The sequence below is a fragment of the Lepidochelys kempii genome, chromosome 1 (genome assembly GCF_965140265.1).
Source record: "Lepidochelys kempii isolate rLepKem1 chromosome 1, rLepKem1.hap2, whole genome shotgun sequence".
Taxonomy (NCBI): Eukaryota; Metazoa; Chordata; order Testudines; family Cheloniidae; genus Lepidochelys; species Lepidochelys kempii.
In genome coordinates this window covers 166,782,996-166,927,174 of record NC_133256.1, presented here as the reverse complement: position 1 = coordinate 166,927,174, position 144,179 = coordinate 166,782,996, and positions in this window count along the sequence as shown.

Sequence of the window (144,179 nt, the reverse complement as noted above, 5' to 3'; positions counted from 1 at the left end):
ATTGTCTTTAGGGGATAAACTAGAATTGATTTTGTTTCAGTTTTTTGGGAATAAAGGAAGTGATACCATCCCAGGTTGTTGTTTCTTTTTTTTCCTGGTACCTTATCTTTTAAGAGAAACTGAACTAATAAACTTAGTTCCTTAAATATATTAGGCAGAGATTCCAATGGCATGTCATCTTCTCTGTTTCAATTTTAAATTGGAGTTGGCTTTAATTATGCTTCTGATGTTTTTATTTATGAGAAACATTGACGACAGAGGAGATAGAACCGGAACTGGTGTAAATCTCTATTGACGTCAACACAGCACTCATTTACACCAGCTGAAGATTATCTCCTTGATGTTCGTTATATGTTTCTGTTCCAGGAAAACACATGGGATGTTGCTCAATTAACTAATATTCTTGGTAATTTGTTTGATGTAAATTTCATTAAATTCCTAGAAGTCATCAGGCATAGCTGTCAAGAAACTAAAACTGAGCTCAATTATAATAATGGCCACCGTCTTCCAACTTGGATCATTTCTATATTGCCTTAAAAAAAGATAAATGAAAGATTAAATTAGATCTGAAGCTATTCAGATCTGTCTTGATCTCATTCAATGTCGGGTAGATTGTGGGATAGGTTGACACTGGTAGTGGCAAGGTACATAAGGGTAAAGCGAGGAGTCAAATAAGGCCTCCTGCCTATGCACAGGTCATAGTCATGATCCCAGTCCTCAGATTCCCCCCAAGAAACCCTAAAGAGAACAGGTGACAAAAATGTACTGACATCCTGGATGTGTAGGGGGAAAGAGTTAAATAAGGCATGAAGACTGTGAGCTTAAGAAAGAGCATTGTCAATAGAAAAGGAGAGAAGGGGGGATTAATTTTATTGTGCCTATTATGTGTATTAATAAATATATTACAAATTTTGTGGGGATAGGTGAATAACACTAATACAAAACAGCAAAAGCATGACATTTGAAATCACATCTTAATCTCATTTCTAAAGAATGAAAATATTGTCAGAGCCAGTTATCATCATTGTAAATCTGAGCCATTTATCCAGATGGGTTTGTTCATCCCATGATCTTCATGACCAGAACAGCTCTTGCACACACAAATCTTTGTTTAAAGATGTGATCTATGTGTCTAGATATTCTTATTAGAGCTTTGTCAATGGCTGGAATTTCAGTCTTGTGAAATAATTTTTCATTTCAATTCAGAACAAAAAGTAAAATGCAAAATTTCCCACCAAATGAAAATTTACCAAAAAAAGAAAACAATCAATTTTGGAAAAACCAAAACTGACTTTTTCAGAATGTTTCTAGGCTGCCTGACTGCTTGCTGGCTGGACAGCACAGTGAACCTGCCACATGGACTGCCAGGGAGCTGGAAGCCCTGGCTTTATGGCAGTCCACCAAGTTAGGCATCTGAAGAGCCAGGGAGACTGAGAAGGTGGGCAGTGAGCTTCTACGAAAGCAGGCATATTTCTGTCTGATTCCCATTAAAACTTTCAACAGAAATATGTTCCCATTTAAGTTTCAGTTCCATTGATTCAGTATTTTCTGGCAAAACTGTTTCATCAGAAAATGTCCAACCAGCTCTAATCATGAGCCGTGCTATGCCACTTTAAAAATGAAAATTATCATTCTTCATATTAGTCTGAACGTGCCATGCATTCAAACTCTCACCCAGCTCATCAAAAATACAAGTCCATCTCTTGCCAGTTCAGAAGTATGGGTTTGATTCTCAAGCTTTGGAATATGTAGCCCATAAATTCACTTAGAGCCACCACTTACTTAGATGGCTTCCCGCTCTCAGAAATTGGAACATCAGAGGCCATGAAAAGAAAGGTTTCAGAGTGGTAGCTGTGTTAGTCTGTATCAGCAGAAAGAATGAGGAGTACTTGTGGCACCTTAGAGACCATCTGATGAAGTGGGCTTTAGCCCACAAAAGCTTATGCTCAAATAAATGTGTTAGTCTCTAAGGTGCCACAAGTACTTCCCATTCTTCATGAAAAGAAAGAATTTCCTGCCTCATTTACCCTTTTCTTCCATTTCCTTTCTATTCTTTTTTTCTCTCCTCTGTGTTACATTCTTTCTCTTTCAATATTGTTAGCCTTTCTTCTGCTTCTAATGCTCTATTCTGAAACCAGCACTGCATCTGTGCTAAGTGGTCACAGATGTTTGTGGTCTTGCAGGTTGGCTTCTCAGGTGGAAAAATCAGTGACAAAGAGACTGGGTATCTTTTAACAGCTTGTTTACATAAACAGTTAGTGCACAGCAAGATGGTGTGTAAATCTACCTCAAACTAGCCTGCCACACAGTAACTTGCCCTGTGGACCCTGTTGCTCTGCACTAAAAGTTCCCTAGTACATAGTGTTCTACTGCTGTTTCAAAGCAGGGTTGTTTTTAACCAATACAGCCTTCTTCCTTAATTATGGGATTGTGACTTTTTATTATCTTTAGAAAATAAAAGGGCCGGCCACTTCCACAACTGACTGCTCCACAGTCCATTGATATCTTGCTCTCTCTGCAGTGATGGGTGTCACTAACAATGAGGAATTATCCATAAAGGAACATGCTGTTACCGCTAAATTCCATTTATTATTCACTACCTCTCTTGCAGAGGCCACACCTATATAAAGAGCAGCCAAATTAATAATGTTGTGTACATAAATTCATTAGAGATGACACATTCAGACTGCTGAACTTTCACATTTAAACACAGAGACTTACATTTTCAAAGCCTATTCTCATGTATTCACCCACTGACTTATACCAGTCACAAATGACATGAGCTGATTTCATAACTGGTGTCATTAATCTTACAATAGCCTCCAAAAGTCTTGATCAGAATTAGGTGCCCTCTGACCTAAGCACTGTACAGCCAGATGTGAACAGTTGGTCCCTGCTGTAGCGGTCCGGTCACCCGGCTCTGGGTCTGAATAGGTTAAAAGCCAGCCCTGGGAAAGGGCTGAGGCTGAGAGCCAATAGGAAAAAGCTGGGAGGCAGCCAATCAGGGCCAGGCTGGGCCCTATAAAAGAGCTGCAGGGCTAGAAGGCAGAGGTCAGTCTCACTCTAGCCCAGGAGTGAGAAAGACCTAGTTGCCTGGGAGCACAGGGTACCTCAAGCAGAGCAGTGCTGGGGAAGGGCAAGAAGGGCTGGGAATCTCTAGCCTGGCAACTCACCAGGCTGAGGCTGATGAAGGTACTGGGGCTGCAAAGGTGTAGCCTGGGGATAGGCAGAGGCACTTGGTCCAACCCCCTTGCCAGTGATGAGTGGCCATTACAGACTGAAGTTTGCCCCAGAGAAAGGGGGCTAGGTGATGACTGGCAGCAGCCATGAAAGCAAGGTGGGCTGAGGGGGTTGGGGTAACCCTGGGAGGAGAGACCCAGAGTGTGGGTGTACTGCGGTGGGCAGAACCCCAAGGGAAAGGAGCACCGGGGTCTGGGAGAAGGCACTTGAGGATTTTAAGTAAAGACAGTAACCTGCTCCCAGGTTGAAAATACAAGTCTATACGCTCAGTTATTGCATGGCAAACCAAGGTGTAAATCTACAGTTCACCAGCTCGTCGCACACTAACTGGCCAGGAGATCCCAGCTACTGTATATTAAGAGTCCCACAGTGCACTTTGACAGACTGCTGTTTCAAAGTATAGTGCGTTCAAGTGTACTACAGAACTTAGAGCATGATAGTAGGGTCCACAATGCCACTTAGTGCTGTAGATTGTACCCTGGCTTGCTGCACACTGACTATGTTGGCAAGCCATAAGGGTGGGAGGAAATGGTTACAATGTACAAATAAACAATTAGGTGATTGTCACACATCTTAGCTTTAAAAATCCCCCACAAAGACTGCCTTCAGAGCTCCTAGGGCTGCTCCTAGGGCTGAGCCAAACCTCCATCAGTAAGAGTGTTATTGTGAAAGGCATCTGAAGTCAATTGGTCTGATATTAAAAACCAGAATTTTGATTGCATGGAAATTTCCTTCAGGAGAAGCTGTTATGGACATTTTGTAACCATGGCATTGAATCTCAATATAGATTTAAAACTGAATAAGTCATCTGAGTACAAATATATGTCCAAATCTCAAAATAAAGAATTTAAAAATAGAGAGGTTCCAGCATTCAATATGGAGACCAGTGGCATTCAGAATACTCATAAAGATTTAGAAGCCTTTGTTTAACAGGGTGCCAACATTTGCTAACTAAATCACTGAAATTAGTCAACATAGATTGCAAAAGACTTCAAAAGAACCAACAGTTTAGATGGCCCATAAAATCTGACAAAGAACCACAAATATTTATACACAGTTTAAGCTTCCCATACACTGATAGGTTCTGAATTATGTGTAACAGTTCAGGAAGAAGATCCAGAAACAACATCAGGTATGTAGGAAAGCCATATATTCAATTCACAGTGAAAAGAGGCAAATGAGATATTAGACAGTATTAAAAAAAAGAGAGTGAGAGAGAGAGAGAGTACAAAATGGAAAAGTATATACCACTAAAAAGAAAAGGAGTACTTGTGGCACCTTAGAGACTAACCAATTTATTTGAGCATGAGCTTTCGTGAGCTACAGCTCACTTCATCAGATGTTTACCGTGGAAACTGCAGCAGACTTTATATACACACAGAAATCATGAAACAATACCTCCTCCCACCCCACTGTCCTGCTGGTAATAGCTTATCTAAAGTGATCAACAGGTGGGCCATTTCCAGCACTTTAGATAAGCTATTACCAGCAGGACAGTGGGGTGGGAGGAGGTATTGTTTCATGATTTCTGTGTGTATATAAAGTCTGCTGCAGTTTCCACGGTAAACATCTGATGAAGTGAGCTGTAGCTCACGAAAGCTCATGCTCAAATAAATTGGTTAGTCTCTAAGGTGCCACAAGTACTCCTTTTCTTTTTGCGAATACAGACTAACACGGCTGTTCCTCTGAAACCTATATACCACTAGTATATCAATCAGTTATATTCTCGTCTTTAATGACAAATTTCGTTTGGACTGCTCATCTCCAAAGGACATAACAGGAATAGTAAAGGCCCTTAAAAGAGTAACAAAAATAATCAGAGGCACATCAGATATTTCATATGTTTAAAGAAGAGGTTAGCTGGGTTGTATGGTGTATCTTGACAACAAGATATCTGTTCTTCCACAATAAGTTTGATGAGTATTGCTAGGTTCTAATGATTTAGAAAATGCATTTTATGTAACAGTTTGTAATGTGCATAGAGTTAAGATAAGCACAATCTAAAAGTAACTAATCCTAATCTCTTAAAAATTAATTCTCTTGGACAAGAAAAGAGGAGATATGATCAAGATGTGGAAGAAGGTCACAGTATACAGAAAGCCAAATAGGTGCTCCTTTTTAACTGTTCCCATAATACAAGAAAGAAGGGGACACTTGATGATTATAAGTAAAGAAAGTAACCTGTTCTCTGCTTGAAAGTACAAATGCAGATAAGTATGACTCATTTCTACAGAGCTGCAGTGCAATATTGACAATGTGAGGTTAAGTTGGGAAAAGCAAATGAACCAGGAAATCTCTCCAGAAGATTGGAATATATAATGGTAGATACTAGAGGCCCGTACCAATGGCTGTGGAAATAAATGGGACCTTCTTTATTGACTTCATTGGGCTAGACCAGAACCTATGAGCTGTACAAATTCCCCCCATGGAAACAATAGCAGTGGAGGAGAATTATTTTCAGCTACTTTTTCAGTCTTTCCAAACAAGAGACAAAATTAATAAGCACATTTCTAAAGGAGATACTATGGTTTAGGGAACAACAGGTTTCTGCAGGTTTAGGGTTTCTGGAACTAAAAGCTGCTGGTCTGATGTTAGAAAATGGATTTGAGGGGTACTATTTGAGGGGTATATCCCCTAAATAACTGTTGTTAGTAGGGTGTGACGGAAATATCCTGATTCACTGAAATTTAAGGAAGTTAGACACCTGTTTAGAATTCTTATGACTGCAGCCTATCAACACAGTTCATCACTGTGCTTGCAAAAACAAATACCAACTGGAGAATGTTGACCACAATAAAAATATTGAGAAATGGAATGCCATTCTGCCTATAATAGATAAACCACTGAACTATATGAGAAAAGATGGGCCAAACTGGATGATCTGATAAAGCTTGCTGGCGTAACTTTTATAACAACAATATATACTTACTATGACCCATCAACTATACTGCCTCAGCTCTGCTGTTTTCACTTTTTATATCCGTCATTCTCTCTTCTAATATTTACAGAAAGTAATTTGCACTGGCAAATTCTTCTTATTAATAAGTTAGTAATTAAAAGTAATGCATTTAGAATAGACACAAAGGAATATTAGTTTGGTATAAGGTATAATTAAGCTGTGGACATAACTGCCATAGTTATAAGCCTGGTTCTGTGCTAATAGGAGTTTTACCATTGATTTCAATTTGTGTAGGGTCAGGCCTTATATTATTTCAGCAAATAACTGGGTAGAAGTCAAAAGACATTAGTCATATCTACATTTGAACATGTGTTCTGAGTCTGATTGTAAGCCCACTGATTTCAATGGGAGTCTTTCCTGACATACTCTTACACTAGCTAACATAGTCCTCACAATAGTGATCAGTATTCATGATTCAGAACACAAATGGATAAGATGAGGTCATAAAGGTATTTCCTCCCTTGATCTCCCCTGCAAAACCACTATTCCTGTATTATGTACACTACATAATTGGAAGCAATGGGACAACTCACAGAGGTAGGGTGCTACTCAGTGTAAGTAAGGATGGCATAACCTGGCTCTACATTGGGTGAATTATGAGTATATTTCATCTTTTGTGGACAGCTTAGGTATAGCCCACTAACAGAGGTAGATTAAATGCATCATTGAGCTGTTCTGGGATGGAAATTTTTACTATATGTTCTCATTTTATAATGATCTGAGAGAATCATAGAAACATAGGTCTGGAAGAGATCTCGAAGTCATCAAGTCCAACCCCTTGCACTGCGGAAGGACCAAGTAAACCTAGGACATCCCTCACAGGTGTTTGTCCCAGGTGATCTTGAAAACTTCCAGTGTTAGAGATTCCACAACCTCTCTTGAAAGCCTATTCCAGAGCTTAACTATCCTAATAGTAGGAAAAACTTTCTAAATATCTAACCTAAATCTCCCATGCTACAGATAAATCCCATTATTTCTTGTCCTACCTTCAATGGGCATGGAGAACAAATGATCATCATCCTCTTTATAGCAGCCCTTAACATATTTGAAGACCGTTATCAGTTCTCTCCTCAGTCTTCTTTTCCAAAACTATACATGCCCAGGTTTTTTTGTTTTTAACCTTTCTTCATAAGTTGGGTTTTCTATACCTTTTATCATTTTTATTACTCTTCTGGACTCTCTCCAACTCGTCAACATCTTTCCTGAAGTATGGCGCCCAGAATTGGACAGAGTAATTCATCTTAGGCCCTGCCAGTGACAAACTGAGAAGGACAATTACCTCTTGTATCTTGCAAACTTTATAAGAATACACTTCATTCCATTATCCAAGTCATGAATGAAAATATTAGCTAGTGCCAGTCCCAGGACTGACCTCTACCAGACTCCACTAGATATGCTCTCTTAGTTTGACAGCAAACCCTTTATAATATTCTTTGAGTTCCATCTTTCAACCAGTTGTGCACTCATCTTATAGAAATTTCATTTAGACAATATTCCCGTAGTTTGCTTATGAAAATGTCATTTTGACTGTGACAAAAACCTTACTAAAAACAAGTACCTATCTACTGCTTCCACCCTATAAAACTAGGTCAGTTACCCTGTGAAAGAAGGAAATTAAGCTGGTTTGGCGTGATTTGTTCTTGACAAATCCATGCTGGCTATTTCTTATAACCCTATTATCCTCCAGGTGATTGCAAACTGATTGATCAATAATTTGTTCCAGTATCTTTCCAGGTATTGAAGTCAGGCTGATTGGGCTATAATGCTCTGGGTTCTCTTTTTTCCTGTTTTTAAAGATATGTACTATGTTTGCCCTTCTCCAGTGCTTTGGGTCCTAATTTGTCCTCCAGGACTTCTCAGAGATAATTGCTAACAGTTCCGAGATTGCTTCAGCTAGTTCTTTAGGTACTCTAGGATGAATTTCATCAGGGTCTGCTGACTTGACTACATCTACATTGTCTAAATATTCTTTAACCTGTTCTTTCCCTGTTTTGGCTTGTATTTTTTCCCGTTCCTCAATATTGTTTTGAGAATCTGATCACCATTAAACTTTTCAGCAAAAACTGAAGGAAAATAGGTATCAAACACCGCAGCTTTCTTGATGTTATCCATTATTAGCTCTCCTTCCCTGCTAAGTAAAGGACCTAAACTTTCCTTCATCTTTCTCTTACTCCTAATGTATTTAAAGTACCTCTTCTTGTTGTGTTTTATGTCCCTTGGTAGATGTAACTCATTTTGTGCCTTGGCCTTCCTGATTTTGTTCCTACATGCTTGTTATTCTTTTGTAGTTCTCCTTAGCAATCTGCCCAAGTTTCCATTTTTTGTAGGATTCCTTTTTGATTCAGATCATAAAGGAGCTCCGGATGGAGCTCTATTGGCCTCTTATTATTCTTCCTTTGCTTTGTGGTAGTTTGCAGTTAACCTTTAATATGGTCTTGAGAAACTGCCAGCTCTCCTGAAGACCTTTATCCCTTAGATTTTCTTCTCATGGGATATTTCTTACCAATTCTCTGACTTTGTTCAAGTCTTCTTTTTTAGAAGTCCATTGGCCTTATTCTGCTGATCTCTCTCTCCTTCTTTTCCTTAGAATCATGAAAGTCATCATCATGATCACTTTCACCCAAAGTACCTTCCACCTCCAGATTCACTACACTGTTGGTCAGAATCAAGTCTAAAATGGCTGTCTCTCGGATGACTTCCTCCACCTTCTGTAATAAAAAGTCATGCACAATGAATTCCAAGAACTTATTGGGAATTGTGGTTTTGCCATATTACTTTTCCAATAGATGTGTTGGTAGGTATAGTTGCCCATTACTGTTAGGTCTTCTGTTTTCAATATTTCTGTTATTTGTTCTAGAAATGTCTTATCCACCCCCAATTCCTGATTTGGTGGTCTACAGTAGACACCTACCAGGGTGTTATTCCTATTATTTACCCTGAGACTCTCAACTGGTCTGCCTCCCACCTCCTGCCTGACCTTGAACAAGTGTACATATTCTGGATGAATAATGCAACACCACTTCCTTTTTACCTTGCCTGTCCTTCCTAAACAAGCTATATCCCTTCTATACCAATATTCCAGTCATGAGACTTAACCCACCAAGTCTCAGTGATGCCAATAAAGTCATGGTTTAGATTGTATAATAAGACTTCTAGTTCTTCCTGATTATTCCCCATACTCCGCATACATCGACATCTAAGATGTTGAGCAGATTCCCCCACTGATTTCCTTCCTGTTGCTCCTATAACCCTATTGTAATTTTCCATGTCCTCCCCCCAACAACATTTAACCCTCTGTTAAGGTCACTTTTTTATACTTATCTGTGGGCTTTTGTCATCTGACACCTCTGAAGCTAGTTTAAAAGCCTCCTCACTAAGTTAGCAAATTGGTAGTATTGCATAACGGTGCTTTCCCCCTTCTCAGTCAGGTGGACCCTCTCTCTTCCCAGAAGACCTTCTTCCAGGGACAGTATCCCATGATCAAAGAATCCGAAGCCCTGATGTCAATACTACTACTCAGTGCTCCATTCATTGTTAGGATGTGCATGTGCCTGTCTGGGCTCTTACATGGGAGGATAGACAAAAACACAACCTGCATACCTGACCCCATCAACCTAGTTCCCAGAGCCTTCTAATCACTGCTTATCTTCTCAGGGTCAGACCTGGAAGTATCATTGGTATCCACATGGATGAGCACCATGGGGTAGTGATCAGAGGGACAGATGAGCCTTGGCAACCTTTTCATAATATCTTGGCTGTGGGCTCCAGGCAGGTAGCTCACCTCCCAGGATATCATGTCAGGTCTACAGATGGCTGCCTCCATTCCCCTTAGAAGGGAGTCCCCAGCCACCAGCTCTCTATATTTCCTCTCTTTGGGTGTGGTGGCCACGAGCCTCCCAGCTGTGGGGGTGAATGGCTCCTCCTCAGCCATTGGGGTCTGCTCCTTACCTCCTGTTGCTAGTACAGCATACCAATTCTTCATCTTGATGCACGGAGGACCTTGGTGGGGGGTAGAGTGCTACTGACTGTCCAAGGTGGCCAGCCACCAGTCCCTTGCAGAGAAGCCAGTTCTTCTTCCTCCTGTGGTGCTGCTATAGTCATCTGTAGTCTGCTAGCATCCTCCATCTCAGAGGTCTCTATATGCATCCTAAGTCCTCGTATGCCTGTATGTCACATAGATGAGCCACCTCCTTCTGCTCTCTTGCCTGCTTCTTCAGGGACTCCACCAACAGACACCTCTCACACCTTGTGGTTCCCCCTGCCTAGCTGTCATTGGTGAAGATATGCAGGCTGCATTCCCAGCAAGTCATGACTAAGGCTGGGGTGGAAACTTCCCACTCAGGATGCCTGTCTCAATGGAGTCTCTGCAGAGGAAGACCTAGCAGCGCTGTTGGTGATATGCCTTTTTTCCTCCCAAGACAGGTTCTTCCATGTAGAGTATCAGCTGGCTAACTCCCTTAATGTCCCAGTTGCCTTAGTCTTCCCAGCCACCAGAAGCATCGCTTGATGTGTGGAGCATTTAAAATGGATGATGATTAAGACTTGTAACATACCCACTATTCATGCGTCACTTTCTCATCATCTTCTTTCTAAGAAAACATAATTTCAGTCATAATAAGCAAGTGTCTCATCACATTTGAGATGCATTATCTAAACTATAATCCTTAACCTCACATTTTAGCTAATAGATATTTTTCACCTGTTCTCAAATTATGATCAGTTATTTTATGAATATACAGTAATAGCAGCTAAATAAAAAAAATAAACATAGAGAGACATCTTTATATCCATTCACTAACAAACTATCACATTATTTTCTTTTGTAAGTATAGCAGGTGTGGATTAATGGAAATGCAAAGGTTTTCATTTTCTCAGAATTGTTTAATCTTTTAGATGTACAGTAGTGATACAAGTTATTTCCTGGGCTATTAAATAGCTGCCAGTTTCTCAAATATTGTACCTTTCATAATGTTTTGGGAAATATCTATGTAAATAATTTACTGTCATTTGTAACACTGTGGCTGACTGATAGTATCTTTAATCTTCTATACACAATCATTTTGTACTATTAGTCTGTGCCACTTGTCTCATCTCCAGTCGGTTTATTCCTCAAATCCATCTTTGATGTTTAACTACAAGGGAGTTCATTTTATGTAAGACATTGACCAAAACTAAATACCGTGCACTTCTTTAGCAACCACCATTCAAGAATCATAAAGTATTTTAGTAACATTTCATAGCAGGAATTTAGCTGCAGCATTCCCCTTTGTGATAGGCAAGGAACAATTCTCAATTTTACAAGTGGTTAAAATGAGGCAGAGAAAGGTTAAATTATTTAGCCTCTGCTGTGACAGAGCTAAGAGCTCATTCTGTGTATGTATGCATACATTTATTTCCTCAATACCTCATCTTATTCTCATCCTGCATCATTGTTCACATACTCATTGTAGATTAAATCCCTTAAATCAGGGCTTTATTATGAAATGATATTAGCATAAACAGAATGTATTCATAGTTGCTTAATATTAATATCAATAGTTTTTTTCCTGTTTAAAACATCCATTTTCAGTGGGTTCGGCACTATTTAAAATGTACAATAGGTACCTTTGGTGAAGCAAATAGAAATAATTCGCACAAAGATTTAGAAGGAAAAAACTATCTTGTTTTTAAGAGAGTGAGACTATACTTCTTTCTCTGCAGATTCTGTTTATGTTCCAGGAGAAGGCTGACAATTAAAACAAATTGCAAGACAATGAATTATCTCTGATTTATTCTCTCATGAAATATGTCCTTGGCAGCTCACTCCCAGGTGATATCATTTTAAACAGAACACCTTTTGCTTTCCAAAGAAGTTAACGACTTCCCAGTTACTAAGAACAAATCTGATAATGGGCATTACAGCTGGCAACATTTCCAGAACTAGCATTAAAAGGTCAAAACTTAAATTTAAAAAGTTAATCAATATGTCAAAACTTTAGGTCTCCTAGGATATTGACATAAACATTAAACAGTGGATGTTATGTAAACTAAAATAATCAAGACATAACTAGCCTTCTATTCAGCACGAGTTATGCGCTTACATTGTTTATATGCTAAAACAGAGATTAAAGTTTCAGACTTGAATTTTCAAAGCAGCCTAAAGGAGTTAGGCACCAAAAGCCAATTGAATTTCAAAAGGGAGTTTGAAATTTCGGCCTAAACCAGGAATGTATTTTATATTTGGGAAGGGTCTAATCCTGAGCGGTTCTGAGATACCCCCCATTTCCTACTGATTTTAAAGGAAGTTGAGTGCTCAGCACTTTGCAGAATAAGGTCTTACCTTCTCTGATGAAACAAATAAACCATTCTCTTGGCATTATGACATACAGACTTGGCACATTTGTATGTGTCATCTTCTCATCTCCATTCTCAAGAAAACATAATTTTGGACAATAAATAAGTGTAGTGACACACTTGTCTTGCATTATTCCCATATAAGCAATAGTGACTAATAAAATTAAGGCAAGATGGTACAATAAGACTCTGAAGATATGGAAGTATTACTAATTTATCAATCAATACCTTGTTTCTGTTTATTATTTGTATTAATGTAGTGCCTAAAGGTCCCAACCAGAACAAGACACTTTTATGTGAGGCACTGAACAGATACACTGAAAAAAAATTCCTTCACCAGAAAACATACAGTTTCGGGCTCCAGTCTTGCAAACAGAGCTCATTACAGAAAGAGGACCAGCACTGATTGTAATTGTTATTACTCTTTATTTGTAAAAAAACAGACATCTCAGCACATAGCCTGAGCATTTAAAGAAATCAACAATGCAAACATAAAAACATCAAATTTAGCATTACAATATTGTAATTCATATGAATATAATCAAAGATGGGAAGAGAAGTTATCAAGGAAAGATGATAGAACTGCATGGCACAAAATAAACTTCCTGTTGCTATCAATATCTCCAAAGTAGGCATTTCTATTAATTAGGAAGGAATTGGTTTATAATATTTTGCCACACTAGCCACAAATTAACCAGCTAAGTTTTCTGGCAAAGCATTTAAGCACATGCATAACTTTAAGCATGCGTGGCCCACTGAAAACAACAGAACTACTCATTTCTTAAAACTACACTCCTGTTTTAATGCTTTGCTGGATCTGGGTCTAAATCAGCTAATCAATTATATCTGACATATTTTCCTTAGAGATTTCTCTTTTTAAAATAAAGGGTCTCTCTGTATACATTTACAGATTATTCCCCCCCAATAGTATTGTGTATGGACAGTTATCCTCTGAATGAATCATATACAAACATTCCATAAGACTTTTAGAATCCACCAAACTTTAAAGAAATAAAATGTCATATCAGGTAAGGTGCTGATATGCCACATCACCAGGAAAGTTAGTAGCTTCTTCATAAACTAGACTTAAAACAACAACAAACATGAATATAAAATGGCATGATGATAGTTTGGGGAATATATCTGCGTCCAGTCTGCTCTGTGTTATGAACACTTTTTGTATTTATTATAGTCATAGTGAAATAGATCATCCATTTGGAGTTAGGAACCTGGTACTTAGGGTGTGGCTACACCGGAGCTGGGAGTAAGCTCCCCAGCTAGGACAGACAGACAAGAGCTATTACAGTACGAAGAGCAGTCTCACTCAAGCTGCTCAGGCAGCAGTCTGGGCTAGCTGTCTGAGTACATACCCAGAGGGTCTGGGGGGATTGTACTCAGGCAGCTAGCCCAAGCCACCACCCATGCTGCTGTGGTCACATTGATATTTTGGTGTGGTACCTTGAGCAGGTCTAGTGCATGTCTGTCTAACTGCACTGGGACAAACCCTCCCAGCTGCTGTGCAGACATAGCCCTAGCTCTTCTCTGCGTCGAGAAAGGTGTGGCAAAGTAATCGTGGGGCACATCAATATTGAATGGCTCTCACCAGCTTGAACAAGGAGGTTGTGCCAGCAGGGCCTTTGCTTTCCAATGGGCTATCTCTTCACAGAAATTTGTTTTGGGGTGGGGTGCACTCCTCCATTCCTAAGCGCATGACTGGAAGAGATGCAGTTTTCTCCACTGACCAAAGAGGAGCAGAGACAGTTATTAAAAGAGGTTCTTCTCTAAGCCAAAAGGGGTCTAGTTCATCGTCAGAATCTGAACACCCAAATGGGGGGGGAGGGAAGGAAGGACCCTTTCCTTCACTTGGAACTTGGACCAAACCTTGAGTCTTATAAAAGACGGTGAGAACACACTATGGGGTTCCATAGATCTAACTTTTAAGAGAGAGAGAGAGAGTTTAGAAATTTGCTTTCTCACCTGTGTTTCCTTGCTTTATTGACATTTGCTACCTGAAGGGTTTAACTAGAGAAACCAGAACCATATCTAAGCAACTTGATGGCTTGGTTGGGCTTGTGTTTTTCAACCATTTTGATACCAGGGACTGGCTTGCTGCCTCCCTAAGCAGTGCCAGGGAGATCTTAGGGACCAGCGCTGGTCCACAGACCAGTCATTGAGAAACACTAGACCAAGGCACTGGCTTCACAGTCTAGATGGGCAGACGGTGGGGTCCTGCTGCCAACAAGGGTGTCAGAGATGGAGTCTGAACCTCAAAATGCACCTGATTGATCCAGAGATTGGAAGAGTGACCAATTACTATCCAGACCCCAGGGATTTAGTAACATGTGTGACTGAGTGGTTGGATCCCAACACATCATTCGGCTGTCTGTTAAGGGAGTGGGACAGACCAGGTTGTGGCAATATCTTTTCACAGGTGTGATGCAGTTCCATCACAAGTATAATAAAATCTTTAGTGAAAGAGGAATCTAGAAAGCTTATTAAGACTGTCCAGGGTCTTTTTGATCATGCTATATATGCCTACCATAAAAAGATGACAAGAAGAGTGATGTAATTTCTTAGGACATCTGAGTGACCCCCCTCAGAGTTACCTGAATGCTGGGAATTTCAAAGGCCTTTTTAGGATTAATTCAACTTCTAAACCAAATTCCTTCACAATGTAGTAATGCATGAACAAGTTTCCAGGTTGTACTATGAGATCACATTTTTCTCCTAACTTTAAAATTGCCATAAATTACCCATTAGCACCAGGGACTGTTTGTTTTTCCAGTAACTGTGTTCATCTTTCAAGAATGTGCAAGGATTATAAATAGCGTTTAACCACTTCATGACTATTACTATACATGGAAGCATGAGCACTGAGTCAGAAGCAAGTGTTGTAACTATACACTGTAAGAATAATTTTCAGTAGAACAAGCCAAAACACTTTTAATTTAGGGGCAAGTAGGCTCAGAGAAGTGCCACTGTAAATCTGAAGTGAGGAACATGCACTCTGTAGGTTAGTAAATTACTCTCTGACCACTACAAGCCCAATTCTATGCTAGTGTAAATGGGCAGAGCTCTGTTGACTTCAGTGGAGTTTTACCCATTTACATCAGCAGACAATTTGGCTCTAGCATGAGGCTTTTGAGTTAGATAGATTTAGTGATGGGTATCTTAGCTCAGATAGGATATAGACTTTCATAGAGGAAATAAAACAGTATTGCCTCAGTGTTGTGATTAACCTTATCACTTCCAGTAAGTGGTTATCTAGCAGATATGCATTTGCAATTTTAAGAGTCTGTCTGAAATAGTTGAATTAGTATAACGTCTGAATTACTCTAATGTCACCAGGCCTCAGAGCATGGCTCCCTTGTGCTCCTTGTACCAACATCTAGTAAAAAGAAAAGATGAACAGGTCCTGCCCTGAAGAGCTTAGAGACTAAATTAAGACAAGATGTTACCAAGATAGAACTTGGCTGCATAGACTAGTTCTAAGAACAGTTAAGAGGTTTTAAATCAACAGTGTTTCTGTATACTTGCTTCCCAATGTTTTGGATTTTTTTTTTAAGATAGGCTCCTCAACATAGCAACAATTTATGTTTTCATGAGAGCAGGACCTTCACCATCCTGTTTTGTGAAAAGAGCTTTTACTAGGCCAGAGATCCTGCTCTTCATTAAATTGTGCAGGAGCAGAGTAAAATGAAGCTACAGAAGTTGCAACAACTTCACTGAGGTGCTTCAACAAATCAGTAGCTATTTCATCCAAGATGATCTTCCATAGCGCAACACAAAGCCCACAACCTAGCAAAATCCATTTCAAGTGCTCTCCATTTTGAATTAGGAGAACATTATTGAGCAACAGGGCTGATTGAAAATAAACAGTTTTGGTGGATTTTCAACTAAAAGTAATTTTTCATGGAAAGTATCTGCTTTTTGCACACAATTTTGACTATACATCAAAAAGATATATATGGCATATATGAAAAGGAAGTTTTGTTTTCTTCTCCTAATCTGTTTTAAAAGGCTTATGCACAATGCAGTGAAGAACAAAAATCATCACCAGAGGCTATTTTCTCCATCTAATCACAGTACAGAATAATTCAGCTCTGATTCAGTGCTAATATTTTTATTTGTTAATTAACAAAATAATTATGTAACCTCAGAGCCCACAAAATAGGTGCACTTTCCCCCCTTTTTCCAGTTTGTAGCTTTTAAGGTAAAGGAGCCCAAAACAATCACAAGGTTCAGAAAACAAGGTTTTTTAACAGGCAATTTTTAATTGTTTCAAACTCAAACTAATTACCTGACTTCATTGAATTTTCTAAGAAATTACAAGATTTATTCAGCAATTATGTGCTGAAGTTCTGCAGCAGATACTGTGTTTCTTATAAAAGAAATAGGTTTAACTCCCTCTTTAAGGGCCAGACAGAACACATCTTTAACCATGGCATCACAACGTTTCCACCATAATATACACCCATACATGAAATGTGTATAAACATACAGTACACATACAAATGTGTGTAATAGGTAATAGTTTTTCACACTGTGTGAAGTTTTATATGCTTTCACTCACACACACCCAACCCACCCACCCAAGGTTTGCAGAAGCTGTCTTTCCTGGAAATCTACCAAATTACCAAGATAAGCTAGGAGTTCTGGTTTCTTGTAAAAATGTTTTTGGAAAGAGTTTTTTTCTCCTGACCATCACGGAAAAAGGATCCAAACTGAGGTGTTGCCGTTTGAATTTTGTTGTATTTTTTTTTTTTTTTTGGCTTTCTGAAGTGAAGGAGCAGGTTTAAGAAAACATTTTGATTTGGGTTCTACAAAACCTTAGAAAGGGGGCAGTGTGTGAACACTGACGTATTTGGACTTTACATAAAGACATTTTGCCATTTTTGAAGCCAGATCTAACCTTTGTATCAACAAATCATATACAAAAACGTCAGTCTAAGTCTCTATGTAGGAAAACATATACTTAAAGGGATTCTTTGTATTTTGATTTTAAAAATAAACTCATTTACAAGAATTTGAATGCCTGCCACAAACTAAGAAAATAACACTTTCATTTATTTTTCTTCAAGATGGGTCTCACTTAACAATCTATTATAATTACAAAGTACAAAACCCCTGTAACATATAGTATAGAGTCTGATTTAAATGTGGATGGAAATTTACAGGTACTGTTGAACTTGTCCTACAGTGAAAGGGCTTCTGACCAGTTTTGCTGTACTGTACTGGACATCAGATATGAACTTTACACAGTTCATATGTCCAAATCAAGCAAGCTAGGGTGAATGAAGGTTAGAATTTAGAATGTCAAACTTCTTCAATCCTGTGGGTTTAATTCAAGCCCAGATAATTTGTTTAATAGAATGTTTTTGCAGGCTTTTATTTTTTAAAGGAGTACAACATAACCCATTCATTACACTTTCCTTTGTGTATGTTATGCTGCTCTTATCACTCCCTCATGCCAATCCAAGCTTCTTTTATTTCCACCTACTAAACTGATACTTTCTCAGTTTCTCCTCTTGCCATTCCAATCCGGTGTCTGCATATGCTCCCAATTTCTCTCAAACTCCATCCCCCTCCCACCCCCACACTTCTGATTAAATTGCCCACCCTCACTTTGCAATCCAATTTCCCTATTTCCAATTTCCCTATTTCCAATTTCCCAATTTTGATCACTGTCATGAACGAAGAACCCTCTTGTTATGGGAAGTGTCACATCTCAGTCAAGAAAAGTCAATAGAAATCCACTTAGATTTCAGCGGGACAAATTCATCTTCTGACAAGCTACTATCGGATTCATTTTTTTTAATTGCGAATGAATTCGGTGTTCATGAAAGTTAGGAACTGACAGACCTAGTTTTAAACCAGGTATAGAACAGAAAGTTAAAGTGCAAGCTTCTTCACGTACAGTAGTTCTGCCATTGCACTTATGTCTTCACCTGAAGCTCAGTTTCGCTATTACATTCCTAGAACTTTCCTGAGCAAAAACTGCTGATCACATGGTTCTTTTTTTGTCCCACTCCCTACAACCCTCAAAAGTGGGGATTAAGAAGAACTCAATATATATTTTCTCATCAGTAACTGGGGAAAAACATTGATCTAGCATGAACATGAGGAATATGGACATGAGAAACTGAAGTCAATGGCAAAACTCTCATTTACTTCAATGAGGACAGGATTCCCCTAAAAAGTCTTTGGATCATTGGATAGGTTGATTGTTATGGACCACTGTTTTCATTTATATTCTGAAAAGCCATTATAAACATGTCATTGTGACATTTCGATCTTTATTATGTCTCAGTGAGCCCAGATCAAATTTGCTCAGTTGACAAGTTATTGTTTCTTCCCCCCACCCCGCCTTTCCTAACAGCCCTGTAAAATCAACCTGGGATCTGAGAGTCCAGCTGAGTTCTTTACTGTTTATGTTCCCTCATCAATAATAAAAGTCCTATGATAAAAAATGATTACCTCAGCTACACCCTTTAACTCCATACTTCAGTGTAATAGCACAGATACAACTAATGGCAGAATTTGACCCCATAATCAAAACTCAGTTAACATGTGTTGGTCAGAACAGAATCCAGCTTACTCACCCATAGATGTTTTGGCTCAGCAAGACTAACAGGAGTAAAAAAAACTAGTGAAAACACTTGTCAGTTAAGACATGACCCCCAATGAGCAAATCTGTTGAGTAAGTTGGCAACCTTTTTATATAGTTCATTTTTCAGAGTAGAATGCCACAAAGTACATAATGAGAGATAGTGCTCCTGACTGAGGGTCTGTATTGCATACAAAAGGTAGCAAAGAACTATTAGAGTGAATAGGGCACAAAAAATGTACTTTCATAGGAACATACAAATTGCCACACTGGATCAGACCTGAACTTCCACTTTTCCAGTGTCCTAGCTCTAACAGGGACCACTACCTGAGGCTTCAGAGGAAGGTGAAGAACTCCACACATAGTTCTCATCCTGGTTTCTTATTAGTTATGTGTAACAAAGAGGATGATGTAAATACTCTCCATGTTCTTCTGGGTTAGTTGTATACTTCTCAGGTACAGGCACAATGCATTTGAAGTACAGAGGAGAACAGTCAATTTTTAAAGTTTATAATTTTTTACTCCTTTTTTTAAAGTTTTGTTGTCTGAATAGCGTCTTAGAAGTTGGAACTACTACTTTTGTTCTCCAATTTACAAGCCTTAGTGTATGGTTTATGGTGTACATGCATCCTGTGTTTTTAATAAGGCAATACAGACCTTCATTTGTTTTCTTACCTTTTAGTAAATTTTTGTTTAGCTATTGTATTGTATGGCTTTACTATGGCACACAAAAAAGAGTGCAGATTTCATCATATTATAGAAGGGGAAGAGTGAGATATGTGATCCAGCTTTATATGTTCGACACAGGCTTGTGGATTACTGGATACAAATGCCAGTAGTGCTAATTATTTTTATGGGGAATTTTGGGGAAAAAAAGCACTTATTTTTTAAATCAAACCCCCAAAATTTCAGTGTTTGAAAAACATTTTTGGACAAAAAATTCAGTCATAATATTTTTCAAAAACCAAAAATATTTACTGAAAACCCAACCAGGCACTGAAAACTTTTACTGAAAATCTGAGACTTTTCCCTTAGAGATTTTCAGGGTTTCTTTTTAAACGAAAAACTGAAAAGTTTAAAATTTTCTGTGAAAAAAACATTTTCACAAAAAAATGACCGCTCCACCTCCTCCAGTACTGTACTGGTCTGCTTCTTGGCCACATCATCCTGGCTCCCACTCTGAGCATTAGAGATCCATCATGGAGATATTCTTCATGTATACATGGTGCAGAATCCCCTGTGTAGGGTCTCAGTCTCTTATCCTCCTTGCTTAAATGGTATGCAGCTTTTAAGTTTTGAAGGACATCCCAGGACCTGGCTCTAAATAAATAAACTGAAGAATGCCAGGGTTTGCATCCTCAGATAACCTTGGCACAACTCTACACTGGACATGAAATATTATGTTTGATCGATGTAAACACTTAGAAACCTAGTTAATTTAATACTTCTCTGCTAACACTAAGGCAGGAACAGGTCCTCCAGCTTGTGCCCTGCCAGTGTTGCTAGACTCATAATCCAAAATTGCTTGATTCTGTTCTAACATTCTAGTCATTTGAACAGACATTTCCTGAAAAAGTTGTTTCTGGGCACCTGTGTGTTGGAGTTCCAGTAGAAAAGAGGTTAAAAGGCTGTGTCAATAAGAGTTCCCCATCCGAGATGCTGCTGCTGAAACAGATGGCTGAGTAATATAGGCCCTGATCCTGCAATCTGATCCAGGTGGGCAGACCCCTGCATCAGTGTAAGATCTAATGAAGTCAAAGGGGCTCTGAATTAGTACAGAGGTCTGCTTGACCTGATCTAATTACTAGATTGGGTCCTTCATATTTAGCACATGGAACTGTATTCATCCCTGAACACAAACTAAAAACTATTTCCCCATGCTAATTTCCCCCCCTATTGTTACTCACACCTTCTTGTCAACTGTTTGAAATGGGCCGTCCTGATTATCAATACAAAAGGTTTTTTTCTCCTGCTGATAATAGCCCACCTGAATGGATTTGTCTTGTTAGAGCTGGTATGGCAACCCCCATCTTTTCATGTTCTCTGTATATCTATATCTATATATCTTTCTACTGTATTTTCCATTCCATGCATCTGATGAAGTGGGTTTTAGCCCATGAAAGCTTATGCTCAAATAAATTTGTTAGTCTCTAAGGTGCCACAAGTACTCCTCGTTCTTTTTGCTGATACAGGCTAACATGGCTACCACTCTGAAACCATCCCTGATGTGTGTCTGTTGATTTAAAGAGATGTCACATAAGGGCATCCTAATTATAGCAATCCACTTGCCTAAAGGCTTCTATGAATTCCAAAATGAAATGGAGAAACCTACTCCCTGGTGTATATCACAAAGCTTGCTCCCTCCACAATGCTGCCCACTGCGTTACAGGAATAGTGCCCCAGGGCCTCTGCCCTTCGAAAGAACACTAGTATCCCAGTTTCCCTCTGAGTTGAAAGAAGCAAACGAGATTCTCTTTTGTGTTCTTCAGAGCCTGACTTCCTGATGGCCAGTCAGGCTAAGGGAGCAGCTCAGGCTACAACTTTGTAAGATTCCTATCAAAACTGAGGTTTGGTAAAAGAGTCGTTATTACCTAACTGGCAATATCTGAATGTAAGTAAGATGATCCTGTCATTTGCTAATGGAATTTTACATTAAAATATTTTGATATTCAAATTAAGCCTGGCTAGGTTTTCACCCTTCATCCCCTCATTGACTGACAGCCCTGATATTGTGTGTGCATATGTGCAGCCAGACCCCTGTGTTACCACAGAGCTGCATTGACTTACTCTTATAGATGTGATTGTACAACCCACAGCTTCCACACTACAGTCATAGCAGAACACTTCCAACACAATCCTTTTCAGTTTGCAGGGGTGCATAGAACTGCCTTTTGCCAATTTCAAATAACCTGGGTAAGGGATGGCCCCAGTTCTGTAAATGGATCCTGTACATTTGTATTCCCACTGAAGCCGAAGCAGTTATGCATGAGCCCAGTGGTCTACCCTGTCAGATCCAACTTCAGGAGTGAGAGCTTATTCCTCTAAATCAGTGAGAGCTTATTCCTACAAACCATGGAGATATCAGATAGTGGTAAATATTATGACTCCTTAACTAGCACCATGGAACTTTCTAAATCATATCCCACTCCTTCGTGGTATGAGAGCAAATATCTTCCAGGGGGAGGATTCTTCTAACATTTATTATTTCTTCAGTCCATGAGGTCTCTGTTTCCTAGGTGATGTGTCAGATAACATGAAACAGAGAGAATATGAAACTTAGTATCCATTGTAATTGAGTATTTTTTTTAAAAAAAAAAAATGATGTAGACATCTCTATTAGGAACTAAACTCAGACTATGAACTCATTTCATATAACCCGCTGCTAACTAGGTTTCAGATGGTAACAAATTGCAGTTGTTTTTTAATTTGACTAGATTTGAACCAGTAACCTAGGAAGGAAAGGCTCTGTAGCCAGTCTTCAATTCTACGAGCTATTTAACATGGCTGTTTTCTGGTTTAATGACTAGAATCTTGGAAATTTCACATCAGACTTACTTTTTGAGATTATATTCCTGACCATGGAAAAGCACTGTGTTAGATGACAAGACAAATATAGATAGCAAGATCACAAGTAAAAATCTAAGTGTCATTAACTGAAGATGGCTGAACCTTCACCAAAATGCAGGTCTGAGCCTCTGTAAACTTAAAGATACCATGGTACCATTGCCGGAAGGGAGAATTAAAATACATACATCCATGTATCTTTCAGATGCTTTTCAGACTTCTTCTAGAGGAATGGAAAATGGCTTGTAATGCACTCTCCATCCATGGCAGTCAGCATTTTTTTAAAGTTGCATTAGGCCAAAGAGATGATTCATGAAAACTTGGAAATACATAAAATTGTTGGAGTATTACAATGGATGAGTCTAAAATATAGAAACTCATTCCACCACTAGAACCAATCTGCGTGAACTATATTAGTGCCATTTACTTTCCCGAAGGGCTACTAAGAAAAATTTCCCTCAAAACTGCTTTGGACTTACACCCTTTTTTTATGTGAAAGATGTCTGATTTCTGTGGGGAAATTTTGATCTTTTGTCCAAAAAAAAAAAATCAAAAACTTTCAGTCAAAAAAAAAAAAAGTTCTATTCAGAAATAGCACCATAATGCCTCAGGGGAATTGAAGATTGGGTGCCTCATGCCCTTATTCTCCTCTAAGCCATCCAGACTATATCTCCCAAGCATTTAAACTAAATACTGGGAGAACAATTCCTAACAAATGGTTATTGCCCTGGGAAACAGTCTTTTAAAGGAAGCCCCAGAAGCCCCATTATTTCAATATTTTAAAATTACATTAGATAAAGTCCTTGAGTATTACATTTAAGGAATAATTGTGAGTGTTCAGGGAGTAGAGCAGACACGATGATTTATTGTGCATTTTCCTTCACTACTCTATATTGGTCTGACCTTGTACTCTTCACACAAGCAAAACTTCTATCAATTTCAATGCACTAGGATTTCAGATTCAATGCTATGATTCTTTCATAAGTTATCCTTTACGGTACAGGAAAAACATAAACTCTTGGCATGAGCAATAATGTTCTGAAGCTGGCATGAGACTAATTCTGCTTTAGCAAATTTGAGAATTTGATTTTATTCAGAGAACTTTCCCATTTTATTTCAGCAGCTAGCCTTATTTATGGCAGTTAAAATAAAAGGGAAGTCAGTAGGCCTAGATTCTACATTGCTTATACCGTATCCTGTAGACCTGTGATTTGGAGACCGTACATATGGTTTCCTGCTCTTAACTGACTATTTACACACATACATACATACACACATGAACTGGGTGGGTTTGTATTCAGGGCAGCCAACCCTGGCTGCTGCTTGCCACTCTCCATACTACTGCAGCTACACTATTTTTAGCATGATCGCTCTATGAGATCTTGCACAAGTATGTCTACTCACACTGGGAATCACACCTCTGGCTCCAAGTACAGACATAGCCTAAGGGTGTGTCTTCATAGACCAGTTTAGCTAGAGTTACAACTCAAGTGCTAACTCAACTCCAGTCCACAAATGCACTTGTCACAAATAACAGGTTCTTTTACTCAGATAGGTATGTAAGAAATGTCACTGAGTTTGAGATTGGTGAAGCACATCCAGAGACTTTATGAGCTTCAGTACAGACAAGTATAACTGAAATTCCAGAAAAATAAGATGGATGTACAAAAAGTATAGCAAAATGACCCCATATGGCATGACCAGCTTGTGGGTGGTCAGACCTAGTGGTCCGAACAAGAGTCGGGATTCAGGCCAAGTTGGGTACCAGAGCGTCAGAGTCCAAGATAGGCTTGAGGGTAAACTAAGAGTCAGGCGTAAGGAATGGTCAGGCTACTGAGAGGTTAGACTCCGAGACAGGCCAGAGGACAAACCAGGAGGCAGGCATCAGGAGGCCAGCAGGGTCAGAGTCAGAGTCTGGGATCTCTCACGTGCAGGGTCTGATGCGACACAGGCAGGCAGCCTGTATTGTTCCTCAGAAAACTCTCTGTCATTGCTTCCTGGCTGAAGTGCTAGTGACAGCCAATCGATGGGCTGTGAGGAGCTGCCACTCAGGTACTGCCGGGTAGTACTTCTTGCTAGGCCCAGACTCCCCAGGTTATCCTGTGGTAGTCCGGCCAAAGCCTCCTGTGGTGATGGGGAGGCATCAGTGGCCCAGAATCCTCATGGTTCCAGATTCTAGCCCTAGATAAAACAATCTCCCAAAACTGACATACTTACAACCTTGTGCAGGCCATTGGAAACAAAGATGGAAGAAACTGTCAGTAGAGCAAGCCATGAGAGGAGATGAAGTTTTGAGTGGCTGCCTGTTCAATCACTCCCAGGGTCCCATTGGTAAACATACACGCATTAGGTTCTATACCCTTTTGTTTACACTAACATATCCATGATCATGTCTGATTAAATCTCAGCCCCCTATCCATATGTGGCTATCCAGGGAACTATAACTGTGGTTCCCTTTGCTGATGTTGGAAATTCTATTGACTCAAATAACTAAAGTTTCCAATATATTAATGCAGCTAGCTGTTACTCAACCTCCCTGCCCCAGAAAAAATTCCATTTGTAATGCAATCTCTTGTTGTCTTGTGGTTAACTTGTTTGTGATAAGAACTCATTGCTAAATCTCATAACCCTAGGTCACTTACTTATGCTAAGACTTTTTACATCAACAAATCTATAACTACTAAGCCACACTAGGGCTCATCCTATTGCCAAGCCTACCCTAACATTAATATTTAAACTGTAAGTTCTCCTATCTGCATTTCAAGTAAATGAGCTTCACTCCTAAATATTAAAAAGCAATCACACACATATGGCATGGATTAAACACAAGCCATCACATTCAATTTAAGCAATCCAAGATCAGGTCTGCTGAAATTAAACAATAAATTGTTTTGAAGGAGCTGTTTTAAGTCAATGTATTCTCATACTGGTTCCAGGCTAGCTTCTGAAGGGAAGAATTACAGAGTTTAAACCAAGTCAAGAATGCTGAGTCACCACCGTTGGTAAATGGGTGCTGTAGCATGGGTACCCAGCCTGAGAGTGTGAGAATCATAGCATCCCATCCCAGCACAGATAAAGGCAAGAGGCCTGATATCTGAGGACGGGACACGCTAGAGAAACCAGAAAGGGTAGAAGGTAACAGCAATACAGGCCCAAGCTAAAGTCCCTCTTTAAAGAGCCCCTCCATGCTTTGGAATCAATCTTGCTCGGAAGGGGCAGCCTTTGTTTGGATAGTTTGAAAGTGGATAGGAGCTAGCACTGAGGCAAAGGACCTCTGGGCACATGACCCCATATCTCTAGTAAATCTCAGGGGAACCACAAAGTTTGTAAACAAAACCCTTTCCTCTATCAATAGGGGCAGGAAGTAGGAGAGAAGATCCTGTCCCCAGTGGAAGAATTCGGAGAGAACTCTGTGATGAGACTCTTCCACCCCCACACCCCTTTTCCCCCCCGTTCCCCAACACATACACTGTACCCCATGTGGGAGAAGTGCTATCGGGTTCAGAAATGGGCCAAATCCTGCTGTAAGTTACATTAGTATAAATCCAGAGCTCTCAACTCTAGTAGCTAGTAGCATAACGGAAGTAATTCTAGATTTATGCCACTGAAACAGAGTTGAATTTGGCCTAATATGTTCAAATAATAAAATTCTGATTAAAACTCATAGACCTAACAAAATTGAAAAATATAGCTTAAACTCTATCCTTTATCTATTCCATTGTCTTCTGTTGGAGATGTGCCTGTATCTTCTGTGGATGACTTGGGTCCACTGTGCCTTCATATACATGCATATACAGGAAACTAGTTCAGCGTTAGTGTCTCTGCATCCCTGACCACACAGAACTGTGCATAACTTGACAGTTCCTCTTTGCAGGAGTTCACACAAAGCTGACTTCAGTTTTGATATATGCAGCTCATATCCCTCAAGTTTTGCTTTTCTGTTTCATGTTTGAAATGCAAACTCTCAAATAGAACATCTATTTAAACCACCTCATTTCCACATGCTTTACAGCCAAAATTCAAAGTTGGCATCATTTCTATTAAAAAACCACGATTTCTATTGAATTCAGTGAGGCCGTATGTTTTGCCAAAGGTACAAGTAGACAGGTTAACTGAAAACTGGGTCCAGGTTTACTAGATTCCTGTTAGAACACAAAACTAGGCAAAGTCCTCAAATTTGGGGGATTTATTGGGAACATTTTACACATCTGTAATCCCAATTGTTGTGACAAAGGTGAATTTACACTGATGCAATCTGACACAGGATAAAATTAATCCCTAGGTCTGACCTTAAGTAAAAGCACTGATATAGTTTTAGGTGATGAATTGTGTTGTTTAGTGTTACTGGCTTTTAATAATAGTTATGACAGTAACAATAAGAAAAAACATTTCCCATCAACATGATGCAATGGGTCAAAGATTCCTTTTGAAGTGACATCATGTAAAGTGAACCATTGAGATGTAGCTGAAACATTATTCCTAATGGAATTGTTCAAATGATCCAGAGCCCATCAAAGTCAGTAGAAATGTTCCCATTCACTGTAATAGTGATCAGGCTCAATATACAGTCATATTCTGTGCCATAACAGTTTCTTCAGATTCAAAAATGCAAGAAGTGTTCTGCTAGATTTTGTACAACATTTTCACTACATACCTGCAGAAAAAGTGTGCAAAATTTAAATAATTTACAATATTGTACACACACAAATTCTAAAATTTTAGTCATCTGATTTATTTATTAGCCTATACTGCCGTCCATTTACCTGCCAACTCACTATTAAAAAGAGAAATACGTTAAAGTTCAAAGACTGTGAAAACCATGAAGTCATTGTTTAAAAGAGTCACTTTTTAAATGTTTAAAAACATCCAAAACCTACTGACGATGAGTTTCCAATGAGTCCAAGGAGCTTTGGATCAGCACTCAGATGCAAGTCATATTTTAAAAGAACTATATAAATTCAAAGGGATTTACTTTTGTTAATCTTAATACTCCTGCTAGAGCTGAAAACACATGAAGGGCCTTAACTTACAGATCTCTCTCAGCAGCTTTAATGCTTTGAGATAATGCATTTGTTCTGTATAGTGTAATGCTTCAAGCTGAGTTTAGTTGGTCAGTAGTCCCTGGATCATGGGTTGGAGGAGCACACAAATATTTTAAGGGCTACCATTTGTATTGGATATTTTGAACAACTTTACTGCTACTGGGCCAAATGCTGCTTTCCCTAATGAAGCCTTATTAAGAGAAAGCTATCACGGAAGTAATTATCTTTGAAAACTCGTGGCGAACCGGGGAAGTCCCGGATGACTGGAAAAAGGCTAATGTAGTGCCAATCTTTAAAAAAGGGAAGAAGGAAGATCCTAGGAACTACAGGCCAGTCAGCCTCACCTCAGTCCCTGGAAAAATCATGGAGCAGGTCCTCAAAGAATCAATCCTGAAGCACTTGCATGAGAGGAAAGTGATCAGGAACAGCCAGCATGGATTCACCAAGGGAAGGTCATGCCTGACTAATCTAATCGCCTTTTATGATGAGATTACTGGTTCTGTGGATGAAGGGAAAGCAGTGGATGTATTGTTTCTTGACTTTAGCAAAGCTTTTGACACGGTCTCCCATAGTATTCTTGTCACCAAGTTAAGGAAGTATGGGCTGGATGAATGCACTATAAGGTGGGTAGAAAGCTGGCTAGATTGTCGGGCTCAACGGGTAGTGATCAATGGCTCCATGTCTAGTTGGCAGCCGGTATCAAGTGGAGTGCCCCAAGGGTCGGTCCTGGGGCCGGTTTTATTCAATATCTTCATAAATGATCTGGAGGATGGTGTGGATTGCACTCTCAGCAAATTTGCGGATGATACTAAACTGGGAGGAGTGGTAGATACGCTGGAGGGGAGGGATAGGACACAGAAGGACCTAGACCAATTGGAGGATTGGGCCAAAAGGAATCTGATGAGGTTCAATAAGGATAAGTGCAGGGTCCTGCACTTAGGACGGAAGAACCCAATGCACAGCTACAGACTAGGGACCGAATGGCTAGGCAGCAGTTCTGCGGAAAAGGACCTAGGGGTGACAGTGGACGAGAAGCTGGATATGAGTCAGCAGTGTGCCCTTGTTGCCAAGAAGGCCAATGGCATTTTGGGATGTATAAGTAGGGGCATAGCGAGCAGATCGAGGGACGTGATCGTTCCCCTCTATTCGACATTGGTGAGGCCTCATCTGGAGTACTGTGTCCAGTTTTGGGCCCCACACTTCAAGAAGGATGTGGATAAATTGGAGAGAGTCCAGCGAAGGGCAACAAAAATGATTAGGGGACTGGAACACATGAGTTATGAGGAGAGGCTGAGGGAGCTGGGATTGTTTAGCCTGCAGAAGAGAAGAATGAGGGGGGATTTGATAGCTGCTTTCAACTACCTGAAAGGGGGTTCCAAAGAGGATGGCTCTAGACTGTTCTCAATGGTAGCAGATGACAGAACGAGGAGTAATGGTCTCAAGTTGCAGTGGGGGAGGTTTAGATTGGATATTAGGAAAAACTTTTTCACTAAGAGGGTGGTGAAACACTGGAATGCGTTACCTAGGGAGGTGGTAGAATCTCCTTCCTTAGAGGTTTTTAAGGTCAGGCTTGACAAAGCCCTGGCTGGGATGATTTAACTGGGAATTGGTCCTGCTTTGAGCAGGGGGTTGGACTAGATGACCTTCTGGGGTCCCTTCCAACCCTGATATTCTATGATTCTATGATTCTAAGTCAATGACAGTTTTGACTGAACAAAGACTGCAGTATCTGGCAAAATACACTTTTAAAAGAGTATTGAAACTTTGTATTTGCAGTCATAGAAATGGTATAACATGTAAAGCTTCATGTGTATATCAGTCACAAGAACTGTTCAAGGATATGATCCTGGAAACACTTACACGTGTTCTTAGCTTTAAGCATGTGAGTCATCCCATGGTAGGGCCTCCTTGGACTCACACATGTCATCATAGTATTTGATGAGCAAAAAAGAGTGAAAACAATATCTTCCTAGAACCTGTGGTCTAGATTCTAAAAGATACTTTTAGGCACTTGCAACATCACAGGCACAAAGCTGATCCACAAACCCTAAGATAGGCACCTATAGTAATGGGGAGCAATAGGCACCTTAAACTACAATTCACAAAAGCCAGCACGCAAGTGGATCAGGCCCACAAGCAAGTTAGGCAGGTGAACACCTATATTAAACTAGTATTATTAAACTGGTGCCCCTATGCTGGCACAACTGGTACCCCTACACCAGCACATTAGGCTCTGAGAATACAGCCCCTGCCTCTGCCTAGTAAAGAGACTGCAGTACATGCTGGGTGTGCGGGAGCCAACCCTCTCCTACCTGCTGTCCCAGTCATAGGCGTGGACTCCGTGGGTGGGTGCTCCAGGCCTGGAGCAATCACAGGGAAAATTGAGTGGGTGCAGAGGCACCAAGCTCCTCCCCTTCCCCCACGCCTCTTGTGCACCAGCGGCCCCGCACTTACCAACTCCTCCCCCTCCCTCCCAGTGCTTCCAGAGCACTGCAAACAGCGGATTTGCGGCATTCAAGCTGAAGAAGGGAGGGGGTGGAGCTGGGGCGGGAAGAGGAGGGGCAGGGGCAGGGGCTTGAGGGAAGGTGTGGAGTGGGGGTGGGGCCTGGAACGGAATTGGGGAGTCAAGCACCCCCTAGGAAGACGAAAATTCGCCACCTATGGTCCTGGTGGTGCTCGGATGCCCTGTGCAGCCGCGTATGCTGCATATGCCTAAGGACGGCCCTGCTTGCGATTGCAACTGGGTTGTATCCTCTCAGAGATGCTCAGCCGGGACCCCATGCTCCCTGGGCCAGTGTGGAGGTGGCTTCAGTGGCAGCGAGGTGGGGGTAGGGGTCGCTGGAGAGGCGCGGACACGGAAGCCCAGGATTCTCTCAGGGGGCAAGTGCAACAACATCCACGACCGCTGAAGAGGAGCCGCCGCCGCCCGTTGCAAACAGTTTAGTCCACTACAAAGAGCCTGCAGCTCCCGGCCTCCTGCAGCAGCATGGTCGCCAGGCAGAGCCCACTCACCTAGTGACCCTCGGTGCCCATGCGCCCTGCTCCCCCGGCTGCCGCCAACCAGATTTTTAGTGGCCCGGTCAGCACAGCTGACTGGAGCTGCCAAGGTCCGTTTTCGACCGGGTATTCTGATTGAAAACCGGACACCTGGCAACCCTGTTTCTGTGAAATCATGTGTATTGGCTGGACAACTGTTTATTATACAGCTGATACACTTAAAGCAAATATGGGAACCAAGGAACAGGTAAATTAGTTTATCATGAAAGACAGTGATACCAAAACCTTTGAGATCATCAGTCAGATGATTCAGCTTCTACAATGACTAAGGTTGCCAGCCCACCAGGATTGTCCTGGAGTCTCCAAGAATTAAAGATTAATCTTTTATTAAAGATTATGTCATGTGATGAAACCTCCAGGAATATGTCCAACCAAAACTGGCAACCCTAGCAACAACTTGTTACATTGTTTTTACTGTAGAAATCATTTCATAGTCTAATTCTGAGATTCCATCTTTAATTACTCTGTACCTGCTGTTCCCGAATAGAGGAGCCTGTGGATGTAAAATACTACCTACACTGGTGTTACCAAATCAGAATGATTGTGTTTTCTGCCATTTTGAACTGGTGCAATCTGGGTCACAATGTTGCAAATTGTGCTGTCTGTTTTATCATTCAACTTAATGCACTAACATGAATATGGAACACTGTTAATAACCCTAATATGCATCTCTTCCCTGTCATAGTCGCTGTAAACCCTGCAACAAACCATACTTTCAGACTATAATAAGGGGTTTATTCTCAAGTTCATGCTTGAGGCTTTTAGCTATTAAACTAAACCCTTGCTTATCAGGATTAGAATATGCCTCTAAAATTGGATATTACCATTAACAGAACATACAGTTAGAAGCATGTAACAAAGTTAAGCTTGTACAGTGTTTCCAAGAACCTTAAGAGGAAAGGCTCATGGTCATAAAATCCTTCCTAGAGCAATTCTCCTAGCAGCTACTTTATTAACTGCACTGTCAAATTTCACAGCCTAAATCATACAGCAGTCATACTTATATTCTTAACAGCTATAAAAAGAATCTACAATACATACTTTATCTTCCACAACTGAACAAAAATACTTGTCTGCACAGGACTCTTCAGAACTTACTGAACTCCCTGTGCCCTTGTTCACCTGGACACAGTCAAAGCCCAGCTGCCCTCATCATTTTTCCAAGTCCTGTCCAGTTTGCCAGTTTCAAATCCACGCCCCATCCTAATCTTTCATCATGCTAGTGGCTCTTCTCTGAACCCTCTCCAATTTATTAACATCCTTCCTGAATTGTGGGCACCAGAACTGGACACAGTATTTCAGCAGCAGTCACACCGGTACAAGAATACAGAGGTTAAATAACCTGTCTAGTGCTACTCAAGATTCCCCTGTTTAAGCATCCAAGGATTGCATTAGCCCTTTTGACCTTAGTGTCACATTAGAGTTCATGTTCACGTTCAACTAATTATACACCACGATTCCCAAATCTTTTTTGGAGTTCCAAGGATAGAGTCCCACTATATCATGTAAGTATGGTCTACATCAGTGTGTGGGCAACCTGCGGCCCATGGGCTGCATGCGGCCCATCAGGGTTCTATGTATGGCCCACAAGACATGTGACATCCAATCAAAGCGCAGCAACGGTTCAATCAGCACACCCCGCAAATTCTAAGGATGCATACACAGTTAGCAAAACTACCCTATCCGGGGAGACCATCTTGGTTATGACACCGGTGAACATGGGAGGTTGCACTTTTTTATGATACTTTTGCTGGTAATTTAATTTGCCCCTGATTATATATATATAATGGATCACTTTGCATTGAAAAGGCATGATAAAGAAGGAGAATCAAGTGCAAAATCAAAAAATACAGAGGAAGAAGTAGCAGCCAAAAGGAGGAAAATCGGTGATGAGGGCAGAATGGTAAAAGAGTGTTGGGAGCTGGATTATTTTGTTATTGAACAGAAAGGGAGGCCATTTTGCTTAATTTGCAATGAGGTGATATCAGTTCCAAAAAAATACACTGTTAGGAGATATTATGAAACACGTCATTGCTCTCACGTAGCATTTCCAGTTGGTTCTGCCCGACATGCTTGACAGATTTCAAATCTGAAGGAAGCTAGAGAAATGCGGAAGCAGGTGCTTAGACAAGCATTAAATGAGAGTGATGCAGTGACCTTTTTTCATATTGCCTGGTTACTTGCAAAAAATGGAAAGCCATTCTCAGATGGTGAATTAGTGAAACAATGCATCATCGAATCCTCTGATGTTTTATTTGATGGGTTTAAAAACCAAGCGGAAATTATTAAATGTGTTAAATGTCTGCAACTCAGCAGGTGTACTGTGAGTCACAGAGTGCAAGATATAGCTGCCGATCTGTCAGAGCAGATTTTCAAAACTGTATGTTCAAGTGTGGCTATCGGTGTCGCACTGGATGAATGCAAAGATATTTAATGACATTGTTCAGCTCTGCATATGGGTTCGTTGTGTTGACAGTGATCTGAACGTGACAGAAGAATTTTGAGATCTCTTGGGAATACATGGCCGAGCACAGGGCTCAGTATTTTCTGAGTCACTTACGAATTTTTTCAAAGAGCACGAGTTACCTTTGGAAAAAATTGCATCACTTACAACAGACGGGTGCCCCTCCATGACAGCAACAAACCATGGATTTGTGGCTTTGTTGAAAGCTTTTGTACCTGACACATGTGGTGTGCATTGCATAATACACCAAGAAGTGCTCTGCACTAAATTTGACAAGGGAGACAGCTGTAAGCTGTAATGGACAAAGTAGTACAGATTGTTAACTTCATATGCGCTCGCCCCCTGCATTCCCATCAGTTTGTGGAACTTGTGGCTCAAATTGAAACAGAATATGGAGACCTCATCATGCACACTGAAGTGTGCTGGTTAAGCCATGGTAAAGTACTGGACAGCTTCCTGGCACTTCTACCAGAAATCAAGCAGTTTCTTGCTCAGAAATCTCAAGTGTTTCCAGAGTTAGAAGATGAAAACTGGATTTGGGATGTGGCATTTTTCGTCGACATCACTGGTCACCTGAACGCGTTGAATGAATCGTTGCAGGGGAAAAATCACCTCTTGCCCACGCTAATGGCTAGTGTCAGAAAATTCATGCTACACCAGCAGTTACTGTCAACTCAGTTACCTTCAGTTCCCACATTTGAAAAAAATGCTAGACAAACACTCTGATCAAGGCAATGAATGTGGTCCATTAGTTCACATACAAGCACTATCTACACTGTCAGAGTGTTTCGAGAACCACTTTTCTTCTCTGAGAGATCTGAAGCCCTTCCTCTCGTTGCTCTCAAATCCATTTGAATTTGATCTGAGCAAATGTGGAGTAGTATGTCAAAGGCTTGGGGTTGATAAAAGGAAGTTTGAGGCGGAATTAATTCATGTTTGTGCTCTGGATGAAGACAAAATTAAACAGCTAAAGAGGAAAGGTATACGAGAACTTTAGTTGAATACCCCTGGTCCAATTCTCCGGCGTTACATTGCAAAGCTAATGTCAATCTTTGGATCAACATACACATGTGAGCAGACTTTTTCTGCTATGGGACACATCAAATGCAAGAAGTGCAGCAGACTAACAGATGGTGCCAGATATATGAACCACATGACTGCACCGTCTCAGCTGTGCTCTCTCTAGAAAAGCTTCAGTGCCTACGATGTTGCAGCATTCAAGGACCTCAGGCATTTGGAATCAAATCTTGCCATTTAATTCCTATTATCCACCATAGACATCACAGGAGGAATTGGTTCAAGCCTTTCATGTGGAATCAATAAGTAGTCCATGTATCACAGCCACACCACAGCTGTTCTGATGACAGCACAGTAAACATCATATTTTGTTTGCAGTCTGACACAGTGTTTATTCCAGAGATAATGCTCACATTTTCCTGAGGGTGTCACTGGCTGCCCAATACACTTTGTAATGTCATCAACCATTGCATCTCATGAAACAACTCTGCCTAGGTAGCAAAATTTGTCAATGACCTTGAGTGGTACATGGTCGATGGACACAATTGCATTAGTCGCAGTAGCTCCCAGTTGAGGGTGGACCGTGATTTTTATCTTCTTTAGGCTGATCATTAAGCCAAAATGTTTTGTTGCACATGCCTAGCAGTCAATGAGCAAGTGAAATTCCTGAAGTTATGGGCCATTAAAGCGCATTAATCAGCAAAACAGTAATTCATGAATAATGGTCTTCATAACTTTAGTCTTTGCATGCCGGTGATGCAGATTCAAGACACCGCCATTCATGCGGTACTGTATGTAAATGCTACTATCAGTGTTTCTCAATGCATCTATTAAAACAGCTGAAAACCTGATGCTCAGTAATGTCAGAGCAAGAACACAGCCTTGTTTTACTCCATTGATGACACAAGGGGAGCTGAGAAGAAGCATTGGCCAAGGACACAAGAGTGCATTCCTGCATGTAAAGATTTAATAATATTGACAAACTTACTGGGGCAGCTGAACTTACAGAGGACTGTCCACAGGCCATCTTGATTTACAAAATCAAAGGCCTTAGTAACATTTGCTTGACAGCTTTCCACACTTCAGATATGTGTGGCAGAATTGAGAGTTGGTCTTGAATTAGAATTTGTTCAAGATCATCAGGTGCTGATGCTGGTGTGGTGGATAGGCAGTTCAGAACCTTATTAAAAAGCATTTTTCCCATTTTTTCAGAATTTGTCCCTGATTAGTTAGCAGCAGTGACTCCTCTGCTATCTAAATCAATGAGCCCCTGGAACCGCAAAGCAGGGTGCAACCAGTGGTAACTATTCAAAAAAATCTCGTCAAAAAGGCCCGGAGGAGGGTCCAGACACACTAGCTGGTGCCACAACGTTGAGGCCACAAAACTGTTGTCAATCAAATACATCCCAAAAAAGAAAGTCCAGGGCAGACCCACTGCCTTTTCTGCAAGCACTCTCTCACCTTCTTCTCTGCCCACTCCCACTCCCTGAGAATATATTGTTCAGATCAGAAAAAGACTGCCAGTACCTTAGTCCCAGAGATGCCCCATTGTAACTGTTGAGGCAATGAAGGGGGATCTCCACACTGGCAAGAGCCCAATAAAATCCAGTTGCTTTTAGCCCAGTTAATGTGGGCAGAAAATTCCTGTTCACACACTTGTAAACAAATACAAAGTGCCTACATGTCACTGTCAGACATGATAAAAACTGAGATATCACCAGCATAGATCAACAGATGAACTGGGAAAGCATCCAGCATCCTGGCACGGAAAGGCCAGTCAGATAGCTTCTGAGGTGGTACAGGAGTGCCTCCGAACAGCTTCCCAGACAGAGGACACACCAATTAATGCCTCTGGAACTGGGAAGCAGCAGCTAAGCTCCCTCCCTGCCCCCGTTAATTTTTAGGACACTAAAAACATTATTGTACAATAAAGAAACATATGAAGAAATCATTGGCCCAATCCCAAAAGCTTCTGATTTTTTTAAAGATATCTATGGTTAATGCTATCAACACTTCAAACTTCTCCGGGTCCATTGAACCTTTGCAGATTACATCCAGATTACAAACTTTGCTAACAGTAAAACATCATGAATTAAAAACAAATAATCAAAAATACAGTGTTTAGGAATACATTATGTTTGATCAGTGTATCAAAGAGTCCAGGCAGTCCTTCAGCTGGTTAGCTAAGGCCATGGATAAAATCTTACATATAATCAGAACAGAGAAGAGAAATAGATCTCTAGTTCTGTAAATCAGACATCCCCTTTTCTGTGCAGCAGAGTGATTAGTGCCCTGTGGCAACTGACGAGCAGCTTTTTCTTCTGGATACACGCTGGCACCCTCATATAGTTCCTCCATTGGCTGCACAACAGGCTTTAGTCAAGTAAAGAGTACTGTAAAAAGAAAGATTTTTGATTTTTCAAGAAAACACAAAAAATTCTAGGAAGAATGATTCCCCCGCCCCCTCAGCAAACTAAATATTTTTTGACCAATTACTTTGACTGACTTCCTAAAAGAGTCAGGAAGAGACTCTACTTCTGACTCCCTAATCAGGTCTCCTATACGCTGAGGCTTACTGCCTCTAATACCTGAAAGAATGTTGATGGTCCCTGTTTACATGTGGCTTTCTCTAATTTGAAAAGATTGCCAGTGAATTCAGTGTTTATGAAGTAAGTAACTGGTAGCACTCATTTTACCGAATCATGGAGAGAAATTTCTGTCTCCAGTCCACATGGCTGTAATACAGCACTGATAATCAGCTCTTCCCATGTTTGCGGGTCTCCCACTGATTTCAGGTGGAGTTTGGCTCATAAGGGAAATCAGAGTTTTAATATTAAGTACTGCTGTGCAGATCTGAGAGAAGCATTTAGCCCACAGCCTGGGAGACACTCTGTGAATTTGCTCAAGCAGCTGTGTCAGTGCACCACAATCCTGACGAGCAACATTCTGTTACTTCAGTCCCAGACCACTCTGGAAGAAAGACTGTTAGTCCTGCCAAATTGTGAGGTTGCCTTGTGATGTGGAGCACTTGTGATTGAAGGTGACATTTAACCTCAGGTCTCAAAAAAGAAAAAGATTAGTGAACTAATCTGTTGCACAACCATGTTCTGACTTTGTTTGATGTATGGTAATCCGTACATGAGCAGTCTTTAAACCTAAGTTAGTTCCATTGTGTGTTGCAACTTGAATTTCCTGCTTGCTCAGTGGGGTAGCTTTCTTTCCTCCCCAATTTCTTTTTAGTCATGCTCTCCACAAGAGTTTAATGGGCATTTTCACTTTCACATAGCACTGAAAATCTAGGGGCAAATGTCTAGATGACAAGCTTTAAGTGGCTTGAAGAGAGCATGTCTCTTATTGAAGTTATAATCTTGACTTTAAAATTCAGATCTGGAGTTTTATTTTAAGAACATAAGGGCCATACTGGGTCAGATCAATGGTCCATCTAGCCTGTATCCTGTCTTCCATCAGTGCCCAATGCCTGATGCTTCAGAGGGAATAAACAAAACAAGGCAATTATCGAGTGATCCATCCCCTGTCGTCCGCTCCCAGTTTCTGGGAGTCAAAGGCTAGAGAAACCCAGAGCATGGGATTGCATCTCTGGCTATCTTGGCTAATAGCCACTGATGGACCTATCCTCCATGAAATAGGACAACCGGATTCAGTTAGGACTGAATGCTTCTGAAGCTAAATGCTTCTCTCAGACCTACTCAGCTCTACTTAATTGGGACTTTTCAAGAGTAAGATTTGCAGGATCTATCCCAAAACATGTATCCTTAAACACATACAATCATTATTTATATACTTATCTGGCCAATGTGTTCCAGGTACTGCAGCAATCAAAATTAATTTAAAATTAATTTAATTTCAGTTTAATAAAGGCCTTTTCATACAATACTCAATACAATTATTTGACACATTTTACTGAGGTTTATTAACAAGTCTGTATGATAGATATAAATGGATCTAATTCTCAATAGGTTGTTTAAAATAAGATTTTTAGTGTTTAAATAATACAGTATAACTATCCAATTAAAACTGTATTAAAAATCATGACTTGGTGAGACTTGTGAAATCTTATTTCATACGCTGTCTTCGCACAGCTAGTAAAGGGACCATCAAGGTCAAGGATGTTACACAGGTTTTGACTTCAAGGAGACAGAGGTTCTGGAAATATGGGTGCTGTTGCACCCCCTGGCTTGAAGTAGTTTCCATCATATACAGAGTTTACAGTTTGGTTCAATGGTTCTCAGCACCTCCACTATACAAATTGTCTCCGCACCCCTGCAAGGGGAAGAATAAAAACCTACAATACTCTATTGAAGATCATTTTATTTTACTGAGAACTTCCTGCTGGATATTCCAGTAATTCACATTGCAAGGTACAGCACCCAAATCACAACATTCAGCTCTTGGTATGAATGGAGATTTCAATCAATGCAAAATAGGTGTTTCAGAAGTTATTCAGATTAAAAGCTTGGTTTGACACATTAGAGAAACTCTGTGACACAAGTGGGCCACTCTGTAATAATTTATTAATACTGTGTGTTCTCTGTTGTCTGATCATTGTAAGGAAATGTATTGTATGAATGCATAGGGTTAACTCAAAAAGAAACTGACCACAGGTATGAAGCAAAGAGAACAAGGGCTTCAGATAGCCACCATCTATCAACACTTTAGAAACAGAGCAACAGCCATTTGCTCGGTACCTCTGCTTCACCTGATTGGTTTGGCAAGGGGGCGAGGAGTAGAATCCAAGCCTGGGAATCTCAGATAAAGGACTTCTGTCTGGTTAAAAAAAGACTCTCTATGGCCAGAGGTCAAGCAGTTTTTAGAGAGCCATTTTTTTGGAGTGGGGCAAACTGATTGACACCAGAAGCATGCCAAGGTGCTTGAAGAAGCTAGGCCTTCTTAGGCTCCCTCACTTTTGGTGGGCATATTTTTATTTTGACTTCAATGGGCTTTGGATCAAGCACTTAGAAATGGGTAAGATTTATTTAGAGGGGCTCCATCGTAAAAGAAATTACCAACCATGTCAAAAAGGAAATATATTGTTATGGAATATTAATTTTCAACAGTAGAGTGCAGGAACAACACCATTTATTACAATAAGAGAACTATACTATCTCCAAGCCCCACAAGATTAGTTTTAGCTCTCTCTACTCCCTGATAAGTGGAAAAGAAGGCAAGAACGTCATACTGCAGGGGTTACCTAACCTACCCTCTAATCTTTTAATTGAAAGTAAATGATAGAGAGATGGCAAATGAGCAAGAAAAACTGAAGAACAGCTTCCTCATGTTCTTCTGCAATAATAATCAATCTACACATCTCTGATGTATCAGAATTAATTACACTCCATCTAATCCATTCTATTAAAGCTAACTGCTGCATCTTGAAAACTGGATCCATGCCAGAACCCTTATTCCCCTGAAGCATAAGGGATTTTTTAATAGGTTTTATTCTACCCCTCATGGGCATTAACATGGAAAGTCAGAGTCAGCTGGTGTAAATCACTATAGCTTCACTGAAGTCAATTGGAGCTATTCCAATTTGCACCATTTTTGGATCTGGTCCAAAATCTTGTAAGAAATTTCTGATAAAGAGATTTTTAATCAGGTAGCCATTCTTAGTAACAGATCCGTATTGTCCCTTCATGGGACAAAGCCAACTGGGATCCACCACATCCTAGTATGGGGTGGGGGTGGGCATAGAGAGGGAGTGCCACTTCCACTTAACTGTTCCCCCAGTTCCCTGCAAAAAAATCTCAGAAGCAACTGTGGACCTAGGAGTATGTCTACACTACAGCCACAGGGTCTGACTGCAGCTTGACTAGATATATTGGTTCTTGCTTTAATCCAGGTAGCTCAAGTTCAGGTGTCTATGAAGCAGTGGCTGCAGAAATTTCAGTGTGGGCTGTACAAGCCTCTCCAGAACCCTGGGTAATTACTTTTATGGCTAGCCCATGCTACTGCAGGTTCACTGCTATTGGTACCCTTGTTAGCTCGATTAAAACTAGCTCACGTACATCTACACAAGCTGGAATCACACCCCAAGATTACACGCTTGACACACCCTATGTGTAGGGCCAGGAGTTGGGAGATGGCACTGTATCCCTTGGAAAACCTGTGGCACTTTGTGTTCATATTAATTTACTAACAAAACAGCACTAAATTTACCAAATCTCTCTGTTTCGGTGGGGATTCCAGATACACTAGCAGTTGGAGTATCCCTGGCAGATATCAAGCATCTCGCTCCTGTGGAGTGGATCAAGTGACCTAACAACTGCTTTGGTACAGTCCTAATGTCTGTCTTATGGTTATATAGCCATTCCTCACCGAAATGAGAGGATTGCTAACAAGAACCCATTATTTTTCACACAGGTTATTTCTCAGGAGGTAGATCTGTTTTTAAAGGTGAATCTGTTCTTGCAATAAATCATTTTAAAAGGTAATCCGCGTTACCATAATTACTTAATTTATCAATAGAGAGTACTTTGAAGCCGAATAGAACCTAAAACACAAACTTTCTTATTCAAGTTTCATGAACTAATTAAAAATGTGTAATTAATGTCGTATTAGAAAGCTGCTGAAAAATCATTTTTGGAGCTCATATTATTAAACAGGGTTATGTATTAAGGTACAGTATCCCAAAACCTAAGCTGCTTTTCTGGTCTGCCGAAAAATTTGCATTTAGAGGCTAGCTGGTCCTATCTCCCTGATCTTTTTTTAATTACCAATATGTGTGTTCTTGTTTCCCATTTACAAAGAAAATCCTTTGAATTTAATTAAAAGATTTATTTCTTCAAACCGTAAGTGACCATACTATTTGCTGGTTTGCTGTACATGTTTTGTGTTACCTAAGGTCCAATTAAACTCATTAAACAACTCAGGAAAGAAAAACTTGGAAAATGTAAAAGTTAATAGTATAAAATGAGCACTAAGATAACTATCTACATCTATGGAATCAACTGATTTTAAATTTTTCTACAAGAGAAATGCAATCACTACTAAGTGATGGAGTCCAAGACTTCATATCTAGAAGCCTAAAGTTAGATTGAGTACCTGAAAAATGACCCAATCTGCAAAAGTACTGAGGATCCAGTAGGTCCCATTGAAGTCAAAGACTGATAAACACTTTCAAAAATTAGGCCAGTTATTTCAGTACACAAATACAGATTTAGCAGCCTAAAATTAGGCTCCCACTTGAAAATCTTGTCCAGAATATATAGCTAACTATAATTATTATGCAAGTTTGAGATATAACTATTGCTTTTCTCTTCCAAAATATAGACAATTGACAAAAACTAAGCATTAAGAATACTGATCAATTTTTCCCCTGGTTTTACACCTCCGTAATCCCAATGGGCATCAACTGGGCTGTTTCTTCTTGGAAATTCCAGGTGAAGTTTTTCCATTGGTTCCTACTGGTTCCAGTTTTGGAATAGGGTAATGCATTTTTGGGCTACAGATCTTTCAGTGAAAACAAAGACACCTCTGCCAGAATTCTAATAGATTTTCATCTGTGGCTGCATTTCTTTCTACAAATAAAAGATTCCTTGAGGGCTGGTCCAAGACTGTGGAATGAACTCCAACAGGAACTAAGGACCTTCATTAACCTCACCACCTTTTACTCCAAGTGCAAGGTGCTCACACTTCTTCAGCTTGTCCTCTCTTATATATCCACAGAACGCCATACACATTCTAAACAAAACTAAACATGAATCTACACAAAATTCTACCTCTGGGGAGAGGATATGAGAGAGAATGAACCACACATGATAGATGTTCATCACATTGCTTAATGCACTGCTGAAAGACATGCATATAGTACAGTGATGAGGGCAGTATAAATAACCCATATAAGATAGAAGCTTCAAGCAGAAGCAATGCAAATGTATGTTTCTCTTCTTGCCTATAACATGGTTACCTAGCAGTGGGAAAGCTGCAAGCCACACAATGGTTTTTATATTAAAATATTTTTTAGGACTAAGTTCAATTCAGAAAATGTCCTACAGTCCTTGCATTTTATTCCTGTGCACGTACTGTACCGTCATTGCTCAGGCTGAGTTTAATCTTTGAACCAGAGAACTTCACTGAATGAGGCTTTGCATGAAAAGCAGTTTAATTTAATCACTGTAGAAAAGTGTTGTTGATTCTGCATCATCAGAATATCATCATACTAATGAGACCCCAAAGTATATATTAAATGCTGATGCTTTAGAAAACAGCCAGATGAATCTGTGCTTTTGAATCATTGAGAGTAAAAAAAAAACCAGAACTTCTCCCCCAGCCCAACTCCCTGTAACCTCCATACAACAATAATAATAATAAATAAATAATAATAATTAATAATAAAGCATGAATTAATAAGACTTTCCGTTTCAGATTTGTTTTCACAACGTGACAGAATCAAAGTGGCCTAAAATACATTTGTTTCTGTATGCTGTGTGTAACTGTAATGTTGGCATACTGTATATGATCCAACTGAGACTAAACCACAGAAATAAATCCTTAAGGCATCACTGAATGTTCCTGCAGGGCAATGATTGCATATGATGGAGACTCGTGCCTTAGCCCTCTAATGTTTTTACTAGTTTTAGTCTAGAGATCCCTTGATTCTTTCCAAAAATATGGGAGCACTCAAGTTGGTATTCATGAGGTCATCCTTTGTAAGAACCACAGTGTGGAAAGTTTTCTTTTTATCTGAGAGAAGCTGACAAATCCTAATAGAGAATTTACGGTTTCTAAAACATGTTTTCCCCCATGGAGTAAACAATAAAAGATCCCTATTTCAACAGTATCTGAGCACCTTATATTTTTAATGTGCTTATTCTCCCTACATCACAGGGTTGTGAAGTGTCATTATCCACATTTCACAGATGGGAAACTGAGGCTCAGAAAGACTAAGGGACTTGCCCAAGATCACACTGGAACTTCTTGGTGGTGCAAGTAATTATACCCTAACTATTGGGCCATGATGCCTCTTTTAATGTGAAAGAGTTAATTGGTCAGATTTTCAGAAGCATTCAGTACTCAGGTGCTCCTAATAGGATGACAGAGTAAATGGTTAGTTTTGTTATGGACAGATCAATTTTATTTAGTTCCATTGCCTACTGCCAGCTCCAAGTTCTGGAAAGATAAGTTAACAGATGGTTCAAGGACTAGTATCATGAGGAAGGTTTTGAGATAATTGACCATTGGGAGGCATTTACAGAAAGACAACTCTTCTCAGCTGAGGGACTCCACTTGAGTAACTGGGAGTATTATCCTTCTGGGATCAAGGCTGTCACAATTAATACGAAGGATTTGAAAACTAGGAGGTCAGGGGAGAAGTTTGGGAGAGACTCATGAACTCTCCACACCTCATTTGAATACACAGGAGGAGGAAAATCAGCTAAATGAAGATATGGTAAGGGATAATGGAATGCTACAAGCTAGAAAACTTGGGGGAGGTCCAAGGCAAACCACTGAGATGCAACCACTGAGTCCGGGCAATAAAATGGAGGAAATGATATAGAAAGTCAAACCATATATAATAGGGATTACAGAAACATGGTGGAAGAGCAGTTGTAACTGGAATACAAGTGAAAGATATGTGCTGTTTAGGAGAGAGGAATAAAAAGGTAAAGGTGATGGGGTGGCATTGTACATCAATGAAGCAGAAAGCTGTAAGGAAATACAAGTGATAGTATGGACTAAACAGAAATCCGTCTGAGTCAAAAAATCACAGAAAAGGAGAGAACCCTGTTTGGGGGGCTCGATAACAAGATGACTATGAGCCACCAATGAGATGCGGCTGTGAAAAAAGCAAATATAAGCCCAGGATATATTAGGTGAGGTATTTCTAGTAAACATAGAGAAGTATTAATGCCATTGTTTAAGGCAGTGGCTCTCAACCTTTCCAGACGTCTGGACCCCTTTCAGGAGTCTGATTTGTCTTGCATACCCTAAGTTTCACCTCACTTAAAAACTAGTTGCTTACAAAATCAGACATAAAAATGCATAAGTGTCACAGCACAGTGTTACTGAAAAATTCTTACTTTCTAATGTTTACCATATAATTATAAAATGAATTGATTGGCATATAAATATTGTACTTACATATCAGTGTATACTATATAGAGCAGTTTAAACAAGTCATTGTCTGAATGAAATTTTAGTTTGTACTGACTTCGCTAGTGTTTTTTTATGTAGCCTGTTGTAAAACTAGGCAAATATCTAGATGTGTAGATGTACCCCCTGGAAGACCTCTGAATATCCCCAGGGATACGCCATACTCCTGGTTGAGAACCACTGGTATAAGGTATTGGTAAGACTGCATTTGGAATACTCTGCATGGTTCTGGTCACCATTGTTTAGGAAAGATTAATTTAAATGGAACAGATGCAGAGAAGAGCTACTAGGATGATCAGAGGAATGGAAGGCCTAATTTAGGAAAGTGGAAGAGCTTGGCTTGTATAAACAAGCAAAAAGAAGGCTGAAAGGGGATATGATTGTTCTCTATAAGTACACTGGGAGACGGGTAAATTCCCAGGAGGCCAAAGAACTATTTAAGCTAAAGAACAACGCTGGCACAAGAACATGACAAGCTTATATCCCTTTGCACAAATTCATGCTGGAAATTAGAAGAAGGTTTAACCATCAGAAAGGTGAGTTCTGAGCCTCCCAAAAAGAGTTGTGGGGGCAAACAACTTAGTTTTAAGAGAAAAATTTGCAAATGCAGTTGTATGATGAGGTTGCTTGTGATGGTAGGGGGAAGGGCTCAACAGCCCTGGGACATACTTCTGGTTTCTGTTTAATGTTCCTAAAGCTCATGCTTCAGGGTTTCAGCCAGCCACTAGTAGGGGTCAGGAAGGGATCTCCCCTCCATGTATTCTGGGAGGATTTTTTCTTTAAATCACCTCACTTTGAAGCATCAGGGATGGCCACGGCTGGAGACGGGTCACTGGGCAGGGAGGGTTGGGGCTCTGAGGTGGCACCAAGCATTCTCTCTCTCAGGTGCTTGGCTGGCTGGTTCTGACCAATGGCCATATGTGGGGTCAGGAAGGAATTTTCTCTCAAGTCAGATTGGCAGTGACTTTGGGTTTTTTTACCTTCCTCTGCAGCGTGTGGGCCGCTTTCCAGGATTATCTGGGTATATCTCACTTAATCATTTCCCTGCCATTGCAGGGACCTCAAGCACAGGTGCACTTTGGTCTCTCCTATTCTCTGCCTGTGGCCCATAGCAGTCTAGTCACCTGTGGGTTATAATATTTTGGTCTCATTTTGGTTTTTGGGTTTAGTATGGGGGTGCTGTGTGGTGTTGGTGGCCTGTGCTAGACAAAAGGTCAGATGAGATGATCTAGTGGTCCCTTCTGGCGTTAAGCTATATGAGTATAACACCAGGCAGCTAAATGTGCTAAGGAAGTTTTTTGCCAGTGAATTTGTTCCTCCTTTAAGCCAGAGCAGTGGAGAGAGATGTTAGGTTATGTCTACACTGCAATCAAATGGGTGACTGCAGCACGTGTAGACATAGCTAAGCTACTTTTCATCTAGTTAGCACAAATAAGAATAGCTGTGAAGCTGTGTCTGCATGGAACTCTGGGTACATACTTGAGCAGCTAGTCCATGATGCTGAAGCTTGACACTGATTGGTGTTCAAGCTAGGTAAATCAAAGTTAGCTCTGGTATGCCTACATATACTACAATCACATCTCTGATTCCAGTGTAGACACAGCCTTAGTGAATGTGAGAATCCAAGCCTTTAACTTGCACATTTGATTATCAACTGTAAAAACTGTTGGTGCATAACATTGTGGTGTTCACATAATGTGTTGTTGATCCATACTGATTGCCATGACTTTACTGCTGGAGTGGAAGTTATTCGCTAAGAAACTGTATTCTGATGGCTTCTGTATCTATATGTCAGAGATATCATTGATGGGTAATCATAGGCCTTTATTTTTTCAGTTTTGTTTTTAAACAATGTGCATTCTTTCTGCACAACCTATAAAGTAGTATATCAGAAGGATGCATGTTGTCAATCTTAAATTATAGACATCTAAAATAAGGGAAGACATAATCCCTGCCTTCAAAGTTCACACATCTTGCCTTTATAGAATAATTTAGTAGTGTTCTATAGAAATGACTACTAAAGCCCCTAAAGAATCCTTTCTAGAATCCTAGCTCAGGGATATAATTTTCCATTAAATTCTAGGTGATGATGAAACCTATAGAAAAATATCATTCTCCATGCAACACTGCAGGAATTTTCCATCAGGGTATAATTTTAAAAAATGGTGCTTTCTGAACCTGCCAGTGCAGTCCATAATCTTCGTGAAACTGTGGCATTTACATACATGCAGAAGGGGGAAAAGGCAGCTCCTTCCTGCACATGGCATAGGGCTCAACCTACTCACCACTGCAAATGGACACCCACCTGTGTTCATGTGACTCCTTAGAGTCACATTTACTTTGTTTTTATATGTATAAATATAGCACCTAGGGCTACATTATGCTATATACGTTACAAAATACATTGTGAGCTCTTTAAGGCAGGGACTGTCTTTTACTATCTGAATGGACAAGATAGACAAATGGTGGGAAGGAAAACAGTACAGAGAAGTGATTTGCCCAAGGTCACACAACAGGTCAGTGGCAGGACTGGGAATGCAACCCAGGCCTCTTGTCCAGTTCAGTCCCCTACCCAGTAGGCCACAAATGACTCTCCAAAGAAGTCAACTGTGGGAAGGCAATAGAACATCTGGTTCCTGACTCCTCTCCCGCTCTGTAGTCACAGCCCCCATGTCACTGCTTGTTGCTGAGACCATATGTGGATAGGGAGAAGCTGAGGGCTGATGTGTGGTGCCAGAGGAATATACCGCCTAACTCCCTTCTTCACAGCCTCTTGTACCATTATCATCAGATTTGTTCTCCTTGGCGCTGTGATATGGAAGGTGGCATGCAGCATGATTGGATTTTGGTGCTCAGTACCTCCCCATCCCAACATCTACTCACAGACCAATATGGGAAACATGAAAAACCCTTCAAACTGAATGTCTCATTAACAAAAAGTTAAAGCCAAACAAGACAGCTAGATAAATCTTCACAATTTCTCCCACAAATTATAGCAGCCAACGTTTTTAGTTGTTGATCCTTCCAATCCCCCTGTCCCCTAAGACACAGGCGTGCACTGTCTTTTACAAAACTTAAATAAAAAAAGAGGTAAGAGCTATAAGTATGTACAGCAGTGGTTTAAAGGTAAAGGTTCTAGATAGACCTTTTTGAATAGTTTGCACAACATTAACTATCATTTTTGCATACCATTTTTGTTCCCCATTTTCTTCACTGCAGTAAGATTTCAGTTCTGCTTCTCACATTCTGAGCTAAAATATTATAACCAGAAATAAAAAGTTGGGTTTTGATAACATTATTATTGCTACTTATTTTTTTAAACAACCTTATTTTAAATTATTTAAGGAAATATTAGGCCTAAAGGATGACTAACTCAAAATGTTTGTTAGTTTTCCAGTCTGTAAGCTTTATACACACATGCTTGCCAAACTGCCAGTACTTTGCCACTACACAAATCTAATTCGAAACGTGTTCTGTTCAGCCCTAATAAAATCCTTTTTCTAAATGTGCTCTGATCCCAATTTTCTGTAATCCTTAATATTGAAAGAGACTAGATTTTACAGACAGACCTAAAACATTTGAAACCAGATTACATATAAAAGACATCCCAAATCCTATTTTCCTATGGCAGCAGAAGAGAACAGACAGTTCTGCCTATTAGCAATAACTCCATTTTATTGGCTGAATAAAAAAGCACTTATACAAAGATTTTTTCAGAACTTATTTCTGTAATTTACAGACCCATCACCATTCAGGAAGGATGCTTAAGCTTGTACCTAAATCCCACTCAAGTCAATGAAATTAAGCATGTGTCTGCTTTCTTAAATTGGGGCCTAAGAGAATTATATTACCAAGCACTAGATTTTAAATGTAGCCTTCTACGGTACAAACATTACTCTTAACTTCAGTACCATCTATACGATTGTCAACGATATATAAAGTAATCTTGGTTTCAGAGTAGCAGCCGTGTTAGTCTGTATTCACAAAAAGAAAAGGAGTACTTGTGGCACCTTAGAATTCATCCGATGAGTGAGCTGTAGCTCACGAAAGCTTATGCTCAAATAAATTTGTCTCTAAGGTGCCACAAGTACTCCTTTTCTTTTTATAAAGTAATCTTGATTCTTAACTTAGGCTACCTAGAAGTTATATTTCTGGCCTACAGGCCTGGATCCTACACCACTAAAGTCAATGGAAACTTCACCATTGTTTTGCAATGGGTACAACATGATTGTTCCCTATATATAGATGCAACAGCTGTAAAATGGTTCCACTATCTTGTTAGGACAGAAGGGCCTCTAGTGGCAAAACTCTAAGTTCAGGCTAATGAAAATGTTACATTTAAAACCATAGGGGAAAAATGTATAACTCAGAAGTGCTTGGGTATTAGTCTTACTAGGTTGAACAATATTAACAGAAGAGAAAAAATCATAAAACTAGACCAGAGGTTCCCAAACTGGGGTTCGTGAACCCCTGGAGGTTCACGAAATGATACAGGGGGCTCTCAGGAAAAAATTCCCTAATGGCGGACAGAGCTGTCCCTAGGGACCCCGGGCAGCATGGGGCCAGCAGCCCAGAGCCGCTGGACTTCCAAGAGCTAAGCAGATCAAAGCGAGCATATCTATCACACTGAGGAGATTTAAACTTCAAGGCTCCTTACAAGAAAGGGAGGTGGATATTTTTTGCTATTTTTAAAATTAAATAGGCAGCTAGTATTGTTTTTAAAATTATTATGAAGAACAAGTTTAAGCTTTGTTGTAACGTGCATTGTTTGCCTGGACTGCTCAAGACCTGAATGCTTGTGTAGGGGGAACTCTTTGAGTTGGTTTCTTAAATACCTTCATGTTGTTTCCCATCTGGTACTCCTTGACGAAACACAGGAGCTTTATTCAAGGTGATACAAGCTATGAAAGTGAGATCTTGGAAGAGTGTTGCCGTTTTCATAATGTAATTAAAATACTGTAATGATAAATAATAATTAATAATAAATAGTGTGTAATAAGCATGTCATAAAAACAAATTTTATATTTCCAAGATCACTGCTTTTATAATTCATACTCAGGTAAAGGAGAAAATCCCTGGAAATATTCATTTTTAGGAGAGGGTTCGCTAGACTTGACATTTTAGTGAAAGGGGTTCGCAGGTTCTTAAAGTTTGGGAACCACTGAACTAGACTGAGATCAAATAAATCCCCACTCTAAGAGCAGTTCCACACTATCAAGACTCATGCATTCAAGTGAGATTTCAAATATAAAATATTCAAATCTTGCCATAACCATTTTATAAACAGTGAAAATATCCAGACATGTAATTGAAAGAAATTGTTTTGTGGAACAAGTAAGAAAACATTTATCTCGTGTTTTCTGTTTTTACTCTGACTAGGACCTTGTGTATTTCTTAATTCTAAGGCAATGCTGATCATTTTAGCCAAAAATTACATAATCCCAAATTGCTTTTGACACCTACCCAGTGTCAACAGTCCCAATCATCTCCTGCCCAGCTTCCAGAATCACTTAGCTTCCTTCCAACAACCTCTACAATTCTGTTATACATTTACAACTATCCAAGGGATATTAAACCAGAAATGTTGGCCCACCATAAAATTGAATTATGTAGAAAAAACATTGGGCTACAATATTGATATTATCCTTTTGCATATTTAATTCAATTAATCACTCCCTTTTTAACTTAAAAGAAGCTGCCACAGAATTTCCAGCTTGTGTGTTTTATCTTTTTATACCAGGTATTCCAGTCTGTCATACCAGGATGCCACGCAATCCAGGGACCATGCATTAGAGTTTAGTCCAGTTTACTGAGGAATATGAAGGCTTGAATGTGCCTCTTCTGAGCACGCTTACCTCTCCTTTCATTTCAGTGAGAGTGGAGGGTACTCGCCACCTTTCAGGAAGAATTCAGAACCTTGGAAGGACTGGGCTAGCAATAGAGCAATAGCAATGGGAAGCAGTAGAGCACTGCTTTACATTGGATGTTTAAAGTACCTGCAAGAGTGTGTGCAAAGCAATAAAGTATCACAGCTGTGTATTACACTGGGTGTTGTGTAGATGAGAGAAAGAGGAAGTAGCTATAATTTTAATACATCTTAACAAACTGCTCATAAAAATATTTTACATAGAAGAATTCAAGTACAACTAGTCCTGCAAAAAATAACTTCTCACTTGGCTTTTATTATTATTATGCATACATACTTGCTGGGTAATGTCACCTTTCTTAAATTCCGCTGGGCCACCTTAAATAAAGAACACCCACAGATTTTGAGAGACATTCATATACATTTATCTCAGATATTTACTTCAGTCTTTCAGTGACACCTAGTGGTCTCATAAGGATATTGTGGGAGATTTAAGGAAGTTACAATAGTGCCAGCAATGGAGTGTACAGCCTACAAGACATCCTTACGGATAACAGTATCTTGTAGTTCCAAACTGTTAGTTTAAAAGGATATGAACACAAATGAAACTCCACTTTTGTTTGCAAAATCTACAGGTCATGTTCTGACCTTGATTCCAGTTGCATAACAATCAGAGAAGTCAATGAGACACACATGTGTAACCAAGGGAAGAATTATGTTCTAAGAGAGGAAGTGGCTTTTTTAAGGCTAATTCTATGTTTCTTGGCCCACAACATCAAAGATTAACAAAAAGACAAAGGAACAACTTATGTTGTCATTATTGTTGAGGGCCTTTGGCTGAATCATATTTCAATTTTAAGGTGCCCTTGCTGACCTTTTGCTTCATGGTAAAGTAAGATAGAGGATCAATTTAGGGCTCTCCCTTGTGCAAATCCTGCAGCTCTACACCTTTTACATTTAAACAGAACTGAACATTAAAATGCACATGGACATATCTCAGTAATTTTGAACACTGGGTGATTTCATCCTTGACTAAACTATCTGCTTAAAACCTTTCTCTGCCCTCCATACCCGATATCCAGCACAGCACTTCCACAAAATACACTGAGCCAGACTGACCCCTGCTGCACACACAAAAAGAAGTCAAGGAAAGTTGATGAGCTACTTGGAAAAGAGGGAGAGCAATGCACAGCTACTGCCACATTGAAAGGCATGAAGATAAACATCTCCAGGAACCAGTTGCAGGAAGCACACCAAGATCAAATAAGCTGCATACACCAGTGGTATAACGCCACACACATTCATAGCTCTTGCAAGCAGAAGGGGCATTAGATGTAATGTCAGATACCATAGCAACCAACTCTGGAATATGTGCATACCAGAGCAACCAGGCAAAAAGCTCGCTAAGCAAGCCTCTTGGAAATGTGGCAGGTGCTACAAAGGAGTTTGGGAAGAGACACAAAACACTATATGTGTTCATCAGAGAAAAACACCACAAATTAAAACAACCCAAGGGAAAGGGCTATGAATTCCTATTCTGAAAGCAGCAAATTGACCCAGTGTCCCCACCCCACTTTGTTTAGCTTCAATAAGGAGGCTGTGACAATAGCGCCTAGGAGGCTTTCTCAGGAAGTGATTAAACAACCACTGTTGTTGCAATCTACCCATTGTGCTGATGCTCAGTTGCGTTCATGCCGCTATCCTAACTACAGTGCTCTTTGCTAACATACAGCGCCTCTCTACCATAACTTTACTGACTCTGGATCATGATAAATTGGGACGGGGAGAAGTAAAATAGATTGCGTTCCACCAGAGGGCTATAAATGTCTCTCTCTTACGTGGTCTCCTTTAAAGTGCTTACAAAAGCATGCTGAGAGACCTGGCTGAATGTCGACAACTAGCACATTGTTGAAGCAATAGTTGAACAGATTGATAAGCACACCTAGCTGAGTTTGTATATAAGTAAAACCACTTTAAATCCACATTACTGTACATCCAGATTATCTTTTTAAATTGTATTCTTATGCTTACAGATAGTGTTTGGGATGAAGGGGAAGATGATGTAAAAGTAACTGAAACCACTTTGATCTATCACGAAAGTGCTATGTTACCCAAACCTACTCTTTGTGAACTCTCCCCACCCCATAAATTAGCTCTGGTTTGAATTTCATGAGTTGTGTGGATCCAAAGAACATATTGTTACATCACGAAAAGAAACAATACTGTTAGTGACGATGTAAAACAGAGTCAATGTGAGAGATCTTGCTGAGCCTTTCTTCAGCAGCAGTCTTGCCAAACTATAGTGCACCTATGTGGGAAAGGTAAAATGATTAATCTGGGAGTATTGCAGTCACTCCTTATGATAGTTTAGTCAAAACTACTCCCTCGATTATTCTTTTACTTAACTAAATATTTGCAGTATTTTAGGACTCATGACTCACTGTAGTTTTATATAATAATGCAATGTACCATAAAGGCCTGCCTTTCATTAATATGCCTCATTTATTGAACCAAGAGTTAAACATGAAGCTCTGTGTTCCAGGAAATTGAGGCTGCTGTAATTTATTGCTCACCTATCTCCATTTGGAATGGACACATCCCTGCAGCGTCACTGTTTTAAAAAAAATATAGTACGGTATGCATTCTCCCACATTTTAAGTGAATCTGTGCTCATTCAGGAAATATATCAGACCAACAGCCAAGAACAAAACCCTTTATCTACAGAACATGAGGCAGTGAGATAAAGAATGCAACAATCTCTGCTCCTCCCCCTTCAAATTCCTTCATGCTTAAAGGGACCACCAGGGTAAAAGTGCTAGTTTAGTCTTCAGCAGCTTTGCTAAAAAGGCTGCCCATGAGAGGACTCTGCAAAAAAAAAAAATTACTGCCACAGTTGGCACCACTAGAAACCAACATAAGACTAACCAACTAATGATTTTACCAAGAGCACTGAGAGGGTGGGTTTTCTCCCTTTAAGAGAATATGGTGTATGCATTTGGTTTTGCTCCTTTAGTTCTCTGGAGTTGTAAGAGGAAGGTCTCTGAGGGAAGTTCCATGATGAGAAAAAAACTGATATCTTGCCATCCTCTTGTTGGCACGTGTGTTTTTAACAGGGATTCCTGAGAATAGAACTCCTGAAGGAGTACAGGGTAGGATTTTTCAAGAGTGCCTAAGGACCAGATTTTTAAAAGGTATTTAGGGGGCCTAGTGGGATTTAAAAAACAAAACAAAACAAAACCCTCACCTACCAGCCTAAATAAAAAAATCTGGGTGTAAGTGATTTATGAGTAAAAAATTCACAAGTTGTGGGCTCAATGCAGACATTTTTGGGAAGGTTCTATGGCCTGCAGTATGCAGGACGTCAGACTAGATGACCATCATGATAACTTCTGATCTTAAAATCTGTGAAATCCCATTGAAAAAAGCTGACTTTCAATGAGGTTTCTGTTCCTAAATCACTGGGGCATTTTAGAAAATCCTGCCATGCCACCAACAACAACCCTGGGGATGTGCCTGCCCAAATAGTTTCATTACCTCTCCTGCTCTTGGAACCTTTGCAAGTATTTGTATTCAGGGACAGTTAACTTTTCTTTTCTTTCTCTTCTCTAAATTGAAGAAAAGTTCTCTGTCCAGCCCTCCCCCACAGCCTAGAGAAAAAAAGGTATTTTTTTCAAAATAAAAATATTTATTTCAGGATCACTTGCTTGTTTGTTTTGCCTGTTATAAGAGCAATAAACTTTCTTGAAAGCATAAACACACTTTGTTTGTAAGCAGGTCTTAAAAACAGTAACACACTCACACAGTGTTGGGCAGGCCAGCTGCCATTAGGAAACAACACACACAAAGAAAAGCGCAGAAAATAGTTAATACACAACAATCCCCATAACACTATGTGTCCCCTAGCCCCATGTTCTCCTTTCCCGTCTTTACATTTCACTTGGTGTTGGGGGGTGGGCGGGGAATGTTGCCACCAGAGAGGAGTTGAAGAATGAAGACTGCATGGAGTTTAGTTACCTGGCCCAGCTGCTCATGAGTTCTAAATGCACAGGCCACCCCGACGTGGAGTTGTCCAGGCTACTGCTGCACTGAGGGTATGTTGCAGGGTGATCATGCATAGTGCTAGGGAGGAGCAGGAGATGGGACTCTTGAAGCCATTATGGACAGGAGTTGCTGAAACAGTTCTCTCTCTTGCAAGTGCCTGCTCCCCCTCTGAAAACCTGTCTTGGGTGGCGAGCCTCAGCCTTTCCAATCTTTTCTCCCTCTTCTTCGGGTCCTGGACCGTAACGTCGTCACGGAAACACTGCTTTTTGGAACAGCCTGTGAAGGTACGTTGGGCCAGGGATCGAGTTCCTGAAGAACAGCAGGCAGTACAGGTTGAGGGTCCTGAAACAGGACAAGAAACAGAGGGGTTACTGTCTAAACTAGCTCAGTGGACGAGGACAGAATTAATTATTGTGGCGTCTCAAGGGCATAAAATGGAACATTTCTGAACGGAGCCATCCTATTGTCTCCGTACACCCCTGAGTTAATCGCAGTTACAGACTGCAGAGGCAGCAGCACTTTAAAATTATAACTTTGTTTCTGTCGTTTCAGGCTTTGCATATTCTGGAAGACATAACTGTTCTTGTGGTGCCCTACTGGCAAAGGGAGAAGTTATTCCTAGCTGCTGGAGGGAAATCTGCAACGTCTGCAGCTGAAGGATTCAAACGTATAGTGACCAACCAGCACATATGTGGCTGGAGTGGACTAGCCAGCTATACAGGGAAAGGCATATTTCCCAGGCCTCCTTGCAATGAGACTACCTGGAGTTCCTGCTTCAGAAAAGTTTGCAGCTATCAGCAGCCAGGATTGGGTCAGAATCCATGAGGGAATTAACTTTATGGTGTGTTCGCTCACACATAGCTTTCCCTCTGATTGCTACACACAAAAGGTGCTGAAATCTGCAGCTTTCCCCACCTGCACCCAGCACAGTTTGGGAAAAGACTGACACCCCAATTGTACTTTGGAGAAATGATTTTGTGACCCACAGACTGCATGGACTATCTCTAATTGAAATGCACTAGATTTGAAAATAAAATGCTGTCCGTCCCATCCCCCCATGCACACACACACACACACACACAGTTAATTGTTTACAGGAGGCTCCCTAGACCCAGGAGGAGTTATTAGAGAGTGGCAAATTTACTATTGATAGGGAAACATGAACAACCCTAGCAAACCTCTGTAACTTGACAGGTAAAATAACTGTTACAGCTGTTTATGAACATTTAAAATTCCAAGTCACCATTTTGAACAACACCCAGGGAAGGGGGAGGGAGAAGAGGAGAGGAAGCCTACAGCCTGTGATACAATCCACCATTTAGTGGCCAAATGCTGGTAGCCAGGGCTTACCACTTTTGCATTGCTGCTTAAAGCAGAAATCCCTCCCATTACTGTAATAAATTGTAATTTTGAGTCATATACTTACTGGGCTCTGAGGTAGCTTCTGTCTCCACTGAGTTTTCTGCAGTTTCAGCAGTGAGTTGTTTCTTGTGGGGTAGAGAGGAGAGTGGAGCAGGTGCGGGGTGAGAAAAATCAAACAGCTTTTCTAAATAGGAACTGAGAATATGCTGTTGATCCTGATCCACAGCCTGCTCTGGCACCGGTTTCGTTTAAAAAAAAAAAAAGTCACTCACTGGGAGCCCACTGCTGGCTGCCATCAGTTCCCATGCTGGATTCAGGGGCCAGCAGGGCACCATCCCAGCTGACCAGGTTGTCATGAAGCACAGCTGGCTTGGTCAAAGTCGTCATGTTGTTGGTGAATTACCCAAGCTGCAGTTCTTGTTCCTGGGGCTCCAGCACTTTCTCCTCGGCCTTTTAATACACTCCGTGCACTGATCACTTGTCTGGAAAATCTGCAGAGCTGCCAGCTTTTTAGCTGTCTGTTAGTGCAGGGGTGGGCAAATCTTTTTGACCTGAGGACCACATTTCGGTATGGAAATTGTATGGAGGGACGGATGGGGCAGGGGATGAGGGCTCCAGCTGGGGATGCAGACTCTGGGATGGGGCTAGGGATGACGGGTTTGGGGTGCAGGAGGGTGCTCCGGGCTGGGATCAAAGGGTTTGGAGGGCGATCAGGGCTGGGGCAGGGGTGGCTCAGGGATGCAGGATCTGGGCGGCGCTTACCTGTAGTGGCTCCTGGAAACAGCGGCCCGTCCCCCCTCTGGAGGCAGGGCCAAGCCACTCTACATGCTGCCCCATCCATGGGCACCGCCCCCGTAGCTCCCATTGGCTACAGTTCCCAGCCAATGGGAGCTGCAGAGCTGGTGCTTGGGGCAGGGGCAGTGTGCAGAGCCTCCTGGCTGCTCCTGCTTTCAGGAGACATATGGAGCTGGTGCACGCGCAGAGCGGAGCAAGACAAGCCCCAGACCCCACTCCCTGGCTGGAGCACCAGTGGGAGCTTGAGGGCCGGATTAAAAGGTCTGATGGGCCAGGTGGGGCCTGCGGGCTGTAGTTTCCCCACCCTTATGCTAGTGTGTGTGATCATTCCTAATGTTTTTACTGAAGTCCACAGTTTTACTGGCCACGCACCCCAGATTCACCAGTATTTGACTGTCCTCCCATGATCATAAAGCAGTTCAATGTGCAAAAGGCTCAGTCAATTCACTCCCCATTGTGAACTCAGGCTCTCTGAGAGTGTACTTGCAGACCAGTGATCAGAAGAGAATGGGCTAATGCTGACCTGAGTTGCTGCTGTTTACCAAGGAGTGGGGTGCGGTTTTCAATACAGCGAATTGTAAATTGTTGAGATAGAAAGGACTAAGGAAGTTGTCCCGTGGAATTATAGGATATTTCATGTCTGGGACATGAGTCAAGTGGGGCTGCATCTACACTGCAAAGCAATAGGGTTTGACTTGTGTCCCGGCTTGACTTTTGCTTGGACTTTTGCTTTTGTCCTGGTACTGAGTCCTGGGTTAGTGCAGTGTAGTGTAGTGTAGGCATAGCCTTGAGCCCAAGCTGAAGCACAGGCTTACGTTGCAGTGTAGACATACCCTAAGAACTATTTTCCCTGATGAAGTTTCCTCTCTCCAGTTTGATCCAGAAAGCACGTGGCTCTGAAGGAGTTACCCACTCCTTTACACTTTCGCCCAGAAGGCCCAGCTCGGCTGGGGCTAAATCAGAGAGGGTGATTGATGATTTAAGTATATGAGCAAATGTAAAGTGGTAGCAATTTACAATCATAGCATAAGCCTGATAGTACCAGCAATTTTTCTCTTGAGTCTCAGAAAGGTAGTTGAAACTAGAAAAAAAGCTTCATTAGAACCTCCAGCATGCAATAAAAAAATAGAAAAACAGTAAAACCCTTCATCACAGTACTGATCTTTTAAACCAACATTTAGTTTCTTTTGCCCCTTGATTCAAATTGATCTGAGTCACTTTTGCAAGTGTATCATAGGCCTTCAACTTGGTGACAACCACCGAGTAGGTTAAAGAAACTAATTTGCCTGGCATAGTTCTGCAATATTATACTGAAGTTCAATATATTAGTAGAAGAGGAAAATTCTCTAATAAGAAAAAAAAGGGGGCAGCAGTCAGAGCCTTGCGTTGTAAAGCAGAAATCAAAGGAAAAGGAGGTGTCCTGGGCTGCTACCTAAGTAGGACACCTTAAAAATATTCTTTTCAGTATTTAAATAGGGCAAGTAGAGAGAAAAATCAAATATCAGAATAACAGATGTAGGCCACATGACTTTGGACCAGCACCTCAGAGGTCATGCTAGTCTCACTAGTCTGTGGCCATGTGACCTGTCTGAACGCTGAGGCACGGCAACCCTGGAAAGTCAGAGGAGCTATGCCAGTTTACAATAGCCGAGGATCCAGCTCTGTTAATCTGTTTCATCTGTCTCAAAATCTGCAAGGATTCAAATTTAACCACAGATCCCTGGATTATTTTGATATGAGCAGGAGAAAAATCTAGCTCAAATTAATCAGAATATCAAAAAGTAGTAACTGGTCTCAACCACTTCTTTGGTGTGAAACGCAGAGATGCCTAGAACTTAGTAGTGGAAGAGATATAGTGTGGCCAAATCTTGGATCTGTGCGGAGCCACAGGATGAAGATGTGCTCCATAGTCTGGTTCCATGACTGTGGGACCAAGTGATCTTTAGCAAGGTAAGGCTGGCGCCAGGATAGCCCTCCCCACTTAGTAAGAGGTAGAGTCTTTATCCACCTCTCACCAGGATCGATGACAACATCAGGCAAACATTGGGCATACTCAATATCTCCCTGACTCTGCAGATAACAGAGTCAGGAAGAGACTGTCTAGGTATTTGTGTTGCCCAAGCTAGTCTGAATATTTCAGGAACAGGGTCTGAAGTCCCTCCCCCCAAAAAACTTGTGATGATTAGGGAGAAGAGAAGGGCACTGTCACCCTGTAATCCTCTCCCAGTAGCTTTCTGTCTGCCTACTCATTCCTCGAACTAACTCCCTCCCTGCCCCACCCCCATTCTCTACAAGCTACTCCTCCTTAAATCTTGTTGGAAGCGTTGGCATTGATATAATACAAGCTACAGGAAAACCGGGCTGCAGGTGACAATGAGCTCAGTCAATACATGAATGGTAAACCACCAACGAAAAGCCAGAGTGCTGCAGGAAGTGGTGTTTGATTCAGAAGGTAGGTTCCTCCCTTGTCACTACTGATCTCTCAGACTTGGCCTAGACAACATCTTGGGTTACACAGTCCCAGGGCTAGTCTACACTGGCAACGCTAAAGCGCTGCCGCGGCAGCCCTGCTCTGGCAGCGCTCCACCGTGCCTTGTGTGGTCACTGCGCAGCGTTCTAAAAAACCCACCTCCACAAGGGGCGCAGCTCCCAGCGCTGGGGCACTGTTTACACTGGCACTTTACAGCGCTGCAACTTGCTGCATGCGGGGGGGAGTGTTTTTTCACACCCCTAAGCGAGAAAGTTGCAGCGCTGTTAATTGTCCCAGATGTGGGACAGCAGGGACTGGGGGAAGGCTGAAGATCATTCTTAATACAAGTTGGAGGTATCTATGAACATTCCTTTCTCTGCACTATGCAATAACTCTGGGCATTGAAGGAGCTTTTTGTTGTTTCTATTGTACAGTAGATCAGCCTGCTGCAAAGCTGGCATCTAAACTTTCCAAAGCAGAGGTAGCTCAGAAGGCAGCAGATAGCTTGGGCTGAATACGGCATAACAGACTGTTTTAGTAACTGATTTCAGTAACACGGGGTTGACTTAACATTTCATTGTGACTATTCGTTTGATTATTTCATTAGAATTTAAGTTAGCTACAGAACATCGGTTTGTTCTCAGGAAACAAAAGCCACCAGATCTGTATGAAGAGTGGGCTTATGAGTTTTTGCTTATTTACAGAGCTTAGACCATGTGAAAAAGAGACCAATTACTGTTCCAGGGCATTGTGCCTTCCTTATTAAAAATACCATCCCATTAGATGGGATAGAGTCGTTTATGGAAGTATCTGCTAGAAGTGCATGCCCTCCAATGATGCAAAGTTTGTTTACACAATAGACTCAAGCCACATAAAAACATAAGAACATCCATACTGGGTCAGATCAAAGGTCCATCCAGCCCAGTATCCTGTCTAATGACAGTGGTCAATGCCAGGTGCCCCAGAGGGTGTGAACCTAACAGGTAATGATTAAGTGATCTCTCTCCAGCCATCCATCTCCACCCTCTGACAAACAGAGGCTAGGGACACCATTCCTCACCCATCCTGGCTAACAGCCATTAATGGACTTAACCTCCACGAATTTATCCAGTTCTCTTTAAACCCTGTTATAGTCCTAGCCTTCACAACCTCCTCAGGCAAGGAGTTCCACTGGTTGACTGTGCGCTGAGTGAAGAAGAACTTCCTTTTATTTGTTTTAAACCTGCTGCCCATTAATTTAATTTGGTGACCCCTAGTTCTTATATTATGGGAACAAGTAAATAACTTTTCCTTATTCACTTTCTCTACGCCACTCATAATTTTATATACCTCTATCATATCCCTCCTTAGTCTCCTCTTTTCCAAGATGAAAAGTCCTAGTCTCTTTAATCTCTCCTCATATGGGACCCGCTCCAAACCCCTCATCATTTTAGTTGCCCTTTTCTGAACCTTTTCCAATGCCAGTATATCCTTATTGAGATGAGGGGACCACATCTGTATGCAGTATTCAAGATGTGGGCATACCATGGATTAATATAAGGGCAATAAGATATTCTCCGTCTTATTCTCTGTTCCTTTTTTAATGATTCCTAACATCCCATTTGCTTTTTTGACTGCTGTTGCACACTGCATGGACGTCTTCAGAGAACTATCCACGATGACTCCAAGATCTTTCTCCTGATTAGTTGTAGCTAAATTAGCCCCCATCGTATTGTATGTATAATTGGGGTTATTTTTTCCATTGTGCATTACTTTACATTTATCCACCTTAAATTTCATTTGCCATTTTGTTGCCCGCTTAGTTTTGTGAGATCTTTTTGAAGTTCTTCACAGTATGCATTGGTCTTAACTATCTTGAGCAGTTTAGTATCGTCTGCAAACTTTGCCACCTCACTGTTTACCCCTTTCTCCAGATCATTTATGAATAAGTTGAATAGGATTGGTCCTAGGACTGACTCTTGAGGAACACCACTAGTTACCCCTCTCCATTCTGAAAATTTACCATTTATTCCTACCCTTTTGTTCCCTGTCTTTTAACCAGTTCTCAATCCATGAAAGGATCTTCCCTCTTATCCCATGACAATTTATGTAAGAGCTTTTGGTGAGGGACCTTGTCAAAGGCTTTCTGGAAATCTAAGCACACTATGTCCACTGGATCCCCCTTGTCCACACATTTGTTGACCCCCTCAAAGAACTCTAATAGATTAGTAAGACATGATCTCCCTTTACAGAAACTATGTTGACTTTTGCACAACAATTTATGTTCGTCTATGTGTCTGACAATTTTATTCTTTACTACTGCTTCAACTAATTTGCCCGGTACTGACGTTAGACTTACCGGTCTGTAATTGCCAGGATCACCTTGAGAGCCCTTCTTAAATATTGGCATTACATTAGCTATCTTCCAGTCATTGCGTAGCTGATTTAAAGGACAGGTTACAAACCATTGTTAATAGTTCCACAATTTCACATTTGAGTTCTTTGAGAACTCAAGTTAGATATAAGAATTAATTAATTTAACCTTATTGCAAAGAAGCACAAATGATGGGAGGAAATGAAGCCCCTAATCTAAAAGCAGGAGTATTTGCATGGTTAAAACACATGATTTTTTAAAAAGACCATCAGAAAAATGGTCGAGCCCTTTTTACTTTCCCATAACTCTTTTTTGTAGCCTGAAGCCTTATGCTATGCAGCTGAAGGAGGACTATAAACTACATAGGTGCATTAGACTATCGATGTCAGTAGCAAAACATTTTCTTCCACCTTCAGCTCACTAGGATCTGTCCCCAGTGATCTATTCATTTGTCAGCTACACACTGGACTACAGCTTGACATAGCAGGACCTGAAGGTGAAAGCAATGCAGAGGCTCCAGCTTGTGCAGAAAGCAGCAGCTGACCTCCTGAATGAGGTGTTCACATAGCCCATATCTCCCCTTCCTCTGGCTCTCAATCTGTCTCCATTGCCTGTTTAAGAATTATCCTGATCTTCAAGGCTACATCAACACTGCATGCCACTGACAATGCTGGGTGAGCAGTGGTGTAAGAAGAAATCATTTCTTGCCACTACTGCACTCATGGGAGGGACACAAAAGGGGGCACATGACCACCCCACGTGACCCTCCATGTGACTCTTCCCCACCCTACCACCTATGTGCTGGCTAAATACCTTGTGGGCGTTACAACAGGAGCAAACATGTAGTAAACATAGCTAACATTCATAACTTCAGATACCAAGATGAATATACACACATAGAAATAACACAATCATAAGTATCAACTATTCCCAAAAGAGATTCTGAAAAAAATCACACCACATACCTGAGACCCTATGTGCCAGCACCATGCCGCACTGGAGTTTTGTTATCTGTTATGTAACAACAGAGATGGAGCCAGTGACATGATTCTTTTCAAAGTAGCAGCCGTGTTAGTCTGTATCCGCAAAAAGAACAGGAGTACTTGTGGCACCTTAGAGACTAACAAATTTATTTGAGCGTAAGTTTTCATGAGTTACAGCTCACTTCATCGGATGCATTCAATAGAAAATACAGTGGGGAGATTTTATATACACAGAGAACATGAAACAATGGGTGTTACCATACACACTATAATGAGAGTGATCAGGTAAGGTGAGCTATTACCAGAAGGAGAGGGGCGGCAGGGGTGGGGGGGAACCTTTTGTAGTGATAATCAAGGTGGGCCATTTCCAGCAGAATGTGTGAGGAACAGTGTGGGGGGGAATAAACATGGGGAAATAGTTTTACTTTGTGTAATGACACATCCACTCCCAGTCTTTATTCAAGCCTAAGTTAATGGTATCCAGTTTGCAAATTAATTCCAATTCAGCAGTCTCTCGTTGGAGTCTGTTTTTGAAGAATTGCCACTTTTAGGTCTGTAATTGAGTGACCAAAGAGATTGAAGTGTTCTCCGACTGGTTTTTGAATGTTATAATTCTTGATGTCTAATTTGTGTCCATTTATTCTTTTACTTAGAGAACTGTCCAGTTTGGCCAATGTACATGGCAGAGGGGCATTGCTGGCACATGATGGCATATATCACATTGGTAGATGTGCAGGTGAATGAGCTTCTGATAGTGTGGCTGATGTGATTAGGTCCTATGATGGTGTCCCCTGAATAGATATGTAGACACAGTTGGCAACGGGCTTTGTTGCAAGGAGAGGGTCCTGGTTGGTGTTTTTGTCGTGTGGTGTGTGGTTGCTAGTGAGTATTTGCTTCAGGTTGTAAGCAAGGACTGGCCTGTCTCCCAAGATCTGTGAGAGTGATGGGTCGTCCTTCAGGATAGGTTGTAGATCCTTGATGATGCGCTGGAGAGGTTTTACTTGGGGGCTGAAGGTGATGGCTAGTGGCATTCTGTTATTTTCTTTGTTGGGCCTGTCCTGTAGTAGGTAACTTCGGGATACTCTTCTGGCTCTGTCAATCTGTTTAGCCTAAAAGAGCCGGTTAATTTTTAGCTGTTCAAGCATGACTGCGCCTTTAGTCAGTGAGGGCATACTGGCACACATTCAGGTCAATGGGCTTCAGTGTTCCTTTGCAGTTCACTTTTTAATATTCATAAACTGGTATGTGCTGAGGTGGTTTAAAGATAACACAAGTTTTTAGGTTTGCAAATCTGTGAAACTCTGCCTCTTTGAGATTTTATTATTAATTATTATTATTATTATTATTTTGCTGGTCATAATGTGGGAGGGTATCCTCTCTGCCCTCTGCTCATGAGGTTATGTATGTGTCTTGTAGCACTCTTCTGAACACCAGTTGGAAGGAATTTTTTTCAGTAAGTGTGGACTGATTCTTTTCTCTTAGAAGGCATGTAATTTTGTCAGGTACACACTGATTAACAGAAAACAATTGGGGCTGTTAAACCTAATTCAAATTCCATAGAAAATTAAGTTTAACTATATTTTCCAGTACAGTGATGAAATGGGTGTTTGTATATACAAATATCAACATGCTTAACTACTCACTTTCCCCTCACATGTGTAGTATTTCACTCTGTTTATATGGAATATGGGAGTTGGGTGAGGAGCCATTTCAACATATGTATTTAAAAGACAAATTGTAAGTAGAACTGTATCCTAAACTGCATTATGGTATCGTACCCTAACATTGCATTTCATTCAACTTCCTTTATAGGAACAGACTCCTGAAACTCTTACCACAAAAGTGGTCTATAGTCATTCAAATAGTCCCATTGTCTTCACTTGGATTGATCAAATGATTCAGGGTTTACAGGATTAGGTTCCAAGTTTGTAAATTGTTCTGGATGAAATTAACAATGCCTGACCTGTCAGATCAGAAGGACTTCATTTGAATAAAGGTGCGCAGATGTGTGATAAGTCTTAACTCCGTTGCTAAAATGAGGAACACATTTTCAGCAAAGTTCTTGGCAGATTCCAGTCCTGAGGATGCTGGTTTAAGACCCTCAGTATCTGGCATTATAATCTTCATTTATAGTTCTCTCACCAACAAAGCTGGAAAATGAGGCATTTGTTTTCTTTGTTTTGCTTCTCCAGTTCCAGTTAACAAAATGCATGTTAGACTACTTTGGCAGCAAATAAGAATTCTATGTTTACACTGGGGACAACACCACGGATTCTTTTCAGGCTGCAGAACTGAGCTGACATCAGAATCCAGACATCCTCTGGTCAGGCATTCCTCTAATGATTTGGACTTGATGTGATGCAGTATGAATGTCATTGATAATTCAGACCAATGGAGAGAAACAGAATCAAAAACACTGTTTTAAAACACTTTCGGTCCTCCCCACCCCCACCCCCCACCCCTCTGCTCTTGCGAACTACAGTCCTGACTAACATAAAACAGCACAATACATATGCTAATGTAAGGGGGCAATAGTCCCTAACATTCAGGGGGGGTGTTTTAGTTGCTAGCTCCCAGTACTAAAAGGGGTAAGGGTCGATGGGGAATCAGGACCCTGAGACTATTGCCAGTCCCTAAGAGCAATGGGGAAAGGCCAATGCTCCAGGTCAGCCTGAATGACAGGGCAGACAGGCTAATCAGGGAGTCAGGAGGCCAGGGAGGTCCTGTCCTCCATGTGAGCTGGAATTGCCTGGGTCAGACAGAGTGGGCCGAGCTAAAGAGAAAGCAGGGGTGCAAGCTGAGCTGGGGAGCAGAGCTGGGCCAGATCCAGAGAGAGAGCAGACCCTGTCCTGGGAGCAGAGCTGCAGCCCCAAAGCCAGAGACACAGCCCAGAGAGAGCAGGCTTGCCCTGGGAGCAGAGCTGCAGCAACCAGAGCCAGAGGGGCCAGAAAAGCAGCCCACGAAGCAGGTCAGTGCTGGGAGCAAAGTCACAGAAGCAGCCTGCAGAGCAGACTTGCCCTGGGAGCAGAGCTGTAGCAACCAGATGCAGAGGGGCCAGAGAAGCAGCCCGGGGAGCTGGAGACAGAGCAGCAGCAGCAGTGCAGAGACAGAGTGGTGGAGCTGGGGCTGGAGCAGTCCAGAGCTGGGTGCGGTGAGCAGCTGGGGAGAGTGAGGGGGACCCTGGGCAGCGGGTCCAGCACAGGGAGACACCTCAGTCAAGAGGCTCTGCAGGCCAGACTTGGATCATAACCCCGACAGGGCGGGGGCGACACTGAGAAGAAGGGGCCTACCACTTAGAGCCTGAGAGCATGTGGCCACCACCAGAGCAAGTGTCCAACCCACAGCATCCCTACAGCACAGCCAGGGCCTGAGAAGAAGGCCTGGGACTTACAAGGAACAGACTGTGACCTGCCCTGACATTCCAGAGACACTGTTTGTGATGTTCCCTGCCACAGAGCGGGGTGATGTGTTTCCTTTAACCTTGCCCATTTTTCCTTATTCTTTTTAAAATTAATAGTTGATTAAATAACTTGCATTTGCTTTAATTTGTATGTAATGGTCAGTGGGTCAGAGAAGGGCCCAGTGCAGAGAGAGTACTCTGGAGTGGGGACACCCTAGCCCTTGTCTTAGGTGACCACAGCAGGGTTGGGGGTCGAGCCTTGTTGCAGGGAGGCCTCTGGGTAAAGGAAGTGGGAGCGAGGACTCAGATCCTTTCGCTAGCTGTCATAAATATAAAGGGAAGGGTAAACCCCTTTGAAATCCCTCCTGGCCAGGGGGAAGCTCCTCTCACCTGTAAGGGTTAAGAAGCTAAAGGTAACCTCGCTGGCACCTGACCAAAATGACCAATGAGGAGACAAGATACTTTCAAAAGCGGGGAGGAGGGAGAGAAACAAAGGGTCTGTGTCTGTCTGTAGTCGTCTTGGCCGGGGATAGACCAGGAATGGAGTCTTAGAACTTTTAGTAAGTAATCTAGCTAGGTATGTGTTAGATTATGATTTCTTTAAATGGCTGAGAAAAGAATTGTGCTGAATAGAATAACTATTTCTGTCTGTGCATCTTTTTTGTAACTTAAGGTTTTGCCTAGAGGGGTTCTCTATGTTTTTGAATCTAATTACCCTGTAAGATATCTACCATCCTGATTTTACAGGGGGATTTCTTTATTTCTATTTACTTCTATTTTTTTATTAAAAGTCTTCTTGTAAAAAACGGAATGCTTTTTCATTGTTCTCAGATCCAAGGGTTTGGGTCTGTGGTCACCTATGCAAATTGGTGAGGCTTTTTATCCAACATTTCCCAGGAAAGGGGGGGGGTGCAAGTGTTGGGAGGATTGTTCATTGTTCTTAAGATCCAAGGGTCTGGGTCTGTAGTCACCTAGGCAAATTGGTGAGGCTTTTTACCAAACCTTGTCCAGGAAGTGGAGTGCAAGGTTTTGGGAAGTATTTTGTGGGGAAGGATGCATCCAAACAGCTCTTCCCCAGTAACCAGTATTAGTTTGGTGGTGGTAACGGCCAGTCCAAGGACAACGGGTGTAATATTTTGTACCTTGGGGAAGTTTTGACCTAAGCTGGTAAAGATAAGTTTAGGAGGTTTTTCATGCATGTCCCCACATCTGTACCCTAGAGTTCAGAGTGGGGGAGGAACCTTGACATGGTGGCACAGTGGTGGGATTAACCTGAAATCATTTTGAGATCCAGTTGAGATTTTTTGAACTAGAAATACAGATTTTAAAAAGGAAATTTTTTTTTCTTTGGAAAGAAAGTCCAGAAAGCAGCTGAAACTGAAAGCAGATTGTTTTTTCTCTGCTTTGTGGCCAAGCAGAGACAAAAGGGGATTATCTTTGTGAATTGCAGGTTTTCTTTGCCTGGAGGCAGGGTACTTAACTCCTGCAGGGAAATTCAGTCTTCCAACCCAGAGTTTTTTTTCTTTTCTTCCTAAAAGTAAATAGGGGGTGTGTGTTCTACCCATTTGCTTTTTCTTTGGGCTGGGTAAGCAGGTTTCCAAGTAGTTGGAGGTTTTTTGCTTTAATTTGGGCCCAGAGCAGAGACAAGGGAATTGTCTTTTTCTGTAGGCTGACAATCACTATCAGAGAATAGGTATTCTATTGCAGCACAGCAAAATTTTACAGCCAAGTTTTGTTTGTTTATTTCTAAACCTCGGGTGTAAAGTTAGTTAAAAACAGAGAGGTTAGAATGACCAAATCCTCAGCTCGACTACAGCTGGAATTAGCCAAATTTCAGGCTGAGGAAAGACAAAGGGAACATGAAAGACAGATAGAACTCATGCAGCTGAAGAAGGAACAAGAAAGGGAGACAGCGAGAGAAGCAGAACAACACCAAGCGGCTGCTCACAGGAGAGCTATGGAAGCGAGGGACAAAGAACTGGAGGAGAAGGAAAAAGAGAGGAAGTATGTGGAGGAGATGGAGAAGATAAAGGCTCAGCAGAATATCCCAACAAACCCTAGTAATCCTTCTCCAGGTACCACTTCCCATCCCAGAAAGTTCCCCACCTACAAGGCAGGTGATGATACTGAGGCCTTCCTAGAAAACTTAGAAAGGGCCTGCCTTGGGTACAACATCTCTACTGACCAATACATGGTAGAGCTGAGGCCGCAGCTCAGTGGACCCTTAGCTGAGGTGGCAGCTGAAATGCCTAAAGAACACATGAACAAGTATGAACTGTTTAAATCCAAGGCGAGAGTCAGAATGGGGATAACACCCGAGCAGTCTCGTCGGAGGTTCAGAGCCCTAAGGTGGAAACCAGACATGTCATTTACCCGACATACCTACCACATTGTGAAACATTGGGATGCCTGGATATCAGGAGCAAGTGTTGAATCTCCAGTAAATTTGCCCTTCCTAATGCAAATGGAACAATTCTTAGAGGGTGTTCCTGAGGAAATAGAAAGATACATCCTAGACGGGAAGCCCAAAACTGTAATCGAGGCAGGAGAGATTGGAGCCAGATGGGTGGAGGTGGCAGAGAAGAAGAAAACTGGTCGCAGTTGGAGCGGAGACCAGAAGGGACCACCCCAGACCACACCCTATTACCGGGGGCCGCCCAAAGCCCCAACTACCTCCCAAAGAACCCTCCAGACCCCTTATCGTCCCACCACCCCGTTCTCCAGCAACCCTCCTCGCCCCAGTGACCCGTCAGCTGGACGATGTTTTAAGTGTAACGAGCTGGGGCATGTAAAGGCCAACTGCCCCAAGAACCCCAACAGATTACAGTTCATTGCACCGGAATCACACCAGAGGTCCACAGGCCCAGATACCTCCCAGATACCCTTGGAGCGGAGGGAAACTGTGAGTGTGGGCGGGAAGAAGGTCACCGCGTGGAGGGACACCGGAGCACAAGTGTCAGCTATCCATGCTTCCTTAGTGGACCCCAATTTAATCAACCCAGAGATACAAGTGACGATTCAACCCTTCAAGTCCAACTCTTTCAAATTGCCTACAGCCAAGTTGCCTGTCCAGTACAAGGGCTGGTCAGGAATGTGGACTTTTGCAGTCTATGATGATTATCCCATCCCCATGCTGTTGGGGGAAGACTTGGCCAATCACGTGAAGCAGGCCAAGAGGGTGGGAACGGTCACCCGCAGCCAGGCTAAACAAGCCGTGAGGCCTAGCTCTGTTCCAGAAACTTCTATCAGGGCCCGGTCAGAGGTGATGGACCCAGACCCCAGGCCAATGTCTGCAACAGCAGTAGTGGATCCAGTCCCAGAGAGCCAGACGGAACCAGTCCCAGAACCAGAACCAGCCGAACAACCAACACCAGACCCCGTGTCAGCACTGAATGCAGTACTTGCAACCTCAACACCAGAGGGCCCCACTGAACCTGAACTGGCAGCAGCCGATAACCCTACACAAGAGGCTCAGCCGGAGCCTGAATCCCAACATAGTGCACCAGCGGAGAGCGGTTCACAGTCAACAGAAACAGCTCCATCCCCTATATCGCTTCCAGAGGGACCAAGCCTAGGTCCACAATCCAATGAGGAACTGATGTCTCCAGCATCAAGGGAACAGTTCCAGACCGAACAGGAAGCAGATGAAAGCCTCCAGAGAGCTTGGACGGCGGCACGGAGCAACCCACCGCCTCTCAGCTCTTCTAATCGATCCAGGTTTGTTGTAGAAAGAGGACTTTTATACAAGGAAACTCTTTCTGGGGGACACCAGGAAGACTGGCATCCTCAGAGACAGTTGGTAGTTCCAACTAAATACCGGGCCAAGCTCTTGAGCTTAGCCCACGATCACCCTAGTGGCCATGCTGGGGTGAACAGGACCAAAGACCGTTTGGGGGGGTCATTCCACTGGGAGGGAATGGGCAAGGATGTTTCTACCTATGTCCAGTCTTGTGAGGTGTGCCAAAGAGTAGGAAAACCCCAAGACCACGTCAAAGCCCCTCTCCAGCCACTCCCCATCATTTAAGTTCCATTTCAGCGAGTAGCTGTGGATATTCTGGGTCCTTTTCCGAAAAAGACACCCAGAGGAAAGCAGTACATACTGACTTTCATGGATTTTGCCACCCGATGGCCGGAAGCAGTAGCTCTAAGCAACACCAGGGCTAAAAGTGTGTGCCAGGCACTAGCAGACATTTTTGCCAGGGTAGGTTGGCCCTCCGACATCCTCACAGATGCAGGGACTAATTTCCTGGCAGGAACTATGAAAAACCTTTGGGAAGCTCGTGGGGTAAATCACTTGGTTGCCACTCCTTACCACCATCAAACAAATGGCATGGTGGAGACGTTTAATGGAACTTTGGGGGCCATGATACGTAAATTCGTAAATGAGCACTCCAATGATTGGGACCTAGTATTGCAGCAGTTGCTCTTTGCCTACAGAGCTGTACCACATCCCAATTTAGGGTTTTCCCCATTTGAACTTGTATATGGCCGTGAGGTTAAGGGGCCATTGCAGTTGGTGAAGCAGCAATGGGAGGGATTTACACCTTCTCCAGGAACTAACATTCTGGACTTTGTAACCAACCTACAAAACACCCTCCGAACCTCTTTAGCCCTTGCTAGAGAAAACTTACAGGATGCTCAAAAAGAGCAAAAAGCCTGGTATGATAAACATGCCAGAGAGCGTTCCTTCAAAGTAGGAGACCAGGTCATGGTCTTAAAGGCGCTCCAGGCCCATAAAATGGAAGCATCGTGGGAAGGGCCATTCATGGTCCAGGAGCGCCTGGGAGCTGTTAATTATCTCATAGCATTCCCCACCTCCAACCGAAAGCCTAAGGTGTACCATATTAATTCTCTAAAGCCCTTTTATTCCAGAGAATTAAAGGTTTGTCAGTTTACAGCCCAGGGAGGAGACGACGCTGAGTGGCCTGAAGGTGTCTACTACGAAGGGAAATGTGCTGGTGGTGTAGAAGAGGTGAACCTCTCCATGACCCTTGGGCGTATGCAGCGACAGCAGATCCAGGAGCTGTGCACTAGCTACGCGCCAATGTTCTCAGCCACCCCAGGACTGACTGAACAGGCATACCACTCCATTGACACAGGTAATGCTCACCCAATTAGGGTTCAACCTTACCGGGTGTCTCCTCAAGCTAAAACTGCTATAGAACGGGAGATCCAGGATATGTTACAGATGGGTGTAATCCGCCCCTCTGAAAGTGCATGGGCATCTCCAGTGGTTCTAGTTCCCAAACCAGATGGGGAAATACGTTTTTGCGTGGACTACCGTAAGCTAAATGCTGTAACTCGCCCAGACAACTATCCAATGCCACGCACAGATGAACTATTAGAGAAACTGGGACGGGCCCAGTTCATCTCTACCTTGGACTTAACCAAGGGGTACTGGCAGGTACCGCTAGATGAATCTGCCAAGGAAAGGTCAGCCTTCATCACACATCTCGGGCTGTATGAATTTAATGTACTCCCTTTCGGGCTGCGAAATGCACCCGCCACTTTCCAAAGACTTGTAGATGGTCTCCTAGCGGGATTAGGAGAATATGCAGTCGCCTACCTTGACGACGTGGCCATATTTTCAGATTCCTGGGCAGACCACCTGGAACATCTACAAAAAGTCCTTGAGCGCATAAGGGAGGCAGGACTAACTGTTAAGGCTAAGAAGTGTCAAATAGGCCTAAACAGAGTGACTTACCTTGGACACCAGGTGGGTCAAGGAACTATCAGCCCCCTACAGGCCAAAGTGGATGCTATCCAAAAGTGGCCTGTCCCAAAGTCAAAGAAACAGGTTCAATCCTTCTTAGGCTTGGCCGGTTATTACACACGATTTGTACCGCACTACAGCCAAATCGCTGCCCCACTGACAGACCTAATCAAAAAGAAACAGCCAAATGCTGTTCAGTGGACTGAAAAGTGTCAGAAGGCCTTTAACAAGCTTAAAGCGACACTCATGTCTGACCCTGTACTAAGGGCCCCAGACTTTGACAAACCGTTCCTAGTAACCACAGATGCGTCCGAGCATGGTGTGGGAGCAGTTTTAATGCAGAAAGGACCTGATCAAGAATTCCACCCTGTAGTGTTTCTCAGCAAAAAGCTGTCTGAGAGGGAAAGCAACTGGTCAGTCACTGAAAAAGAATGTTACGCCATTGTCTACGCTCTGGAAAAGTTACGCCCATATGTTTGGGGACGGCGTTTCCACCTGCAAACCAACCATGCTGCACTGAAGTGGCTTCACACCGTCAAGGAAACTAACAAAAAACTTCTTCGGTGGAGTTTAGCTCTCCAAGATTTTGATTTCGACATCCAACACATCTCAGGAGCTTCTAACAAAGTGGCTGATGCACTCTCCCGTGAAAGTTTCCCAGAATCAACTGGTTAAAATCGTCCTTGAGATGTGGAAAATATTGTTAGTCTTTATGTACTTGGTAGTATATTTAGAGATGCATGTGTCTTATTAACTCTGTTTTCCTAGAGCTCCAGGAAGAAATCCCAGCCAGTGTTTCACCCTAGCTGAGATTTGGGGGACGTGTCATAAATATAAAGGGAAGGGTAAACCCCTTTGAAATCCCTCCTGGCCAGGGGAAAGCTCCTCTCACCTGTAAAGGGTTAAGAAGCTAAAGGTAACCTCGCTGGCACCTGACCAAAATGACCAATGAGGAGACAAGATACTTTCAAAAGCTGGGAGGAGGGAGAGAAACAAAGGGTCTGTGTCTGTCTGTAGTCGTCTTGGCCGGGGATAGACCAGGAATGGAGTCTTAGAACTTTTAGTAAGTAATCTAGCTAGGTATGTGTTAGATTATGATTTCTTTAAATGGCTGAGAAAAGAATTGTGCTGAATAGAATAACTATTTCTGTCTGTGTATCTTTTTTGTAACTTAAGGTTTTGCCTAGAGGGGTTCTCTATGTTTTTGAATCTATTTACCCTGTAAGATATCTACCATCCTGATTTTACAGGGGGATTTCTTTATTTCTATTTACTTCTATTTTTTTATTAAAAGTCTTCTTGTAAAAAACGGAATGCTTTTTCATTGTTCTCAGATCCAAGGGTTTGGGTCTGTGGTCACCTATGCAAATTGGTGAGGCTTTTTATCCAACATTTCCCAGGAAAGGGGGGGTGCAAGTGTTGGGAGGATTGTTCATTGTTCTTAAGATCCAAGGGTCTGGGTCTGTAGTCACCTAGGCAAATTGGTGAGGCTTTTTACCAAACCTTGTCCAGGAAGTGGGGTGCAAGGTTTTGGGAAGTATTTTGGGGGGAAGGATGTGTCCAAACAGCTCTTCCCCAGTAACCAGTATTAGTTTGGTGGTGGTAGCAGCCAGTCCAAGGACAACGGGTGTAATATTTTGTACCTTGGGGAAGTTTTGACCTAAGCTGGTAAAGATAAGCTTAGGAGGTTTTTCATGCAGGTCCCCACATCTGTACCCTAGAGTTCAGAGTGGGGGAGGAACCTTGACACTAGCCCACTTCACTGAGGTAGTGCAGAAGCCAGGAAAGTTCCCCACAATAGCAGGACTATTCCCCCGCTTACACTGACAAACTTAAACAAAGCCTTTGTTTACATTTTTATCATCTGTATTTTGCTGTTAAAGCCATATAAAGAATGAATGCCCTCCCTAGCCCTGTTCTGCTCCTTTAAGGAGCAGAGCGCAGCTCCACCCACCCTGGCAGGGGCTAGCCCCACGTCTTTCCGGTACCCCTTACTGGCTAGGAATCTCTTGCAGAATACTGTATACCGGAGGGTACCGCTCTATTTTCACTCCTGTGTGTGTGGTACGCATAGCTCCATGCCATGGTGAAAAGCAGGATATGGCAGGGAAACAATCCAGCAGCTCCCTGCAGTGGGAAAAGGCTCTGGTAGCAGGGAGCTGCTGTATCCTTTTACTCTGCATGGAGGCAGTGGGACACTACACTGCTAAAAATATCAGTGTAGATAGAGAGATTTAGGTGTGTCTTTATTCTCCACGCCTCACCACATACTCTACTATTTATACTAGTGCTGGGGGGGTGGGGGGGGCATGTAGCTTATATACTCAACACACCACTGAAGGCAGTGTGTTGTGTAAATGTACCTGAAGTCAACAGTGAGTCAGGGCAAAACTACGTCAAGTGACAGCTTCTCCAGCCAGGAGTTCTCAACACAAGCCCCAGAGCACAGCACATGAGATGGAGAAACAACATTTTTAGTAGAGAAAGCACAACTGTGGAATGAGCTTCCAGAAGTCAAACTAATCCACCTCAACACCACACTGCAAGGCCATCCTTCACAGAGAAGCCTCCTTGTGTAGCCAGAATAACTTTAGCCACCTATTTGTGAAAATCAGACTCTTAAATCTTGATTTAGGCACCTAAATAATGAAAACGTTCTTGATTTTAAATTTATATAAAGTACATTGGGTAAGAGGTCTAATTAGTTTTACAGCTGGTTAGTAAAACTTAATATTGTGTAAAGGAATGCACTTTGCCCACCACTGCAGCCTCCTCTGAGTTAAAATATGGCAGCTGATTAACATCACACTGCAATACCGCATCACCATTTAGTCCAATAAGTGAAGAATATTTTATCTACTTAAATCTTGAGGAGCAGTATAGTATAGTAGATAATTTAATTACTCTTTGAATTGTGACCAGAAAATTGAGGCATTTGTATATAAGTTTTAATTCAGCAATTGAAAACTCAATAGTATTAAAAGAAATTGGTAAATGGAACATTACATTCAATATGGAGCACTAGAGAGGTAGGGTTATAATTAAAGTATACAGTATCTATTACCTGGCGTTCAGGAATCATATTTGCATTCTAGAAGGGGAGATTCTGATATTTTTCTGTTTAATTTAGTGAAATTAGAATTCAGAACAGTAATATGGGCTCAGAAAAGCAAGGTAACAAGACATGAAAATGAATAATTCAATGGGCCAAAGTCTGCTTCAAGTTACAGCAGTGGTTCTCAAACTTTTGTACTGGTGACCCCTTTCACATAGCAAGCCTCTGAGTGCAATCCCCCCCCCCCCTTATAAATTAAAAACACTTGTTTATGTATTTAACACTATTATAAACGCTAGAGGCAAACAGGGTTTGGGTTGGAGGCTGACAGCTTGCAACTCCACATGTAATAACCTCATGACCCCCTGAGGGGTCCCAACCCCCAGTTTGAGAATCCCCGAGTTACAGTTTAAATACAGAGCAAACCCACCAACTTGAGTTACGCTGGAGTACTTCCACTAAGAGCAGAATTTGGAACTCAGTAGGGAGGGCTGGGTTTCTCCCCCATCCTGAATGTAGAGATTTAGCATTGGTGAAACTTTCTACAGTGCATGGAGCCAGCACATGATTTATGCATTGCTTAATCAAAATAGTGGGTGTTAAATGGTACAGTCCTTGCACTGGCTCTCTGAGTAGGGGTGAATTCCACTCAGTGTGCATACAGTTCCAACCGCAGTTTTGCAAAGGAAAGAGGCTTTCGAACTTGCCTCATTACGAATGACTATTTAGAAAACCCATGAGCGAAATCCTGGCCTGGGTGAAGTCATTGGCAATATTCCCATTGACTTCACTGGGGCCAGGAAATCACTCCGTGTTCTCATGCTGTCAGTGAGTGATTTAGAGCTGATCTGAGACCTGGTCTATGATGGGTTCCCTAAAAGGAAGTGTTTATAATATGAATTGTGACATTGAAATGCATCACAGTATTAATCCACAGCACTAAAAACCTTGTATCTGAATTTTTGGAGAGTTCTCTAAACCAAACCTTCAAGCCTTTTCAACTTTGCTTATCATTAACATACGCAGGGCAGTTAAAGTATGTTCCACCTGTACTCTACTCATGTAAACTCTACGGGTTTACAAATATAACTATCATATTGTTCAGTGTTAATGAACATGTGATCAAACGCCTGTTGTGATGCATAAGAACAAGGGATTACAATTAATGCTCTGTGCAAATTTTAGCTATGGATTTCTTGGCAGCTGTAAAGTCTCTTACATTATATCTTTCTAAATTCATAACCACATTTATTCACATTGTATGGAATATATTACTTAAAAAAGTTTTCCTACATTGCGTATGTGACCCAGGAAAAATTAGGAAATATCCCTCAAACATGGAACATTGTAAGATCCCAACGGAGCATGAAGTGAGCTGTAGCTCACGAAAGCTCATGCTCAAATAAATTGGTTAGTCTCTAAGGTGCCACAACTACTCCTTTTCTTTTCACATGTGAGTAGTCCCAGTGAAGCCAATGGCTTTAATTGTGTAAAGCTCATCATGTCATTAAGCATTTGCTAGATCAGGACCTAGTTTAGGTTCTCAATATAGTCCTTTAAATTTAAAGGAAAAATACAAGCGGTTCAAAGGGGAGCAATTAATCATTTCAGTGGGAGGATTGCATGGGAGGTCTGAGCAGTGGTTTCCTGCAGCTGATTAAAAAAATAAAAATGATTCTTTGCATATGAAATAAACATGGCAGCCCTCCACAGAAAACATACCTTACACAGAAGAGATAGTTTAGTGCCCTGGCTAATAGCCCTGCTTCTCTTGAAAAAGAAGAAATATTGTCTTATCCAATATAATTTTTCATTTTAATACACATTTCATAGAGAATTGATTACCAGGCTACACAGATAGGTATCCGTATGTAGGAATGCAGCGCAAATGGGAATCACAGATATTTCATGGAAGTCAGACATGGGTTTAGAGAATCACCCTCTTTCCAGCAGAGAGGCCTATTGCAAGATGAGAACATTGAATTTATGGTAAGCCTTTGAGAAGAGGACTCCAGCAACCACTTCAGAATAATAACAAAAGTGTCACAGATGACAGTTAATGACCTTCAAATAACCATAAATTACACAGGACTTTGGAAACTATTTAACAGAAACCTGCTTTCCTCCACAATCACACATCAATGAAATAAATTGAGTCTGGCCAAAAAAATAAAAATAAAAAAATCATTTTTATGAGGTAGGCCTTGAATCTGGGTGCAGATTAGTCTGAGTTTTTGTAATTTCCAGTACAAGTGATATAGTGCTTTTACAGAAGATATTTTAGCTGCAAAGATGGCTGTCTCCATTTTGCTCAAAGCAGTAATTTGAAATTTGATGGGGAAAAGCAATTCTTGCAATATTTAAATTAAACTGAATTCTATGTGAGAAAATGTAATTACAATTGTCTTACGAAGCCTGCTGTTATTGGCAGTTATTTCAGCAACATTAAACAGTAAGGGACCACTCTTGTCAATGGAAGACTCCCAATTAGAGCTGGGAAAATTTTTCAGCCTTTTTTTATTAAATATGAAGATTTGGTGACACTGAAATATATGAATTCATGTCAGTTTTGCCAAACTGTTTTAAAAAAAATAATAAACCAGAAATGTTTTAACATTTTTCAAACCAAATTCTATATTTCAGTTTTGTGATACAGCAGGGCCAGGGAGAGTGGAGACATATAAACCCTAGGCTAATTAAGGTGTGGTTCCTTGTAGACTAGGGAAGGTTACTACAGGTTAATTGGAGCACCTGTAGCCAATTAAGGCCCTGTCAGGAACCTAATAAAAAAACAAAAACAAAAAAAACCACCCTGCTTCAGGCAGATAGGGTGGAGTGAGGAAGGAGAGAAAACTGGAGTCTGGATGTGTGTTGCTGAGAATTGAAAGACTAGTGAACTGCCCCAGCCTCAAGAACTGAGGGTAACCCTACCCAAGGGGGAAGAGGGTAAGAAACCTGCTGGGGCTCAGAGTGAGGAGCAAACCAAATCCTTTCACCGCTTCACTCCTCTACCACCTTCTTACCCCACTAGTGGGTCCTTGGTGTCCCAAGAGCAGGGGCAAGGGGTGGCATCCTAGCCTCTCCCACCCACCAAGAAAAGTGTGGGACCCACCATGCTAACATTGGCTTTTTCTTTTTTTTTTTCCCCTTTTTCTTCAGTTTGAAATAACTTTTTGTTTAATACAAATTTTGAAGGCAATTTCTAACCAAAGAAAACAAAATGCTCAAAACTGACACAAAAATGTTTATTCAACTCCAAACAAAACTTTGATTCTCCAGGAATCTTAATAAAAATCAATTTGGGGTCAATCAATTAGATTCCACCCACTCCCTCTTTTTTCCATGATTATCAGCAACCCCCCCAAAAATCCACTATTTACCCAGATCTCCTTAATGTCAAGGGGCTTTGGATAGAATCCTAAGAGCCCTACACCCATGAGTGTAAGTAGCTCCTATAGTCCATTGCATGCCATAGAAGAGAGCTTTATGGCAGATCAGCCTGCTGGGACACGAGGTAGAGTTTGACCTGGAATGTGGGGACTGGCCAGTAGGTCTGTATATTCCATGAAACCACTTCACAAACCTTGTATGAAAAGGAACATCTGCTACTGAGACCATGTTCTTATACATTATAATCAGGACTTCTAGCTGGACACCGTTACTGTACAAGTGGGTATCAAATACTGCAGAATTTAGCACTGGAGGGGCCACTGAGATCAGTCAAATTTTGGTATCTAGATTTAGCAACTTATTTTGAATGCTTAAGTGGGACTTAACTGGTTCAGAGGCTTGTACCAGCCCTCTGTACAGGGATGAATTCCATCCAATAGTGAGTAAGATTATATAACTCTAACCCTATGTGAATAAGAGCAACCAAAAGAGAATTCTTTCTTGGGTTCTTCATTTTATCAGGTTACCAATGTAATCATGTATGTTCTAATTACTGTGTATGTTCACTTACAGATCATAATAAAAAAATCACAAAAAGCTATTTAAAGTGTCTTGTTACCCTGTCAAATTAAGAAATACTGTCATTTCACCATGTACTCCAGATTAAGGAGGAAAGGCAGGGATGGGGGGCAGGGGAATGTTTGACACTATTGGAAGGCATGAAATTTACCAAAGCATTGCAAAGAAAGGTGTGTTAGCACACCTTTTAACCAACTTTTTAAAGAAGGAATGGAATGTCCTGTAACCTACAGCATTGAGAGTCTCTGACTTTCACATGAACTCCAATGGTAATCCATGTTTGCTACTTCTTAGCAGGAGATCCTGTTTTGCTGATACTGGTGCTTTGTCAGACAAAGCACTCACAGGAGAAGGAGATCATTAACACTTATAGTCTACTTCCTTTTCCTCACCTTTTATTTTTGGGGTAGTGTGAAGGGGTCTGCTCCCTATAGATACTATGTAGGCAGTAGGGCAAGGAAGTGACAGGCATTTCTGTCTTGGTGCCTCCAGCTGACAGCCATCTCTGCCCCCTTCTATGGCTTGTCCCTCAGCTAGGATTTGGGAACTGTCATATGAAGTCTCCAGTATCATGGATAGGCTTTTTGCCTCCAGTTCCATTGGGGGCTGGGTAAGGGAGCCCAGGCCCACCCCCTCCACTGGGTTCCAAGCCTGGGCCCAAAGATAGGTGGCTAAATCCTGCACTTCAGAATGCTATGTCCCTGGATTATTTCCTACCAACCTCCCCACACAAGAGGGAACAGCAAAGATGTGTAAACAGAATAAAGAATGTGTCTGACCTTGCACATACCCAAAGTCCTTTTCCCTCAAGGTTCCTCCCCCACTCTGAACTCTAGGGTACAGATGTGGGGACCTGCATGAAAAACCTCCTAAGCTTATCTTTACCAGCTTAGGTCAAAACTTCCCCAAGGTACAAAATATTCCACCCTTTGTCCTTGGATTGGCCGCTACCACCACCAAACTAATACTGGTTACTGGGGAAGAGCTGTTTGGATGCGTCTTTCCCCCCAAAATACTTCCCAACCTTGCACCCCACTTCCTGGACAAGGTTTGGTAAAAAGCCTCACCAATTTGCCTAGGTGACTACAGACCCAGACCCTTGGATCTTAAGAACAATGAACAATCCTCCCAACACTTGCACCCCCCCTTTCCTGGGAAATGTTGGATAAAAAGCCTCACCAATTTGCATAGGTGACCACAGACCCAAACCCTTGGATCTGAGAACAATGAAAAAGCATTCAGTTTTCTTACAAGAAGACTTTTAATAAAAATAGAAGTAAATAGAAATAAAGAAATCCCCCCTGTAAAATCAGGATGGTAGATACCTTACAGGGTAATTAGATTCAAAAACATAGAGAACCCCTCTAGGCAAAACCTTACGTTACAAAAAAGATATACAGACAGAAATAGTTATTCTATTCAGCACAGTTCTTTTCTCAGCCATTTAAAGAAATCATAATCTAACATGTACCTAGCTAGATTACTTACTAAAAGTTCTAAGACTCCATTCCTGGTCTATCCCCGGCAAAGACAGAATATAGACAGACCCACAGACCCTTTGTTTCTCTCCCTCCTCCCAGCTTTTGAAAGTATCTTGTCTCCTCATTGGTCATTTTGGTCAGGTGCCAGCGAGGTTACCTTTAGCTTCTTAACCCTTTACAGGTGAGAGGAGCTTTCCCCTGGCCAGGAGGGATTTCAAAGGGGTTTACCCTTCCCTTTATATTTATGACACAGAATAAAGAATGTGTCTGACCTTGCAAATACCCAAAGTCCTTTTCCCTCAACTAGTCAGGCAGAGGATCAATAGGGGCAGCTGGGCCTCCCATAGTATTCCTCTTAAAGCACTTTAGAGGATAGGCCTACTCACCTCCACCGCCTGCCTGCAAGTGAGATACTCTGCTCTCCTTTACCTTCCTCTTCCAGCTTGTACATGCATTGCAGGTGTGGCAGGGTGGCGCTGTCTGGATCCAGAACAGCTCCTCAACCCCTTCTCTAATGTGGCATTTACACGCAGGCAGAGACTGTCTTTTACTGTGTGTTTGCCCAACACCTAGCACAATGGGATTCCATTGTTGTCTAGGACCTCAAGACACCATAATAATATATAATAAAATAATTAAGCGACATTGAACTAGAGATAGGTATTTCTAAAAATTGGTTTGAAAAATCATATGCAGTACTAGATATTTAATGATGGAATTACTGCAGTTTTCCTTTAAAAGAGCTACCATTTCTAATCTGAGGTACCTTTCCTAATTTATTTGCAAGTTTGACCACCTACTCATTCAGTACTTTAAAAAACTATACATGAAAAGCATGTATATAGTGGCTAACAAAGTACCATGGTATTTCCCAAGTTAGTGTACTAACATCAGAAATATGGCTCAGATGCCCAAATATATTCTGCTTTGTGAACAGCTTCACTGTGATTTAAACCTCAGTGCAAGGCCATAGTGCTCTCAAGAGTGCTTGCTGGTTGTTTATCTTCCCCAGTTATATTGCTTTCTCTTCCGAGTGTCTCTACCTATTTTTCTTCTGTCATCTTTTCCTCTTCTCTGCCAAACCTCCGCAATCCATGTAGCTACTATTTCCTCTTTCCCTGGTTTCTCCTGTATTGCTGTGAGGCTGCTCTTTTTTCAGCGCTTTCATTGTCTGTCTGACACATCATACTTCCTTGTGCTGCTGACTCTGCTTGTCAAGTGTTTTGGATCTTCTCCCACCCTGTGATCCTTTGAAATACAAAAGTTGCGATTTCTGCTCCATGCTGGAGCTGTGTACTCACATCTGCCTTGTTAACTCCCAGTATTAACTGGAACAAGCAAGTGCATGCTTCACTATTGTGGGGTAGCAAGACAAGTTTCATAATATTGCTGTGTCTGTGTACTACAATGGGCTGTCTCACTAGAAAACCCACTATCCTTGGGTATCTGCCATAGATTTAAAGGTATGATAGAAGGCATACTCAATGGGTTTAAACAACGAGGAGTCCTTGTGTTACCTTAGAGGCTAATTAATTTATTTGGGCATACGCTTTTGTGGGCTAAAACCCACTTCATCAGATGCATGGCCTGGAAAATAGTGTGTGTGTGTGTGTACACAGAAAGATGGGAGTTGTCTTACCAAGTTGGGGGGTGGGGGTCAGTGCTAATGAGACTTCAATTAAAGTAGAAGTGGGAACTGGTCGGAGAACACTTCAATCTCCCTGGACACTCAATAATAACAGACCAAAGTGGCAATTCAACCAAAAAACCTTCAAAAACAGACTCCAATGAGAGAGTGCAGAACTGGAATTAATTTGCGAACTGGACACCATCAAATTAGGCCTGAATAAAGACTGGGAGTGGATGGGTCACTACAAAAACTAATTTCTCCATACTAATTTCCCCCTACTGTTATTCACACCTTCTTGTCAACTGTTTGAAATGGGTCACCCTGATTACATTGGCCTCATTACCACTACAAAAGTGATTTTTCCCCTTCCCCCTCTTGGTATTCTAATGTTGAGAATAGCCCACTTCCACTTTAATTGAATTGTCTCATTAGCACTGACCCACACTTGGTAAGGCAACTCCTATGTATGTATGTATGTATGTAACCTGCCTACTGTATTTAATGCCATGCCATGCATCTGATGAAGTGGGTTTTAGCACCCAAAAGCTTATGCCCAAATAAATGTGTTAGCCTCTAAGGTACCACAAGTACTCCTTGTTGTTTTTGCTGATACAAACTCACACTGCTACCTCTCTGAAACTTGTCAATGGGTTTAGGCTTCTATTGATAAAGATTTGGGTTTTTTTGCTTTTATTAACTTTATTTCCCCAGTTTAGTTGTCAGCATATTTCTGGAAGCATCAATGATCATTTTACGTAATAGTTGCAATGGCTATAGAAATACAGTAAGTAAATGAACATGGAGAACTAGATCCTGCTCCTTATCACACACAGACACCTGGGTTTAAGGCTGTGCTCCAGAGCACAGCAGAGATTTGGGACTGGGTCTCCCTTACTGCACATGAGTGGGGTAAGTGCTGTGCTATTGGATATTCTGGGGTGGGGCGCCTGTTGAAGGTGTTCCACTTTGTATAAACAAACACATTTAGTGAAGCAGGGACTGGAGACCAGATGTTCCCCACCACCACCCGGTGAATGTCCTAACTGCTGGGCTGCAGAGTCATTCTCTCTGGCTCAGTGTATAAACTATTTGAATAGTCAAAGTGAAGCAGCTTCAACAGGATGGAGAAGGGGAGGAGGAGAGAGAGTGCTCCACCACACAGTATGCACTAGCCTGGTGGTTAAGGAACTCACTTAAGAGGGTGCAGACTTGTGTTCAAGTCCCTTCTCTAGAGCAAGGATTCAAACCTATGTCTCCTACATACCAGGTAGATACCCCAACCATGAGGCTAATAGGCTTAAGATGGTAGCACAGTGCCTTCTTGATGTTGTGAATGACGTCTAAATCCCTTGTAAGTCTAGCCTAAAATGAAAAATTTCCAAGATAAACTTTGTTTGACTGAAACAATTTGCCAAAAAAGTAAAAAGCATTCAGTGTTCAGTCAATGAACTGTTCAGTGAATCTGCATTTCCCCCCTACCCCGCCCCATGGAAAAAAGTTTTGTCCAACCCTATTTAGATGGTTCTCTCTACTTATTCTTTGACATGAATGTCTTGGTAGTTTTCAGATATTTCAGTTTGTAACCAATGCCACAGATTTTTTTTTCCTGTTAATATAGTTTTCTCTGAGAACAGATTTGAAAGCAGTTCTCATGACCACAAGATAACTCCTGCCCATTTATGTGAGCTCAGCAATGGATCAAAAGTCAGTTACAGCAGATGCTGTAGGAAGTGTACACATGTTCTTCTGGGTACTATTAAGTTTACAGTGTAATGGAATTGCCCATGACAGATAATGGATTTGAAATCATTAAACAGATCTCTGGGGAAAAAATACAGTGGAGTTTCACAGGACAGTTGTTCATCACCTCTCAGCTCAGCATCGAGTGAAACCATTAGAAAGTCTGGGAAATTTACCCCAAATTTAATTGTATTTAATTACCCAATTTTCTTGTATATCTGTGACAGCTCAGGTGAAAAGACCATCTCCTCTTACTCCTGTGACTGTACAACAGCCTTGGCCTTGGAGCACCTGTTAGACTAATTTAAGTTTGTTCTTCTGGACACAGTCTCCCTCTCAGCTGTTCCTATTCAGAAAAACAAAACAAAGCCCTCACATAGATGCAGGCCCTTAAAGACAGACGGGGGCGGGGGGGGGACGCCAAAGAAAACACCAAGAGTTTTACAGGGAGACACCACATTTCCCCCCCCACCCAACCCCCCTTGGCAGTGCAACTTCAGACTCTAACAGAACAAGCGGGTCAATAGTGGTACCAGCTTCTCAAAGTATCTTATATAAACATCCATCCATTCTGGTTTGTGGTCTCTCTCTGAAGTTTTGATAAAAAGGGAAGTCCTTAAAGGCAAGCTGTAGTTTTGTGAATAGAGTGTACTTATATATGTGGATGGGAAATGTCTGTGGGAAATAGTTTTCTAAATTTTTTGCCATTTAATGCCTGAGTTTGTACCAGAAGTTATTTTATTTACTGTCATTCTAATAGGTTAACCCAGGGATTGGCAACCTTTGGCAATTGGCCCACCAGGGTAAGCACCCTGGCGGGCCTGGCCAGTTTGTTTACCTGCCGTGTCTGCTGGTTCTGCCAATCGCAGCTCCCACTGGCCGTGGTTTGCCGCTCCAGGCCAATGGGGGCTGCGGGAAACGGTGGCCAGCACATCCCTCGACCAGCGCCGCTTCCCACAGCCCCCATTGGCCTGGAGTGGCAAACCACAGCCAGTGGGAGCTGCAATCGGCCGAACCTGCGGACGTGGAAGGCAAACAAACCAGCTCGGCCCACCAGGGGCCTTACGCTGGCGGGCTGCGTGCCAAAGGTTGCCGATCCCTGTGTTAAGTGTTGTCAACTGAGTACCTGTTAATTGACCTGAAATATTTAGAAAATCCTTTTTAGTTTACAAAATTAGTATATCAGTAGATACTTCCTTTGTCAATGCACATTATGGCCCTACCTCTGAACTATTTCAGCAGGGTTAAGGGCACCTCTATGCCACTGGAGGATTTCCCTACAAAAGGGGCATTCTCTGTTGACCAGTGAAGAAACTCCTATTGACTTCAGTGGGAGTTATATTAGGTCCTTCACTTTGCACAAAGTTGACATATTGGGGGCAAGGATCTGACTTAGTTTCAGCATCTCAAAATCAGTTAGCAGCTACTGTTTGAATAAATTATTGGTGTCTTTTCATAAATGTCACTGAATTTGACAGCAAGATGTGGGATCCTGATCATCTGACTGCTTTTGTTTAAGTCAAAGAGAATTAGATGTTGTTCCCTAAATGGTACAAAGTTAAAATTAATCAGTTTCAGGACTGGGATGTGGGCAGTCTAGTCTAGTGCCTGGAGCCAGAATGAGAAGGGACCAGAAACCAGAGCAAAGGGTGAGAGCTGTAGTCCAGGTCCAGAGCCAGGAACTGGAAACCAGGGTCAGAAGCAGAATGACCTGGATAGAAGCAGGGGCTCAGCCTGGGGCAAGGGCTGGGGGTTGGTCAGAGCAAGACTAGAAACAAGGCCGGAGCAAGGCAAGTACAAGAGTGATGGCAGCTTCATGCAAAAAACACTGAGCAGCTTAAGGGCACGCATCCTGGCTCCTTTCAACTGACCAGTTAGTTTTTCTGGAGGCTGAAGTCACGAGGTTGAGGCTCAGCTGTACGCCCTCCTTATGAGGGATAGGAAGTGGTGGATGTTCATTATCATTCTGATACTTAATTCAATCTTGGGTTCCTGGAAACATTGGCTTAAATTTTCAAGAGGAATAAATTTTTTTTTGGGATGCCTGACTAGTTAGGCACCTAACTTGAGACGCTAAAGAGCCCCAGCTTTTAGAAAGTGCTAAGCACCACCCACTCAATATAATGCTCCTTTAAAGTGTTTCACGAGTCTCTCCAGTTTTGGCTGTCCTCAAAAATCACTAGTCACTTCTGAAAATTATACATAAACAAGACTCGCTTTAGTGCTAGGAAAAAAAGTGCAGAAAGACTGCCAGGAGAAAATTAGATATCTTGCTGACTGGAGATCATAGAATATTAGGGTTGGAAGGGACCTCTGGATGTCATCTAATCCAATCTCCTGCTCAAAGCAGGACCAACACCCACTAAATCATCCCAGCCAGAGCTTTGTCAAGCCGGGCCTTAAAAACCTCTAAGGATGGCGATTCCACCATCTCCCTAGGTAGCCCATTCCAGCACTTCACCACCCTCCTAGTGAAATAGTGTTTCCTGATATCCAACCTAGACCTCCCCCACTGCAATTTGAGACCATTGCTTCTTGTTTTCTCATCTGCCACCACTGAGAACAGCCGAGCTCCATCCTCTTTGGAACCCCCCTTCAGGTAGTTGAAGGCTGCTATCAAATCTCCCCTCACTCTTCTCTTCTGTAGACTAAATAACCCCAGTTCCCTCAGCCTCTCCTCATAAGTCATGTGCCCCAGACCCTTAATAATTTTTGTTGCCCTCCTCTGGACTCTCTCCAATTTGTCTACATCCCTTCTGTAGTGGGGGGACCAAAACTGGATGCAGTACTGCAGATGTGACCTCACTAGTGCCGAATAGAAAGGAATAATCACTTCCCTCGATCTGCTGGCAGTGCTCCTACTAATACAGCTCAATATGCCATTGGCCTTCTTGGCAACAAGGGCACACTGCTGACTCATATCCAGCTTCTCGTCCACTGTAATCCCCAGGTCCTTTTCTGCAGAACTGCTGCTTGGTCAGTCCCCAGCCTGTAGCGGTGCATGTGATTCTTCCTTCCTAAGTGCAGGACTCTGCACTTGTTCTTGTTGAACCTCATCAGATTTCTTTTGGCCCAATTCTCCAATTTGTCTAGGTCACTGTCATAAATATAAAGGAAAGGGTAACCACCTTTCTGTATCCAGTGCTATAAAATCCCTCCTGGCCAGAGGCAAAATCCTTTCACCTGTAAAGGGTTAAGAAGCTAAGGTAACCTGGCTGGCACCTGACCAAAATGGCCAATGAGGGGACAAGATTCTTTCAAATCTGGAGGCAGGGGGAACAAAGGGTTTGGGCTGTCTGTGTGATGCTTTTGCAGGGAACAGATCAGGAATGCAGCCTTACAACTCCTGTAAAGTTAGTAAGTAATCTAGCTAGAAAATGCTTTAGATTTTCTTTTGTTTAATGGCTTGTAAAATAAGCTGTGCTGGAGGGAATGTATATTCCTGTTTTTGTGTCTTTTGGTAACTTAAGGTTTTGCCTACAGGGATTCTCTGTTTTGAATCTGATTACCCTGTAAGGTACTTACCATCCTGATTTTACAGAGGTGATTCTTTTACCTTTTCTTTAAATAAAATTATTCTTTTAAGAACCTGATTGATTTTTCATTGTTCTTAAGATCCAAGGGTTTGGGTCTGTGTTCACCTGTACCAATTGGTGAGGATTTTTATCAAGCCTTCTACAAGAAAGGCGGTGTAGGGCTTGGGGGGGGGGGGATATTTTGGGGGAAGACTTCTCCAAGTGGTCTCTTTCCCTGTTCTTTTTTTAAAACGCTTGGTGGTGGCACATACTGTTCAAGGACAAGGCAAAGTTTGTATCTTGGGGAAGTTTTTTAACCTGAGATGGTAAGAATAAGCTTAGGGGGTCTTTCATGCAGGTCCTCACATCTGTACCCTAGAGTTCAGAGTGGGGAAGGAACCTTGACAGTCACTCTGGACCCTATCCCTACCCTCGAGCGTATTTACCTCTTTCCCCCAGCTTAGTATCATCTGCAAACTTGCTGAGGGTGTAATTAATCCCATCATCAAGATTATTAATAAAGATGTTGACCAAAACTGGCTACAGGACCAACCCCTGGGGCACTCCGCTTGATACTGGTGGCCAACTAGACATCGAGCCGTTGATCACTACCAATTGAGCCCGACAATCTAGCCAGCTTTCTATGCACCTTACAGTCCATTCATCCAACCCATAATTTTTTAACTTGCAGGCAAGAATACTGTGGGTGAGAGCCTGGTTTTGTAAATCCTCTCTTACCCATCCTCTTGGAAAGGATTAGTAAAATAGTGGCTAATGGCCACTGTTATGTCTTTAATCATGAGGGTTTAATCATTCTATTAATAAACACACTGGAAGAAATACATAGCCACTTTGTACCAGCTGAGCCAGTGTAAAGTTACCACTATTACCTACCTGATGTAGGTACCCCTTGGTGCAGGGCAGGCACAGGGCTCTGCCTTCCCTCCCACATTCCTGCAGTAGCTTTGAAGATGTTCTGGAGTATGTCTATACTTTGATATTCCCCGTTGTCCCACTGCTTAAAAAGCTCTGGTAGCAGTGGTACCAGTTAAAGCAGCCTTCAATTTGCTCTAACCTGTTCTGGGGAAGAATCGGCCCAGTTAGTCACAGCACAAGTTCGTTCTTAGCATCTATGCAAGGGTGCGGGGAGGAATTCCCTCTCTCATCACTCCTGCCAGACCCAAGGCAATGTATTTGTGGCACAGGACATACTCTGCTGCTACCACTGGAAGAACTGCTACTCCTGAGACAGCAAAATATGCTGGGGCTAACAAAGCCACAATACCATTTAGTGAAGGCAACTGTAGCTTAACATTTTAGAAGTATAAAAAGCTAGCTCAACATTCAAAACACACCACAGATTAAACAGATTTTTTTTTTTAATTTTTTTTTCCTAGGCACAAACCCTGCTCTGTGAGGCTATTCAAGAAACTTGGTAACCACAGTGTGAGACCTAAAATTGTATCAAACTGGTTAAGAGATAGGTAGCAAAAGGCACTGATGACCAAATATTAATGTAATAACGTGTTTGAATTCAATAGTGGCCAAAGAGTAAGTGGCCAGTTCTCACCTAAGTCAATGGAAGGGGAGGGCACTCAGCACCTGATAGGATCAGGGTCCATATGCTTTCTTTTGGAGTGCATACTTGGGATTAAAAAAAAAATCATAACTGACAGAAAAGAATCAGTTATTCACCCAGTTCTAATAGAAATGTCTATGCTCCTAAATTTGTTTTGGCACTCTAATCCCAGAACTTGATGAGCATGAGACAGAAGTAACAAATAAAACAGGAGAAACTGAAGAAATTGCTGTTTAAGTAATCCATAATTTCATATGTTAAAGACAGCAGTTTTATATCTACAAGTAAGCTTTGAAGAAACTCCTGCATTAACTTGTATCTCATGTAAAAAAAGGGCAGAAATCAGGCTAACAGTAATTTGAATTAACAAGGCAAAATAACAGATTGTGTAGAGAAGGGCTGGGGTTACCTTGCTGGGGTTACCTTGATAACCTTGTTGCTTTAGCACTGAGTGCTACCCTACTCAACATCAATTATCCCTTTCTAAAACAAACACTGGAGAAAGATGAAAGCTCTATCTCTTTAAAGGTTTAGAGCATAACAATGCAGGCCCAGAAACAAGGATATTATTATAAAAGAGGCCTTATACAGTGGGAATAATATAAACAAAGGAGTTTAAGTGTTTACAATAGCTCTTTGAGGGAAAGCAATGATCCTCCTGTTGGCACTACATGAAAATGATTTTAATCACTCTAATGGGGGAGATGGATGCTTTGTGAAAGAAAAATTCCATAAATGTACTTTTAGGAGGTAAATCGTTCTCCCTTGCTCTCTTTCCTGAGTAGAAAGACTCTTTTTAAAGATTTGATTGGGGCGAGGGGGAACAATTTGTGCAATGTAGTATGGAGATTTCAAACCATTTCTTGTTGAAAGTGGGGGGGGGGGAGCAATAAAGAAACATGCCAAAGCAGAAATAATTTTAAAAAAATAAAACTGAGGGTAAAATACAGAGCAAGTTCTTCTAAATCTCTGGATCTCTGGGGGTGAAGTTTATTAAAGTAATTTAATGCAAAAATATTTTCTCCCAGAATTCAGATAATCAGCTTCATGTGTAAATGCTCTTGGTGGTTTCTATGCCTTTGCTTTTCTGTCTGAAATCTGACAAAGCGGAAAGAGTCATGTTGTAACTCACCACACCACACACGAGTCAGGTGTTTGTCAATGGTAGCCCTTTTTCACAAAGAGCTATGCTATCTGAGTAATGGAAGATCGGACTGACCCTCTTCAGGACTGGACCTTCCCTTTCCTTTGGATTCACAGGAAATGATCAGACCCAAAATGAGGCAGATTTATATGTTTGTCTTTTAGTTTCCTATTTCCTGCATATATGCAGACATTTCTATTTCATACAGAATGGAAGATAAGGTTCTGAGTTTGGAAAGCTCTACTGGTTCAGTGAACCAACACCATTCAAAAAGTCGTTTAGAAAGTCTTGTGAGAAGTTAGTCACTCATGTAATAAAACAATGTTTTATTAGTAGACTTCGCATCTAGTAGCACAAAAAGGAAAAGAAGCACCTGCAATACAGGGGGCTCCATTCAGTCTAGGTGCATGTGGCTACAACCCGACTGAGTTGCACTTGAATGCCAGGCTTGAATTTGGCCCATGCAGTGTTTTGCTCAATAGACTTGTTAGCACCTTAAAGGGGATTTTAAAAGCTTATAAGCTGCCAAAATGTCACCAAATACATAAAACAGAGTATAATGCTGGCCTTGAATGTCAAAATTTTGTAACCATATTCATTTTAATGGAGCTGCAAAGATATAACCCACAGTAGAATTTGGCCTATGCTGTTATAAGTGTCAGTTGTCAATGTCTGCACATGTCTTGTGAATCAAATAAGAATCTGACACAAGCCCCAGTGCTCAAAGGGAGTCTTCCCATTCTCCTAAATATAGCTTTAGAGCAAGAGCAGAAGGAAGGAATTATTTTCCTCTTTCATTTTAAATTGCATTTATCTAACATTTCAAGAAATTTTCCTTGTGCATTTTACAATTTATCTGGTACCTTGAACAGATTTTACAGTTTGCATTTTCATATATGAACAGTGGTTTTTTTTTGCCCTGGACTTTTTTACCCTTTAAAACAAAAAAAGAACCATGGTTCCATTTCTTCTCCTGGGCACTACCAGTGCTAGTAAGACAACCAACTTATTTCTGCTCCTGTCGTTCCTCCTAAAAATCTATCACTTATTGTGATGAATCTGCACCTGACCTTTAATGCTGTTCACAGGAGGCAAGAATCAATCATAGAATCATAGAATATCAGGGTTGGAAGGGACCCCTGAAGGTCATCTAGTCCAACCCCCTGCTCGAAGCAGGACCAATTCCCAGTTAAATCATCCCAGCCAGGGCTTTGTCAAGCCTGACCTTAAAAACCTCTAAGGAAGGAGATTCTACCACCTCCCTAGGTAACGCATTCCAGTGTTTCACCACCCTCTTAGTGAAAAAGTTTTTCCTAATATCCAATCTAAACCTACCCCACTGCAACTTGAGACCATTACTCCTCGTTCTGTCATCTGCTACCATTGAGAACAGTCTAGAGCCATCCTCTTTGGAACCCCCTTTCAGGTAGTTGAAAGCAGCTATCAAATCCCCCCTCATTCTTCTCTTCTGCAGGCTAAACAATCCCAGTTCCCTCAGCCTCTCCTCATAACTCATGTGTTCCAGACCCCTAATCATTTTTGTTGCCCTTTGCTGGACTCTCTCCAATTTATCCACATCCTTCTTGTAGTGTGGGGCCCAAAACTGGACACAGTACTCCAGATGAGGCCTCACCAATGTCGAATAGAGGGGAACGATCACATCCCTCGATCTGCTCGCTATGCCCCTACTTATACATCCCAAAATGCCACTGGCCTTCTTGGCAACAAGGGCACACTGCTGACTCATATCCAGCTTCTCGTCCACTGTCACCCCTAGGTCCTTTTCCGCAGAACTGCTGCCTAGCCATTCGGTCCCTAGACTGTAGCGGTGCATTGGATTCTTCCATCCTAAGTGCAGGACCCTGCACTTATCCTTATTGAACCTCATCAGATTTCTTTTGGCCCAATCCTCCAATTTGTCTAGGTCCTTCTGTATCCTATCCCTGCCCTCCAGCGTATCTACCACTCCTCCCAGTTTAGTATCATCCGCAAATTTGCTGAGAGTGCAATCCACACCATCCTCCAGATCATTTATGAAGATATTGAACAAAACCGGCCCCAGGACCGACCCTTGGGGCACTCCACTTGATACCGGCTGCCAACTAGACATGGAGCCATTGATCACTACCCGTTGAGCCCGACAATCTAGCCAGCTTTCTACCCACCTTATAGTGCATTCATCCAGCCCATACTTCCTTAACTTGCTGACAAGAATACTGTGGGAAAGAAGAGGCTTTCTACATGACATGACTTGCTATTTTTTTTTAATGTAAATATCCTGCCTGTGTTTAGGCTTGGACAGTGCCTAGTATACGGAGAGCACTTCCAGAATCTAGTAATGCTGCTCACCTTGCTACTATGATGACAGGTGTTAAAGTCTCTACCCAGGTAGAAAGCAAAGTATTTTTCACTACAATATTTTCCACTTCTAATTATTTGTCAACTGTGGAACCTGTCATCTTGCAACATCACTGCATAGCAGCAAGTGCATGTTCACACAGCCTCTTTTCCATGAGGCCCTTTATTCAAAACATACTTCCCCATCATTAGTTGTTAATCACTGAAGGTGAAATCCATCTGGGAATGGAGAGCCAGTGCAAAGCCCCCTATACTGCATGTGTGACCCTCATAGGCCAAGGAAGCTCCTCAGCTGTCCCATTAGGGCAGCTTTAAAGATCACATTGTGAGACATCCCTGAGTTACCTCTGAGCCTGATAAATCATCCCTGAGCAAGATGGTGGAATGAGTCAAAGGCAATTAGCTGCAGAACTTGCAATAGGCCTTGCACCATACAACCAGGATTCAGCCAATCCACCGGTAAGGCTCCATCCAAGTGATCCCAAGGCAGGTATACAGGCTCCTGAGGGAAGCAGTCTCTCCAGTCTGCTCAGTGTCACTACCTGGCCAGGAAATTCCTGTTGTCTAGTAGTTCTGACAGGCTACAGCTATAGCTTGCCCTTACTGCTGCTCTAGCCCATGCCTGTTTCTATGCTAGCCAGCCCCCACTCCAGCCTGCATCTGCAACTGGCTGCCTAGCTATTTTGACACACCCTTTGAGCTATGCAAAGGGCCTTTCACGGGGCCAACAATGTGTCCCTTGGCTTTCAGAATGCCCTCCACTTTCCCTTGCCATTAATGCTTTCCCACATTGAATGGTGGGACATCTTCAGCACATTAAGCCAAAGTCACCATTTATGGGTGACTACAGAATATGGTCTTAAAAGACTTATTTGTTTAAATGTCCTTAACAAAAAAAATCCTAAACCTATTGTAAATATAGAAACAGATGCACAAGTGCATTATGGGATGAATACATTACTCAGCACTGTAATCGTCACTCCTCACAATTGCATTTTTCATGTTTCTCACGTGGTGTACACCTGTGAAACTGGCAATACAGTGAGAGAGATTCAAAGCAAATACTTGTACCTTTGTTCCTCCTTGCAAAGATGTTTTTCTTCCCCATTGTCAGTGTCCTCCTATTCAACAGTAGAAGCCTTAAGACTATTTCAGCCCTTTTTACAGGTACTCACTCAGAATATAATCATATTAAAAACCACTCAGGTGGAATGTCAATTTATCACCATTGTAAACAAAAACAAAGTGACCTGTAAGGGATAGTAAAATAATAGAGTTAAGTGTTTTAAACCCATCAATAATGAGTTATGGGGGTAAATGAGATGGCTGTTGTATAGAGTATTGTCACAGTTCATGAATGCAGGTTTTTCTTTAAATTTGTATATTGGGAAAATTCAGGGCTTTATTCTCATTTACACCCTTTGCTCTAGTAGTGTTAAAGGGGCCGTAACATGGGAATACATTACATTTACACCCACTTTAATTCCTCTTCACACAGCGGGAACGTGGTGTGTTGTCCTAAAAGCCTTCATCATTAAATGGTTGTAAAAGTGACACTTGCTGCAAGATAATCTACCATTAGCATAATGCACTGAAAGGTATCACTTGCACTAACATACCTTATTCACCTTGGGGGAGATGTTGCTTTTTGCAGAGCGAGGCTTGGTAAACAGGGAAGCAGAAAACAAGGATATATATTTTTAGAGACAGTAAGTAGAGCAGCTACAACACACTTCTTTATGCTTGCAACTAGGCCTAACACAGGTTGTTTATTTAACTCACATTTCAAATTCCAGCTGCTTGTCAAGCTGGACGATGCTGACAGGAACTGAAATATGAGTAAAAATCCCTACATCACATTTTGGCTTTTGCATCAGAATAATGATGATAAAGGTCACTATTGATCTACTCAAGAGCACTAGAGCATTTTCTTATACTGTTATTTATTGAGGGGCATTTTAATATACAACTTGTTCGTGTTTTTAGTTTCTGGAAAAGATAAGTGTCTTTCACATTCACACATAGGGCATCAGGAAAAAAATACACATGACCAATGAGGTAATAAGTTGTACAGAATGTTAGTTACATGTCCAAAGTTCTCATGACTGTTCAGCAAGATGTCAAGAGCAAACTCATTGTGCTTCATCCTGACCTGTTAGTACATTTGGAAAATGACACTTAACATAGGAATATATTTGACTTCTGTTGCTCTAACAGCATATTTGACTGTTTATCCTGAAAAAGTTCTGCATCCATACTTAATGATCTCACTGCTCTGGTTTTAGAGTCCATCTCCATGGATTCACATAACAATATAATTAAAACCGAGTATATTTACTTAAAGATTACCTTTCATGGGATAATAACAAAGCATATTACAAACATCAGGGTTCAATTTGCCCAGGGCATAAGACCCTTCTACACTATTTAAGCTCTACTTCACTTTTTTCAGACCCATTATTTTCCTTTGAGGCTGTGTCAGGAATTGTCAAGATTCTTTTCAAAGTTGTCTCTCTCTTATTTCCTACTATTCCTATAAATGAGCAAGGATGTTTCTTTTCCCTCTGTTTCATTATCCTTAAAAATAAAATCACAGGTGGCTTACTTTAAAGAATTTCTTTTCAGAAGTGATTTTTAGAAGGTGAAAACAGTCTCCCTGCATGACCCCTCTGGCCAGCCTTTTGGTCTGAAAAAAATGGACGGTTTGGCTTGGTTTGACATAACCCTTCTAATAGGTGGTAAAAGGGGACTGTCTGTGACTCCACAGGAAAACTAATAAAGTGATACAGGAGTACACTTTTGTAACTGGCTTGGTAAAATCTAATGACAGAATATAACACCAGTTTGGGGTGTTCTGACAGTCTGTCCTGAGTTTGGCATTCTCAGCTGAGAGCAACTCCAGGCAGCATGGCAGATATGATTATTAAATATTTCCCATACAGACTGTAAGCAAGTAACTCAGTCACCTTCTTAGTTAAGCTAAATAGATTCAAGAAACTCAGTCTGTCACTGAATCCTCTCCAAATTATCAACATCCTTCTCAGTGTTGACACCACAACTGGACACAGTATTCCAGCAGCAGTCACACCAGTGATCTAATATAGAGTGGGAAAAACCTCTGCTCCTACTTCAGATTCCCCCTGACTATGCATCCTAGGACAGTATTGGCTCTTTTGGCCATAGTCCCACTGGGAGTTCATGTTCAACTAATTATTCACCATGACCCCCAAATCTTTTTCAGAGCCACTGCTTCCCAGCATAGTTTCCCCCCCCCCATCTTTTAAGTATGGCCTACATTCTTTGTTCCTAAATGTATACATTTAGCTTTATTAAAATGCAAATTTTTTTGCTTACACCTACTTTACCAAGCAATCCAGATCACTCTGTATCAGTGACCTGTCCTCTTCATTATTTACCACTCTCCCAACTTTCAGGTCATCTGCAAACTTTATCACTATCACTGACTATTTTTTTCTACATCCTCGATAAGCCCATTAAATAGTATAGGCCAAGGACTGATTTCTGAAGGCCCTCACTGGAAATACACCCTCTCAGTGATTATTACTATTTACAATTATATTGAGACCTATCAGTTAGCCAGTTTTCAAATCAATGTAACTGTTCCATTTAAACTTTATATCATTCTAGTTTTTTTTCAAAATGTTGTGTAGTAACGGCTCAGATGCCTTATAGAAGTCTAGGTATATTACCGAACTTGTAAGCTCACACATACGCAAAAAAAGTCAGTCTGACAGGATCTATTTTTCATAAACCCATGTTGATTTGCATTAATCACATTACCTTCCTTTAATTATTTATTAAATGAGTCCAATATCAGCCAATCCTTGTCAGACTGACCAGCTTGTAGTTATCCGGGTCATTCTGTAGACCCTTCTTAAAAATTGGCACAACATGAGCTTTCTTCCAGTAGTCTGGAACTTCCCTACGTAGTGCTCCAAGGCTTGTTGAAAATAATCATTAATGGTCCAGCAAGCTCTTTAGCCAGCTCTTATAAAACTCTTAGATGCAAGTTATCCGGACCTGCTGATTTTGAAGTGTCTGTCTTTAGTAGATTTTGTTTAACATCCTCCAGAAATATTCATGGAATGGAAAGTGTTCTCATCATGATGTGATGAGACTCTATCATCTGCCACACATCCTCTGATACAGAAAATAAATGTTCATTGAACACTTCTGCCTTTTCTGATTTTGATATCAAATTTTCAGCTCTACCTAAAGGTTATACCTGCAGTTTGATACTTAGATCCTTTGTGCAGTGGGGAGAGAGCATAAAAGTTGAGGGGGGAAGGGGACCAGAGAAGCAGGGAGTTCAAACTCTTTTTATGTTTCAGGGTGGGGGCAGGAATTCACATAGAAGAAATGGACAGGATTTTTCATTTATCCTGATCTATATTTATTTACACTGGGGAGAGGATTTGTACCTTTATTTGCTTTTGTTCTCCTCTCAGTTGAGAGGACTATAGTTTAGTGTTCCACCATGCCATGTATATTATACTTCCATAGGATTATACCAAGTTATTTAAAGCAATAAAGTCTACCCTCTGTTTTAGGGAAAAAACAGACTGTTTTGTTTAAAGTCCTATCTTTGAAGACTATGAAGATATACTATGCAAACAAATACCTTCTGATCTGCCATTCACTAGAATAAATGTCAAGTCTTCAGAGTTCACTCAGTAATTCCCAGATTTCATAAGATCAGTTATTTACAAGGTTAGTGTAAGCCAGTCGGCTAGCCAATAGCCCATGCTCTAAAGAACATTCTCCAGTGATAGGATTTCAGTCTTTCTTCAAAATAAAACTGCTTACCATGACCAATCATGTGCTTTCCTCTGATCCAGATCTACCTGGTCCCTGCACAATTACACCACACAGGTCATGTGCCTGGGCATCATATATGAACTGAGTTCTTTCCCCTGTAGCTGGGTACCCCTACGGGCACCTTCTTGCTCACTGAAAGTGCACTAGTAATTGAACTTCTGTTGGTTTTTATGAGGATCAGAGACCAGATCCACAAATGTATTTAGGCTCTTAACTAGCACTGATTTCAATGGAAGCCAGGAGCCTAAACAACTTTGTGAATCTGGACTCTCATCTTCCAACTATCAGCTGACCTCATCAGTTGGGAAGCAGCTTAGTAGCGACAGCTAGTGACGTGGTCACCCTATGACAGTGAAGTATCCATTCTAAAGCTTCCACAGTTGCATAATGTCCTTTTCTGGTTGTTCTGAGATATTCCTTTCCCATCTTCCATGTAGGTCCCACAGATATGAGAAACTGCTAACTTCGCTGCACAATGGGCACAGTTTTGGTCATCACCAAACTAAATGTTAATCTTTAGTACAATTTTGTAAAGTTCATGGTGGCTTTTCAAAATTCAGTCCTGTTTTACTTTTCACAAACCAAATCAAGTAGGTACTTGGAATGCAATGTGGAGATTGGGCACCAGTTGCCTCTCCTTCATTACTGCAGCTATATTAGCAGCTCAGATTAATCTGTGAACTGCCCGTTCAGCCCCGGAAGGAGGAGCCCACAACAAGTCAAGTTGCATTGCTTGTGCCCTGCACCAGCATTGGCTTAGTTCTAGTGGCAAAAAAGTCAAAATAATTGTTTTATAGTGATATTGCAAGTAATACCACCAACAATATTCTAGATGCTTTATGGGCAGACACAAAAGCCTTTCCTCATAGAGTTTATATTCTCCATTACAGTATAATGGAATTGAAGAATTGTTGCTTAAGGAAGACCTTTGTCTGCTGGATGTAGCTAATGCATCATTCCACTCAAGGAAAATTTTGAGTTTTGTAGATCTTTTTAAACAGATTATTTAAGTACCCACCTTAAGCGCCACTGTCAAGGTTCCTTCCCCACTCTGAACTCTAGGGTACAGATGTGGGGACCTGCATGAAAACCCCCCTAAGCTTATTTTTACCAGCTTAGGTTAAAACTTCCCCAGTGTACAAAATATTTTACCTTTTGCCTCTGGACTTTATTGCTGCCACCACCAAGCGTCTAACGAATATATAACAGGAAAGAGCTCACTTGGAAACGTCTTTCCCCCCAAAATCCTCCCAAACCCTACACCCCCTTTCCTGGGGAAGGCTTGATAAAAATCCTCACCAATTTGCATAGGTGAACACAGACCCAAACCCTTGGATCTTAAGAACAATGAAAAAGCAATCAGGTTCTTAAAAGAAGAATTTTAATTGAAGAAAAAGTAAAAGGCTCACCTCTATAAAATCAGGATGGTAAATACCTTACAGGGTAATCAGATTCAAAACATAGAGAATCCCTCTAGGCAAAACCTTAAGTTACCAAAAGACACAAAAACAGGAATATACATTTCCTCCAGCACAAGCCATTTATTCCCTTATTTTACAAGCCATTTAAACAAAACAGAATCTAATGCATATCTAACTAGATTGCTTATTAGCCCTTTACAGGAGTTCTGACCTGCATTCCTGCTCTGGTCCCAGCAAAAGCAACACACAGACAGAGAGAACCTTTGTTTCTCCCCCCTCCTCCAGCTTTGAAAGTATCTTGTCTCCTCATTGGTCATTTTGGTCAGGTGCCAGCGAGGTTATCCTAGCTTCTTAACCCTTTACAGGTGAAAGGGTTTTTCCTCTGGCCAGGAGGGATTTAAAGGTGTTTACCCTTCCCTTTATATTTATGACAGCCACCTTAGCTTTATTTATATGACTGATTATTTTAAATTCTGTAAATGCACTATAGGTTCAATAAACCAATAGGGGGGGGAAGTGACCCCACATCCCAAAATTAAATAATCACATTTCTATTAGCCATCTGCTCCCCAAATGCATGAGCCAAAAAATAAAAAGTCTTTGAAGTACACTTGAAAAGTTAACAAAGCGGGGCACTGGCAGACTGAGGGGCAGTATCTGTTCTAAAGCCAAGAGCCCTTCTTGCTGGTCCCAAGGCCTTCTCTTCTCCCTTTGGCCATTAACATTCCATTGGCATCTTTGGAACCTTAGGCTGTACGCACTACTTTTAGTAGCATAATCAGTGTGGTCTTTTTACATTCCTAGAATGTTCTGTTGTAGTTCAGTGTGGGATTCAGCCAATCACACCCCCTTCCCACAAAATAAACCTCTCATAGCAATGCAAAAATTTATCAATAAAAGCTCAAATTGCAGAGTTTAGGAAAACTGGTCAAAATTTCAGAAATCCCCCCAAAATAAAAGTGTTTAAGTTTAAAAAATATATATTTGAAAAGAGGAGGGAAAACTGCCCAGCTTTGGTATCTTTATGCTATGCAGCTGTTTGAAATTTGAAGTTAAATCAATCTGTCTTTGACCTGTGTTATGCAAGAGGTCAGACTTACAGCTGGTCAGAAACTTTCTGACCAAACACTCTCAATTAGAATTCTACTACTCATTTTTTTAGCCACAAGTAAATAACCACGGAGATTCAATATTTACCCAACTTCACCTGTGATTAGATGGAAAGTGATGTTTTGGAAGTTTTCAGCTGGAATTATTTGTTAATTTCCACTGACATTTAATTTTCTTGTTCAATATGGGCCTTATCTAAAGTCCACTGAACTTAATATTTTCATTGATTTTAATGGCTGTTAGATCAGGTCCTGCCATGACAATTCTGCTGAAGTCTTCATACATCTAATCTCATCAATTGTATGTATTGCTTTTCCCTGGAGAAAAGGAGCAGGGGAATAGATAAGCAAGCAAGTATTGCTTGACAATTACTATGCGATTATGTCAAAAAGATTCCGATCATTTTATAATATCATTAAAATCATTGTTCCTTTCCCCAGTTACATCTTTATCTCACTGAGAGGACGGGTACTACTGAAAAGATCACTTTCTATGGCTCACACTGCCCTTATCAGTCATTCATTCATCAGTATAAAACTCAAAGTTACAAAAGATGTAGGAAATGGCTTCTTCGGAACAAGAGTGCAAGAGGTCAAATCTTTCAGCATCAAATATTCTTATCTGTTTCTTTTCTCTAAGTCTTCCACTATGTTCTCGTTATCAGTGAAGGGGAGAAACAAAAGTGTTCCTAGAGCTGTGTAAGCTTGAGACACTAGCCCTCATAACCATCAATAATTTCTGATAATACACATTCTGAAGACCCTTGTAAAGGGTCAGTATAATAGTTTCACTGGACACTGGCACTGAGTAGGGGATTCTCTCCCCTGCCCTTTTAAATAAATCTTTAGGCTAAATGGGTAAAATAGCAAATGATATTGAGGCCTTCAGTGAAACATACAATAATAAATAGTGACACATTCTCTCATCATTCACTGCATTATCTTCAATCTACTAATTCTATCAGAATAGCTAGTTTTTGCAATTATACTTTCACTACTTTTCTAAGATACATGTTTTTAGTAGAAAGTTTGCTCTGAAGGAGCAAGTTCCTGTGGCATAATAAATCAACTGCTCTAGTCAAAATTAAAATGATACAAACAGTTATGAGATATATAGTCTCATGAACCCTGGTCTTCAGGTACATTGAAGCTCCAAGAGGAGAACTAGTGCAGGGGGAAGAGGTGTGTGCATGCATGTTTTGGTGGAAAAGCCCCCAACAGATATTAAAGCCACCTCAAGGTGAACTATTGTATGCATACATATTTGCTTGGCTCTGAAATCCAGAGAGCATTATGAAATTACAGACAGTGGGTCAACAATAAACCAGTTAACAGTAGCTACACAGGTTTCAGAGTAACAGCCGTGTTAGTCTGTATTTGCAAAAAGAAAAGGAGTACTTGTGGCACCTTAGAGACTAACCAATTTATTTGAGCATAAGCTTTCGTGAGCTACAGCTCACTTCATCGGTGAAGTGAGCTGTAGCTCACGAAAGCTTATGCTCAAATAAATTGGTTAGTCTCTAAGGTGCCACAAGTACTCCTTTTCTAGTAGCTACAGTCTCCTTTGCTATGGAAAGAGAAACAGAGAAAGTAATCTGCAAAAACTTAAATACATACAAAATCAGCAGCCACTCCTACTCCACTTGATGCCTATCATGTTCTCTTGTGAGTCGTCATTCCATCTCCTGCACTTTCTGCTTACTTCTCTTCCCCATGATCCACTCCTCCCCCACCCAGTGCCACCTTCAGCTTCCTCCTTGCTGAGTACGTCCCCACTTCTTTCTCATCCAACAGGTCAAAAATGCATTGTTGGGGTACTGAAGCCAAAACCACAGATTTTTGGCAGGAAGGAAACGACCAGGGAGCCCCTAGAAAATGCTTCCAAGCTTCATTTGCATTAGACCACTTGTGATCAACACCAAACGAGCTGCACAAAAAATGATAGCTTTGTATTCTAAGGGGAAAAAAGTTGGCATTTAAACCATCAAGAAGTTGGACAGCCAGTCTGACAATAACTTTAGCAGTCTTATTAATAATAGCAGGAAAAATATTGTTCAAGGAAGTTACAATATAAAGTGTAATTAGATGTCATGTCTTTAGTACTGGATTCTTAGGCCAAGTTCAACTAAAGGAACAATTGCAAGAATCACAAATCTTGTAGTTATTACAGTTTCATGATAGGCATGAGAGTTTTAGTAATGTCTAAGACTATTGTGATAAAATTAATGAAAACATTTTTCCTGATTGGTGAGAAGCATACGGAGAGCACTTTACTTTTCTTCATCTTGCAGTAGTCACATAGACTTAATTACTTTCTGTTTTTATATTTATATTTAGAATTCATTTCCACTTGCTTTCTGAATAAGATCTTAGCAACATGTAGGTGCTGAAACCTAGTTATTGGCACTTATCTGAATTAGATTCAGGTGGGAAATTGCAAGGTGTATTGTTTTTTTAATTGAGTACTATAATTGCAAACAGTTTAGTTCTAATAATGAAACACTGTTCTGAGTGAATATTTGGTTTGCACTTAAAACTGAAACTGGCAACTTCTAACTCCTTGCTAATGTTAAAGCAATGAAAGTTTTCAAGAAGTTAGAACTACTAATTTTTGGACAACACGCACCTTAGCGGATTTTTCTGTCCAGATTCCCATGTGAACAACTTCTAATGTAGTGTCCCTTTAAAACCATTGGATTATAATTTTGAGTGCCCAGCATTGCTGAATTTTCATCTGGTGCACAATTTAGAGGGTGGAGCAGACTGTCGTCCTGCTAATAAAGAGTGTTTGTCTTGCTTCACTGTGTGTGTGTGTGCGCGCACTCCTGTGTTTACTTCTACAAGACTTTACAACTTGCCAGCAGAGACACCGGGTTCTGAACAGTATTTTACCAATTTTATCAGCCCACAAGTGAATAGAAATCCTGCGCTGGGACAGGCTCCTACATTATTCTGTGTGCCTCAGTCACTCACTTTTTATTCCTCTCACATCTGTACAGGTCAGCTGAAACACCAATCAGAGTGATTGCTTAATATGAGAGAAATTCAGATTTTGATCTGAACTTTTCAAACTGGATGTATCTCTTACTGACCAGCATTAATCAATGATTATATAAACATTGAATGCAACAGCTAATACAGCTGGTCATAGGACTATGATTCCTCATAATAATGGGGTTATGTGGCCTCTATCTGAAGTCAAGAGTTGTCCTATTTTTGGAGTCATTTTATATGGAAATCAGAAGCAATTTGAGTTTAAACATCTGGTTACCTATAAGGTTGAGCAACAGTTTCAGATTAAACTGAAGTTCACAATTTTTTTGCTAAATTAATGAGTCTAAATAGTTAATAATTTATGAATTTCAGAAGCAGTGAACTATGGGTTTTCAAAATTAGGTCTCCTTAATGAAACCACCAGTATTTAATATGACTGTAGCTGAATTTTTGAAGCAACTTTATATGCAGTACAGTTGAGTAACAGATGAAAAATATTTGACATTTCTAAAGAGGCTCACTTAAAAATCCTGCAGACATTAAGCAGGTGATAGTTGGGAGAACTTCTCAGGTTAAACAAAACCAGCACCAAAATCCATATGGACCCAGAACACTTCAGGTGAGAAAGAGAAAAAGCATTTTAAATCCTTCTGCCCTTTTACTAGAATTTATCTTAGGAGTCCATTTAGACAGCAGGTACTAACAACAAACTTTTTAAAAATCAGCAAGTCCAGATAACTTGCATCAAAGAGTTTTTAAAGAGCTGGAGGACGAGTTCGCTGGACCATTAACACTGTTTTTTTCAATAAGTCTTGGAGCACAGGGGAAGTTGCAGAAGACTGGAAGAAAGCTCAGGTTATGCCATTTTTTAAAAGGTTAAATGGGATGAAATGGATAATTATAAGCCTGTCAAACAGATATTGATCCTAGGCACAATAATGGAGCAGCTGATGGGGCACTGATTAATAAAGAATTAAAGGAGGGTAATGTTAATTAGTGCAAATGTGACTGGGACCCTAGTGGGGAGCCAGCTATTGTCACTCAATTAGGGTGAACTGCAAAGAATGGGAAAAAACAAGGGGAAATAGGTTACCTTGCATAATGACTTAGCCACTCCCAGTCTCTATTCAAGCCTAAATTAACTGTATCCAATTTGCAAATGAATTCCAATTCAACAGTTTCTCGCTGGAGTCTGGATTTGAAGTTTTTTTGTTGTAATATCGCAACTTTCATGTCTGTAATCGTGTGACCAGAGAGATTGAAGTATTCTCCGACTGGTTTATGAATGTTATAATTCTTGACATCTGATTTGTGTCCATTTATTCTTTTACGTAGAGACTGTCCAGTTTGACCAATGTACATGGCAGAGGGGCATTGCTGGCACATGATGGCATATATCACCTTTATGCAAGGTAACCTATTTCCCCTTGTTTTTTCCTATTCCCCCCCCCCCCATACATTCTTGTTAAACCCTGGATTTGTGCTGGAAATGGCCCACCTTGATTATCATACACATTGTAAGGAGAGTGGTCACTTTAGATAAGCTATTACCAGCAGGAGAGTGGGGTGGGGGAAGGTATTTTTTCATGCTTTGTATGTATAAAAAGATCTTCTACACTTTCCACAGTATGCATCCGATGAAGTGAGCTGTAGCTCATGAAAGCTTATGCTCAAATAAATTGGTTAGTCTCTAAGGTGCCACAAGTACTCCTTTTCTTTTTGCGAATACAGACTAACACAGCTGTTACTCTGAAACCTATTCTTACGACCGCTCCACAGTGGTCTGTCCTGTCAATAACTCAGTCCTCCAACCAGGGCACATTTTTGAGTCCACCCATTTCAGGTTCTATAAGAGTCCAGTAACAGGGATGTCTTTGGGATTAAGCAAGGGACCCCCTTGGGTCAAGGTCTTGTGGTCCAAACTCCTGTATCTTTAGGGTGTTTCCCCAAGACCCAACAGTTTCCCTGTCACGGGATAGACTTCTACAGTTGTCCCTCTTTAGGGTTTGGTAGGAAAGCCCAAGCTTGCCCAATGGTAGGCAGTTAAGCCCTGCACCTTGTGGCTTTGTGCAGCTACCTCCCTGGATCACTTCCTGCCAATCCCCTCTCTTCTCACAGGGTAAAGTAAAGAACTAAGACACAAATATAAAGTTTATAATCTTCAGAGTATCACAGGTCCCTTCTCTATAGGCTTGGTCAGGTAATTATAGCAGACCACTATGTTCTGAGCACCTTGGAAGGCATGTGTCCCTATAGCACTATAAAAACAACTTTACAATTGCTGGACCCAGGTCTAAGAACCATGCTGACACATCCATACTGCACTGTGCAGAGCTGAGTCACACCTCTGCTTCTGGGAGTATATCCCAGGGCTCCTAGCATCCTCGCCAGCCATTCTAGGCCTTGGGTTATGGAGTATTCTGGGAAAGCTTGTGTGCCAATTGCACAGTGCTTGAGTGGAAGGTGTCTTAGCCTGCCAATACATCCAGCTGAGCTTCTTTGAAACTGCCCATTCTCACCAACCAGAGCCACCAACAAAGATCAAGCACCAGTGGAAGAACTTGTCCAGCTTGTGTTTTCACACCTATTCCAGCAAACAGGCAGAACATCCTTGAGAGATTGGTGGACGTTTCTGTGGTGTTTTTTGACCTACTGAAGGCACCTCTTGGAGAGGGATATAAACATAGCAGATTAACCTGGCTAATCCTGCTTGTGGCTCTTCCCATAGCCACAGATTCCCCATATGTAGACTGCAGCTTCTGGAGCAGGGTCATGAGCACAGACTGGTGATCACATCATCATGTGGACATAAGATGATCAGCAATGGGTCCAGAACTTTTGCAGACATTGCTGGATCTTTGCAGTGCATCAGGACACATGCCTTAGAGAAGCAATGCCAGTCCAGAAGCAAACTGTGATAGCCACCTAGAAGCTAGCTACCCCTCAGAGTGCTATAGATGCATGGCTAACCAATTTGGTGTTAGCACATCAGCTTGGGGAGGGGGTGAATGTGGTGGCAGAGGTTTGAGAGGCATTCAGGACTGTGATTTGCCCAGACAGTATGGGAATAAATAACATCCCTCAACTAACTACTGGTGTTGAAAGAATGGGCTTTCCAAAGTGTACCGGGGATCATCAGTGGGATTTGTGCTCACGGTTTGTCCTCTACCAGGAATCCATGAAAACATTAACTGCAAAGGATACTACTCCAGAGATTAACTAGAATCCAGTTGTGTTCCTCTGGCCAGCTAGTAGCACGCTTGGTGTAGAGTTTCGTCTCATTGGTGGTTATATAACATATAGGAGACTGCATTTCCAGGTGAATGGTTAACATGGAAAGGAAGCGTTAAACACCAAGCAGCTGTATGCAAACAAGTAGGGTTGCTTCCAGTTCCTGGTAATCATGTGGGAAATTTGGGGGCGGAAGGGCCAAGAAACACAGGCTCAGGGATTGTGGGATAGCATTGGCAGACTTTCCAGATATAAGTCTGGAGACATCGTCTTAAGCTGTGTCCACCCTGAAAAATGATGGGGGTGGGAGATGTTGGACCTGGGCTCCTGAGTGCGTGCTGACCTGACTCAGAAAGATTTATGTGTGGACCGCAGGGCATAGTTTGGGCTGGGGATTTACAATTTATTTTAGACTTACCCATAGAGGTTCCATATACCACTACCAGTTCCCTGAGCTTCCATATACTGTCATCTATTTCCTGAGCTAGGCAGTCCCCTGAACTTTAGTTTTTAAACTATGTTTTGTTTTATATGTTACTTGCCAAATTTAACAATTAACCTGTACAACTTTGGTTTAAAATCAGGCAGCTGAGTTTTTACAAGCTTAGCGGTCAAGTTTACAGGACTGTTTAATTTTCTTTGAGTTCTCATTAAAAGTCTCTATTGAGAAATAATTAAAGTACTTCAGATTCAGTGGACCATGGGTCAGATCCTCAATTCTGGAGAGGTAACTTTGTTCCACTCTAATGGCAAAAGGCTTTCCTGAAGCCAGTTACTCTGCCAAGAGAATGTATCCTGCTTGGGGAAATCCGTAGCTGGCATGGAGACCATAGCGGTTCCTATGACCATGGCCCTCTCTAGAGCTGAGGAAAAAAGGGAGCATTGCCAGAAGAATCCCTGTGCCTGAGGAATTCCTGGCTACCACAAGCACAACAGTAATGCCAGGAGATCCTAAGCTGTGCTGAAGGACTAGCCTAGTTCAAACCCAGGTTTAGTGAGCAAAGCATCCTTTACAACACTCTTTCCACCTCCTGCCTCTCATCACCTGTGGTCACGCTCTCTTTGGCTGCATCTTAGCATCTGAGCCCGTGTTTGATTACTATCTTTATGAATTCTGTAAATATTTACACTAGTCTGACAGAAAAGACACAGATAAACATTTCAAGCATTTCCAAAAGAGGAACAAAGGGCCAGATTCTGCTCCTTGATACCCCACTGTAAACCCAGTGCAGCTCGATGGCTACAGTCTAATTTTTTGCTAGTGTAAACAGAGCAGAATTTGGCTTTATACCACTTCATTCTTCTTCTTATGGGATGCAGAGCTTGCCAATCCAATTTGCAGCAGCCTCATCAGCTAAGTGCAGAGCCCTCAGACCACCTCCAAATCTGGTTGTATAACAGACATCAGTGATGTGTGACATTGTCTGACTTTGGTCACAGCTGCATGTGATGGCTGGCTGCACATTGACCCTGGCCCATTCGAAATTGATTCAGCTGCCTGGCAAATTAAAGCTAGGTACACACATGGTCAGCTCAGTTATAAGAGACTGGTATCTTACCTCAGCTGCAGACCTTTCTTCATGCCACCTGGACATTGCAGAGAAATCTGGGCTGGGCAAGTGGGCCCACAATGGGCACCCTGATGACAAGTGTGCTCTTAGGTGGTCGAAGAGGTCTTTGTAGAGTGGTGGGCTCGTGTTCGCACTTATCTTCTGAACTATTCTGGCTGCAGCAGCCTCATGATGGCTGCATGGAGGAGTGATATTGCTCAGCACGGGGAGTCACAGCACTGGTGTAGTCGAATCATCCCAGGTCCGATACGCATGGATGAGTGTAGTTGTGTGTCAACCGACTTGCCATGAGACTAATTAAGCCAGACCAGAGCTCAGTATTCTGCTGCAGAATAACAGAGGGCTAAACCGGATGACTGGAGGGTTTGAGCATTTGCTTCCTGTGAAGTGCTGGCCAATTTGCTTAGCAGCTTATTATGTATTCTCACCTTAGCCTCTTTTTTTTTCAGATGGTTAAGATATATGAAAGACCTATCTAGGGTTACTCTGAGGTAATCTGGCTTGGGTCCAAGCAATGCCTATTGAGAAAGACAGTGGGCTGCTGTAGCATTCAAAACTGTCTTGGTCACACTTAGTTGTAAATGCCACTGATTACAGTATTCAGCCATTTTAATCAAGTCATCAGTCAGGGTGTCAAGTCTGGGGAATAACCGTTTGTGGATGCCTAAGCAAATGTCATCTGCACACATGAACCTGCAGAACTGGATAAGCAGAAAGTAATCGGTGTACAGCCTAAAAAGCATTGGTGCCAGCACAGAGCCCTCGAGTAGATGGTTGGTTTGTTTTTTCCATATGCTAACTCTGCCTCCCATGTGCACTTGAAAATGTGCGTTGCAAAGGAAAAGGTCAGCGATGTTGACTACCCGTGATGGGAGTGCTCTTGACAATTTAACTAAGAGTCCCGTGTGCCAGACTGTGTCATATGATGCTACTGTTGTGCACCCCATGAGTGCCCAGTTCTCATACCAGAGAAATTGATGATCCAGCCAGCTGACCGCATTCGAAGTCCTTTTTAATACTGGTTTCAGAGTAACAGCCGTGTTAGTCTGTATTCGCAAAAAGAAAAGGAGTACTTGTGGCACCTTAGAGACTAACCAATTTATTTGAGCATAAGCTTTCGTGAGCTACAGCTCACTTCATCGGATGCATACTATGGAAAGTACAGAAGATCTTTTTATACACACAAACCATGAAAAAAATGGGTGTTTACCACTACAAAAGGTTTTCTCTCCCCCCACCCCACTCTCCTGCTGGTAATAGCTTATCTAAAGTGATCACTCTCCTTACAATGTGTATGATAATCAAGGTGGGCCATTTCCAGCACAAATCCAGAGTTTAACAAGAACGTTTGAGGAGGGGGCGGGGGGGTAGAAAAAACAAGGGGAAATAGGTTTCTAATACTGAATCTCGATCACTTGCCAGCCAACATTCCTGATGCATTTCTGGCCTCACAACTTTCAAGTCATCAGGCTAGCCCTGAGAATACTGCAGTTCAGTGTTGAGGGATTGTCAGCAGCCAAATGCAGCATTATCAGGGATGCTTCTGCAGTTTCTTGAGTATTCTCTAATATACGCATTATAGGACGTGTGACAATTACTACTTTTTACTTGAAGTTGTACAACTTTTTCTATTTCAGTCACTAATAACTTTTCTGAAACATTCACTTTTAGTACTGAATTTTTTCATGCATGTTCTTTCCCCAAACATGCCTTAAAAAAAAAAGTGTTTCTTCATCCATTCTGAAGTAAAGGAAAGGAAAAAACACTATTAAAAAATCCTGCAATCTTTTTTTTAAAGATAAGTCAACAAAAGGGGTAACTCTAGTTTTAACTCAAACTCTCCTGGGTTCACTTTAGCTTCATGAAAATTTTTGCATTCAAAGAAACTGAAAACCTCAAGTAAACTAAAGAGCTGTCAAACTATCATGCCAACCCTGATAACTAGTAAAGTTAATCTGAACACACAATCAACTCAGTGGGTCTTGCTCAACCCTGTTCTGTACTACAGTCTGTCCCTAATTTATAAGAGATACTGCTTTTTGGTTGATGAGATGGTTTCTACTTCTGTTAGAAACCTTCCAACCAAAATTTCCTATGCTATTTGCTATTATTTATATAATTCCTGGGTCCAAAATATTGCACATATTTTAAAATTTGAAACTATTCTTTTCCCCCCAAGATACAATTACTTGAAATTGGAGCATGTTATCCTACTTAACATAAATCCCATAAGACAGTGTCAAAATAACTCTGTAATAGGGTTGGAGAGGAATGGTACAGTTTTTTTTAGTTAGGTATCCCCAAATTCATTTAAAACTAATAGTCTCTTCTTAAATTAGACTACTACAGTGACTTGTCTCCACATAGCCACCTAGGAAGTAAGGCAATGTAATGTCTGTCTGTCTTAAAGCTTCATTTTACATAGTTTATTACTGCGACTTGGACTAAGTTATGTTACATGAATTTATAATCTTTAACAAAGTTAATAAAAGCCTCAGAAGGAGTACCCTAATTAAAGAAAAAGTATTTATGGTATTTCCCTTATAGTGCATATTTAACTTAAGCAAGACTGATTAAGTAGGCATGTTACATGCTTTCTCAGTATGTATCTTTACCATAGGCATGTGCTGAATCCAACTAATAGGTCAAATACACCAGTGAACTTTTAATAAAAACAGATGCCTAAAAGTTCTTAGAGCAGCTACATCTGCCCGTAGTTTCACATGTGGAACATCTTCTCATTGCTTAGCAGCACATCACTTCCCCAGTTCCAAGAAACCAGGGGCCTCTTAAAGCGAAGTTGAAATAAGAATGGCTTACTAGTCCGCTGGCAATATATCTGCATTTTTAAGCTAGCCTGGATATAGAGAAGAGCTTAGTTTTTGCTATGTGACTGACCCCTCTTAGCCAAGTTCATAGCAGTGTGAGCTATCAAAAATGACAGACTGTTGGCAAGCACTTGCATGATTTTGGGCCAAAATCTCTTCCAAGCCCAGCTGGAATCAATTAAGCTAAATAATAGTTCTTGCAAGACCTAGTTCCTACCACACTCTTCAGAAATTGCTTAGTGTTCAGATGTAAATACTGTTAAGTTCATAGGGTTGCCTTTTCCTCCCTCATTCAGAAGAAACTGACAGAACTAAAACTCGGAGATTACCAAAGCTAGTTTATGGAGAGCCAACAAGTAAGACACAGGTGATATGGGTGGGTGCACACTTGTCTTCTGGATCAGCACTGTGAAATCCACTGTTTTATACACTAATATTTTAGACTCACTAATGTGCATATGCACCATTGTAAGTGGAGGTGACATAACCCATATTTGGGTAATACATTTATATGACTAAATTCTTATAAAAACCTGGACTGAAAGACTAATATTTTGAGTACCTAAGAAAATATTTACAGTGCTCTAACTTGGGAAGACTGGCAGGCTCAGGGAACAGGTAATAGGACGTGGAGACCTTCCCCGCTAGCTCATTGGTTCGGTGGTGGCCTGGTAACATAACATTATTATAATGATGCCTGGTCTTTGGGCAATATGAAAAATCAGTTTATGGTCTCATTTCTTAAATTGAAGAAAAAATATGTAATTGGTGTAACTTTTTTTTCTTGCTGGTGTGGGAAAAGCAGAAGATGTCCATTTTATTATCAAACTATTTTGCACACCATAGCATGGGCACCTGCCACCCAAATGCCCCCTTGTAGCCAAGGATGCCTCTTCAGTGCCTCCCCCTCAGTTTTCCCCCTCTTCAGAGCTCTTTATGAACTCACTTAGTTCTTCATAGTTGAAACAGTCCCTTCTCGGAGTTCAATTTGTGTTCTTCGGTGCATACAGCCCCTATGACTCCCAAGCCCAGTTCGATGTCTCTCTTAATTAATCCCAAATACTACAAAAGACAAACTCACATATTTTTCAGCCTACCTGTCCTTCACAGTCTCTCCCCTGTTTGGCAGGGGCCTCTCCCAGGCCTCCCTGCCAGGAGAGCTTTCTCTCCCTCTCTGCTTCTTCTTCGGCATACCCCGTTTACTTAGAGCCCTGCAGAAGCTTTCTTGCTCCCTGTAGCAACTCCAAACATGACTCAATCTCCTGGCTTCCTCCTCTTACTGCACCTTCCTGCTTTCTTCATATGGGGATCAGCTGACTCAGCCCAGGTGTGGGCTCATCCTATGATCAGGGTGAGCTTAGCCCCAGGCTCTCCAGTGCGCGCACACACTTTTTACACACAAAAATATCTGGATTTTATTTTGTAGCTCAGTAGTCCAGTTCTTTGACCAGCATTCATGCTGAAGTTGTGCAACCAAACACACAGATTAGGAATATAGAGGAAAATATCCTTGAAAAGCACAACATTTGGCCTTTCCATCTGAGGCAAGGGGAAGACAGTTTTCTCCCTAACAAAAATAAGGAAAATCCAGCTTTTGGACAGAATGTGGGATACCTTTGGGTGATAGGTCTCCAAAGCCCAGAGAAACCCTAGCAAAGCCCTGGTTCTGCAAGGTACTTAAGCACATGAATATTCCCCAGTGGGACAGTTCAGATGCTTAAAGTTAGGGATGTGCTTAAATACCTTGCTGAATAGGAACCCAAAATAGGAGCCCAGCCCCACTCTAGAATGTCATGGTGTTCTGTAGCTCTCCTTAAATGACAACTGTCTCTACTGACCTTCTCTCCCAACTTCAAGGCTGCAGAATAGCCCAGCAAAACTTTTTGGAAATCATCATTAGTTTAAAAAAAAAACCTGCAGACTAAGTTATGTGCCATTTTACACCTTTGCAACCCAATGGAGGATTCACAGCATCCGTAGGTTTTCACAGGTGTAACTGTGGGCATAATTTCAGATCCTAGGTTGAGTTGGCAGGAGTGCACTTAGGAAAATAAACATCCTTTTACTTGTGAATGAATAAATTTGATCTAGAGTCTTTGGGAGACAGACAAATGTCAAAGAATCTCACAATGCGTTCCCCCCCGCAACACTTTTCAGGGTAGAACCATGCTTTAGAAGTTTCACTATAATAATGACAAGTCCTGCCATTCGTGCCCCACCCCTGCCCCAGTTCTGCTGATGAGATGCATCTCCATGCACAGATCATACCTATCCTTTGCAGAAGGGGTCTCACCTACCGCCATGGCAACATCTCAGTTTCTTCCTGTTTCTGCAGGTTCACGAATGGGGAAGGAGCAAGTAGGCTGGGAGAAAAGTACACATCATTCCCTCTGCATCTACTAAGGCTAACAGTGGACTGATAACACAAGAAGGCCCATATTACCTTTCCTCACATACTCACCCCAGTGATGGGGAGTTCCTTTATAGGAAATTTGCTGGGGTCAGCTGCTCTCTGTACTGTTCTACTGTAACTGCTCTAACAGGGAGACGGGAGTGCGCGTGTGTGTAGAGGGACTATTATAAGGCATGCCTGTAATGCAGAACCATCTGCTGGCCAAGCAGGCACTGCAGGTGCTCCTTGCCTCAATGTCTTTCCCTCACCAAGGTTCTCCATCTCTCCTGGGGAGTCGCATATCTCAACCCACTATCTGAGTTCAGTCTCCTTCGGGGGGTAACAAAAGGCCAGACAAACAAAAGGTTCTTCTACCCTATTTGGGCTCCTCTTCAGCGGTGCCTTCTGTGCTCAGTTCCTAGCCCCTTCTGGGCTCCTTTAAAGTCTCTCCACTCTGGCACAGAGCACTGACTCCCAGGCTACTTCCCCAGCGTCTTTCCAGGCCCTACTTCAGGACATTACACAGGAGCCCAGCTAGCTCCTTGTAGTTCTTCTACCAAACTGGGTTTTCTCAGTGTGTGTGTTTTTGTTTTTGTTTTTTTTAAATGAGCCCCAGATGTTTTCAGGCTGTCACCTGACCCCAGTTAGTCCAGCCCCCTTAAGCTGAGGGGCAGCTAATTATGGCACAGGCAGGGCTGATTGATCCAGGCTGGCTAGTCCCAGGCCTGATGACCTTTAAAGGGGAAGGCCACCCTGTTACAGGGACACAGATACAGTCCAAGTTAATGGCTCTAACTTCCTGCTCTTTTCCCAGGATCCATGCAGCTCCAAGGGATGGGGGAGAGGAGGTAGTTATAGGTGGGCTCTGCAGCTTCTTCCACGGATGTCAAACCCAAGGGCCAGACAAAACATAGACAAACTGCCCTGGAGAGAGAGCCTCAGGAAGGTTTTCTCCCCTGTAGCCCACTCCTGTGGGTTTTACCATAGAAGGGTGTGATCAGGACCAATAATAAAAACACAGGCAGACATTCAACAGCAATATGCATTAAGGGCTTGTCTACACATAACAACGGTACTGCTTTAATTATGTGTTAAAGTGATACAGCCCCTCTAGGGTGGACACAGTCCTCTATAAAAGTGCCTCTACTGCTTCGGCTTATTCCTGTACAAGAAGGGAAATAAGCCATTCCAGCGTAATGACTTTTATCTTGATATAACTTCCATGGGCAGACCGACTGTGGTTAAAAACAAACAAATCAACATATAACACGCCTGACTGAAATAGTTCTATCAGCAAAACTTTCAAGTGTAGACCAGGCCATACACAGTTACTGTCACCCTACACAAGGGGAATCCACAGTTGGGCAGCTTCCCAGCTGTGGCACAAAGGGACCAGACCGGGAAACTAAGCAACCCTCATTTATTTATTTATTCTTAATAAGATTCCCACGCCTCTGAACTGCTTCTGTTTTTGCTGTATCGTTTTTGAGAGAACGTGACCAGAAGTGTACATCGTATTCTGGGTGACATAGTATTTACTGAACTGCCTAAAAGCTTTATGATATATTCAGCATTATTTTCTAGCCCAACCCTTACACATTCTAACACTTTTGGTTTCTGGTTGCCATTGCACGCCAAGCGGAGGTTTTCATTAGATTCAGTGATGGATAAGAAGCCAGGGAAAGAGGAGCACAAGGATAAAGAAAGTGAAGACCCTGCTTCAATATTTTAGATCCTCTAAGGATTATAGGGCAGTGATTAGGAAGGTCAAGAAATAGGCATTGCAATAGCTGAGACAGGAAGTGATTAAGCCAAGAATAAGGATTTCTTGCAGACTCCATGTTAAGGAAAGGAAAAATTCTGGCAATTTTCCTGACATGGCGATAAACAAACATATGGACAAATGTGATATGGGAGAAAATGTATACATTTACAGTTAAGGATAACTCCACTATTTCCAGGCATGTAAGCAATATAAGGGTCTGAATTGTGGATAATGAATTGCATGTATGAGAGAAAAAGCATTGGTACACAGATTACTTCAGTCTTTGAAGCATTCCTTAATAAGAAGTTACAGCACAGCAAGGAACTGTCAAGAATGAAAGGATTAGTTTGTGTTGTCAGTAACATCAGTCTAAATGCATAGTTCCATTAAATGTAATAGAGATACTAGTGTAACTAAGAGCAGAAACTGATTCAAGATGGGGGGAAAAAAGGGGGATGGGGGGAAGAGAAAGCAACCTAAGAGTTAATCAAGGCAGATGCAGAATTAAGTCATCCACACATTACAAATGCAATAGCCAAGACTGACAATGGACAAGAGAAATGGGCCAAGGACAGACTCTGGCATTGCATAATAAAGGTGGAGAGAGAGAAGAAGGGGAAGATGTAAAGTATGAACCATAAACAAAAGAGGAGCAGTTTGAGAGGTAATACTCAAAATCATAAGAGCACGGTAGGCAAAAATGTTTGCTCTAGAAGCTCAGTAATGATTGACAGTATTAAAAACCTCACTCAGCCAAAGTAGGATGTGAAGAAAGTAGGAGCTGTCATCAGAGTTAGGGAGTAGGGCCCGGTCTAGAAAGGGGCTTAGGCATTGCAAGGCTCAGCCTCGTGGCTGCTAACTTTAAGGGGCCTAGAACGATCACAGAAACAATGCTCGTTTCAGAGTAGCAGCCGTGTTAGTCTGTATTCGCATCCGATGAAGTGAGCTGTAGCTTATGCTCAAACAAATTTGTTAGTCTCTAAGGTTCCACAAGTACTCCTGTTCTTTTTTAGAAACAACACTGCAATTCACAAAGCTTAACTTAGGCACCAAGGGTCCTCATAAAATAAATGGGGAGACAAAGGCTCCTAGGTTTCTGTCTGTGATTGACACCACAATATAAAAAGGGTTATGCTAAGGATTGTGGGAAGATTAGAGAGCACACCTCAAACTCAGTTGATCCACTTACATAAAGAGGCGTGTGTGCACCCAGGTGCATGCACCTCCAGGGTAGGGCTCTTTATGATTCCAGAGCCTTCTCAGACCCCACTGTATGTTCCTTTCAGTTTTTATAATGGGCTTGAACCACTTTATATTTGCCTGGCTAAAACAAGGGAAAGGGCTAGAGAATTTACATCCATCTTAAATCAAAGCTGAGCCTCCTCTTGACATGGCCCAAAGTCTGACGACATTAAAAAGGCGCTCACTTGAGCCCCTCCAGCTCAGAGTTTATCTAAACTTAGATGGTTTTGTCTATTCCCCTGGTCTTTAGAATATCTATATAAATAGAAGAAAGATTTAACAGAGGCACACATGAGATTATAACTCACTTCATTTGCAAGCTCATACTAACTGAAGTAGCGGAGGTAATTAAAAGCACTTACACTTAAATACAGAATGCTGCAGGCAAGGATATGTTTACAAAGCAGATAAAATAAAATCCATTTTAAACAGGAAATGATAAGCAAGGAAATCATTTTATAGATCCTTTAACATTTTATAAAGCAACATATGGATTTGAGATTTCCTTGGGGTTATACTTTATATGGCAGTATTTTAATGTAAGTTTGCTGCTTAAATATTTTTTTAAATTACGCAAACAAAAACATCACCTCATTTGTCAGTCTAATGAAGAAAGGTAAAAAGCAAAGGACACCCACAGTTTCTGAAATTAATCTATTTTTTTAAAAAACTTTCAGATAATTTGTATAAACACGGTGTTTAGAAAAGGGCTTTAGGCAGAATAATAAAATCATAAACCTGCCTGAGTAAAGAACGCACTATCTATTGTGGAATTTTCATTCAGCCCATACATCAATATGTCACTTTGCACTAAAAAGGAAATATGCACAGACCAAAATAATGCATCATGGGCCACTGCAAGTTTTACATTTTTTTGTGTGTGTATCTGTACACGCAAAAACAAACATACACGCAGACACACACACTTTTGTTTATATGAGAACAAATCACAGTCATGCATCAGCCATGGGTGGGTTTTATTAAATACATATTTTTGTATTGGATAAGAAGGCCCCTAAAAATGCAAGAGCATCACCAAGTAGCTGTAGTTTTTAAACAGCAGCTGCCTCAAACAGATAGCCATCTTACTGGATCACTCCTACTCTCAGGCAGCTTCTATGGCCACTGTTTTCCACACAGTCTGATATTTCTGATTCATTCAATGCCTTTTTCCACCTGAAAAGCTGCTGCTTCTCCCTGCATCCATGGCTGCTAGTATCAGTGTAACACTTGGGGCTTAACTGTGCAATCTGCATGGAGCCCTGTTTAGAGGCGAGCATGGTGTTGTACTCCCAATGCCCAAGGTTTGCGCTGGAAGAAATAGTGACTCAGTCTGCAATCCAACATTTTGCCTTGCACTTTGATATAGAACCCCGCTATCCTATAGACGTACTATATTTCAACAACATGGCTATGCTTGCTGGATGTGTGTGTACATAATAAATGAGAGAAAAATGTACACAGGAGAAAAGCTTCTTTGCACCCAAGGCCTGATTCCCCCTGTCTTTATATTTTGTTTATGGGCTTGACTCCCCTTTTCCTTACATCTGTTTTACATTGGTGTAGTTTCACTGACTTCAGTGGAAGTGCTTCTGATTTACACTGATATGAGTGAGAGAAGAATCAGGCCTCATGAATGTAAAACACTGTGAAATCAGAATGATAGAGTGAAATTCTGGCCTTATTGGAGTCAATGAAAAAATTCCCATTGACTTCAGTAGGGCCAGGATTTCACCCGTATGCTGTTACACTCAATTCTTACCCGTATAAAGTGACTATACAGGACTCAAGGCAATGGATAATCAGACCCAAAAACAGTCTGTCCAAGAACAGTTCAGACTTTGAGAAGGATATTATTGCCAATACCCGTGATATCTGGGGAATTTTTCTGTTGACTGTGTGGTGTGACACAGGATAGTAACCTTTAAAAATCTGTTTTTATTGCATTTACAATATACTATATATAGTACATGTATAGCTACCAAAGGCTAGGACCATAATAAGCAATTTCTATAAGAGCAGGGAATTTTATCATTTTGGTCTACTATAGAAAATACAGGTCTACAACCACTAGGGTCAGAAAGATTTTTCCCCTCACCAATATATTCTAGAGGGTTTTCAATCTCCCTTCTCTGAAGCATTGGGGATGGCCACAGCCAGGGTAGGGAGGGCTGGGGCTCTGAGGTGGCACTGAGCGTTCTCCCTCTCTCTCAGGTTCTCAGCTGGCTGGCTGATTCTTGCTCACATGCTCAGGGTCTAACTGATCACCATATGCGGGGTCGGGATGGAACTTTCCCCCAGCTCAGATTGGCAGTGACCTTGGGGCTTTTTCATCTTCCTGTGAAGCATGTGGGTATGGGTCACTTGCCAAGATTATCTGAGTATGTCTAATTTAATCTTTTCCCTGCCACTGGGAGGGGCCTCAAGAACTGGTGCACCTCAGTCTCTCCTATTCTCTGCCCATGGCACATAATAGTCTAGTCTCCTGTGGGGCTGTCATGCATTGGCCTTATTTAGGTTGTTGGGTTTTGTATGTGGGTGTTGGGGGTGGCCTGTTATATACAGGAGGTCAGACTAGATGATCTGCTGGTCCCTTCTGGCCTTTAAATCTATGACAGTAGATGGTTGTACAAAAATTTATAACAGCTTAAAACAGAAATAGAATTCACCATCATGTTTGAGGTGGGATCTCAGTTTGGAAATGGATTAATGCATACATCAAGGTAAGACAAACATACCGGACACGTATCTTTCTTTTCCTGTTTAATATAGCAATATGTCATGAACAGGGGCCTATATCTTATCTATACATGACACAGTATCCATGTATATATGTAGTGCATTTCATGCTGGAATATCCCATAGTAAGTTACAAGCTTCACATCACTCCCCACTGAAAGCAGTCACCAGGAACATAGTAATACTTTGAGCTAGCATCACTACACTACTTGAATTCAGCTGTACATTATGCACTTACTATTCCCCCCTTGCAAAAAATATTAATAATTTTTTTTTGCAGAGAACAATATATGCACCTATTGTAGTTCTTCTAAGCCAGTTCTGCCTTCTAAAACTTTTACACTCACTCATACTCACACACAAAGTGTAAGTGTACCTGGCAAATTTCCTGAAATGTTCACAATCTTTACAATCATGACACGCTTACAGTATACCTTAATAGCTCAATTCAACAACCACAGAAAGACAAAACTTTTGACTCAAGTGGGTGTAGGATCAGGCCCTTCATGAAGGAGCCCTACGGTATCACATTTTCATTAAAGATACACTGGACTTAACACAGGACTTGCCGCAGTAATCGGTCACTACACAGAATGCCCTCTTAAAATTTTCAACCACTTGCCCTTGTACTGTATGCTAAATGTGTCTAGCAGGATAGCATTTGTATGTAATGTGTTTCTAAATCTCCTGTTCCCTGATGGGATGGCCTCAACTTTGCAAACTACTTCTGCTTTCCCAAACAAATTTTGTTCTGTCACAAAACAAAACTTCTTGACTGAATGACCACAGGCCTGAAATTCACAGTTTGCAAACGTCTGTACAAACAAAGTTTTATTCTTGTGAATAATCATGAGTACCAAATTAATTAATTAAATGCCAAGAACCATCTCTACTTTAGCAGACTATTCCTGAACAGGTTTTTACGCTATTCAAGCATCTCTAATTATGACAGTGAAAATCATAGGCTGAGTGATAAGCAATGACAATAAACCTATTTCATGTATTATATTATATATTTTAAATTTGGAAGATAGAGTCAGAAAAAAGCCATCATTGGAAGGCATATGTGAGGTAATAAATCCTTTTAAACAACATTAAAAATTGTTTCTTAATGTGAGGTAAATAAGGAACAGTTTAATAATGACCGTAAAACAATCTAGGTGCAGTTAATTTGAGTACCCTGGAAAATAATTTATAAACTACTCATTTCTTAATGGCTGACAATGGTGTTATGTATCAGACTATACAATAGAATATAACATTGTATGACTTATCTAATTTGCTCATGCACAAATAATGAACTTATTAAAGGAAAAAAATAAAATGGAGAATGTTTGAATGAAATATTGTAATATACATTTGGCAAATTCAGAGACAAAAGTAACAGTTATACATTAAACACAAGAAAATGTTCATTGTTGAAAGCGATATGTAGTGTAAATTATTGTTGAAAAAACTATTACCTGATATATATGTAGTATATGTTCAACTATTATGCTGACATACCACAGTGACGTATGCATTAAAAATAGCTAGACAGAAACAAGGGTAAGATTCCCATTGACCTCACTTGGAGTTGGGTGAGGCCCTTAGGCCCCCAATACAAAAAGGTGTTTAAGCAAGTATCTAACTTTATCTCTGTGAGTAGTCCCAATGGCTTCAATGGAGCTACTCACCTAAGTAAAATTAAGCACATGCTTTCTGAACAGATGCCTGTGTGAATAACTCAAAAAATTACCAACCACCTTTGTGAAAAGTCCTCAAAGCCATTACTTCTTCCTGAGGACAAGTGACAAAAAAAAATAGGGCTTTTTGACTTTTTTTAGATGATTTTACAAAGTATGTTTGAAGACTTTTCCAAAAAATGTAAAACATCTCAGTTTTCAAACTCACATTGTTCTAACATGCTGTGTCTGATTAACCTCAACTTTGCTTTAAAAATAAAAATACAAGAAAGAAAAATTTGAAGCAGAAAGGTGATTTTTATTATTTCTTAGATTTTTATTTTGTTGAGGAAAGAGAAATGTATAATAGAAAATGAGTTTCATTTATAGACACCCCCCGCCATACTGCAAATTCTTATGTATGCAAGTAACTTTATGATCACATGCAGTCACTTCCAAGTTCAGGTCACATGGGACGAGTCACATACATAAAGTTACTCATGCATGTAGCTCATAGGTCACCTGTGCAGGAGACACAGACTTCCCAGGGCTAAGTGGAATAGAATTAAGAATCACTAGAAAGGAGCATAAACACTGCCAAATAAAGTGTAAAAATGTAATAAGAAAAGCCAAAAAGGAGTTTGAAGAACAGCTAGCCAAAAACTCAGAAGGTAATAACAAAATGTTTTTTAAGCACATCAGAAGCAGGAAGCCTGCTAAACAAGCAGTGGGGCCCCTGGACGATCAAGATACAAAAGGAGCACTTAAAGACAACAAAGTCATTGCGGAGAAACTAAATGAATTCTTTGCTTCACGGCTGAGGATGTTAGGGAGATTCCCAAACCCGAGCCGTCCTCTGTAGGTGACAAATCTGAGGAATTGTCACAGATTGAAGTGTTATTACAGGAGGTTTGGGAATTAATTGATAAGCTTAACAGTAACAAGTCTCTGGGACCAGATGGCATTCACCCAAGAGTTCTGAAAGAACTCAAATGTGAAATTGCGGAACTATTAACTATGATTTGTAACCTATCCTTTAAATCAGCTTCTGTACCCAATGACTGGAAGATAGCTAATGTAACGCCAATATTTAAAAATGGCTCTAGAGGTGATCCCGGCAATTACAAACCGGTAAGTCTAACGTCAGTACCGGGCAAGTTAATTGAAACATTAGTAAAGATTACAATTATCAGACACATAGAAGAACATAAATTGTTGGGCAAAAGTCAACATGGTTTCATGTCTTGCTAATCTTTTAGAGTTCTTTGAAGGGGGTCAATAAACATGTGGACAAGGGGGATCCAGTGGACATAGTGTGCTTAGATTTCCAGAAAGCCTTTGACAAGGTCTCTCACCAAAGGTCCCTCACCAAAGGCTTTTACGTAAATTAAGTTGTCATGGGATAAGAGGGAAGATCCTTTCACGGATTGAGAAACTGGTTAAAAGACAGGGAACAAAGGGTAGGAATAATGGTAAATTTTCAGAATGGAGAGGGGTAACTAGTGGTGTTCCCCAAGGGTTGGTCCTGGGACCAATCCTATTCAACTTATTCATAAATAATCTGGGGAACGGAGTAAACAGTGAGGTGGCAAAGTTTGCAGATGATACTAAACTGCTCACAATAGATACGACCAAAATAGACTGTGAAGAACTTCAAAAAGATCTCATAAAACTAAATGATTGGGCAACAAAATGGCAAATTAAATTTAATGTGGATAAATGTAAAGTAATGCACATTGGAAAAAATAACCCCAACTATGCATACAATATGATGGGGGCTAATTTAGCTACAACTAATCAAGAGAAAGATCTTGGAGTCATCGTGGATCGTTCTCTGAAGACGTCCACACAGTGTGCAGCGGCAGTCAAAAAAGCAAATGGGATGTTAGGAATCATTAAAAAAGGGATAGAGAATAAGATGGAGAATATCTTATTGTCCTTATATAAATCCATGGTACGCCCACATCTTGAATACTGCATACAAATGTGGTCTCCTCATCTCAAAAAATATATACTAGCATTAGAAAAGGTTCAGAGAAGGGCAACTAAAATGATTAGGGGGTTGGAACAGGTCCCCTATGAGGAGAGATTAAAAAGACTAGGACTTTTCAGCTTGGAAAAGAGGAGACTAAGTGGGGATATGATAGAGAAATATATAAAATCATGAGTGGTGTGGAGAAAGTGAATAAGGAAAAGTTATTTACTTGTTCCCATAATATAAGAACTAGGGGCCAACAAATTAAATTAATGGGAATAATGTTTAAATCAAATAAAAGGAAGTTCTTCTTCATTCAGCGCACAGTCAATCGGTGGAACTCCTTGCCTGAGGAGGTTGTGAAGGCTAGGACTATAACAGAGTTTAAAAGAGAACTGGATAAATTCGTGAAGGTTAAGTCCATTAATGGCTGTTAGCCAGGATGGGTAAGGAATGGTGTCCCTAGCCTCTGTTTGCCAGAGGGTGGAGATGGATGGCTGGAGAGAGATCACTTGATCATTACCTGTTAGGTTCACACCCTCTGGGGCACCTGGCATTGGCCACTGTCAGCAGACAGGATACTGGACTGGATGACCTTTGGTCTGACCCAGTATGGCCATTCTTATGTTCTTATGTACCAGGAACCTCACCACCTTCCATTCCAAGACATACACTTCTTCAACCTTGCTTGTGCTAATGTAGAAACACAGCCCCCGCACATGCAAGTCAGAATTAAAACAAACAAAACAAACAGCACACTGCAAACATGACAGATGTTAGTAACGTCACTTAATGTACTCCTGGAAGACGCTCAGGTATTAGAACCAGAACAGAATACAATATGCGTAAGTGTTGGCAGGGTAGGGCTTTTAACTAGGGAATCATTCCTGTGACTGCATAATTTCTCAGTACATTCAATGAGAACTTTTGTAAAACAGTACACAAATGGAATCATTAGACACACTAATGACTTCCATACATGGAGTACGCAGTGAGACAACATGTAACTACAACTGGTTACGGCAACACTTTGAAAATACCTAAAAAAACAAAAAGGACAGATATAAAAACAGATTTCACCTCCCTTCTTTACATTTATTAGTATCTTATCCCACAGTTATGCCCCATTGACTACTAAGGCCCCAATCCTGCAAGTGTCCATACACATGATTAAATTTATGCACATGAATATTCCAAATGAGCTCAATTATTCACATGTGCAAGAGTTTGCATGAAGAGTTTGCAAGGAATGCTTTATTAACAGTATAATTGGTTACACACTATTTGCACAAGCTGCAAGCCAAATTTTTAAGAACTTATTCCATGATTGTCAAATCCAATGAAAACAGGGCTGGTTTTTTTTCCAGATGTGCACAGTTGAGAATCCAATTTGCAAACTGTAGTGGCAAAATTATTTGACCAGATTTTTTCAAAAATATCTCTCTCTCTCTCTTTAAGAGTGTGTGAGTATATATACTGTGTACGTGTATATATGTAAGAAAAATCTGGAATAGGTAGATTCTATATAGCTTTCCAGCAGGACTTAAGACTGTTAAATTGATAGTCTAAACTAAAAGAGACTCCAAAATCAATGTTATAGCTATAGCAATTAATTGTTATACCTCATTTATGTGAGACATACACACATCCTCATATGGTGTAAACCAGTGAAATATACTAGCTGAGGATCTTGCTCATTATTTATGTTGTAAATTTTATCTCAAAGCTACTATTTTACCAGTTATAATTACCTAATTTTATTAAAGGTTTTCATTTGTTTCACGTTAGCAGCCTATTGTATTTCTTTATTAATATGATACAATAATATTATTGCATTGAAGGCATCCCAGAGTCCCTGTACTTTTCCAGAACCGCAAACCTGGCTATCAAAACATAGCCACAAGTGCTCCTTAGTGGGCAATAAAACATTCCCCATGTCAGCATCTGATCCAAAGTTTTTATAGACAATTACAAGATCAAATATTTACAAGGAACAAGATATTTTCAAGGTCTAAAATGACTGGACATGGCTATTTCAGTTTCTCCTTCTATCTTTGAGAATCTAGCTGAGAACTACATGAGGAAATACAGAGATCTCTAATATATGAGTAAAATTAAGTTACAAGACTGTGGATTTTTTAAGCAGTTTGGGGCAAACTAACCCTACCAAAGCCTTCTAGAGTAATGAACAATTATCTTTAGTCACAGTTAACATGGCAAAATAAAATGAAAATAAAAATTAAATAATGTGTTTGTTCATGAAGTTTTGTAATATATTATTTTAATTGAAATGTGAATCAGTGTTTTCTCTTGGTATTATTTAAGTTTTTAGAAAATCTTGAAATGTACAATATTGACTCCACCTTCTTCAGAGAGTAAACTCACTGAACTAAGCAGGGGGAGATATTTTCCAAGTGGTACCATCTAATGCCTTGGGAAGCCCATCCAGCAACTTATTAGCTTTGATGTTGGCTTTGCCTTCACATATGTTCATGTTGCTGTTGGACTCACTAGGTTACACCCTGGTCCTCTGGGATTCCATTTTTCCTTGCTTTCCCTTTGATCTGAAAGAATTCACACGTTTTTCTATCACATTTATGAATAAAGCCTTCATGGGATTAGAGTAAAAGGATGTTTCATGGCCATAAGGGGATTTGTACATTCTTTGTGCATTTTCTTTACAAAATTCAAAAATGGCATTTCAATTCCTCTTCTCTTGTACTCAAGGTCTTATGCTGTGCCCATCAGCACAATATTTATATCCTAACTGTAGTTAAGGTTTTTGGATATGTAGTAAGGCTTATTTCTTTGTATGCATAAAGTTGTGAAGTTTTATCTGGGTGTGAATAGACCACATCTTTCTCAATAGATACCACTCCAGATATACCAATTGAATACCATCAAGTCAAGTTAAAGGTCTTGATCCTTGTCTTCAAGGTGTTTAATGTGTGGTGCCCAGCTTTACAAAAGATTGCCTATAGCTCTGGAATGAATAACTCAATAACTCCACTCCCCAGGTGCAATTAAATTTTCCACCATAAGGGTAAAACAGGAGACAGAGCTTTCTCAGGGGCCAATCCAAAATTGTGGTATGAACTACCGCAGAAACGTAAGGCCGTTACAAAAGTTACCATTTTCTATTCCAAGCACAAGGTATGCCTTCTCTAATATAAACACACAATAGCATGTACATAAATAAATAAAACAAAACACATATACACATACCACTGCCAAACAAAACACTACATTGCACACAATTTTCTTCCTGGGGAGAGGATGAAAGAACAAACCAAATTTGACAGATGTTAATCATGTTGCTTAATGCGCTCCTGGAAGCCACTGATATATTGCAATAATGAAGATGATAGCAGAACATTTATAGCATAAAATAGAACTCGAATGAAATACGCACTGCAATCACAATTAAGTATGCAATAGAAAGCCACCAGTCTAGAGTAGTGTTATCTAGTTAATGTTTGACGAGTGCTTGAAACACATGGATGCACTATGTAAAATATTCTTAAAGATTGAATAGCCTTTTCAGCAGTTGTCTCTTCAGTAGCTAGGAAACAGTCTCCAAAACTCATGGGTGAAGGCTAATTTTTGACATTTGGAAAGAAAAGGGTTTGGGTTTTCCTTTTTACACTTGCAGACTGCTGATGGCTCTACTTTAAACCCAGGAAGCAGGAGTATTGATGATCAGGCTTGATTTGTTGCCTGCTATGACACATATACAGCTTTAGTTACTTTAACATCAAGAAATGTGAGATTGTGATGGAGTTATTTTAAAATTAAATATCAGAGCTTGTGAGGCATAAATGTTTCCTACCATTTGTCTATTTAATAAACTGAAGATTTCAACAGAGATATTTTAAAAACACACACTGTACTCTACAGATGTGGATATTTCATAGCTAGCCAAGTTTACATACAGCTTACATCAGAAACTTGTTTTGCAGGCTCCTTTGTAGGCAGACAGTGAAGCTTAGTTACATATAAGCAAAGCTAGTGAAAGATAATCTTTAGGATATCTATTTTCTGCACTTCAGGCCTCAGGCCAACATTTAAAAGAAAACAAACAAACAGTTGCTTACCTGACGTGTAACTGTTGTTCTTTGAGATGTGGGTGCTGACATGTATTTCACTTAGGTGTTTGTGCCTAGTGTGCCAGGAGTCTGGGACTTTTCCCCCACCACAGCAGTACCCATTAGGGCAGCTGGCCTGCTCTGCTCCTCCTTGTAGCCCTTCCTGAGTCTGTATAAGGATAATACTGCCCTGAGCCCTCTCAGTTCCTTCCCCCTGGAGCGACAGCCTAGGACTCCAGTGAAGAGGCGATGGACACAGAGGTATGGACTACACGGCTGCAGTCATAGTTACATATCAGGTATGTAACCATTTTTTCTTCATCGAGTAGTTGCAGACGTGTATACCACTCAGGTGACTCATGAGCAGTACCCTCTGCAGGTGGTCCAGAGTCTTAGTTAAACAATGACTGTAATACTATGTGATGCTTCCTGGGGGTACCCAGGGTTGTGAGGCACCTCACTATCACCTGCCCTTAGAGTGAGGAAGTCTTGTCTGTGCCTGCTGTGGGTCAGTTCCCCAACACTACCAGCCTCTGGCAACACAAGCCCTGCCTTCTAGGCCTCCCGAGATCCCACTCTTTCTATCTACAGGTTTACAATAGGCACGTGCCAACCCAAGAGCCTCTCCGTGGAGTGTCACTCCACTGGACACTGAGAATTCACAGAGATTCACAGAGAATTCACAGTTACCAAAGAACTAGTAAACACCAGCTTACACCTGAGGATCACCACTCCATTCAACACACAGCGCTTAGATATGTTTATAGTAAAAACAAGAAGTTTATTTAACAAAAAACAGAGATTCAAGAAGAAGCACATATAATTAATGGAAACAGAAGGTTACATATGAAATAAAATCACAGCACACTTTCTAGAGCCTAACCTGAACAAGAAATTCCCGTCTCTCAAAAGTAAACTCATCCAAAGTTTGTCTCCCAGTGTAAAACAGCCAGAATGGCTGTGATACTCCATTCATAAGGTATCCTAGCTGGCAGCTTGTTCCCTTGGTGAAGGATCCAGAGTCTCTCTGTTCCTACAATTATTATCCCAAAATCCATTGTCTTCACATGCATTTGGTAAATACATGAAGAGCCAATGACAGGACAAACGGAAGTACCATGTACTGGTAATGGCACACCCCACCCCACCCACAAAAAAAAAAAGAAACCTCAGGAATTTTCTGTGATAGGGTAATAAATACCACCGGAGTCAATGGTATGGTACAGAGAATTTCCCACCTCAGAACAGGAGAGACACAGGTTAATGTCCTAGCTCCATCCTGGATATGTGGGTCTTGATATCACTGAATCCTTGGTCTGGACAAAGAGCAGTACAAATCTCCCTTTGATTTTTGACAGCTGCAATCCAATTTATGGGTCCTTTTACAAGGAACAACTGCAGAAGATGAATGAACACTTACCCTTCTTGGGCGAAATTCAGAGTTTTGGTGTCTGTGTGGTGCTACTATAGAGGTGGAGGGTGCCTGATGCTGACTGAACAATCCAGTGAAGGCACTGGTGCAGAGGCAGGCCTCATAGCCAGCTCCATCAGGTGCTATTTTGGATGAAGGTCCCTAGAAATCCATTTTCTCTTTTTAAAGGAATGACAGACTTTGTGCCTTTCCACAATGTGCCTGTAGCAGGGTTGTCTATTGGATCAGAGGCCTAAAGGTCAGGGCCTGCTGCTCTAGTTTCTCTTTCAGTTCAATGTGTCAGGCACCCCCACAGGGTTCAGCTGTGTCGGCTTTCTTATTGGTAACCCCGTAGTTGTGCCCATCCCACAGCTAGGTATAGGGGAATTTGGGGTGGATTGGAGGACCCAGGCCCTTCTGCTCTAACAGGTCCCAGACTAGGGCCCGGAAAGTGTGACAGCATGGGCTGGCTTACACATGGCCCACCTCCTCTTCAGCTTCCCCTGGGCCACTTCCTGCCCCACCTGATGTCTCAGTTTGGGGCATGATTAAAGTCCTTTGCTCCAAAGCCCCAGAGTCTCAGGGCTGAGATCCCTCTGGCATCTCACACATGGTTGTCCCTACCTCTGGGTTGAAATTTCAAAGGAGGTGTGGGAAAGACTCACAGCCAGACCTCCTCAGCAAGAGCTTGTTCTCTTCCTGTCTCAGGGCAGTGCTTTCCCAGGAAATGGTTTCTCTTCTCCCCCTGCCTGGGGTCCTGGAGCTCTTTTTATACTGCTCCTTTCCCTAGGAGCATATTCAGCAGTGCCTGAGCGGAGTCTTCCTGGTCCAGTACTGCTGCAGCCTTTTTGAGGGGTTTGTAAACCTCACCAAGACATAGTAAGCAATGTCCCTGGGGGTCATTACTAGGAATAGAGACCTCACATGATAGGCAATCCTTAAAACTGAGAGAATGCCACATAACCTACTAAAACTAACAAAACTAACACTATGCTACACTACAGGTGATAACTGCTAATGGTTTACACTACAAAGTCTCAGCAAGTGGCTGTGACCCAGGAAAGAAACTGTAAGGAGAGAACCTCATGGGGAGCTCCAGCTTAGGCTGCTGACAGTAAGAAGGAACTGAAGAGGGTCAGGGTGGCACTACCCTTATATAGCCTAGGGAGGGACCACGAGGAGGCGCAAGGCATGCATAACTCCCCGATGGGTACTGCTAACAAATCCAAAAAATGTATCCAACTCAGTGCACTAAGCACAGACAAACCTGAGCGGAGTAGACATCTGCACCTGCTCAAGGAAGAAGAGGGCCTTAAATCAGGCATCTAGTTTTTTATTTAGGCACCTACATAGAGTGGGCAGATTTTCAAAGATTCCAACTTTCTAAGCACCTTCAAATTCCATTAAGATCTCCTGGGTACTGAGTACTCCTGAACATCAAGTCTCTCTATTTAGGTGCCTAAATATAAATTTGAGAGCCTAATTTTAGGTAACTTTTTCTTAAAAACTTGGCCTCAGAACATTATAGATGTGATGCTCTCAGCTATCAGAGGAGACTACCATAGGAAAAAACAAACAAAGCTTCCTAGTTCTTAAGAGAAATGAAAAACAGATTACACCTGTTGCTTGATTCTTTACGTAGTTACCGATTATATTATTAATTTCCAATTAATTCAAAATTAATTACTAATTCAAAGCAGGGACTGTAGGGTTCTAGTCCCTGAATAAGGCACAACAGAATTAAGGTTATTAAGTTCAATATCTGGTTGGGAACTCTGATGTGCATCATGACAACACTCACACTGAGGGCAAAGCAAAGCTTTAAACAATTTTATTAGCACAATTAGTAAATACACAATTGTTCCAAACCACATGAAAAAGTAGTAGTAATGTAGGATCAAGCTAATGTTCGTTCCTTATGCACAGTCAGACCTTCTCATGAAGATCTAGTGGTGGGAGGCAGGTAGTCATCCATGAAGGTTTTACCCTGTTGCTGGCATGCCAAACAAGTCTGATGGTCTAGATCTCCCCCTTACATGGGGTTTGGCCTATTAAAGGGCTTAGGGACTACCATGAACATTCATATAAATGCCCAGCCTCCTTTGACCATATCTATCTTCCTCATCCTCATAATGTTGGGGTGTCCTTATTCTATAGACCAGTGGTGGACAACCTGTGGCCTGCTGACCGCACACAGTTCAGTGGGATATACCCATAGGGTAACAGGTGCTATAAGAATGGCCACATTGGGTCAGACCAGTAGTCCATCAAACCCAGTATCCTATCCTCAGACAGTGGCTGGTGCCAGCTGCTCCAGAGGAAATTATTGAGTGATGCATCCCCTGTCATCCCAGCTGCTGGCAGTCAGAGGCTTAGGAATACCCAGAGCATGGGGTTGCATCCCTGACCATCTTGACTAATAGCCATTGATGATCCTATTCTCCATGAATTTATCTAATTCTTTTATGAACTTAGTTATAATTTTGGACTTCACAACATCCCCTGGCTATGAATTTCAGAGATTGACCGTGAATTGTATGAAGAAGTACTCCCTTTTTTTGTTTTACACCCGCTGCCTATTAATTTCATTGGATTACTCCTGGTTTGTATGTTATGTGAAGGGGTAAATTACACTTCCTTATTCACTTTATCCACACCATGCATGATTTTATAGATCTCTATCATAGAACCCTTTAGTCATCTCTTTTCCAAGATGAACAGTCCATCTTTTTAATCTCTCCTCATGTGGAAGCTGTTTCGTAATCCTAAAAATTTTTGCTGGCTTTCTCTGTATTTTTTCCAATTCTAATGTATATCTTTTTTGAGATTGCTTGACCAGAACTGCATACAGTACTCAAGGTATGAGAGTAACATGGATTTATATGGTGGTATTATGATATTTACTATCTTATCTATTCCTTTCCTAGTGGTTCCTAATATTCTGCTAGTTTTTTGTCTGAGGCTCCACATTGAGCAGATGTTTTCAGAGAATAATCTGCAAGGACTCCAAGATCTCTTTTTTGAGCGGTAACAGCAATTTAGACACCATCATTTTGTAGGTACACTTTGGATTATGTTTTCCAATGTGCATTATTTTGCATTAGTCAATATTAAATTTCATCTACCATTTTGTTGCTCAGTCACCCAATTTAGTGAAATCCTTCAGTAGCTCTTCACAGCTTGCTTTGGACTTAACTATCTCGAGTAATTTTGTATCATCTGCAAATTTTGTCACCTCACTGTTTATCCCTTTTTTCCAGATCATTTATGAGTATGTTGAGCAGCTCTGGTCCCACTATGGATCTTTAGGGGGACATCACTATTTACCTCTCTCTATTGTGAAAACTGACCATTTATTCCTACCTTTGTTTCCTATCTTTTAACCAGTTACTGATCCAAGAGGACCTTCTCTCTTATTCCATGGCAGCTTACTTTGCTTAAGAGCATTTAGTGAGGAACCTTGTCAAAGGCTTTCTGAAGGCCAAGTACATTACACCCACTGGATCCCCCGGGGCCATATGTATGTTGACCACCTGAAAGAATTCTAATAGATTTGTAAAGGTAAATCATGCCTCACCAAAACTAGGTTGACTCTTCCCCAACAAATCATGCTCATCTATGTGTCTGGTAATTCTGTTCTTTAGTGTAGTTTTAACTAATTTGCCTGGTACTGAAGTTAGGTTTACCAGACTGTAATTGCCTCAGGAGGTTTTTTTAAAAAATTGGCATTCTATTAGCTAGCTTCAAGTATCTAGTATAGAGGCTTATTGAAGCAATAAGTTACATAACACAGTTAGTAGTTCTACAATTTCACATCTGAATTCCTTCAGAACTCTTAGGTGAATACCATCTGGTCATGGTGACTTCCTATTGTTTAAATTATTGATTTGTTCCAAAACCACCTCTTTCACCACCTCAATCTGGAACAGTTCCTATATTTGTCATGTAAAAAGAATGACTCAGCTGAATCTCAGAAATCTTCCTCACAATCTCTGCTGTGAAGACTGATGCAAATAATTCATTTAGCTTCTCTGCAATGGCCTTGCCTGATTGAGTGCTCCGTTAGCACCTTGATTGTCCAGAGGCCCCACTGATGGTTTGGCATGCTTCCTGCTTCTGATGTACTTAAAAAAATTTTGCTGTTAGTTTTTGTGTCTTTTGCTAGTTGCTTGTCAAATTCTTTTTTTTTTTTTTTTTGGCCTGCCTAATTTAACCTTTAAACTTGCCACAGTTTATGCTCTTTTCTATTTTCCTGAGTAGAATTTGACTTCCAATTTTTAAAAGATGCCCTTTTTGTATTTAACCAGCTTTTTTACTCTGTTGTTTAGCCATGGTGGCATTTTTTGTCCTTTTATTGGTTTTTGTTTTTAATTTGAGGTATACATTTAATTTGAGCCTCTGTTTTTAAAAAGTTTCCATGCTGCTCACAGGCATTTCAGTCTTGTAACTATTCCTTTTAATTTGTGTTTAATTAACTTCCTCATTTTTGTGTAGTTCCCCATTTTGAGGTTAAATGTTACTGTGGTGGGCTTGTTTGGTATTTCCCCACCACACAAATGAGGATGTTAAATTTAATTACATTCTGGTTGTTATTACAGAGCGGTTCAGTTATAGGCACCTCTTGACCCCGATCCTGTGTGCCAAAAATTGCATCTCCCCTTGCGGGTTCCAGGACTAGCTGCTTCAAGAGGCAGTCACTAATGATGTCTAGAATTATCACCTCTGCCTCCTGTCCTGAGGTGACATGTATCCAGTCAATACAGGCATTGAAATCCTCTCATCGAATACAGACTAACAAGGCTGTTACTCTGAAACCTGTCATCGTTATTGAGTTTTCTATTTTTGTAGACTCTCTAATCTCCCCCAGCTTTTCACAATCACCATCACCATCCTGGTCAGTATTATATTGGTATTATATTCCTTCTGCTATTTTCTTAATATTCAAGTATGGAATTTCTACCCATTGAGATTCTAGGGTACACTCTGATTCATTTAAGATTTTTACTATATTTGTCTCTAAGTTTGCTTTCACATAAAGTGCCACTCCCACACCAGCATGACCTACTCTGTCATTCCTATATATTTTATACCCTGTTATTACTGTGTCCCATTGATGATCATCATTCCACCAAGTTTCTGTGATGCCTATTGTATCAATGTTCTTATTTAAAACCAGGCACTCAAATTCACCCACCTTAGTATTTAAACTTCTAGAATTTGTATACAAATACTTGTAAGACTTGTCAATATTTGTCTGCCTTCATGTGATGTTCATTTGACTGTTTCACTTCAGCTCCTACCTGTACTTTATCAACGTCTATCCTCTCTTCTTTACTGGGACATAGAGAATTCCCGTTAACAAATCCCCCAAGAGATGGGGCATTCTGGGCATTCTGGCCCCAATCCAGCAAATCAGTTAAACATAACATTAACTTTAAGTGCCATTAGGTACCATTGAGTTCAACTAGCTTCCCTTTTTCCCCCCTCATGCTTTAAAAAAAATAATATCACCTCCAGGCAGGGACAAGGCCTGTAAAATATCAGCCCAATAGTTGAAAGATGTTTAACATTATGAATTGCTAAAATCAGGTATTTAGAATGGAAATGTTCTGGCCAGATTACCCATAGCTATTGCTAGCACTCCAGCCACAATAGCTTTTTTCCCAGGAGGTAAGGGCATGATTTATTGGCTGAATAGCACATATATTTTATATAGAAAATGTGTGTAATTCCGCTTTGGTAATTCTTCATCAACTTTAGTAATTTTAATACTCAAGATGTATAACTCATTGTTTACATACCATCCCAGCACTCAGACTGCATATTTATACATTTTACCGAACAATCAAGTTGGAACCTAAGAGCTACTACTCGGATGCCAACTGCAACAAATCCATCAACTTTAAACACTCTCTACATTCAGCTATGCTAATCAAGTGCCTTTAAACGAAACTCTCTAGCTAGCTGGCAATACTCATTCTGTGTGATGAAACTGAATTTTCTTTTTGATTCTCTTGGAAATTTGGAATATCCATCAGCATTAAGAAAATGATTATGCCTGTGTACATTGATTTGTCTTGGCTACAAACATTTTTATCCTGAAGTGGCACCCAGCTTTTGCCCACCCAGCAATCTGTAAATGGGTAGGTAGGAGCAGAATTTACAACCAGTTCTTACTTTCATCTTGGGATACCCAATACTCTTCTCTCCTTGCCTCTATCCCCTCCTCCCCACCACCAGAGGAAAAACTGGTTTCAATAAATTTATATCTCTGTTTAGAAACATGCAGCCTGCTAAATTCCTTGCAGGTGTGTCCATGTGCCACTTTCAAGGAGATATCAGCATTAGGAACTAACACCGATAAGCCAGTTAAAACGATGAAAATAGGATTTCACTCAGAACACACAAGGTGAATGATGTCAATGGAAGGCACTGCCAAACATGAAATTTTCTGCATTTTGCTTTCAGATGCTGCCATTTAGCTGGAAACTAGTGCTGATGAAATGCAAAAAGGTTGTTTCTCTAAGGGATTCTAGATCACTCCCTAGGTTCCTGGGCTCCTGTCAATCCTGTAATCTAAGTTATGTCAACCAACATCCCTGCTGTGTTGAAACACAGATTTTTATAGTGCTTCCTGGAAAAAAGGCAAAAAGGAAAAGTAGAACGAATATAGGCAGTCCTTTATTGTAGCCATTACACCTCCTGAAATGGTGTGCTCCACAAGACATTCATATATGCACTCTGGCAAATTAAGAGCCAAAATATACTGTTGAGAAAGTGGTGGGGCTTTTTTTGAAATTACATAATTTTTTTAACAAATTTTAGAAATTTAGAAATTAGAAATTTTCTGATTTTTCAATTGAATGATTTGTAATTAAAAAATGTCCTTTCAGTTTTGTACTAAACATTCCCTTTTAGATTTGAATGTAATGTAATTGAAATGAAGCAGTGTTGTTTCTTTTCCTCCCATTCTCCACTGGAAAAGGGGAAAAAAGAAAACATGAAGAGAAAAGGTCAGGGAATAATTTTTTTTTTTTAAATTGTGAAATTGAAATGAGTATTTTTAGGGTACACAGATACATACACACACACACACACACACAGAAGAAAGAAAAAAGAGTGGGAGAAGGGGCAGAAACAAACAAAACAAAAACCAAAATATTTATCTTTCATTTTGATGCAAGAAATTTTTTTCAGGGGGGAAAAAATCAGGGAAAAGTAAGGAACTCACAGCCCAAAGGGAGTTATAGGACCAGCGTGACTCTAAACCACATTTTCACCCTCCCTATATTGGATAACTAAGTTAATAGTAATAATTGTATTTGTTATCGTGTGCAATTGTCTTTTAGCATTATTGCACCCTACAACTAATATGTTTTTTTGGCTAGAACTTCTTTAATCAAGTACACCAAATGCTTTACTAGCGCAATATTTATTCAAATATCTATCTATCTATCAGAACAATCTTTCAGTGCAGAGCTCCTTGAGGTCAATTCCAGTTTACACAGTCAGTTTGAAAGCCTCATCAGGTTGATGCAGTTTCCCATTCTGTCATTTGATCAGTTCTGTTTTCAATAGTACTCAATCTTCAGTTATCCACTAGCTCTAAGGGAATTTTCAACTACTTTATGTAAGTCCCAGTTAAGAGATGAGTGATGCTTTTTGTTCATTTATTTATTTTGTTTTGCTAAAGCTGTTGGCATACTGTAGTGTTTACTTATTATTATTGCTATCGCTGAAAAGTGTCCTCACTAATTTAATCTGCACTTGCTAGGAACCTAGTGTTCTCTGGAACTTAGAGGACAGATAGGTGCTCATATACCACCACGATGAGAGTGCAATGGAGAACAAGAGCTGGTTGGAAAATGGCTGCAATTTTTCCTGAAAAAATGTCAGATGATGTTATAAATTTTAAAAAATGTTTTGACCAGTTCTAAGAAGAACCTAAATAGAATAGAATACAATAAGAGAGCCTGGTTTTAGTCACGATTCTGCAAATGACTCACTGTGTAGTTTTGGGAAAGGTTATTTAGGGTATTTCTTCACTGCACACTAAGCCCAGCTCTAACTCAGGTTTGAGCCCAAGCTCCTCTTCCGTCCACACACAAATCAGCCTGATTTGGGTCAGCAAGCACTCAGGACCTGGGTCCTAGAACCCAAAGAGGGGGCTGGGTCAAAGTCAGAGTCCCACTGAGTCTGGGGTTTAAGCTTTCTCATTTTACAGTGTGGATGCAGCATAAGCCACAGACCTGAGTCAGAAGGTCTGCTTAGTGCAGACCTGTAACCATGGCTGAGACCCAGGTCCAGCAACTGTAAATTCAGTTTTACAGTGCCATGTAGATGCTCAAGCATGGGCTCAGAAACACTACATCCACAAGACTGGGCCCCACAGACTGGAGCTTAGTGTGCAGTGTACACAAACCCTCTGGGTCTCAGTTTATACATCTCTTGCATAAAATGTGAATTATTACATCTGGTCAAATTAGGATTCTTGGTAGGTGTTTTTCTTCAGGGATAGACCTACATTAGCCTTGATACATTTATGACTGCTTTGATCCATAAAAATACTGAGTTTCAAAGTAATATATAGTACGTTCTACTTGAAAGAAAATACAATTATGGTATTAGAGGCCAATGCTACCAAGTCCTGAGCACCTTTATATTGATGAGACTTGAAATGTACTGCAGTCTTTGAGAAGCTTGGGGTTAATGGGAATTAAGGACATACAGAAAGATTCAGGAGGAAGTTGGCACCTAATGATGAAAAGTGCAAAAAGAATTAAGTGTCAAGTCTTCAGAGTCACTGAATTTTCAGAGTTATCTAGGAGGTGGAAGTACTGATTGTTGTCAGCCCACAGCATATTGTGTCATGCAGATCTTTTCTCACAGCATAGATCATCCATTTTAATATATGACATCTCCCTAACTGTGCATGATACGCTAGGTAGCATAGTAGAGGCAACAAAGATTCTGCGCTGAGTGCTGCTTACTGTACATGACCCTATTTGTCCTCTTCTGATCATTCAAGTTGGCTCGGTGTGAAACAGAGTGAGTGCCAGGGTTCATATTTAACAATTCTTTTGCTACATTTCTGAAAAAAAAAATTGCAAATCTCACTTGAAAAATGGAGAGTTCAGATACACTGGGAAAAGACTTGACATTCAAACTTCTTAAAAGCTGCTGTATAGTTCAAACAAAGAATTTGCCAGAGGGCTGCAAGTGTCAGTAATATTGCACAATCCAGATTTTTTTTACATGGAAAAGTGATGGAAAATCCTGCTTTAAGAAGATTCAGGCACTGATTCTTAGAAACAGGCCTTGGTAAACAAAATAAAAGCAATCTCTGGGACTCCAGTGACCTCCTTCTCTAAAACCAGGCCAGGTGCTTGGACTTAAAATTGAAGCTATCATTTTACTTCAAACACAGTGGGCCAAATTCTGCCCTTCAATAGTTGTGCACAGCTTTCTTGTCAGTAGCCAGAATTGGGTGCAACAAAAGCAAATTTGTGGGGAAAATAGAGTTTGCAGGGGAGGAAGAGGAAAGGAGGAAATAAGAGAAAGGGGCTGTCAATATCGATAAGAAGAAAGTGAGCAAGTGGCATCTTAACCTCAGATCCTGCAACGGACATTCTGTGGGTAGCCCTCACTGAATTGAACAGAGCTTCATGTAGGTGTAGGGGGCTACCAGCATGGAGCTACTTACATGAGCCAGGTCTAAAACATCTGGAAGTAAGGAGCCAAGGTCTGTCCTCAGTTACACCTGTACAACGCAGTTGACTGCAATGGAGCTATCTGGATGTCTCTGAGGACAAAATTTGGCCCAGAAAATACATCTTTAGACCAAAAAAACCTATGTAATCATCTTAGTACTGTGTGTTCTACTTTTGTATTACAAGATGAAGAGACATATACATTTTCCAGATAAAAGGGAACATTCTCATTTTCATTAGAACAGTTTTTCATATACCTTACAGAGAGGGATATATTATAACTGAAGTGAATTAATTGTGCTGCAGGCTGAAACTTAGCAAACAGGCTCTCAGCATGGTCATAGTTTCACCCCGCTGCTGGCAGAACCTATTTTTTGCATGTGTCTTACCAGATTACCAGATTCCACAGTATGCATCCAATGAAGTGAGCTGTAGCTCACAAAAGTTTATGCTCAAATAAATTGGTTAGTCTCTAAGGTGCCACAAGTACTCCTTTTCTTTTTGCAGATTAAATGTGCCATTCCTTTGTAATCAGTGGAATATCAGCCTGTATTGTACAATCAGTTCAGTAACATGAGATGTGGGTGTTTGCCAGACATAACCAGTGTGTTTTGCAGCAGTTAACTTGTTAAAACAAAACAAAATACGTTGCAGGGAGGAAAAGAGAAGTTTGGGAAGAATTTTATGCTCTCATCTAGATAGGCCTTTCTTAGCAAAACCAGCCAGCCAGTGTCTCAGTTGCACAGCACCGATTGCTTATTCACAGTCGTGATTTGATTCCCTCACTGAGCTACCACAAAATAAAACATGTTATATTTTGTTAAGTATGTGATAACTACATGGTGAATACAGTGGAAGATATGATTCTCTTACACAGTAACTTGTGGTGACAGTACCATGTTGTTCTGTGAGATAATAGTAGGGGTCAAAGATCTGCATTGTAAAGTGGGTTGGAGGAATGCAGTGATCATTATGGCTCTAACACAAAAATCAGAACCAAACAGTTATGCCACTTCTATATAATTTTTGCCTGATTGTTATTTTTAAATATTACAAAGGCTCTGAGGATGAAATTCACCCCTGTGCAGAGTGGAAGCACAAGGCCCATGCGCCACTTAAATCCTCACTCAAAATCTATTTTGAGAGCTTAAGCAGCACCAAAGTAGCTTGTGAGAGTTTTGGGGGCAAGGACAAAGAAAGAAGGAACCCTTCAAATGAATTTTTCACATGTTTTAAAAGGCAGAGCCTATTCTCAGACATTCTTATTTTACTGGTAGTTGTCCTCTTCGGTTCCTCTTGGTGCTTGATTCCATTTGAGCTGTGGAAACCTTAAGCAACATTCACTTTATGTGGGGAGCTAGGGCAGGGGAGTTGAGCTAAGGGGTGTTTAGAATATTATTTATTTGCTTTGTATTTTTATGTTATCTTCAGTGCTAGGACTGTGTCTTCCTATATGTTTTGAGCTAAGCATGAAAGGACCCTGATTTTGATTGAGATATCTTGGCACTAACACAATGCAAATAAGCCAAAGTGAAATTTAGGTGCCCAAATATAAACATAAATGGCTTGTTTGGGGCCCTCATGTTTAAAAATGGATCCATGCTGCTAGGACTATGAAGGGAGATGGGGAGAAGGAGGGCACCGGAGGCCAGACCTGGTGCAAAGACAAATGGGTTCTACATGAGTCCCTTGGCATCCCAAGGACCCAACTAGATCCCTAGAGATTTTCCAGGTTTAGAGGCACAGTGCCTGCTTCCTATTCTGCAGCAGGGATTTTACAAAGTGATTGTAAAGATCTTGGGAGCTAGAAAGTCCTATATTGCTGTTAAGTGTTTTATAAAATGATTATGCTTATAAGTATTTTTCAATTCTTAGTATCAACACTCTTGATTCATTTTAAAAGGTTGGCTACGATGTATCCGTGTCAAGACTTTGATCATGTCTCACATCTAGACAAGCGCTGCTTCCTCTTCTCCGACCTCTGTTTCTCACTTTATCCAGTGAAAAGCTAATGAGTATGTGGGAGTAATTGCTAAGTGGTTTTGATCAGGGCTATAGCTGGTCAAAAATGGGAACTGAAAAAAGATCATTTTATTCAGAATCTTACCGTTAATGCACATATACCTCCATGGAAACCAAAAGAGCACACAAGCAAAATACATTGTATTGCTCATGTGAAGTATAGCTAATGCTCTTCCTTCAGGGCATTTAAGACAGAAATGTTTGTGATAGACACCTTATAACTATTAAAATAACAAGGAGTCCGGTGGAATCTTAAAGACTAACAGATTTATTTGAGCATAAGCTTTCGTGGGTAAAAAACCCACTTCTTCAGATGCATGAAGTGGAGTGAAAATTACAGATGTAGGCATTATTATACTGACACATGAAGAGAAGGGTGTTACTTCACAAGTGGAGAACCAGTGCTGACAGGGCCAATTCGATTAGGGTGTATGTAGTCCACTCCCAATAATTGATAAGGCGGTGTCAATTCCAGGAGAGGGAAAGTCGCTTTTGTAGTGAGCCAGCCACTCCTAGTCCCTATTCAAGCCCAAATTAATGGTGTTAAATTTTCAAATGAATTCTAGTTCTGCAGTTTCTCTTTGAAGTCCGTTTCTGAAGTTTTTTTGTTCAAGTAGGGCTACTTTTAAATCTGTTATAGAATGTCCAGGAAGATTGAAGTGTTCCCCTACTGGCTTTTGTATGTTACCATTCCTGATGTCTGATTTGTGTCCATTTATTCTTTTACTTAGAGACTGTCCGGTTTGGCCAATGTACATGGCAGAGGGGCATTGCTGGCACATGATGGCATATATCACATTGGTAGATGTGCAGGTGAATGAGCCTCTGATAGTGTGGCTGATGTGATTAGGTCCTATGATGGTGTCCCCTGAATAGATATGTGGACACAGTTGGCAACGGGCTTTGTTGCAAGGATAGGTTCCTGGGTTAGTGTTTTTGTTGTGCGGTGTGTGGTTGCTAGTGAGTATTTACTTCAGGTTGGGGGGCTGTCTGTAAGCAAGGACTGGCCTGTCTCCTAAGATCTGTGAAAGTGATGGGTTGTCCTTCAGGATAGGTTGTAGATCCTTGATGACGCGCTGGAGAGGTTTTAGTTGGGGGCTGAAGGTGACAGCTAGTGGTGTTCTGTTCTTTTCTTTGTTGGGCCTGTCCTGTAGTAGGTAACTTCTGGGTACTCTTCTGGCTCTGTCAATCTGTTTCTTCACTTCAGCAGGTGGGTATTGTAGTTGTAAGAATGCTTGATAGAGATCTTGTAGGTGTTTGTCTCTGTCTGAGGGGTTGGAGCAAATGCGGTTGTATCTTAGGGCTTGGCTGTAGAGAATGGATCGTCTAGGAACTATGCAGTTTATTCAGCTGCCCCATCAATTTTTAAAATGTCTCATCATTATGTTAATAATTTTAGCTTATTATTAGCTTAGAAATAAAACCACACAAGATACATTAACACAATGATATGATTCAAACCCATGAAAACAAGGAAATGAAATCTAAGACAGTGCACACTCCATAATTAAGGTTAAAGCTACCTTCCCATCAGAATGAGTCAAAAACTGGCACGTCCATGCACTACAATATTTAGAAATGTGTTTCCTTCCTGGAACAGGTAACAAGTCTAAACATCAATTATTTTTGTAGAATAGAAAGTTCTGAAACATTTCATATAAAAAGTGACAAAAAAGTTTTGTTTCAGCTGAATTTGACATTGGCCACTGAGCCGCCACAGTGCCTCATGCTTAGGTGCTTCATGCCCCAGTCTCCTTTATAGCCCTGGCACTCTGTGGATGAGTTGACCTGGGACATCAAGGGAGTCCCATGAACATAGTGCATCATGGAACATACTGTCTCCAGCCCAAATAGGACTCAGCAGACAGAAATTCTGATTTTTGATCAGCTCTTCTTTCAACAAAGGGCTGGATTCTGACAAGCTTATTCAGAATGAGTGGCACTTTATTTCCTAAGTAGTCGCACTACAACCAATGAGACTACTTATGCAGTAAGGAATTAATCTGTATGAGTAAGGTGTCAGAATCCGGCCCAAAGATTTTTTGGCCTATTATGCCAGTCTTCGTTTAAACAACTTGTGTAGTTAAGGTGTCACTCAGTGCGGGTAAGGGCAGCATAGGTGGACTGTTTCTGAATCTACTCCTCACTGATCCCGATTGTGCCTTTGTATTACGAAGGTCTCAGAACAAGTAATCTTACATATTGTGGGTCAAATTGTAACTTTGCTCCAGGAAGAGTACTTGGAGTGGCTGTGCAGTGGCCAAGAAGAGGTGGCCTGGGGCATTCTGCTTCCACAGGGCAGAATACTTAAAGTTTAGGGAGTGCCTGGGGACATAAGTTGTATAGTAGTCCTTGACTGGTTGCAGAAACTGCTGCAGAAATAGTAATACATGATCATGTAATATATGACTATATTATAGTGCATATGCATGAGGGGGTAGAGGTAAGGTTGCATGAGCAACCTTTAGATTCTGCATTTCTCTAATGTTGATGCTTCACTTAGCAACCTTAATGTTCCTTTTTTTAAAAGTGGAATCTATATACAATGCCTAGGTGCTAGAGTAACAGATGTTTTAGAAAGCTGATAAATGTTTAAGAATTGCCCAACTACTTTTTTCCTTCTCTCATAAAAAGGAGTGTTTAGCTGTTTAAGTTATTTAACCAGTTTACTTCTGCAAAATATACCTAGTACATTGGGCAAGTTACTCCCATTCTGTGCTGCTGAGTAAGTTTACTATGCCTAATACTGTACAGTATATATACTGACATTCCATTGATTTCAAAGGATTGTCTCTTGTAATTCAATAACACAAATAGAAAATTAGTCTATCAACCAAAGATCGACTTAATAAACTGAGATCATACATGCCACATTTCTGCCCAAATCACATGTATTCACCTGTCATATTTTAAAACTCTGAAAGATAGCTATAATGGGAATTATATTCATATAGTAATGAACAGCTAATGCAAGGACATACTGATTTATTTCCAGTAGAATGACTTTTCTGGCACGTAGGAAGAAGGATTACTATAATGAATGTGACTATTCTTATACTGTACATGTTGAAGCATGTTAAAGTGCTTCACTTGCATAAGCCTCATAAAATAAAGCAGGAATTACAAAAGCTAACATTGGTCAACTGAATGAGAGTTTAAAAGGAAGTATAAACAGGATGTGCTGATTAAATCCAAATAACAAAAGATACTGTTTTCTTAAGTTGTTAAGAGTGGAATGCAATGTAAGCACAGTAGATTGGGTTATTTAATATTATACAGACAAAGTTCTAATAAAAATCTGGCAAAATATAGATATATAAAAATGCCCTTTTACAAAGTTTCATTTGTTTTTTATGACCTTCCAAGCCACCCTCTCTATAAAATATTAACTTGTAAATGGTTAAAGGAGCTACAGAATCTTCCCAAATGATCAATTAACACCTTCCCCTCCCTCTCTCTGATTATAATTCAGCTGTATTTCTTTTATGTAGTCTTTAGGCCAGAGCCTCAGCTGGTATAATTGTACAAATAGGAATATGGCCTTATATAAATCTTGCCCCCTACCTTTAAAATATAATTAATTCCTCTCTCTCCCTCTCCCTCTCCAGAATTCTGGTTTCTGCTTCTTTCCATGCTAATCATCAAATCTAATGACCTTTTAATAAAAACAATTAATAGACCAACCATCTTTTCTTTTTTTTTTCTGTTCTGTGCTTGGTGACAGTAATAGTGTAGTGGCATGTGCTGTTTTTCCTGTTGTCAGGGGAGAGTGTGAATGGGCCTGCATTGCTGCACTGGGCCGTTGCCAGGTGTCAAATGATTCTGTGTTCCAGACGCTAACACAAAGTAGTCTACAAACATAAATAACCACACCGTTTTGTTACTGCTAAAATAGATAGCTGGAGCCACCATTGTAGTTATACTTTAGTATTTATTATTTTCATTGCAGTTTAAAAACAGCCTGGCTTTCAGACAGCCATTTCCCCTTTTCTCTAGTGGCATGCCAGGGAGCACCTAAATGTCACAGAACGTAACTATGACACATCGACCGTCTGACAGTTGGTGTCAGAATAGAAGAGACCCCTGTCCCTCCTGAACTCACCACAGGAAAGGGGGCATAAATTGCCATTGGCACCTCTCTATGTCAAATGGGCAATCAAATGGTGAACTGCATGCCCCCTTGCCTGCTTTTGGTCACTGAAAGGAAGTTCAGCCACCTGAAGCTGAAATGCAGTGTCCTGAAGGCAGGTAGTTTATCAGCAGCGTTAAGAAAGCTAATGTTTTCTCAAACTAGATTCTGTGCATGAGTGGATGTAGCCATCCAGACCCAGGTCAATGAAAGCCAGCTATAATTTGGCAATTTGATATCTGAGAAGTACTGGGTCCTCTTTCAAAGGCCTAAGACTCTTAGTTGATTGCCATTGGCCAGCAGTTAAAGACCACAGCCAGTACTTTTTATCTTGATTGAAGTGGAATCTCTGTAGTTTTTCCCCATACTGTCCTGTGATTACTGTGGTAAATACTCACTAAAAACTTACACCTCTCTGTGAGATCTTGGAGGAAGCTGGCCCATTATCTAAAACAAATGTAAGAATGAATTTTAATCAAATGAATGGTCTTAACAAAATTAGTTTGACTCTAGCATTGTTCAGCATATACAACGTGTTCAATTTATACTATAAACAGAAAAATGGATGTTTAGTCATCTCTTAATAAATTTTGACCTGAATGGACAAGAAAATATCATGCTTGCAGTGAGGTTGTAGCTCCCAAGATATTAGAGAGACAAGGTGGGTGAGATAATATCTTTTATTGGGCCAACTTCTGCTGGTGAAAGAGACAAGCTTTTATGCTTACACAGAGCCCTTCTTCAGGCCACCCTGTCTCTCTAAGAAAATATTAGATACTTTACTGCATAAAATGATTTTTGGGTTCAGAAACATACCACTGTAATTTTCAAAACTTTTTGAAGAAAACAGAATAAGGTAAACCTTATTACTTATCAAAGTTCAACAAGAAATCCCTACCTAATAAGATTCCTGTGTGCAAAAGGGACAACTATAATCTTCTATAAGTTTAGAAAAATTGAGAAATTTGTAACTAGCAAAAAGACTAAATATCTTTTAAAGAAAAAATCCCTCTCTCTCAATTAAAAGATTATTAAATAAACTACTTGCCTTTTGTATATGAGTATGATAAATACATACAATTTCCAACAAAAGCACTGTGCATATTGTCAGTGGAGAAGATGAAAAATATTATTCAAAATATCCATCTCTTGGAATATGTAAGCACCAAAAAATTTGCGAGTAAGAGAGAGAACTACTGTACATT